Genomic DNA, 123,805 nt, shown 5'->3' with positions numbered 1-123,805 from the left:
AAAGAAAAGAAAAGAAAAGAAAAGAAAAGAAAAGAAAAGAAAAGAAAAGCCTGATCCCCCGGTGAGAAGAGTGTCTTACATCATGAAGGTTAATTTGGATCTTTTCAAACAGAAACTGCTCTCCAGCTTGGCTAAAAACAGGTTGTGTCAGAAGGACACAATAAAGAGCATCAACATTTGTTAGAATGCCTTATTGTTGTGTTTTAGGTTGCATGACTGTTTTAGCACTTGGCCACTTGTTGTATATGCTAAGGAAAACACAAAGGGACACATTCATACCATCTAGTCTAGACATTTTTCACTGGTGGGGTTTCACAGTGCAATCTGAGCCAATTTAACAGCTTACTGCTGCTGAAAAAGGACAGAGGCAATGGTGCCTTTACCAAGTCCCTCTTCTGCTCCCAGCCATGTCCCTCCTGCTTACGTTATGCCAACTATAGCAACGCTGCTCTGAGCCACTTTAACTCACTAAACCACCAGAAACAAATGGGCAATTTGGAACTGGTTTGTAGGATGAATGAGGGAGTCTGGAGGCAGGAGGAAAGGAGGTAGCGCCATCACACAGTGGGGAGCAAGAGGAAAGAAGGAACCATCAGGTTGGCTTGGATCCTTGTGAAAAGCCTGCCTTAACTATTTGTTTTAGCTCTAATCATGAAGGTACCAGGACTGTCATTTCTTCCTTCCTTCACCCAAAGACAGATTTATCCTGACAAAGTAGCTGAGAAAGGGTTCTAGGTATGTGTAGGTGGGTGCTCAATAGAACAGCAACTGGAGACAGTTTCATAAATAAGGGTGCAAAGGAAGCAATTCAACTGCCTCAGCGGGGGCAATGAATGTCATCTGTGGTACCTCGGGACATCATGAGTAACCTCCCTTCACTGCTCCAGAAATGTGTACCTGCCCCATGGATCCCGTGCTACACATGCCAGCCCCTGTGGGTGACTGAGAACCCTGGTATCTCTAATGGTACTGGGTACCAGTGTATATGTGGCCTCATCTTGCACATTGTGCAGCAGATTAGGGGAACTGAGAATGATCCGCTAGTTTTCTGTAGGCAGTGTTTCAGGGCCGAGTTCCGAAAATTGTTTCAAATAAAACGGAGGAGAGAAAGTCAATCTTTTGGAAAGTTATTCCAAGCTGTTCTGGATGAAGTTCAGTCAGTCCAGCTCCCACATTCAAGGGAGTTTGCCTCTCACAGCCCTGAGCTCTTTCACTCTGCTTTTTATCTGGAGCTCAGCTAGCTCAGTGGGTATTATAACCACCACGGATCATTACTTTGAAAGCTGATGCCGTTTCTTTCACATCTAGGACACTGATCTATCTTCAGGAGGAAGAATCACCTCACATGGTGCCTGACATCCAGCAGGGTCCAGCTGCCCTCAGCTCACCACACCAGAGCACTTCCTAATGTACCAGGCCAAAGGAGGCGAGCAGAGCTGTGCTACACTGCTCTCCATGGACAAGGAAGGGGCTTTATGAGATTATGTGACATTAAGTTCACCTAAGGTGTTTTTATTTCTCTAATTCCATGGAAGAGGCCAGTCTCCGGCTCTGTGGGAGGCCACTGAAGGTATTACTGCACAAAGGGACCCAGAGGATCTAATCTGAATTAAATTTTAAAGCGGGCAAATAAGCCACATTAATCTCTGTGCAGAAATGCATGCTCAGAGTTTCTGTAACAGCAATTTGATTTGGTTTGCTTAAGTTCAGAAGTGAAAAAAATAAAAATTCAATGAGGGACATTGCAGTGCCCTGGGGGAAGTTGGCCAGGAGCTCAGCGAGGCCTGGCTGATCCACCTGAAAGCCCCAAGGGCACGGGAGGCTGCGCCATACTAACTGTGGGCTGAAAAGGGGTGGCTGCAGCTTGTTGATGTCAGGCTCTCTGACAGCACCTTACAGTTAATATTCACAGAAATTGCAAGATATTTTTATACATAAATCATAGAATCACAGAATCACAGAATCATTAAGGTTGGGAAAGACCTCCAAGATCACCTGGTCCAACCATCCCCCTACCACCAATATCACCCACTAAACCATGTCCCTAAGCACCACGTCCAACTTTTCCTTGAACACCCCCAGGGACGGTGACTCCACCACCTCCCTGGGCAACCCGTCCCAATGCCTGACTGCTCTTTCTGTGAAGAAATGTCTCCTCATTTCCAACCTGAACCTCCCCTGGCACAACCTGAGGCCATTCCCTCTAGGCCTATCACTAGGTACCTGTGAGAAGAGGCTGACCCCCAGCTCTCCACAGCTTCCTTTCAGGCAGTTGCAGAGAGCAATGAGGTCTGCCCTGAACCTCCTCTTCTCCAGACCAAACACCCCCAGTGTCCTCAGCCGCCCCTCACAGGACCTGTGCTCCAGGCCCTTCACCAGCTTCGTTGCCCTTCTCCAGGCACGCTCCAGGGCCTCGATGTCCTTCTGGTACTGAGGGGCCCAAAGCTGGACACAGCACTCGAGGTGCAGCCTCACCAGAGCTGAGTAGACTTTGCAAAGTGATAATGATTGAGTCTATTGGAAACCAACAGTGGGATTTTGTATTAACTGACACTAATAAACCAAAACCACAGAAATAAGCTCTCCAAACATGAAAAACGGTGTTGTGTGTCTACAGTGGAGGAAAAAGGCAAAAACAGGTCTGTGTGGGGCAACACATCCCCAGTGATACAATGCTGATTGGGAATGGCTCCTGGCTGAGGGTTACGTGAGCCGGGCACTTTCCTGGTTCCTGGGCAGGTGGCTTCTAGAAATAGCTGTGATTCACCAGTGTTTACCCACTAATATTTTCTCAGCCCCTGACTGCAAGGTGATTAGAGAGTGTAGATGAAAGTAGCCAAAAGGTGTGGCTAGTTTTCATTACATTGTTATCACAATTAGTTTGAACAGTGTCATCGTGCTTCCAAGGGTCTGGGAAAAGCACGTTGGTGGACAGAAATGAGAAAACAGACAGTGAGGGACCCCCACAGGCAGACACAAAGCTGGCAGAGGTTTTCATACAGTCTAGAAGGAAAGGGGAAAGAATGACAAAAGGAGTGGCTTATAGTGAAAATCCACTTGGGGATTTTATCATGAGAGCATTTTATTTATGCTGTGGTCATGCCTTAAGGCCTCTTTGGTGGACCACGTATCCATCACTTGTATGTTATGTGAGAAGTAATATGCCCCTCTAGAGACCTGTTTTTAATATTCTGTGCAGTTTAATATTCTGTACAGTCCTCCCAGAAGAAGGCAGTAGAAAATGGCAGGGTACGTAGGAGGGTGACTGAGGTGACCAAGGACATGGAACAGTTTCCAGACAAGTAATGGGTACAAAAATTAGGACACTGATCCTTGGAAAAGACAAGTGGGTGAGACTCATTAAAAGCTTGTAAATCTTTAGTGGGACAGCAAAGATGAAGAGGAAACACCTGTTCACTGTTTCTCTCTGTAGAAGCATCTTTCATAAGATACATAACTGCAGTGTTAAACAGATGAACTAGTTCAGCTGTCGCTGCTTAGCAAAGGATCGCATACTGTTGATATACCAGAACAGATTCAGGCTAAAACTACTCCATTTCAGAGCACAGAGGACAAGATTCTTATAAGCACGAGGTTTTTAAAGCAACGCTCTTCAGATTTATAATTAACAGATTATTATCTTTGGCTTCTCCAGCAGTTCACACTTCTTAGAGAAAGTCACTGGGTTTTCATGCATAAATTCAATCCTGAAAACAGGGTTATTGATGCAAAAGGATTGGAATAGATTTCATGTACAGCTACTGTAAAAATATTTTCCATGCACTGAAATGGAAGAAGAGTTCTTATGTAAATTAACTACAATGTGCCATAAAAGTTTGATGGCCCTTTTCTCTCTGCTTTCTGAACTGGAATCCCCTGAGGCACACAGATAGCATCTTACATTGCCTAATTAAAACTGGCATGGGGTCTACAGCACACCAGGGAGGCTGTGGCCTCTGTCTCTGCCCCACCACAGTCAGTGCCACCCTGTCCAGGAAACGTCTGGACCAGAAGTCATTCAGGCATGAGGCCTCCTGGAGGTCCAAGCCTTCCAGAGAAAGCTACCTGAAAGGAAGAAAAGCAGAGATAGAAACAACTATGGCAAAAGAAAGCTGGGAAAGGAGTGCAAGAACCCCAGGAGTTGTTTTTTCTTGGTCTGTAGAACTGAATTGGAAGGGGAGAGAAAGAAAACCAAACAACTACACCCCAGCACCTTGAACAACTACAGCTCCCCATTGCTACCTACTCCACAGCTTACCTAAACCTGGTGTAATAAACCAAACATTTTTTTACACTGCTCTTCAGTGAAATTCGGTGGCCTGCAGTCCCTGCTTCAGAAAGTGCAGTGAATGTAAACACTCTGGGTTTTATAGACCTCTACCATGTCCTCCATTATATCTTTTTTGTCTTTAGAAAGTCACAAAGCTTTGTTGTTCCTAGCTATTTCCCACCCTTTAGATCATCAGAGTCACCCTCTCTGAACCCTTCTTGCTTCACTATCAGTTTCTGAGGGGGGAAGGTTCTGGTGCTTCCAGCAGCAAACCAGCAGAAGCTTTTAAAGCAATGTTTTTAAAATGTATGATTAACCGATTATTATCTTTGTCTTCTCCAGCAGTTCAGACTTCTTAGAGAAGTCTTCCAGCAGCAAAAGGACTATAGGAAAGGGACCCCCTTTCATTAGCACCAGCACTGCCTTACCACAAGGGAAGATGTCTCCTATATTTTCAAATGCACAGCAAAGAGAGGCTCAGGTATCTATCTTATAATCGTAGGATCTGAGTTGTATCTGGAGTGGAAGACCATGGTCAGAGAGACCACCATGGTCCTGCCCCCCTCTATGGCCCCACTCCCCAGCACCCACAGCAGCACCTATCCCACCACAGGAGCACCACGTTGGAGCACATTGATACAACACATTCTTCTCAGAGACATCTATAGCACACAGGGAGACCATGGTTGCTCAGCACCTTGCAGACCTGGGTGCTGAGCACCCACAGACAAGGGTGCTACGCAGTCATGATGCTTGCTGCTCAGGGCAGATTTCTGACTTCCTGACATGACTGCCTTCAATGCTCTGGTTTGCTGGATTTTTTTCCCCCTCACTTGCTGTGCTTAAGCACCAAGAAACAAACAAGATGAAGATCTGTTATCTCTGTAGGCCATACTCTAACTCCTACAACGCTGGCATTTTCTCTCACCCAGACCCACCCATTAGGTGACTGCCTTTACAACAGGAACATTAGTAATTCTGCTGAAAGTACACACGGTATTAGTCTCCAGAATGTCATTTTTGCAGAAACAAAGGCTCTCTTTCATTTCCCTTCACTTATCTCACCAGCTTACCACCATCTTAACACAATCCACTTCCCCTCTTACCCACAAACCTAACAAAAAAGTGCAGAATAAAGACAGCCACAAGCCACTATGCTCATGTAAGAGGACATGCCACGTTCTCATGTAAGAGGAGGAACTTGAGCTTGCAGTGGAAATTCCTGTCTTTCTTTGTCTGTTTTCTCTCCTCTTTCGACTGAGAGGGCAGTTGCTTTGTAACTCAAACAAGTTGCTAGGTCACGACTGATGACAGATCCAACCGGCTGACAGATCCACCCAGTGTGGCTGACAGTTCCTCTCTCCTGACTCCAGATGGCTTCAGACTAAATATCCACAAGTGAATTAGTCACCTGGAGCATCTTCGTCAACAGGAGATAACGAAGCGTTTTACAAGTTTGGCTCGACACCCTTCCAGAGAGCAGATGCACGGGTAGACACCTACCAGAGGAACACCGTGAGCTCTCCAGGCAGGTTTGGGTGTAACATTTGTGGCCATGGCCCAGAAGAGAGAGGGGAATGAAAGACCCGATGATATTTCCTGGTCTTGTGATCCCATATTACATTTACTAGCATAAGAAGATGTATCTAATAGCTAACACCATGAAGGGGTAGCTCCTGTTCACATAATTCCATCAAGGTTCCTGTTCACCTAATTCTGCCAAGCTTAAAACATCAGACCACATTAGCCTTCCTAAAAATGCAGTCTCCCTATACCGTATTATCTGGTACTACCCAAGAGCTCTACAGTGTTTGATTTTACCATCAGATGAGGAGGACATCATGTGAGTATGCACCAGACCGATCACCCTGCAGTGTGATCGGGCTGTCTGCCTGTAAAGCTGCAATCATAGCCTCCACCTGTTTTACTGAATAAAATCAAATGTAGCTTGCAAAAGCTTTTATCTGGACCCTACTGCCTCTACTGAGTACTTCAATGTTTTGAAATTACACAATGAGATGTCCCTGCTTCACATGCATCCCTTTCTCACAGTACAAAGAGACTGGATTTTATGCAGCCAGATTCCTCCTATTTGAATCAAATAAATTTCTTCTTCTTACTTGCATCCTTATAGCTTCCCATGCAGCTCAGCCAAAGATGTTTTGTTTGCTTTATGTGATAAAATTCTGTATAACCTTTCAAACTCTCGTGCCTACACAACTATAGTTAAAAGCATGACAAAGTCAGTTTGCTTTCTTACTTGGCTTTGTTGTATTAGAAAAGGGAAAGAATTTTTTTATCAACTGCACTTCTTGGAATCCCATATAGATATGCTCTGTTGGTTTATTTAATTTACAACATGTTTATTTATTAAAATTGAACCTGAATTCCTGTGGGTGACATTTTTATGTTCATATGTCAGCAGCCACCTATTTTGCCTTTTTTTAACCTCAACAGAAACATATTTATACAGAATTTTCTCAGCAGTGCCCATAATACAATCGCATGTCTAGGCAAGCTTCCAAGCCTCAGCTGCCTGGTCATATGAATGAGGGAGTGCTTTGTGCTTTAAAACCTCAAACAGCATTACCCGCAGTAATTTTTTTTATTCTCCTTTCCAAAATTCATCTTATTGCCCTCCTCCAATGCTCCTGAACCCACTTTTCTAGAAATAAGTTACTTTAAAGTTAACATTGCCCATAGAATTATTTTCCTACCTTCTCATCTTTTGCACAACCAGGTAGTTATTTCATCTATAACACAACATGCTTCTTCATGTGTTCAGCCCCTACCCCATGGTATAGGCTTGATAAGGGAAAGACAGTTACACCTTTAAATGCTTTTGATTTTGGTGTGAGTCAGGCCGAGGCCCCAGTAATACATAATGATTTTCCTTCTTTCTCCTGAGTTCCGCATCTTACAGATTAATTCCTTCCATAAGCACCTGTGAAAAAAAACACTTCGTATTAAGTTGGATTGCCATTAATTCTGATTTTCCCAGCCTTAATATTTGTTTCTGTGTACTTACAGAGAGCATTTAGCATCAGAGCCTTGCAAGCTCCCCCGTTGCTGTTCAAGTCTCAGCTTCGTTAGCATTGCTTGCTGTCTTTTATCAATTTATGGACACATGCCCACAAATTTCCATAACAGACAAGGGACTTCTATGCACATTCACTGCTAATGGATTTGAAATTACTCTGTGTATTTTATCTGCAGGGCTTCTCCTTCATAATACCTGTGGGATAATTTGCAAAGCAGTTTTTGTATCATCTCCTTATTTAATTTTCTTCCTTGATGTCTCAAACCAGAATGAGAGCAGAATGGTGATGTCTTCATATGGCTTCAAAGCTGCATGCAAGCAAGGGGCTACCGGAGTGAGTAATAGGTAGCAATCTCTCTTCTTGCTGCCCTAATATCACTGCAAACCAGAAACCAAAATACAACAATGGCCAGATCCAGACAGTCTGTCTTCAGCTTCTAACATAGGTATTGCAATCCCTGAAATGCCTAGTCCCCTAAACACTGTAATTCAGAGCCCATAAAACAACTCCCTGTAGAGGTGATAAAGCCCTGCCAGGTCCCACTTCCCTGCCCCTCATTTGACTTTCTTGTGAGGCAAAGGAACCCCAGCGAGCAGATCTCTGCTCCATGAGATGCTCTCTGGTATGCTTTGGCTGAAGAGAAACCTATCTACTTGTGGAATAAAAGCACCTAACAGCTGAGAGATCAGGGAATAACTCCAGGGGCTTATCTGCACTCTACTTCTGGGTGGTTTGCAGTTTTTAATATTCCCACATATTGTCCAAATCATTCCTAAGAGATCAGTTTGCAATTATTGCAAATAATTCAGGCATAATATGGAGAAGAGGAAGGAGATATAATGCAAACTCCCACCTTTTTTCTGCCAGTGGTACTCAGGTTTTCCCCTTGCAATGGCTATTTTTCAGTTCCTGACTTCCTTTTGATTGGCAGCCCACTGAGTTCATTATGTGGTGGAGATTTTACAGCAAGTGTCAAATGGCAGGCCAGGTACAAACCTAAAATCAAACTCTGATACGGAGCTTCTGCCAAGGAGGCTGGTGTGTCAACACCCCTGTTCATCATGTGTTCAGACCAGCTTAAGTCAACAATAAACAGGCAGCTAAATTTGAGGAAGTCTCTCATTATTTCAGTGCCACAGCCATGAGAATGTTCCTTGTGCCTCTGGCAAAAGTTTATTTTCATGCATTTCAGGTGCAGCTCCAGAGCGCTCAAGGCCAGGGCTGTGGTTCCTCTGGCTCTCTGAGCTCCCTGTCCATATCAGGGCAGGGAGGAGATGGCAGAGCTGGTGCACGCACTTGGCTGGGTCATCTCTGTGGGTGCCATCGGCCTTGTGCCATGGTATGTACCTCCTGGCACCGTGTCACACCTTTCCCTGGTCACTCCAGGCTCTTCCTAAGAAAGGTGATGGTGCTGTTGCCCAAACACGGATATTATATATCTCTCTGAATGGCCTGATCAACTGCTGGGTGCTTGTGAGTGTTTTAGCAAGAATGATTGCTACTTGAGGAGCACACACAAAATTTGAGTCCCACAGTCTCAGTCCTCATTCAGCCCTGTGCAGAGGAGAGAGCTCCTGTCCTCAAAAGCTTAAAAACCTAAACAAATTTAGGGTATGTTTCAGTAAGCAGCCTATACGGGACATCCCACAACTGCATACTGAACCATGAAACCAAGCAATATGAAGCAGAAACACCAGAAGCATCAGCACATCCCCACAGCTGGTCACAGCTAAAGCCCTCAGAGATGCCAGCTAGGGGACAGTCAGCCTGGGCCTTGCTCCATGGACCGCAGGTGTGTGGGGCAGAGTGCCCTCTGCTTTGCAGAACCCTAAACCAAAGGAGTACCAAACCCAAAGGAGTCTGACCCCAGTACATTCACCCTTAATAGAGGAACTGTAAACTGGCTCAGGCCTCCTGGGCTTGGGTCTGTAGCTGTGACCTGCGATGGGTCCCTGCGCTCTCTGCAGCAGCATCTTGTCCCTGCTGAAAAATGCAGGAAACATTGCGTGTAACCATGTAAGGCAGGGGGAAAAGGAGGTGATTCCTTTTTTATAAAAGCCATTTCTATGCTCCTTTTATAATATTCTTCTAGATGTCAAAGCCAGCAGCCTACTGAGCACTGTCTGGACTATCAGAGAGAGCTGGCAAAATGTAGCTGCTGCCACAAAGCACCCACCATCCAGGAAAGGAGAGAGCACAGGAGAGAGGAAACATTTAAAGCCTCCTGCGATTCGACTCATTGTTTATTTGGAGGGTTTGATTTGTAAATGGGAGGAAATTCGCTTCCATTAACTTGTCATTCCACACCAAACACATGTTGCGTGAATTGTAGCCCTTACTAACCAGGAAGGCGCACAAAAAGCCTTGCTGCTTCGTGTCAGCTGCCCTGCACAAAATGAAGTTAGCAATAATATTTGCTCTTCTGAACTACCAGGAGCCAAAGTGGAGATGTCAAGTTACTGAATGCAGCAGCACTCTGCCAGCACTGATGCAGACACAACCGATCTCCTCGGGGCAGCAGCACAGGCGCCAAATGTTTTTCTCCCTTACCTGGAAGCCCATTTGTTGGCCTGCAGAGGAATTGCTTCCTTTCAAGCAGCAAAAATCCACTGCGTTAGAGACTTGGAAGCCAGATAAAATAGGCACTTAAGAATATAAAGATGGAAGAGGAAAAGAGAGAGGGACAGAAGTTTTGAGTCAGTTACAGATTCACCTTTATCTTAATTTTTAAGACATTTATATTTGTTTTGTGTATTGTGTAGGCTGTTAGCCATGGGTTGGGTTTTTTTTCAGTTTGAACTTCGATATCAGTTTAAAAAAAAAAAATACTAACAAGAAGTTGAGGCACGCTAAAACTTAATGAGTGCAAGACTGAAGCCAAAGCAGCTCTACAATAATCATTGAAATTGGAAATGCAGCTGTGAGTCACCTGTAATATAACTTACATTACCTCAGCATTTGAGTGCATATTGACCTCACTTTTTCCAAAATTTCAGTCAAATACAGACCTGGATTGTTCTCAGACAGGGTTTCATATCCAGGAGTAGTTTATCAGACATCCTGTACCCAGAAGCTGGCATGATCTAAGAACTTCACAGCTGTCTCCCCAAGCCTGCATCTTCTTCTCTGTACAGATCCTTCTAAAATAATTAGTCGATCCTTCATGAAAAAAAGAGTAGATTTAGAAACAGTCACATTTACACCCAATTCTTCTCTCACTTGGGAATGGGAGAAAATGACTTCAGATGGAATAGAAATTCAGGATCTATGCAATTTCTCTCTCAAAACAGCCACAGAAGAAATTGTGTGTGCAAAAATGAGCAACTGCATGTAGGAACCACGGATTTGCAGACCTCAGTACTGGTAGCAGCCTCTGCGAGAAAGTCTGCGGGGAAAACACTAGACTGCCTTTTACCTCCTCTGCCTTCTTCACAGTTAGCGTGTTTGATGAAAGATTTAACAAAGCTCATTTAACTGTCGTTATGTTTCCACACAAACACAGCATAAATTGTGAGGGAAAAAGCTTGCTGCTTTTTTAGCAAAGGATAACAAAAATCCTTTGTCGTTTAATTACCTTCCTTTCCAAGCAGAGGAAAGGGGCATTAACCAGCAGAGAGTGGCTGGGCTGTCTCAGCCCCGATCTCAGCAGCAGGGCCCCCACCTCAATTCACACAGATCCGGCTCCACCACGGCCACCGAAACCTCAGCTGCAGCATCAGAACCTTGCCCAGAGCTCCAACCAACACGCTGTCCTGAACCTTGACGGGCATCATCAGGAGCCAAAGATCTGCATGTCAGAAGCTGGATAAAGCCAGTTAGGAATCCACAGTGAAATTTATTTCCAAAAACCCTAGGCATTTCTCGTAAAGCACCTGTACAGAAATTGAAGCCGTGATAAAGTTTTGACACTCAATATCTGCTAAGGTGTTTCTACAAAATGTGGGAAATGCCAGGTCACACAAATTCCCAAACCAATTTGTCTACAAGAAAGATCCAACTATGTTTTTTTTTTTTTTTTTCCTGATGGCAGTTCCCAGGATGCCAGAGCATTCCCCTTGTACTTCATTACCTCTTGAGCTGGTCCTAGAAGACATCTTACCTAACAATAAGAGTGTTCTTGAACACTCTTATCTAACCTGTGTTAATTTAATTTATCCCCAGGGTGTTCTGGTGAAGCAAAATCCATAGGAGAAACCTTGGGAAACCTTCACTCATTGCCTACCCGGGGTGACTGCAGCCTCTCTGCCTCCAAAACCAGAAAAGCCAACAGTCATCTCCTCATCAGAGCAGAGGTGACATGCCGGGATGGAGCACTGTTACCTGCTGCCCTGCAGTTTTAAAAACTCCAGTGGATTTATGACATGGAGATAAATTCAGCCCTGAGTTTTGCAAGCAGTTGCCTGAATAAATCCAGTCTGCAAAGTCCCTGTAAATCCAGGTTAGTGCTGCTGAAGCTGCCCTTTGTATTTATGCTCACTGCAGCACCAGGTTTAACAACAGTTCTGTTGTTTTACCATGGCTCAAGTACACAGCAGGGGTAAAACTCTCATCTTGGCTGGCAGTGTGATAAAAGCCTCCTACAACCAGCGCTCAGGGACAGGTAGGTGATTTTTTTTCTCCAGTCTTTGGAAACATCAGACTGCTGTGTCCTCTTCCTCACTTCACCAAATCCTTAGTGTCAGCAGCATGTGAGCAGGGCACGTTCACAGCAACTGTTTAACCAAAGGCTTGTCGGAAAGAAAGGCCCTGGTGCATTTAGTGTGTCATCATACATATGCTTGCGCTCTGTAAAATAGCCATTTCTAACCATACCATGCACACACAGTTGGAATTGCTAGCAGTGAACCCAGTGCTGTGTTTGAAACCACAAGAATTTGCAGGTTATATTAGGAACTGATCTGGTGCATTGGAAGAGAAGACCTTTTGGTCTCCGTTATTGTTACGTATTGTATAACCTGGGTTGCTCTGGCAGACCTACTATTGCAGGTATCACCCTGGCTTTGCCACATTTCAGCAGTCTTGCAGTCAGTACAATTTGGGAATAAACACTCATTAATTTCAGTGTGATGATATGGATCCCCGCTCTTTCCCTCTGAAATAAAAAGAATTATTTGACAACCATGATGCCATGTTTAAAACTGATACAAAGGTGAGACTGATGAACGAGTTGGTCCTAAAAGACTGGTAGAAACTGCTATAATTAGAAAAGCCCTTCGCTTCTGTCCTTCTACTTTCATCCAGGTCTTGGTAGGCTGCGATGAGGATGGAGCCAGGCTCTTTCCAGTGCCAGGACAAGAGGCAGCGGGCACAAACTGGAACACAGGAGGTTCTGTACTGTAGGGGTGACAGAGCACTGTCACAAGTTGCCCAGGGAGGCTGCAGATCCTCCCTTCCTGGAGATCTTCAAAAGCCGCCTGGATGTGATCCTGGGCACCCTGCTCTGGGCATCCCTGCTTGAGCAGGAGGGTTGGATCAGATGGCCTCCAGAGGGCCGTGCCAACCTCACCCTTTTGTGATTCTCTCTTTATATCTTATTCAGAAGCATCGTTGTTCCAGGGATCAGCCAGATGACACACAGCCACTGCACTGCTGCTCAGCAAGACAAGAAAATTAAGGGATTACGTAGAGTTAAAACCTTTTTGAATTTTACATCTCTATTGCAGAAAAACCTTTTGACATAGCTTGTTACAGTCTCCCTTTACCCCTTTGAATCCCAGATCAGCTGCCACCAGCAGAACCTGGCGTGGGTACCACAGGGGTGCCAGGGGATGGGGCAGTGGCCCCAGCCAGCTGTCCCTGCCTTTCCACAAGGATGTTCCCATGGTGGCATCTCAACAAAAAGAACTAGGAGAAGAAGAAATCTGCCCCCACCAATTTAATGCAGCTTCCCTTCCCTTGAGAGATCGTGAAAACAGCTTCTGTGGATCCATATGGGAACATGTGCTCATGCCTCCAGACCTGGCAGGACTCACCCCGGAGCAGCGGCCAGCATTGAAGGCATTGGGTGCCACAGCCTCTGACATTTCACATCTTGTGTCACTGATGGAGAGGAGAGTTTGGTTCTGCTGGTGAAGTGAAGAACATAACCTCGATGAGCTTGGGACTGGAACACTTATTTTGTCCTAAGTTTTAAAATTATTTTTTACTTTCCAACTTTAAATGTAGGCAAAGTGCTTCAACAATGGAAACACTGTTCAGATGAAATCAGCAAATAGTCAGTTAAGCAATTAAAATAATAATTAAAAACAATTGCCATTTCAATTGCATTTTTTCAACATATAAACTATTTATCCAAAGAATGTCATTCAAACAGAGTGACAGCTCCAGCTTTAAATTACTTATTTGCATCAGGAAGGAAACGGGATGACACCGCAACCTGAATTTTTAAAAAAACATTATGATGATTCTTTCAGGGGTGATCATATTTACCTATGTAAATAAACACTTTGATATTAGTGCGTGCATTTTTCCCCTTTTGTAGATGAAACTGACTCAACAATTTTCTGTTCCATTTTGTTTTATGTGAAATAGATTAACTCCATTTCTCTATAAAGTGCCACTTAGCTGTACACTCTCTGGAGTGGGAAAATAGCAAATTAAGAGTTTGGTGCAGACATTAATCTTTTTCCCATCTTGCTCCTTGCACAGAACTGCAGATTGGTTTGCAAACTTAAGTGAGAGTGAAATCTTTAGATAAATCTGAGCAGTAGAACACAGATAATTCATTTTTAATTCCTGTCTACGTTCATCCCAAGGAAGAACTGACAAAAGCACAGCCTGTGGAGCATCCCTGCAAGAGGTACATGCACAGCAAGAGGAGCATGGCACGAAAGCTGAATCTTTTCCTTTGTAACCAGCTGTGCAGATGTATAAAACATTTTAGTTTTCAGAATTTGATGTGAAAGGCTGTGGAAGTGAAATTCAACCTACTCTGGAATAAATCAAATACGATCAAAGGAAGACCTTTAAGTGATTTTATTTCAGAAGAAGCGTTTGTGACATCCTGAAATGAAATATTTGATAGGCACAAATTGTCTAGACTGTACTTCCCTTATAACACCTTTTCAGCCATAATTCCCATAGCAAAACATCAGGGAGGAAGAAAACACGATTAAAGCCAGGCTACCGAATACACCTGCACCGTGCTGCATCACCCAGAGCTTCTTTCCAAAGTGAGGACACTAAAAACATCCAAACGGCATTTAACATAAAACTAGGGAGAGGCCATGCACATGTCTTGGCCAATAAACAATATAAAATACTAAAACCACACACACACAAAAAAAAACTCTATAGAACTCTTTGACTTTGCCCCAGTGCAGAGATGAGCCCAGGTTCATGGCTCGTGACAGGTGCAGGCTTGCATCAAGCCCAAAGCAAAAGTCAAGAAGTGCTGCCTGGTGCCTCAGTGGGAAGAGCTGAAAATACCAAGTATTGCCTCTTACAGAGATGCAGGATCAGTCCCTGCCTGCAGTGGGCCAGTGCCAGCATCAAGCATCAGCCTGGACTTCCTTCCCACCATTCCATGTCATCTTCCAGATGCTCCAGATGCAATGGTTAAAGATGGATTTTTGAATCTCCTTCTGAAAATAAAAGGGAAAATTACAGAAGCTCTTTCTGAAATTTCAGGAGAAACACAGCACCACATTCATTGCATGCTGATGAAGACAATAACCTCCCAGTGCCTGCACCTGCAATGTGGTCCTCGCATTCAAAAAAGAGAGCAGCTGTGATTGGCACCGTGATTTAGACCCATTTTGATGTTCTTGCCTGCTCTCCTGCCTGCCACCGGTTAGTGACCCCACGATCTTAGTCCTCGTAGGAGCCCACACTGAAGACCGTCATGTATCCACCTTCTTCTTGACTTGGTTCTGCAGGTCCATCACACCAAAACCACACCAATTTATTTTCAACATTAGCCTTGTTAGGAAGCCCTGAAACTCTGGATGCAACCAGAGCCGTGTGCTTTCCTCTGAGGCCGTGACAATGGTAGATCTGAGATACTTGATGTCAGACAGGTGGTCCTGCATGGGGGCATTTTAATGACCAGTTCCCCGGGCTGACATCCCTGTATGGGTGTGCTCGCTGTTGCTGTAGCTCAGCCCAAGCTGTCAATGGGGGGTAACAGAGCTGTCTTCCTGGCTCTTATTTCCCATACCATCACTCAAGATGTGACATTCAGGTAGGTCAATATACATCAGAAAATCTCTGTGCTGAAAACTGTCATCCTCACCTCAGTACACAGGGGAAGGAAATACAATAGTATCACTGTTACCAACAGATCTGCAGCAGTAGCTCAGGGTCCCAAACATATCCAATGCTAAAAATGTAGAAATATCTGTTCCGATCATATTAGAAAGTTGGCGGTATGATTTGCAACTGCAACAAATTCCTAAAGGTTGAAAAAATTGTGCCTAATGGAGAAAATACAAAAATACAAGAAATGCTTTGCTCTTAAAATTTTCATCTGATATGGATCTCTTCTTGGAAAAGTGAGTGTCATGCTCAAATGATACGTAAAACTAGCAACAGCCTCTCCAGAGTTTAATTTAGTGACTTCTCCACCTCTTCAAAGCAGATAATTAAAACTGACTTACAGAAACACCGGCATCATATAAAGCTCTTGAATAGTTTGTAGAGAACAACTACAGCGTCAGAACAAAAGCTTCGTAGACAGCAGGCATTGGATGGGGATTAAAAACCATGGGGAAGAGTCACTTAAATATCACTCTTTCTTCAGGCAAATACTAAACCCTCCAATCCTTTCTGCATTACTCTTCCCACTCTCAAAAGTGCAATGCCACCCAGAAGCTGCTAACACACAGTATCAGTCAATGTTCATGTCCATAAAGTCAACATCCAAACCATGTTAAACCTCTCCGCTTAAAATGTTTTAATAGGTTTTAAGGACATAAATTGGTGTAATATGACTATGCATTATATATGTGTTTGGGGTTTTAGTGCCCATTAGTTTGCCATCGGAATGGTCTGATGAAAATGTCAACTTGAGTCCAGGGTGGCCAGTTTACAAAATCACACTGGCAAGTTAAATATTGACAGTAAAAAAAAAGCAAATATTAAAAATGTTCTCAGCCAAAGTCTGTGGAGACTATGAGAAAACAAAATCGCTGTGGCAAAATATTGTTCATGAATCCCTCTGGCATCTTCAGTCCCACGTTCAGAAGGGTGTTTCATACCCACAGAGCCTCATGCTTTGAGCATCTCCACTGCTGTTCAGCCTGGAGAACATCCGCTCCATTTTGATAACCTCCTTGCTGCCTTTCTTTATACTTTCAAGGCAAATCTGTTCAAAAGCTCCAATGCCATCTCCCTTACATACCATTTTAAGAACGTCACACCAATTTATTTGCATCTTTCCACCCATTTCTTCTTCCATCCTCCTAAAATCCAGCCACCTCATCTCTGTCTTTAAGGAACGTCACAGGTCAGCCCTTCTTTACCACTACAGCTACAACATGGATGAGGGTGGTCTGCAACCTGATCCAGAGACATCACCACGTGCAAGTCTTAGACAACCACAAAACACACATCTCTGAGAATATTACTGCTGCCTCTGTACTTACTCTTTGCTGCATTGGAGCAGCACAGCCCACGTAGCGTTCACAGCATGCCTGATGTTGGATCTCCTGCTTCTACTTGCACAAGTTGTTTGGATTACACCATCGGTAAAGCCAAGAGCAGACCGCACCAGGGCCTGTAACTTTGATATCTGCAATTGAACGCTCTCAGGGCTCTGCTGTGCAGAAGGATTCTGGGGCACAGGCATCCGTATTGCCATGCTCAGCAGCTCCGTTCCTCTCCTTCAGCCTCAAGCTCTCGTTTATCAAAATGACCTTTGATAGAGGAGAAAGACCCTAAACCAAACAGAAATCAGACCAGCAGCCTTTTATTCACCACATTTACAGCGAACCACAGGCAGACAGCATCATATCTGGAAGAGGTGACCTGTGTTCAGTGATGCCATCAATTTAATTAACTCCAAGCTATTCATTAACACCTCTGGGTTGTTCTTTGCTCTTCATTATCTCAGGATAGAAGTTTTAATCAGCTTAGTGATCAGAAAAATAAAATCTTTTTCTATGAATTTATATATTTACAATCTGTCTCTTAAAGCTCCTGAAAGAATTGGATGATGTGAATCCCCCAGGGAGGGTGTCTGACACTTTTAGACTACAGGGTTATGGGGTTGGGTGGTTTTTTGCATTTCACAGATACAGAACTCTTTAGTCAGAGCATCTCCTCCAGGGACATTTGTCAGGGTACCTATTACAGAGCAGGAAAAGCAGGCATGGAAGAAAGGAACACGTATATGGTATTATGCATGCAAACATCCCTTCCAGCTTCATACAAACTGATGTTAGACCCCTGGGTTTCATCAGCAGTGGGCAATGCTCTGCAGCACTCTTCACGGCAAGGGCAGGGCTGTCTCTGCTATGCAGGATGCAAAACAACTTTCTAGGCAATTAAAATTGTAAGTCCAGTCAAGCTTGCAAATCTATGGCAAATTCATCCTTTCAGGGCTCTGTGCTTTTTAGACAGAGCCCAGTAAAGACAGCACAAAGCTAGAGCATCTCCTGAGACGTTTCTCTCACGTTTGCTTGCATTTGACCTTCTGCTGACTTGAGCCCTGTGAGAAACAAAGTTGTGTTTTTGCAGTAGAGAATTATTTTTCTTTATTCCAAGGTAGTTGTGTAGTCATAATAAGGAGAAATGCTAAGTAGATAAGTGGACAGTAGAAGGCCTCACTGTTCCAAAATAAGGTAGAAGCTTGAGGAAAAGAGGATGAGCAGTGTGAGACCACAAGTTCTCAAAACATAAGAAAGGAGAAATTAAAGGGTTAAAAAAAAAAAAAAAAGAGAGAGAGAAAAAAAAAAGAAAGAAAAGTTGTACATATCTGGTATAGAGGAGCGTTGAGTAGTTTGTGAACCTGTAGTACTCAGCCAACGAGGAAACAGGGGAGGTGATCACACATTGGGTAATAGGGAATAAGAGGTTATGATTTGTTTACTAAAATGCGCTCCTGATTGACAGGACACCTGCCATTGCAATTGCGAATAAAATAGCTTCACAGAAGATCCTGTCTGAAGAAAATTATTTGAGATTTTTTCTCACAAGCCCTGGCAGAAGCTTTGACTTAAAAGTCCCGGCAGCAAGCCAGAGAAGGAGGAATTGGAGTCGGAGATGTCTCCATCACCTCTAGGCATCAGTGCTGTATTCTGCAGGTATCCTGCACACATCATGGTGCTAGCTGCAAGACCTTTCTGATCCTATTATAAGGCATCCTGCAGGGGCAAAGTATTTTTTAAGGGGGTATCTGTACTACTTATAGGTAGATGACAACTTTGCTATTTTTACTTAGAAAAATAAAATGGCATAACGCAGTCGCAGTCATTCTCTTCTGTCCTAGTTAGAGCAAAGATAAGCCTGCAGCAAAATGACTTAATACATAGCATGATTCAGTAATTTTAGGAGATAGGAACTCTATTTTAAGTATTAATAGAGTGTTCCAAACCGCAGAACGTCATTCATTTTCAACTTTATTTTCAGGTTCAATAATTTTCTCCCCAGAAAAGTGAGACTGCTTCCCCCATCACCTATCCATTAGCAGCCTCATGCAGCCCAAGCTTCTGAGCACTGAAGTCTCAGGCCTGTAAGTGACACACATGGAGACAAACATATGAATTAACTGAGAATGCCAGTGCTATTATAATAATAAAGCATAGAAGTTCTCCTAGGATCAAACAGATCTGCAGCAGCAAAAAATCTGATCTGTGCCCCAGCAATTTGGATGAGCTGTTGGCAGACAGGGCAAACCTTTCCCCAGAGCTGTAATTAGCAAGATAGATTCATCATTACATGGGAATTTTGATTTGTTTGGAGGAGAGAAAAAAAGCCTCCTGGGATCCTGGTGATCACATTCATTGCCAAAAGAAAGTTCAGCATCTAGATGAGGATTGGGTACAGACCTGTAGGTGGCCTCTCCTGCTGAAAGATTCAAGAGTGTTAGATGGGTTTATTAAATACGTCAGGGTCCTCGGGGACCTTGCTGAGCCACCGAAGGTTGGCTCAGAAGCTGAACCTGCAGGAGACATCAAAGACCTAAGACAAGGCTGTTTGAAGCCAACAGATTTCACAGCTTCACCCTGGTTGAAGGGAGCTTGGCCCTGCTGGACCAAGGACCACACAAGCCCTCTCCATGCCAAAGCAGGCCCAGGAGCCAGCAGCTGGGCCAGCATCAGCAATGGAGATCTTGCACCCAATTCAACCTATTGTTTCGTCACCTGTGAACACAGTGGGACACAAGGGGTCTGCAAAGGGGTCTCCATGTCCCCCTTGCACCCTGTGGTGTCCCTTGGCTGTTCACAGTTCAATCCCCAACAACAGACATGAGGGCCCCCGGGAAGAGCAGGGCCTGCTCCCTGCTGAGATAAAGCTGCCAGCTCTCTGGGCCACAGGGATGCACACCTAGACAAGCTGTCCCAGGCTGCTTACACCCTGGCAGAGTTTCCCCAGAAAGACCGAGTTAAACAAATTCACTGTACTTTTTGGTGATGGCATTTTCAAACCGACCTGCTGCTAGGACATTTGATTGTTTCCCGTGGTTGCTCCAAAGCAGGACGCTTCCAAAGGCATGGGGCATAGCCTGTCCTCCCCTGCTGCTGGCACCACATGGAAAAGCAAACCTGCTCTAGGGACAATGCTTTTCACAAAATCACAGGATGGTTGAGGCTGGTAGGGACTGCTGAAGGCCACCTGGTGCAACCCATGATCAAGCAGGGACAGCTACAGCAGTTAGCCCAGGACCATGTCATGTTGCCTGTTGGTTTGCAAAGCGGTAAGCCAACAAATGAATCAAATTCATCCCCAGCACAAAAGGCCAGTACCAATCATTCACATCAGAGCCACAAGGAACTGACACCACACTCCCCAACTGCAAACATGGATCATTTTGTTGGTGTAAAATGAGCTGAGGCTATAACTGCTCAATAAGCCCCCGGTAAGTCAGGAAAGCACTGGCCTTTAAGGCAGGAGATGATCCAGGGCCTTGCTACAGGACCACTACAGGAGACAAGAGTCATCTATCCTCACAGCAGACATTTATATATATATATATATATATATTATTTACACACACACACACATATGCAATCATACACACACCCTGCTCAAGAAGATTTACAATTTCAGGTATGATTTCTGTGAAACCTTTGTAGGTCCCTTCCAACCGAGCAGTTCTGAACCTTTTCAGCCCACAGCTGCACACATGTGTTGGGTGCCTGAGACATAGAAACAGCAAACCAGCTCATGGCAGCTGCTAGAAAAAACAAAAACCCTCTGTGTAACACTCCCACATGGGAAGTGACCTCCAGGGACACTTCAGGTCACAGGCCATCTCCAGGAGACCTTTATGGCTCTCTACAGCTACCTGAAAGGAAGCTGTGGGGAGCTGGGGGTCAGCCTCTTCTCACAGGTACCTAGTGATAGGCCTAGAGGGAATGGCCTCAAGTTGTGCCAGGGGAGGTTCAGGCTGGAAATGAGGAGACATTTCTTCTCAGCAAGAGCAGTCAGGCATTGGGACGGGTTGCCCAGGGAGGTGGTGGAGTCACCGTCCCTGGGGGTGTTCAAGGAAAAGTTGGACGTGGTGCTTTAGGGACATGGTTTAGTGGGTGACATTGGTGGTATGGGGGTGGTTGGATCAGATGATCTCGGAGGTCTTTTCCAACCTTTATTATTCTATGATTCAAACATTTTTTAAAAAGAAAAAAGCACAAACACAATAGGCAGCTCAGAGGCATGCAGCAGAGGAGCATCATTAAGCAGCCTGCGGCAGTGCCTGGGTCTGCCCCCATCTCTCTTTCCCTGTGTGGCCCCTGCATATCCCAAGCTACTGCCACCACCCGTGGCTTTGTCAGCCCCAAAGCCACCACCAGCAATACTCGTCTAGCCCCTGCTTCAGACACAGATGTGATTTTACCAAGGAGATCCTTTTGGCAGATATAAGCATTATTCAGGAGCAGAAATGTTCTTCTTAATAATCCATTAAGTCAGTTTGAAATGAGCTGTACCAGCCCCTGCATAGAAATGGGTCACTGCAGAGCAGGTTTATGCAGCCAGCAAGCCCTGCAAAGCTTCCCAGGGCAGAAATCTGCTGAGGAGCAGGGAATGGCAGGCAGAGAGAGGCAGCTGCATCCAATCTGTCAGTAAACTTATCCCCAAAAGCCAAGACTTGTTTGGAGATAGGAGCCCAGTTCTGCAAAGTCATTTTTCCCAGCTAAGCCTGATCTGGTGAGGACTGATGGCTAGTCTTCACCAGATGCACATGATGATTTAAACACAAAAACATGTACACACAAAACAAACAAGAGTTAATTGACAGTTAAGCTCAAATTATTTCTTTGAAGCATTTCAAAATTTCATTTGAGTTCATTTTAATTTGAGATGATAATGAATTCATTCGAGATGCATTTGAAGACTTTCCATTGTTTTAACTTGAGGTGTAAGACTTGATAGGCAGTTTGAAGCTTGCTATTAAATTCTCTCTTAATTTTGGACCATGAGACCACATGCGGGCAGAAGAACAGGCAGGTGATGTCCTGGCAGAGCAGTGGGCAGCTCAGGTATACCACTGTAAATTCCCATGCGAACACCTAATCCCAGATGAAAATCAAACCTGTTCCAGAATAATGACTCAGTTTTGACAAGGAATTACCTTCTTCCAGCAATGCCCTCCAATTTTCTGCAACAGAAAAATTAAACTTCGTAGTGGTTATAACCAGAGAGGTTTTATTTTGGTGGCATAAGAGTTAAACATAACAGTTAAAAGGTGCAGCTGCCAGTGCATACCTCCAAGCAATGTGGTTTCTTCTTAAAGACAGCACTGCTCTGTCAGAGTCCTCTCTGCTTGTCTGCTGGTTGAATACCTGCTGACCTAGATGTCCCTTCCAACCCCAGACCTTTCTGAGGCCACCTCTGCTCAGAGGACCCTGGGATGCTCGGGAGGGGTTTGGGACAGGTTTCATCTCCACCCCTTCTCATCCAGCACTGCAGCACAGACAGGAGCTGATACACACAGCAATAGCACTTGTGTGAGTGTTAGCCAGCTCCATGGTCCTACCTGTCTGTACTGTTTTTCCTCTGTCAGGCCCCTTCCTTCAAACCTCACCTCTCCAGCACAGCGGTCAGCACAGAATAACCGATCCCAGAAAGGCAGGTTATTTCATCATGGTAACTTTCTTCACTTAAGAAAAAACAGTGTTTAATCAAACTAAACTGATCCTTACATATTTTAAGAAATCCACCTGAGCTCTTCTCTACCCAAGAAAATGTAAATGTGTTGAGAGCATTAAAACTCTTACCTTCTTTTTAGTAGGATCTAATAAGACCTAAGAATGACTTCTTCCTTTCTCCTCTTCTCTCCTCCCACAAAATATTACCTGACTATGTCTTGGCACTGAAAAACCTGTAACCCAGCACCCAGGGAAAACACCAGTCCTCAAACGACATGGGACAACCTGTCACAGTGTGCCCCCAGCTGGGGTGTACAATGAGCCGGCCAAAACCACCACGCTGGGAGGAGCCCAGCCTCATTTTGCTCACATGGGATAGTCCAAAGGGGTTGGACATGGGGATGACAGTCTGCTTTTGGGGACCCCTTCAAGTGCAAAGACAGCAATGGGGACCAGGAACTGTGCCAAGCACAGGGAGAAGCCACTTCTGCCCTTAGCACTTGCAAAGACCAAGCAAAAGTGACAAGGCAAGCCAGGAACTCAACGCCTTTCCAACAAGCCCTCCACTCTCTGCAGATGGTGATTCAGCCACGTACAGGAGGGGAAAGAGCCTCTTGCTTTAAAAAACAAAAGTATATTTCCCTAAAAACAAGAGTTTCTGGGTTGCTGCTCTCACGCCTAGCCTGGGAGGAGCAGACACAAACACATTTCTCTGCAACAGATTAGTCTCATATTTTGATGCAAGACTGCTCTCTGTTGGTTTGGAGAAGCCCTGCCTGCTGTTTGCATCCTGTTAAAACCCTGTCAGGCAGCAAGTGGTATTTTTCCAGTAGCAGCAGGACAGCAGTGCCATTGGCAGGGAGGTAAAAATCAGTTTATGATAAAAACAACAGCTTGTTATGTGTCGCAGGAAGGCATTATCCAGATTTTTCCACTTGGTAAGTGAAGCGGCTATTCCAGCAAGGACTGGAAACAACTCTTCTAAGTGGGATGCTGATTTATATACATATATATATATATACACATATATATGTATATTTTCAACTTGCTTCACTCATTCTCCCAGCATCTTCACTCCCTGTACAGCTAGCCTGAAGACCAACCCACAGAGCAGCACAATTTTAGATCCTGCCCTCTTCTTAATAACAGACTTGACATATATCTGCTCTGAAGAGTGGAGATGAAAACAATATCTGCCCCCCACCTTTTGAAACATTATCATCTACCTGTCACTGTGGATAAACCTTCGGGTTCATCACCAATGTCTATTCAGTCCCCTCAGGCCACAGCTGGAAACTCAGCTCTCTAGGAAGAAAGCAAGAAATATTGGACCAAAGAAGAACATTCACCAACATTATCAGATTTTTATCAGATTTGTCAGCTAAAGGAACTGATATTTTTATAAAAATCCCTATAGAAATTCAGCTAGTAATACTGTATTGGACTGCTTTCAAGCATCTGCTAAGGGGAAGAGCTCTCCTTAGTAATTCACAAGGTTGGAATTACAGGGACGGCTTAGACAAATCGCTAGCCAGGATCAATGCAGAGGAAGCACAAGGAATGATACAAAACTGAGCTTCAGCAGCTTTTCTTCCAAAAGCAAATCCCCAAACTATTTCTGAATGAAATGGCCATGCTAGCACTGTCAGACGTGCCACTCAGAGTGTCTACCGGCACCTGAGGGAATACCAGGTCCAAGGGGATGCTCCACATTGATTTTCTACCTGTACATTACAAACACACTTCAAATTGTCACTGTCCCTGGGGGTGTTCAAGGAAAGGTTGGACGTGGTGCTTAGGGACATGGTTCAGTGGGTGACATTGGTGGTAGGGGGATGGTTGGACCAGATGGTCTCAGAGGTCTTTTCCAACCTTAGTGATTCTGTGAAATTCACTATTTCACCCTCCCAATCACTAATATCAAAAATAGCATGTTAACAGAGTGGGGCTAAAGCCACGTTCCTCTTGTTTTTAAGGTCTCTCAGACCCTCAGACCCAGGTTGTCTAGGCTGCTCAGACACTGGAGTCCCACACAAGTTCTCGGCACAGAGCCATGTGGGTAAGCCTACCCTGTTCGGGGTTACAGCATCAAATAAACGTGAACATCAATCAGCTGCAGGTGAGGACTAAAAATTCCTGCACCCCATCCTGTTCTCAGATCTTCCTGGCTCTATTTCAAAAGACCAAAGACTGATAAACGAAGGTAAACTTAAAAAGAGCAGTATTTAAATACCAGGCTGTATTTTGTGGTGGTTCAGGAGCTGCACCTTCACAGAAACTGAGCTGGGCCTGCAGGCAACGGCATGAAGCTGAGCAGAGCTCAGAGACTCCCATAGCAATGCAAGGTTAAGCCAACACTTAAACTAAGGTACACCCTCGTATGCAGCACAGCTAATGGAAACACTTCGTGTATCAGGTTGCGTGATGAGCGTCGTTCATCAAATCAATATTTGACAAAGGCTTAGTCCTACTATTTAGCTAGTTTTATAACCAGCTACACGACATTCTGCAAGTAACATTTTAACCAAGTCTATTTTCTGGAATATCTTGATCCGGTAGGCAGAGCTCTGTCTGACGACTTCATAAAACTGCTTCAGTTCAGAAACATTCTCCAGCAAAGAACACCCACCTTAAGAATACTTTCGATTAAAAATAAATAAAACAAAAATTTGTTGTTTAATCCTGTCTCTGGAAGTCGAGACGATACCAGGAGAAGTGCTGGCACCTACAGGACATGCGTGCAGAAACTTTGACCTGCTGAGTCCTACTGTAACATTCCTATTGTAAGGTCCAGGTAAACACGTTTATGATTTCAGAGTATTTACAGCTACTTGATCTAATTGAGTTTTGGAACCAAGTGGAGGAATACCTCATCACTCCTTTTTGACACATTTTGTTTTTGTACATTGGGTGTTAAAGCAATCCGCAGGGTGATGGCTGGAGGAGTTCAAGAGCTGGAAGATAAGCCATGGGGGTGCTTTTACAGTTCTCCTCCTGCTGGTTTTCCAGCCTGCTCACACCCTAGGCACCTCTTGTTTCAGTGCCTAACTTCTTCTCCAGATTTTTGGGATAGGAATGGTCCATAATGACCAATTATATTTACAAAGCCCGTTTCCATTTCTGCATACTGTACAAGTGAGCTCTAGGACACAGCATGCCAGTACCCATACTCCACATCTTCTCCCAGCATTTCTTCTCAACTTGTTTCTTCCCCCTTATCATCATTAGCTTTGTTTCACCTCTATCTCTGTTCCTCAGCTGAACATATTCCTTCTATTACAACTCTTTTCAGTCACCCCTGGGCCAAAACTACTTAAACCTTGTGGTTTACCTGCACACCACGCATGCTGCAGGCTATACCACCTTATACACTGCCACAGAGGAAACTTCCAGGCTGCTGCTAGTCACAGGGACGGTTATATTCCAAGCAAGTGATATCATTCTTCCAGTTGTTTCTAAATCATTCCCTTTGCAGGAGCTGGGAGCCTCCTGTAGCTTCAGAAGCAGCACACGAGCTGAAGAAACAACAGAAGAGTACCTTGCCACATCACCTGATGAGAACCCGGTACTGAGCTCCGTGCAGTCGGATGCCAAGGGCCAGGTAGCCCAGGGACACGAAGAGTTGTCAACATGTGCAATGCAGACCGATGGCCAGGCTAAAAGCCCATGCGTACTGCCATGGGAAACAGGGAGGCTCCCCCATCCCCACAGGGGGTTGTACGCAATACCTGCAGTGAAAGAAAGCCTTAAGCTTGCCAAAGCCTTTAGGCAAGATAATATAAAACAAAAACCACACCGATCTTTAATAACAAGAGAGATGTGAGCAGAAATTCAAAGCCAGATGTTACATGCATGTGAGAAGTGCAGAGCAAAGCAACTCAGAGGAATGCACAGGTCAGCAGCAAAGAACTGATGCTGCAGCGCAAAAACCCACAGGAAACAGAGCATCAAGAGGAAAGCGGGCATAGCAGAAATCATGCCAGGCTTGGTCTATAAGAGAAAAACAAACAAAAGCTGCAGCCCAGGAAAAACAAGTTCAACTCCTGTGACAGTAAAACCACAGAACTGGACTTTTTATCTTTTACAAACAAAATGGCAAACAGGCTGAAACAAGGCAAACAAACAAACAAAAAAAAGACTGTTCTCAAGTGGTGCAATTCAGAAGAGACACTGAAGTCACCATCAGCTCCACCCCATTGTCCTCCAAGGTCTCTGGCCTCAGCACCTTGTTGCTGCCCTGGGCTCCAGCCCCAGTCTTGGTGTTGCCGTCAAGTTTCCTTGCCACCAGGTCAGGTACTGCCACAGGGCAGCCTGTCCTTACTGCCACCACATTGATGAAGCCACCCTCACGCTGGTAGTTGAGTAGCGAAGATCTCGGCAGCTTTACAAAGATGTGTTGTGCTGTGTTACCTGCTGCACAGCTGGCCGTACACTCCCCTGTGCCAGCCATCTCACAACACAGTTTGAATTTTGTCTGGTTTTCAACTCTGTCCTACTTAAAACTAAGCATGTACGATTTCTTCCTGGATTTCTAACCAGGAGCACAGGTTGAGGTTGAACAGGACTCCAGGAGTGCTGTAGGCCATGAGCTCAGATAAAGTTGCTCAGGGCTCCATCCAGTCTGCTCTGAAAACCTCCACAGCTGGAAGCTGCACACCAACACTGGGCAACCTGCTCCAGTGCTCGACTGTCTTAATTATGAAAAAAGCGTTTCCCTATACCCTCTGCAGAGGGGAAAAAAAAAAAAAAAAAAAAAAAAAAACAGCAAATAAGCAATTTTACAAAATCACGTTGATGTATTGAGGAAAATATTGGTTATCTGTACATTTTTGAGATTCTCTCACAGTTCTGCTTGGACTTGGAATGATAGTTGTCCAATGGTGGGCACGGAGTCAGTACTGGGTGGAGATGGGGAGCTTAGAGATGCAGGACATAGATCCATAACGCAAAGAGACAAGGATTAAACAAATTCTGTCATCATTACTTGGCATGAATCCAATGTCAGTATTCATTAAAGCTGTTATAAAGCAGTGCCTCCACCATCATATTCACATGACATTCAATTCACTTTTGTGAAGCTGTGCAGAGTCGTGTAACAAAGAATCAAGGACAGCAGGAGTTGCCTGCATCTCTAGAGCCTGCAACACTGAAGGAAGCCATACAAATTTGTACAACACGAGCACATCATTCCATATCATTCCATTTCACATGTACAAGCTGGAACCAGGAGCAGGGTATGCCCAGAAGTAATTTGTGTGTCCAAACCCCATTCGATTCCCAAAGCCTGCCCAGTCCCAGCTCACCACGGCCCATTTCCCAGAGACAGGCTGTACCAAGAGTTCCTACCAAGAGTTCCCAAGCAAGTAATCTTGATATCCAAGTAGGCCAAAGCCTTCTTCAAGAAGCATTACAAGTTGGTCTGTGTTCAAAAGCAGTTTGTTATTTCCAGGGGGTGGGAGGGAGGATTAGTATTAGCTTCATGTGCTGACCAATAAATAAAACCTGATACATTTCATCTGTGGTGGACAAGAAGCCTTTAGTTCTGTCTTGAGGACAAAACTAGAGGCACATGTTTAGAGTATTCAAGTGGAACAAAAGTCCTTGGGGTCTTACATGGACATTCTCAAGAAAATCTGAAATAAAATAAAGGAAGACTCCAAAAAGGAGACCATTCGTTTTCTTTCCTCATCTACTTCTGTGTTTGTTTTGTGTTGTAATCAGACTCTGCAGTCATACTGCTACGATGAAGCCTAGGCTTACAGGATACGTTGTCCTGAACTATCCACTGACTCGCAGATTTTCCATGCTGTTATACCTACGCAAATTACTGAACAGTTAACAGTTTATGGAAAACAGCTATTCCAATATTGCCTTGGAAAGTGTTTTAACACTCAAATGAAAAATAGCTCATATTTAGCAGCAACATGACAATTACTATAAGCAATAAAGATATCTGTGGTAATTCCATGACAGTTTTGAGTGACTACTGTCACTGAAGTGTGCCAACAGACCTGCACCAAGCCAAATGAGCTTGCAAGCGCAGTTTGCTTCTGAAACCATTCTGCTGTAAATCAGACTTCAGCTGAAAGGGATTGCTTCAAAGGAAGAAACAAACAACAATTTTGGTATCACTTCATCTAAGCTCTCAATCACAAGTCTCTTCAGTCAAAGAAAATGGATCAGATACCACCTGTGCAGCTGCATTCAATTATAAACAGCTACAGATTGTAGCTGAAGGAAGAGACGCAGCATATATCATCCTGTACTTTCCCATCTCCTTAGAGGTTACACATAAGGTACAGAAAAGGATTCACTAAAAGAGTTCTCTCTTTATAAAACTGCATTTCTGCAGAATTGGATGTATACAGAAACAGGGTATTTTGATACCATTTGGTAGCCTTGAGCACTGCGGCGCCAGGGTGACCTTTTATTGCTGTGCCCAAGATGACAAAACTGCTGCATGTGAAGGATTCTGCACATGGTTTGACCTACACCACAGTTTATTTGTAAACAATTGTTACATGTGCCAATAATTTAATTGAACAGCGACTTTGTACATTTCAATGTATAATATTAACAACGTCACACTAGAAGAGTTCAACTGTATTCAGTTACAGCTGGACTATAAAACCTTCAAAACACAAGCCAGAAACACTGAACAAGAAAAAGGAAAATCCAAGAACAATGGTGGAAAAGGAAAAACAACTGTGAGATAAAGCCATGATCAAAAAACTTGAAAACAAAGAGAACGCTTTCCAGTTGGTTCCTGAATATCCTCAGGTGCACCCATCTAGAATGATTACCAGGTGGTTGTGCCAGAGCACAAAGCCAACCTCTCTTCGAGAAGTTAAAAATAGATCTTGCTGAAGACAAACTTAAAATAACTTTACAATGTAGTAATGCGTGTGATTTCCCCCACTGTCAATAAAACTACCTGAAGAAAAGAAATGTATTTCATTTGTCTTTATTTGCAATACAATATAAAATAGATTCTTTTGGTATGAGGATCTTGGAGATCTTATTTTTTACACCACAATTAAAACAAAAGTCACATACTTTTGAGTAAAGCCTCTGGACCATCCCAAGCACTGCAGCTGTAGCCAAGTTTCAGGTATTTTATGGACTTCTTTGGTTGCAATCTATTCGGTAAACTTCAGATATGCAGACTTGAACACTTAAGCTCCTAATTCAGTGTTGAAGCAACAAAATTAGAGTAGCTTGATTTCCAAGAACTGCAACGTATCTGGAACCCTCACCATTAACGGTAAGATCTGTGGGTATTAAATAACTCTGAAAAGCAGACAACTTTTATTTAGAAGCTTTAGACAACCTAGTAACAGAGGTTATCCTTCACTCAGTAACACAAAGATATGCAGTGAGAACAAAAACTGAAATCCATTCTCAAACTTCCGTACAACAGATTTACCTTGCACTATCATCAGTCCCGTGCTTGTACAGACAGTGCGCACGGCAAGATTCAATACAATATGCCAAACTAGCTCACCTACCACAGCTCACTGTAGCGCTGAAAGTATTGTCTATAGTACTGAAAGTGTAAGCCATCCTCTACTGATTAGTTCCTCTACAGTGCTAGATATTGGGTTAATCTCCACACAACAATTCTCACAGTAAACTTGTTTTCTCCGCCATTTCTAGCGGACTGACATCCATTTCCTCTTCACTTTCCTTTGAAGGAAGTAAGGCAACTTAACGCCACGGAGAGTATGTACTTCCAGTACAAGTCACTGTAGTGTAAATACAGAATTTTATATAGATATCCTAGCTCCCTAATTTACACAGAATACTAGATTCAGTTGCTGTTGGTAAAATACAAAAACAAAGTAGATGTAAAAAAAAAAAAGAGCAGCACTGAGCAAACTGAAGTACTACAGACTTCCAGTTTCTTAGAGCACAAGTCCCACACTTACACTTTAGGAATGTGTATAAAGCAAAGGAGAAAAGAAGAATGACTTCAGCTGTGACTGTGAAAATCCCACTGCATTATCCTATCATGGTACAGTTTCCCTTTTTGAACTTCTCTTGTTTTTTTCATACAGCCATACAGAACAGAATACAAACCCAAATGTCATTATTTTTCTCAACACTTTTTTTCAGCATCGTCTTTGCCACAGATTCTTGGTCCGTAACATAGGCTAGTAATGGCAGGATGGTTAAGTCTCGTTTTTAATTATGACTATTTAAATCAAGGTAGTTCCAGAAGAGAGTAGTTGGCAGAGTACTTAGACACCTGGGTTAAAAGCCTTAGTATTTCAAATCTCTTGTTCTCCTCATGTGCTATATGAGACAGGCCTGTTGATTTCTTTTTTTTTTTTTTAAGCTGGCAAGAAGTTGTTAATGCCTAGCATAAACAATGTGAAAACTTGCTACATAAAATCATCCCCTAGAAATAGAGTCAGAACATGATCTTGGATGAAAAAGCTCACTGTAATGTTTGTCAAAATCCAACAGCTAATGGTTCAAGGAAAACAGATTCAGAGAAGTCTGCCTACTCATCCTCTGCTGTTGTTTTCCTTTGCTAATGACAGTCATGAAAAATAAAGAGCTCTGTTCTTTCAAACATTAATCAATAGCACAGATCTAGTTATCTACCTTAAAGTCAACTTACGAAATCAGGAGTTTTCCCATAGAGCTGCTCATCAGCAGTTTCAAGTAACAACGAGGGACAAACTCTGTGCACCCAAAATCTCAAACTCCTGGTTACGTACACAGAGGAAGACCATTATCATCAAGAACCCTACAAACAGAGCCAACCACTTCAGCCCTCCCTAATTCCACCTCTCCACTGAATTCTGCTAGAGATGAAAGTGCACCATTCATCTTCAAAGTGGCCTTAATCATCAGCAGGGCTTCAAGTCTGCCTTGATAAACATCAGACCTCTTCCTATTGTGCTGATTCATCATGGCCTAGCATTAGGCTAAACAACGTAATTCAACAATTCTTAATGCCCCATATCACTGTGATACTTTTTTTTTTAAAACAGTTGGTATCACTGAGCTTTCAGAGGAAGAGCCAAATGTCTTACCTTTATACAGAAAGATTTTCAGTAATACAGTACAAAACTAAACAGAATTTATGTCTGAGTAATGAACATAGAAAACTACTATTGCAATTTTGTGGTGACAGCATAGAAATTTAACAATCATCAGAAAGCCTACAAAGGGCGTGTTTAGTTATAAAAGAAAGATTGTCTCAAGATAAAAATAGTGCTGACAGCTAAAAAGCTCTCTGTTGCAGCAATATATGCAGTAATGAGTAACAAGTTCTGGACAGTTTAAGCACTTCCCCAATACTGCAACACGATACGTTTTTGTAACACTACTTTTACATGGGCTATGCTGCAGCAACAGTACACTTCTTAGTCGTTGGCACTATAAATTAACCATAAGAGAAGAAAGGCATTCAGTGATCAATGCGTGAGAATCCCTATTTGACCTGTTCCTTAGGTGCGGTTGAAATAAAAACCGAGGAAGGGGACCGTCCGTTCCATTCAGATAACACACCCTCCTTGAACATGAGATTCTTGGCAGGAAGTGGAACACCCGTATCTGCAGAAGAAGGCTGCAAAAGTGAGCTTGAAGAACCAGCATCATGGAGCTGATCCAGTGTTGAAATACCTTCCTAAAGCAAAAGTTAAAATAAAAAAACAGCGTCTTAAAAAAAAGAGAAATAATTAAGGATTTAACAGCTAGAATCTAACAGGCTATTCCAATCTGCAAACAGAGTTAGTGTTTCTAAAGTATGCATAATCCACATCACTATGGAAACAAAACCTGAACAAAGGGCAGTAGGAAATCGGCACAGTTGCCTCAGCTGCATCTGTGCACACATATTTAGGCTCCATGAAGCCTTCGAGGAGGCCTGAGACTTATAAATGAAGGGAAGACCCAGAAAATTGAATGTAAAGTTATAAAATCCAGAGGATAGCTACTGTGTCAGTCTGAGCATGTTAAGCACTGCCACTATCTCATAGTGTGCTTAGAGGTGTGCGTATATATACGTATACACACGCACACTTGAGACTCATGGATGGTGTTAAGGATTCAAAGCTTTTGGGAACCTCCAACATTCTCACAGGGAAACGGTTTCTAGGTCCTGCCACCCATAACACTTCCTCGGTTAAATAACCTGCAAGATCCATATCTTATTGGGAAGACTGACTTTTAGAGAAAAGTATCAAAGCATAAGCAGCTAAGCAGATCCCATGTTACACGTGGGCACTCCTTGCTAGCACACATTTCCATGCAGAACTACAGGAGGCTGTGCAGCTGGCATTTCTCCTTGCTTGCTGTGCAAGACCCCTATTGTTTATCCTTGCTCTCAAAGATTCCCCCTAAGTATGCAGAGTTTTACATACTTATACTCATTCACCACCAGATGCTAGAAGATCTTCGGAAAAAGTGCAAGAGTCTACTGGTACAAGATACTTGTTAATGTATTTTATCTTTGCTAAGTGAATGCAGTTGATTTGAAATGCAGGTAACATTTCAAAGCTCAGCACATTGATGGTTTGCAGGGATCTCCCTGGTGTACCTCAGAAGCAACCAAGCAGCCAGAGTAGGCTGTGTTATCAATAACTACCTTGTCCCCACCCCTCCACCCCCAAAAAAGTTACATGGAAACCCAGAAGTTAGAGACAAAGGATTAAATAAGGCTAGAATTTGAGGTTCACAGCACTTAACACAGTCACTGGTTACAGGAGGAAAAGAAACAAAAGCCTAAGAACAAAACAAAGTACATTTCCATGCAACAAAGAATGGCAAAGAGGAGGGCAAAAAGGATGACAGCATACAGAACAATTTACATCTTGACTATTCGTCCTTACCTGGAATGAATGAACAAAATTAAGGACCTGCAGAGACAGCTTTCTACTGGAATGTAAGAGTTTTTGAAGGCTGTCAAAAGTGAAAGAGAAGAATCTATGTTCAAATACAGAAAAATCAAAATGCACACCATAAATTCCCAACCTTCCAAAGGGCCTGAACTTTAAAGAAGTATGATAGTAACTTGCTCAGAAATAACTTTAGCAGTACCTGTTATCACGTGACAAAATAAAAAGCTTTCATACAGATGGTAACCTTACCACTGACACGGTGATCACCACATCTCATCTGTTTGCAAGCCTAGTCAGCTAAATGCTATTTTCCCTGTTTACACTGTGCTGAAATGAAACTACTGCAGTTGAAAAATGTTATTTTACTTAACATATTAATATACTAAATCATCAAGTCTCCTTCTTACCTAGGAGAGTGTGGTGATGTGACTTAAGAAGCAGATTAGTGACAGACTATTAAAAGCAAGTTGACTACTACAATAAAACCTCTAAGCCATGTTTTCAAGCTGCCTCTTATTTAGTCTCCAGAACCACATACCAAGGGGAAAAAAGTGCACATCATTGAAAGAGTAAACTTTCATAAAGAAAAGCTATAGGCAAAAGCAGAAGTTAGCTTGATCATAAGCCAGCACTAAGCTTAGGAAATAAAATGCCAAGATCAAAGAAACTTTACACCAAAGCTAAACATGTTCTACATCAAAGCATTACTAGTAAGCTTTTTATAAGGGGATCAGTGGGTGCAGAAAGAAGGAAAAAAAGCCTTTGCTAGGATAGGAAGGGAAAATGACCAGAAAGACTACTTTATACTTGTTTTTGTTGTTGTTTAGAGAGTTTGCTACAAAGAATTAATTTTCCACCATGCACAAATTTGAAAAAAAAAAAAAAAAGGCTAATTTCACTACAACTATGGACTACTAGACTGTACGTTACAGCTGGTATCTTTGAGCCAAAAAGCAATGCCACCACCTTATACATTGAATTAGGTACTCTGAAGATCAGCTCAGTTCTGCTCCTATAGTCATCAAGTTATAGGCATTGTTTTTTGCAGAAGCTCTGGACTCAACACAACTGTTAAACCTGTAGCTGGTAAAACACAGCTTACCTTTCTTTCCTACATAATCCATGAGTGGCAATTTTTCTGCAGACTTTCTGATTCAACTCAGAGCTGAAGAGAGGAATGCCAAAGCATAATTCCAGGGGAACCCATTCCAGTTCTGTTGTGGGTACTAAAAAGACAACCAAATTTTAGGAAAAGACAAAGCAAGAATACTGACCCCAGAACCAGTTGTCTCAGATCAGGAATTTATTAGACAGTTCATACTTTCTAAGGCAATTAATTTAATGAACTGCTCAAAGATTCAAGGGAATCTGAATTTTAGAAAGTAAGAACACTTAGTGTTGCACTTATCATCCTAGACAATAACTAACAACATGTTCAGTACCTTAAAAACAAGGCATCTTACCAGACTGAAAATGTTTAGTAAAGACACTTGTTACGCTTTTACCTTCAAGGCTTTGCTTGACTGCAGAATCCATTGAGGTTTCTTCTATTACCATCTCAAACGACTCTGTACTCCCATTTACATCAGATCCTGATGCTAGTTCGGCCTCTCCTAGAGGTAAAATAATTCTTACTTAAACGTTTAGATGAATATAACTTTAATTATCAATTGATGCAAGGAACTTGACACAAGTTTTGCCCAAAGGCCATATTGCTATTAAACTGGAAGAAGGGATATGGAGAAATACAAGGTCTTACTGATTTTAGGACTGACGAGCTACTTAGGAATCCTCAACACACTTAGGAAAGACCAAGTTCTGCCATATAAAAATGACAATTTACCTTTTAATGTTTTTTCATTTTTTTTTCCTTCTGCTGGCTATCCTAGTGCAGTGATTTTCAGTCTGTATTTGCAATGTCTGAACCAGGTTCAAAGAACAATTAGGAAGGCTGTCTACTGCCTCTAGATTTACATTCAAGGTAGGTTCCTCTCTGTGTTAGATGGTATTTTGTAGAGTTCCAAAACAAAAAATTGTAATCCTTTGTTCAACTTTGCTAAAGTGATTGGATGAAAATTAATGGAAAAAATTACTGTTAACTAACCTCTTCCATCAGAAGCGTCGCTCAGCTTTCTGTTGGCATGCCGACTTGTAGGATTCAACATCGTGACATAGCCACAAAAATGCTGCAAGTCTACTTTGTTTCTCAGTATCTTCAAAGCTGTATGAATGCCCATGTTCACACGGGAGAAGTCTAGCAGAAAACAATACATATCCCAGTTTAATTTATCAAAATCCTCCTCTGGAGCCATACAGTTCTACAGTTCTCTAGGCCACGCTAAGTTTTTTAATTGGATTTTTTGTTGTCTCCTGTAACGCTCCAAATTAGTAATAACATTGGTGGATATGGGACAATACATAAGATGATGTCTGGCTGGCACACACCGGACCAGGTTCAGCTAGGAACAACCAATGACCAGCTCTTTCGGTGCCACAGCCTTTTATAGCAAATTTGATCCACAGTCCACAGATCTGAAATTCTGAAGAACTACAGTACAGTATTAAAGGGTAATAATGAGTTTCAACATTGACTTTTTCATGCTAGAACACAGAGATTCTGCCTTTGAGAATTTTTACCTACCATCAAGTCAGAAAACAGACAGGCCAGAGAGGGCGTATATAAAAGTAATGCATTTTAAATGTAATAAAAATGAAACTAGAAAATTAGCTTTACTTCTAGTTGGCACAGATTCTTCTAAGTAGCAGCCTAAAGAATTTTAGATTTCATTTCTGGAAATTCACTGTGAAGAGACCTCTCAGCTGGAAAGGCTATGGTCTAAGCAATGCAACGTTTGTGTCGTACTCACCAAGGAGTATGTCAGGAAGTTAAATCCTAAGTTTTTAAAATCAGTTGAGCTAGGCAGACTTTGAAGGAGAATTTGCTAGTAAAGCTCTTCCTAGCATGAGGAATCCTCCATAATAGCACCTAGTGCTGCTAAACAAGGTAACTTTGCTTTTGGTCTCACCTCTCATAGTTAATAAACGCCGAATAGAAGCAGGCCTTAGAGAAGAATATACAGAAGATTTATTTATACAGTTAGTAAATATGCACAAATAAAAATTCAGAGGTGTTTGTGGAAGTTACTTCTTAATGTCTGCACTGAAAGACAAGACAGGCCAAAAAACACATTCTGTTTAAGACAAAACGTAGAAAGGAGACCTATCCCTAAGCTTAGAACAGATTTGTCAACGATTTAAACATTGCTTCAATTTTTTCACCTAACTTGACCCATAATTACAAGAAAATTTGTATTAAAATTAGCATCACAACTTTGCTGCACAAGGTAACGTGCAGGAAAAATAAATATAGTGGTGCAGAGATTACATTAAAGAAAATTACCTCCTTGCTGCTCAGCTTCATCAAACGGAAAAGGTATATGCATGGTTTCTCCCATTCCATGCATGCCGTGCCCCTGAACGTCAATAAAATAGCATTAGACACAGAAAAATATACTCATCAACTTAGCCTAGCCCTACTCGTGCTCACTTTTAGAGGGTACCAGTCATGCTGATGAAATAAACACAAATATTTATATATTAAAGCTCTTGCTTAGCTGAAATAAGTAGACTGAATAAGATACCTGACCCTTCTCTTTAAAATGCATGTGAGTAACCACAGTGAAGTTAAACTTCATTGAAGAGGAGCAGTATTTCTCTACAATTGCTATTTATAAACAAATTTCATAATCATTGGACATTTCTGAAGGAAAATAATGGTATTTCCACCCCCTAAGTATGGAAGTTTTTTGAGCAGTCAAGGCTGCCTTCAAGAATGTGCAGTTTTATGTTAGCTACGCTATTAAACATTTAAATGATTAATTCCAATAATTCAGCTGAACTGATGAAATATTAAAGAACGCTAATTTACTTTCCCAAACAGACAGACCCACTCTGTTTCTGCTGTGTGTGACAAACAGCATGCTTGGCTTTCCATAAAAGCAGTTGTTAACTACCTGAACTGTCATTTACCAGAAGAGTTGAATACTAAGCACTCTGAAGTGCATTTCTTAAAATATAGTTCATATTTCCAGCCACCTCATATAAGGTAGCTACCATCCAAAATGCTTGTGGGCTCTTCAGTTGCATTCCAGTCCCCTACATCCCCAACACACCCACAAATCCACACTTCATTTTCATTTAGCAAAACCCTGTTATGTCTGCCCCTAAAGTAACAGTGCACATGCAATATGCATTCAGTTCAAAACTCATGTATTTACCACCTCTAAATCATGGCAGCAATGCTTACAGAAGTTAAACATTTTTCAGCTCCTGGCAAAAGCATAGCTCTCCTACATTCTTGATCTCCTCTACCATGCAACAGCTTTACCTGAAATTACACAGGTTTTGGTGAGAGGACTCTGTACCTGAATGAGAACAGCTGAATGCGTTAGAGCATCATTCAACATTGTGAGCACATTCGAAGTAGGAACCACTCCTGGGTCGTGACCCCAAGATGTTATTAGTAAGCGATCATAACCCTGGAAGACAGAAGAGAATACACAGCAGTAATAGACTATCCAAGCACACAGGGAAATACTAGTTAGGCTAATAACATACTGTTACAATTCTGAAGTTACTGCAGGTAATTACAACTCCACAGCATTATACTTTGTCCCAAGTATCCCTCGTTCCTATTTCCAGGAAAAACAGAAATTTGCCAACCTCTAAGTTAAGATGCTGGTTGGAGCAGGACCTATCTGCCACCAGTCCCTACGTGGCCCTTGCAGCAGACTCATAACCGATAGGAGATGAAAATAATCCCATATAATTTGAAAGAAAATAAAACCAAGATAAACTAACACAGTCAAAAGAGAACAATGATATTTCCACCCCAAAATACATATCCAAAGAGAAGGGGCAGAGAGGCAAGAACGCTGACTGTTAAACCATTTTTACTTCTTAGTTTTCAAGACTGAAGTGCTGCATGTCTGCTTATCTGTAGGAGTTTTAGAAATGTCTCAACCGTTCCTTAAGAAAATGACACTGCAAAACAGTAGCAGGAGAGAAGCAACCCCATCTGTACACAGAGAAAAAAAGGCTCTAACAAGTCTGTGATAATGCATGGTGCGAAATCATGCAGTACAGGAAAATCAGACCCATCAGCTTACTGAAAATCCAGGTTCCTATAGAAATCTCCCAAGGCTATGTGGTGGTTTTACCGTGCTAGGCAGCTGAATACCACAACCACTCTCTTACTCCCCCTCCTCAGATGAGGAGGGGAAGAAGTAAAGGAAAGAACAACTCACGGGTTGAGATAAGGATAATTTAATTAAAGAGAAAAAATATTATTAAGGAAATATTATTATTAATTAAACAATTCAACTAAAGGGAAAAAAGGGAAAGGGGAAGAGGGGGGGAAAAGGGAATAACAAAACAAAACAAGTGAAGGCTATGTGGAAGTGCAGAGGAAAGAAATTACTCTCTACTTCCCACCAATGAGCGATGCTTGACCACATCCTTGAAGCAGGGCCTCAACGCACGTAGCCGGTGTTCGGGAGGAGGACAGACGTTTTTGCAATGAGAGCCCACCCCTCCCCTCTTCTTCCTTTTTCCACCTTTTATTGCTGAGTGTGACATCATATGGTATGGAATATCCCTTTGGTTGGTTTAGGTCAGCTGCCCTGCTGATGTTTCTTTCTCACTTTTTTGCCCACCCCCTAGGAGGGTCAGAGAGAGTCCTGATGCTGTGCCAGCACTGCTCAGCAGCAGACACAACACTGGTGTGATACCACTGCTGTTCTAGCTACAAGTGCAGAGCGCAGCACTGTATGGGCTGCTGCAGGGAAAGTTCACATCCCAGCCAGACCCAGTACAGGCTACCACACTGAATGCTTTTCATTAATGAAAATATGCAACCCATAACATTTACCACTAGTTTAAGCTACTGACTAATGTTTGAGTGAAACTCTCTGCCAAGAGCCTTACAAAATACCTTCTTCTCTAGGAGATTTGATTCACTTAATTTTGTGCTGTTTTAAAACTAGTCTTAAAATAGAAGCAACCCACAAAACTTTTGAGATCAAAAAGGACATGACGGGGGAGGGAAGAGATATATGGAAGATGCTGGAAGAATGAAAAATACATCTACGAATCCTAGAGCCAGAGATGACTGCAGACATAGATACACCTAAGAACACACATCCCTCTCTGAGTGTCTTCATGTTATTGTGATCTATTCAGCTCAAGTGTCTACTCAGAACAAAGAGATGCAAACTGTAGAGACTCCAATTATAAATTTGAACAAGACTTTTGATTAGTTCATGTTTTATGAACTCTGTTGTTATCAGTGAGAGCTAACACAGCTCAGTGTCTGCTACATGTCAAATTAAATTCAAGAGATGATTTTTTGGTTTTGGCAAGTTTAAGAGTTGCCATGACCACTCCCGCTTAAGTTTGCTGAAGCTACAAGATACTTAGCAGGACTTCTTTGTGACATGTTAGCCCACAGTAACATCTCTGACGGACAGAATGGGAGAAGGCAGCATCTAAACTCTTTCTGTTCATGAATTGGACAAACCTGCACTGTCTTATGGAAATCCTTCCCGAAGCATTATATGGGTACTCAAAGGTTAGATGGATTCAAGGCTGGGAAGTATGGGGAGAGCAATTGATCACTGCAGAGGTAAGATCTCCAGCCATAGCCATACACAAAATCACATACAGTTCAGGAACATCCAGAACATGGGAAGGCTGGAAAGGTCTTAAGAGGAAATACTACGTAGCCATATAGCTACAGCCACTGCTAGAGACTGGCTACTGAGCCAAGAAAACCTTTTGTCTAACCTAATATAATCTTTATTAAATATTTGGTCACTTAAACTGCAGGAAAAATTACTATTTCTCTGACTTCAACTGCTTTCCCTGAATGCTTTAGCGTACTGCACCCTCTGAAACACTTAGAAAAAGAATATGAAATAAATCCACGTATACGCTACCTGAAAAATATCTGGAAGTTTTCGAAGACGTGTTCCTTTAGAGAGCAGAAGAGAGGGTGGTCCTTGTCCAGTTATGTGGTAAATGTACAATTTGAACCAAACTGAACTGACTTCTGGAATTGCAGGTCCAATATGCTGAAAAGAGATTATTGAAAACAATTGTAATATTTACAATAATAGGCTCTATGTACAGATGTAACAATCAGCAGTTGTCAAAAATAAAGCTAGTTTTGCAGCACAGGAAGAAGTACAAATGCATTAATTTAATAAGGAGAGATGATATTCTAGGTACTCATTCACAGAAAATACCTTAGTATCAAGATACTGAGTTCAAGAACAGTGTATCTGTCATTAACCCCACTCAAATAGGTAAATTGTTAACAAATTAAACTGAATGCAGTAAATTCACATTTTATTCACTAAGCGTTTTTAGACAAATTGAAATACTATTTTACATGGCAATAACTGTGTCTCTTCTGAAGGGATACATGACAGACATGTCTAAAACAAAGTTAGAGATATTTATATTACTAGATACCGTTTTTTTTCCCCCCACAGTATTTTTTAATTTATTTTTATTTATTTATTTTTTACCTGGGGTGTACAGCTGCTAATAGGTCGAATTTCATTGGTGAGCGGTGCCATGGAAACCAGCAGAGTGTAATTTTTGTTGAGAACTCTGCTGCAGGTAGCTGGATCCAAGCCGAGCAAACTCTCACATCGTAAGAGGTCCAAGGGAAACCCTGAGTTGAGAACATAAGATTCTTAAATTATCATTTGAGATAGAACATAGAACACAAAGTATGATCTAAGATTTTCCATTCCACCCTGCCAAACCATGCATACACTATCTTTCATGATTAAATTTTAAATTATACACAGATTTATTTAAGTTAATCCCAACCATTTCAGCAGTTCTGGTCATACAGAATTCCCTGACACAGAGCTACAATTTCCTCCTCACCAACTAACAGATCCCAGAAAAGCAGAACACACAGAAATACAAGAATACAAGAAGAAGAACACACATAAATACTGAAGAAAGTTACTCAGGATTTTACAAATATTTATCCTCATTAGAAAGAATACACCCCCTTTCATGACTTGGAAAATGTTTCTTTGACAAAATCTCTCCACTTGAATAAAAGGATAACTCCTTTCATTACAGCCCTCAGAAGCACATGATTTTAAACTGAGCCCTTCCTCAAGCTGTGTTCATCGTGCCACCAGCTTTAATCTGCTGGTTTGGGCATTAAGTCTAACCCTGCATAACTGAATCTGTCATTCAACACCCACACTCAGTACCACAGGCATGAAGGATGACTTAATGGTGAAAGGTGAGTCCATGGAAGCTGAAGTTAGGAGGATTTCCTTAAAAGTATTCTCAGTACCGTTATTTGGTTGGTCGGGCTGCACAGCTTGTGCCCCTAGGTCTTTATTATGCCGCAGAAAAAGTATTGTGTTTCTCAGTGTAAGTGCATGATCGAAGTACCGCTGTGCTTCCCCTTCTCCTGTGCTTTGAACCTAAACAAGAAGCAAAATAAATACATATAAATGGCAGGTGCTTTCCACTAGCAATCACACAATAGGAAAGATTAACAAACTAGCATTTTAAAGCTTTGTACCCGAATAACAAGCCTGCAGGTTATATGCAAAGGTGATTCACAGCAACTATTAAATGAAAACTGAATCTTGGCCACACTAATCAAACTGTGAAAAAGTACACAGACATCAATAAATGTGAACCATGCCTCAGTCTTTAAGCGGGGATTTACATGTCCAGTCAGGATGACTGGTGTAAAAGAATACAGCAATTAACAGCAAAGTCTTGCTACATAATTCTGGAAGGGCAACTGTAAGATTATCTTTAAAAGGTATATAGGTTAACATACCAGAATACAATGGTCAAGTTTTCCTTTAAAAAAGGATATGCAGATTGTCAGAAATATATTATGAACCCTACTACATAGCACGTGATTTTCTGTTTAACAAGCAAGACCTACTGAAGGTGTACGTACTTGGGCAAATACTGCTCCTGAACTCACTTTGCTCACCAGACACTCACCACGTTTGTGTAAACGTGAAAGTCACAAAAGGTTTGAATGCTGCAAATAAGCAGCATTTTAACTGAAACCCTTAGGTTTGGCATGAGGGTTTGTGTTCACAGCACTGTATTGCTTGATGAGACTCTTAAAGCAGCCTTACAAAATTAAAATACTGAGGGTTTTTTGGCCCTTCACACAAGTGCTGAAAAAGCATTTGACCACACATGTAACAGATTACCTTTTCCAGCTCCACTAAGAAGCTGTCAAGAGACTCATCTGACAGTTTCCCAACTTCAAACATAGTAACTGCATGACTTTTCAAGTTCTGGAACAACAAAAAACTGTTTTTATTATTTGAAAAGGAAATGTGCAAGCAAAAAATATTAAACAAATGTTTCTTAACCGCAAACTATATGAATATTTTTCAAGTAATTAAAACCACATTATAATGAAGTCAAACTATTTTAAAACTTTACATACTCATTCTTAGCGTAATACAGTGAACAATTTTGACATACTGGTGAAAGATTTCCCATCATTAGAAAGGCAGTGAGAGTAGAATCAAACAGGAAGGCAATACGCTTTGTATGTCCACTAGACAGATTCAGGCTGCTCACGCTGGCTGTTTCAGCTAATAAAGAACAAGAAGAAAATAGATGATCACATTTGTTTTGTTTAAATATAATATCAAGTCATAAAACTATGTAAAAAAAAATCAAAAAACCTTAGTTAATGGCATACTAAGTACAACAGAATTCCCTTATCACTATTAGAGTAGCACCTGAATGAGTTTATTCACATGTTGATATCTTGGCATCAACTGACATCCATATGCAGATTAGCCAAATAGATTTCTTCCCCCCGAAAATGAGGCTGAAGAACTACAAACCGAGACATAGACACCACCTCCCCCACTGTATATTCCATACGAAAAAAAAGAATTACACAATCTGCATTTCATTTGTTTCTAGAGCCCTTTATAGCCTATGGCACTACAAGTATGAAATAATTGTTCCTAATGTATTAAATTCACTGAGTGCTAACCTGGATCATCTTGACTGTTGGTATCTGTATCTGTGGCTGATGACCCAGCTTCCTGTATAGGACTTCTGTTTTCCCCACTGTCCCATGAAAGCAGCATCTTTTGAGGATCCAAAGTACTCCTATTAATGTGAATTAAAATCCACATCTATAGGTCACTGTAGCACCAGAGAAGTATCTCTGCCTTCCAGTGCTAGTATCCCACGCACAGGCACGCCCAACACGTGCCTTTCAATACCTCTAAGCCCTAAACCAGTCCAGCGTGATGTCCCTCAGAGTCCTGCTTTAGCTTCAGCAGAAAAGTTTATTTGGTGGTTTGAAAACACCAGGTTTTGAACAACGGATCTGAAAAAATCCAACCACCTTCTTTCAAGAAAAGTCCAACGGGAAAAATCTAATTTGCTTTGTTCTCACATTCTGAGTTAACATTAAAGAAAAAGAAATATGTCTCAGCTTAAGTGGCTTACGAGAAATTGAACTAAACAAAGTGCCTGACAACTCTTAAATTATTTAACTTGGCACTCCAACTCGGAGAGCCCTTTGTTTTGTATTAACTTTTGCAGTATTTGATATAGATATACATAAAGAATGTCAGTGAAAGAGCTACTCAGAGCAAGCAAGCTTTATTTATCCGCATGTTCACTCGCAGCAGTACCAAGAGACATTGTCTCTGTGCTAGCACAGTAATAGCTGTTACTTCTGAGCCCAGCACTTCAAAACAAGCACACACTAGTCTGCTTCAAAAGTAAGCAACTAGGCACTTCAAAGTCAAAAAGTTTGCTCTGAGTAACAACAATAGAAGTAATAAATTGAACTTACAGGGTAAATTACCACCTCAGATTTGAGAGAGAATGAAGTTTTTTTGTCATTACACTATTGAAAAGCCAAGTGAAATCAGCTGTTACAGAAGTCACAGAGAGCAACTCTTAGCTATATAATGAGATTTAGACGTTAGCTTTCTCTTCAAAGAGAAAATAAGTTTTATGGAAGAATGGAGACACTTACTTCAGTCTGTTTACTGAAGGAACATTCTTCCATGAGGGATGGAGATTATCCAGGTTTATCACTTGGCCTTTTTTATGAGCGAAGCCTAACCGACAATACATGGATACGGCATTCTGAAAAAAAACACACAAGCACATAATAAGGAACTGCAATATGAAACCCATCTATGTAGACAACTTTCAGGACAGTGAGATTTCCACATCAAATAACAAATGTACGATACATACCTTTACTAAAGATAAATCAATCTCTAGGACATTTGCAAGCTAAAAAGAAAAAAAAAAGATTCATCAATACAGAATTTAAATGCAGAGTTATTTGCCACTTGTGGGCTTTGGCATTTTTTTGTTGGTTTTGTTTCCTTATACTTAAATATACTTATACTTAAATAAAGCCTGTAATAGTAAAAGCAATTTTGTCTTGACGAAGACAAAAATTTTGTCTTGACCAAGACAAAATAGGAAAAAGGCGGGGGAGAAGTGTCATATGAAGTCTCATGATTGCTCCACTTCAAAGCATGCAAAAGAAATCTTCCATTATCTTCTACTGTGTAATTTCTAGGCTAATCATGTATATCAACAGACATGCAAAGAAGAAGAAAATAAATCCTGGATGTATTTAATAGGTATTTTTCAGGTACTTATTCACGAAGTTTAGAGAATCAAACCTTATGAAAAGCATTTCATTAAAATTATGAATACTTATGCAAAAGCTACTTTCCTACTTTAAGCCAATACCTTACATATTTTTACTACTAGATAATTTTTTTTTTTAATTCACACAAGTAAAACAGAACCAATTCATTTAGAACAAAGAGAAAACAGATTTCTTCAATTCTGTCTTGTACAGAACAAGCTGCACAAGTCACTCCTTACGGATTCACTCCAGCTGACAGAGATGCTTCAGTGAATTGAAGGTACACCTTTAGCCTGGAACACTACCAAGTTACATTCAATATTGAAGAATCTGGTTGGATCTCAAATCCGCGAAGTCTGACAATACTTCTAAATAAAATCACTTGATATCTATCACTATCTCTATCTTAAGTATTTCAATAGCGTGCTTTAGGCCCTTTCAAGTTTTCCTGCCTCCCTCATGCAACACAAGTTTTACTTACCTCTGCCACATTAGTGTGTTCATCTATTGAAACAAATATCTTGTACAGGAGGGTTTCAAAGTAATCACCTTGCACTCTGTTCATCACAAAACCTTCAAGTGGCGGCACTGAAAAGAATTATTTGCAAGATTACAATTTGGTAATCTGTTTTGAACTGAAACTGCATAAAAACAGGCAGATAAATTTACACAGATTTTGTTTTCACGGTATCTATTTTTCCCCAGAGTCTGAAAGAAAAAAAGTCTAAAGGTAGTTTACATGGTATTAAAAATTCTCCTGCTCCTTAAGAAAAGCAATGTTTGTTGATGTGTTTTCTTTTAAAATCTAAAGCCACTCTGCCCTGCATCATCTTGCAGACTCCTGCCCATCCACTACAGATAATTCCCAGTCACCCAGCCAATAAAATGAGTTTCTGATGTGAAGGCAGGGGGTGAGAGGGACCAACAAGAACAAAACAATAACTACTTAACTTCCACCCTGGACTGAGAATACCAAAGTTAATATCTAAGCAGTAATTCTCCTGCAATTAGAAGACTTTCTTCGCTTAACTGCTCTGTATTACAGCAATGATGTTTAGTTCTGCATAGCTAGGTTCCAAGTGCCTCTTTGCATATTACACTCAATTCAGAAACCCCTGAGACCTAGCACAGAACAATGAGCTGTTCAAAGGGTAGCCATATTTTGCATGGGTTTCAGCTCCTACCTAGTCCCCAGACACAGCATTTTACTACAATTAAAGTGACAAGACCATGAAGGATGGAACCGATATCTAAAAAAAAAAAAAGTTGCATATGTTAAAAAAGCCACACAGGAATCAGTCACATCCTTTTGGCAAGGCAGCTACATTTCTTTACATTATTCCTTTTCATTACAGGCATACAGGAGGGCACTTATTAAGTCAAATCATGAATCTTTAAAAGAATCTCAACTTACCTAGATATTTGTATTAAAGCTTAAGAATTCAAGCTGAATTAAGTCCCATGTACAATAAAAAAACGTTTTAATATGGCTGACAAAATACTTTGTTGGGAAAAAATCTCACGGTTCAAATGCTTTAAGCAAATTCACACATACAGACAAGCAGTTTCCGAGACAGACAACTACAAGATAACTGAAATAGATCCAAGAAAACATAGGTAGTATATCATAAAAATATTGACTTACCTGCTATACAGCTGTCATCAGATATTGGTACATCGAGGTAAATAAATCCTTTGTTATACAAGCCTGTACAAACAAAAGCACATCGTTATAGAAAAAGCATCTTCCAGATAACTGATGATACAAGTAGACTTCCCATTAGTCAATTCAGAATTTGAAGTTTTTTCTGTGAACCTGCACAGTACAATTTTGCTTTGCAGTGCGCGGATCAATGCATGTAATATTCAGCAGGTGTTACCCTAAAACAGAGCTCTTTACTTGAGCTCTGATGCAGTGCACGTGGAGCTCTCTAACTATTTCTAGGGTGACTGAGTATGGTAGAATACCAGAAACTGAAGCAGCTACATTTTATAAAAAACAAGCATCTCTCTCCCTAAAAGTTAACTTGGTTTTCACCACCATCGCTGACTGATAGTACAGTGTTATTCTGAATTAGCTTGGTCACCTGAGGCTGCTGGCTATATTTTGGTCCTGCTCTAACTCGGGGTAGAGCTTGCATGCTTTGTAGCACAGACACAAACTAAGTCACATGAGCTCTGATGGTCCTCACATGTCCTTCCCACAAATCTTCACAGAAAATCTTTTTTATACAACTACAGAAAGAAATTCCAGGGCACGGCAGCACAAGGCATCAGCAAAAGCACAGGAGATACAGAGGAGCATGGCATACAACATGGTAGATACCATATAACACTTCCCACACGTGACCATGATTTGAGCACTAAGCGTTTGAATTGAGTTCTGCAGAGTAGATGAGACAGGGAAAAGTTCTGAAGAAAAGCAATACCCGTGAATTAGGTAGAAAGGTACATTGGATCCTTCTAAACCTATTTTCCCTCCAAGCTTTAAGCCCTTTCCACAATCAACACCGAGCCATGTATAGACAAAAATCATTAGGTGTTTTCTGAATTCAGGTCTTCTTAAGCCCTGCGCTGTATCGAATCCACTGCAGAGCTTGTATTACACCCACCTTACCTTTTGTTTGTTTTTAAATTTCTGTTTTGTTCTGCTTCTGTCACAGGCAATGGATTTTGGCCTTAATTTCTAACACAGCTCCAATTGCCTGTAGTAAACCAAACATTTACAAATCAACTTCTCAAGGAAGAGTTTGTCAGTGAATTTGTACTCCCTCGACTAAAGTGATTTGTCTACAGCTAACGCTTCTTACACTGAAACAGGGAGAGACAGGCTCTTAGATTTGAGCTCCATTTTTGATGGCGTTCAAACAGTATGAAATTTCAAAACATCTTCTTTGAAAAGAAAACTGAAGTTTTGGCACCTGGGAACACCAGCTCTGCCATTTTTATTTTCTCTCGTCCCCATCTACCACCTTCCCCTCCCTCAGTCTCTACTGCCACTTTCTAATGAATTAAATTTGTTGAATATTACATGCACTGTTCACAAGGTCTAGACCAGTTTGTACAAGCTCTTGAGTATTTTCCTCCACATCCTCCTATGCTTCAGCTGTCTACAACCCTTTTATTCCTACTTTTCAATCACTACTCTCAGAATTTACTGATTCTGGCCAAAATTAAATAAAAAAAAGGAAGTCAGTCAAACACTTACTGTGAACTACATGGAAGTCTAATGAACCAGCAAGCTGAGGACCTGAATCAATTATCTTATCGATAGCAGACTTCTCTGATGTAGTGCAAATCTAGATGAATGAAATCTTGTTAGTCTGTTGGAGAAATACGTCTATGCAACTTAAATAATGCCACTCAAAAACCACAAGTATCTCATGTTCAGGTCAGTCCTAAGAAATAAGAACACAGAAAGTAACCCTGCTCTTCAGCGAAATGCTTGCATTGAAGAATTCACTGTGGTTCTTGTTCAAGTCTTAAAATTTTTGCTCTTGTCCCTGCACGAAGTAACGCATGCTCTAGGAATGGTATTTAGCTGCACAGGTGACAAATGAAGTCCACAGTACCCTAAGTTTGCTATTTAAAGCTTCTGAATTGAGTGTTCAACCATGCAACTGGAACCATTCCAGAAAGAGGTCAAATACAGTATCAAAGCAACTTGCTTCACGTTAACTATTCTGGATTGATGGAATGTCAGAACATAAGCAACTGCTGCCCAGGATACTCCCAATGACCGCAAAAAAAGATTTCATCACTGCTTTAAATAAAAAATAAATAAAACAATTTTTTTTGTTTGTTTAAATCTAAACAAACAAAAGATTCCGGAGAAAGAATTAAATCAATTAATTAGATCAAGTGACAAGCTGCCTCTACAAAAATTGTGAGAATGAAAGTAGAATGAGTAAGCCAGCCTACATGTTTTTCATGTGCAAATAATGAAGAAAATATGGAGACCTAAAGTGAGCAGAAATGAAAAAGATACATATCAAAGTCCACTAGCATTCTAATTACGCTGAAGGTGAAGATTTAGTCAAAAACAAGATGTCAGAGTTAAAATATGAAATTTATAAGCTATTTTGCTGCTTGTTCCCTATAAAACACAGCAGCACAGGCTTCAGTTACCGCAGTTTGGCTGACCCAAAGCAACCTCAGCACTGCACACAACACGGAAAGTACAAAGGAGGGAGAGGGCAGAACATGCTGAAGAGAACAGCCACTTCTACTAGCTCCATTCTCTATTTCCATAAAAGAGTTGTTATAAACCTCCAACCTGCAACAGTCTTTGTGTAGAATACACAAAGGGAAGCCCATTTTCAGGGTATTCAGCCAAAATTAGAGTTGCAAGCTGTATTCACGTACCTTGATGTCATCCTCAGTGATGTAGCCAGACTGCACAACCCACCAAGCCTCTATGGCTATTTCCACAGGTTTCACAGGTAACAGATCACGAGCTGTTTTCCTTCTGAAAAATTTCTGCAGTGGTACAGTCCATTTGAGATAGAAATAAGTAGCACTTCACATGTGCAGACAACTGTTTACCTTTATACAAGCATCCATTTTTAAGTACATTATATCCACAGACTGGACACACACAAATACTATTAACCTTGCCATTTAGTAAAAGCACATGGTTCAGAAACAAATGTGCCTCCCTCAAAGGTGTGCCTCACTCAAAAGCGTGCCTCACTCAACTCATATGAGAATGAGAAGGAAAAAAATTATTTCCATGTGATATTGTCAAATCTTCACATAAAACTGTCTTCTATGTACCACTAAAAACACTACTCAAACACACCATGATCAAGTCCAAAACCAGCAGTATACAAGTGGTATATTTTAAGAAGTTCAATGGTATTAAAAACCATTTTAAGACCATAGTTTATTTACTCTCAAAGACCAAGTACACCACATTCCCAATCAGCATGATGCTATAGAAGTACAGCGAATTTCAGTCCAAGAAAGGAAGTGCCCTAAAGGGCACTGTTTATTGACAGCTCCCTTTCCATTCTCTTCCATTGCATAGCCATTACTTTTTGGTTCATTTTATCAACTCCTTATTTTGGTAAACACAGTCTGGCTGAAGGAGTACCATGAAGCTACTGTGAGAGTATTTTGTAGAATCATAAAGGTTGGAAAAGACCTCCAAGATCATCTGGTCCAACCGTTTATGAGTTTCCTGAAGAAAGAAAAGTCTGTTGCAAACTAGAAGACCTATATATATGTCTATCAACAGCCACTGCAATGTTTTCCACAGTTCACACGTAGGGCTGCTTGTTCAGGCGCACTGCTGTTGTCTTAGAGAACAACACACATACCACAAAAATGTACATCTAGTTGGAGAATGGTCCCAGAATGAGTTGTGCTCTCAGCTGCACCCATGAAAACATGGGATAATTCTTCTAAAACCAACACCACTATTCCATATTTATAGTGGCCCGGAAACATTAGTTACCTGAATAAATACATCTCGGAAAATATGTTAAAAAAGGCAATGCCACATCTCCTTTTCTTCAGCACAATTTAATTTAAAAGTTCTTTATTAATATCACAAAGCAGACAATAATTAGCAATCCAGTCTTTTGTGTTTGGTTAGACATTATTAAAACTAACAAGACCCATGGAACGTTTCCGCTCCATTTCCTATCAAGTAATGTGCTCTGGATGGGGAAAGGAAGGGAAAAATCAAAGAAAACCTCACCTTTGAAGATCTACACTGGTTCATTAGATCTATATACTGGTTTCTTCCTATACCAAGGAGTCTTAGACCTGAAAAATAATTAAGTTTTTATTTCTCTTAAGAAGGGTTTAAGCTGAAGATACATAAAACATTCTTCAAAGAATCAGACTTAAAATAAGACTTTCACTTACTCTTTCTTCTCAAAATAATAGAAAACCTCAAGTCAGTTCTAACTGGATTTGACTGAGAATCATATGCACCTAAAAACCACCATCTATCCCCATTTACTTACTCTAAAAGGAATTAAAAAAAAGAAAAATCCAATTTCTCTGAAGTCGCAGGGTAGCATGGAATAATCTAACCCCTTTCTCTCCTGCTCTTACATCAACAGGTAATAACTATACTTCAGATCAAGAGGACTAAAGTTGTACCTAATTTTGGTCGATAGCTTTCTTTCCCCAGCCTAGAATCACACCGCGCACAGGATTAGAACTCTGTAAGCTAGGAATTAGAGCATAAAAGGCCATATAAGCCTTTAAGGAAGATGACTAACAACTATTTGACTTGAAATGAATCAGGATTTAATTCTATAACCCCTAGCCTTCAATCACTAACAATTTGTGAGAAGACACAGGAAAACTATTCAAGTAGTTTTGAGCTTTGACCCATATTCTGTCTCAATTTTACGTCCAGCTTTCTGGTTTGACACTAGTTTAATTAAAAATGATAGTGAATATACTCAATTTACTTCAGTCATGGACTCACAGCTGCTGTTAAAATAACAGGATCAGCATGGAAAAAAAAAGAAAAAAAAAAAAACAAAGAAGCCTTTCTTGTCCACAGACTCCTGAGCAACATTCGATTTCCAAGAACCTACGTCATGCTGAGCAAAAAGTTTCTTATCTGCTTCCCCAGCATGAACATTAAATAGAGGCAAATTAGTACAGTTAACTCAAGGTTTTGTGTTGTTTATTTTAAGAAAAATAAAAACTGCTTTCCAAAGCACTAATCCTCACCTGACTGTACACTACACCTAAAGAGAGCCATGTAAATTCGTAGTGAAGGTGAGAAATGAAGCACATAGCTATAAATAACTTCTCAGTGGCAGGTTTCAGTAACACCCTCCCCATGTCAGCAATCTGCATTTTCCTTCGTAAGACTTGTCAGTAGGCTCACTCTGTTCTTCAAATTCAACACGAGAGGTTGCATTTTCACTTCCTAATCACCCCCTCTGGTGCCCACAGCAGAAAGCAAGACAAAACAGCTGGGACATCCGAGCATATCCCGGAGTAACATTTTGGTACAAGGTTCCTCTTTGTACACTGACGTTAATTCACAGGGGTGCCAACAGCCTTCTGGGGACCTCCCAAAGCTTTCTGCCCAACACACACCAAAAAATCATATGGACAGAACTCTGCATGCAGAGCACATGCTCCTTAATACCACCATTTACATGCTGCTACACCTTCACTCACACGCTTGTTTTCAAGCAAACAGATGCCCTGCAAATCAACTCCAGCTCGTTGGAAGCGGCAATGCAACTAGAGAATACTTACAGTCAGCAGCAGTGAAGTTGGGTAACGAATCATAGCTTTTTTCACTGTTCATTATATCCTTAAAAAGAAAAAAAAAAAAAAACTTAGTTCCAACAAGAAAGTTATTGCTTCAGAGAAGCAGGTCCAAAAATCAATGTCTTGCACAAAACTTGAAATTAAAATAGAAATCTATTGAAGTCAATGCAGTGGTTCTGGCTGGGATAGAGTTAATTTTCTTCATAGTAGAAAATGTTTTGGATTAGTGACCAAAACAATGTTGATAATACACAAATGTTTTAGTTATTATTGAACACCGTGCTTACACAGCCTCAAGGTCTTCTCTGTTTCTCACAGTGCCCTGCCAGCAAGGGGCTGGGGGTGCCCCAGGAACTGGAGGGGCACAGCCAGGACAGCTGGCTCCAAATGACCAGAGGGATGTTTGTAACATATGATGTCATGTTCAACAAAAGCTGGGGGAAAAGAGGAGGAGGGCGGGGGGGAAGTACGGAGTTATGGCATGCACCTTCCCAAGTAACCATTAAACTCGCTGAGCCCCACTTTCCTGGAAGTGGCTGGACATCTGCCTGCCAGTGTGAAATAATGAATGAATCCTTTGTTGTGCTTTGTTTGCAGGAGCAGCTTTTGCTTTACCTAGTAAGCTGTCTTTAATCTCAACCCACAAGGTTTCTCCCTTATATCCTCACAATTCTCTCCCTCATCCCACTGAGAAAGCAGCAAGCATCAGTGTAAAGTTAGCTGCCTGCTGTGGTTAACCCACACCAGCCAGCTGAGATCTCAGACTTGCCAACTACTCAACTACTCCTCACGCAGTAAGGTAAATACACAAAAAATATACTTCAGTTCGATGCAAGCTTTAGCAAGCTAGAAATGCTGATCTTCAGAGCAATAAGGGTGAAATCCTGTATCTGTCCTCACAACAAAAAACAGCACAGGAAATTGCTAACTAATAATGCAGAATAAGCTAGGAACTGAACAGCTATAAAGCGTACAATCACTGAACAGAAAATGAGCAGCCACTTCCGACATCCAAAGAATATAAAAGAAGATTGCCAGTGTGTGACAGAAAACAGAACCATCTTAATTCTCAGAGAAAAGATCTCCAATACGGTTAATTATCATTTTTGAAAAGAAAAACAGCTCAAATGTGTGCTCTTTTTTTTTAAAAGAGAATTCCCTTTGTTTTATTAATCAAACAGAATTCATCTGTATTTAAAAAAAAAAAAACTCAAGAGTTGCAAATACCAAACATCAGAAGAAAGCCTAGGCCACCCAGGGCCCCGTGACAAAGTCCAGTCCTTGGAAGTTTTCCAGGGGAACAAGGGAAAAACCTGGAGGTACAAGGAGTTGTCGAGAAACTTTTCCTTACCTGCAGCTTGTTAGCAGACCCTACCCAAAGCAAACAAGCCCCGGGACACTGCCCTGCATGCACTACGGGGCCAGCTCTGCTGTCTCTAGGACAGAACGCAACATTTGCTCCCCCGGGATTCGTGCTCACCTCCATGATGCCCGTGTAATAGGAGAATGGTGTTACCCTCAGCCCCTTAACCATGATGTCGGACAAATGGTACGGGTACAACATCAGGTGATCCCGACTGTATTTCAGCAGATCCTCGTAGTATTTCCGCTCGTCCTTCTTGACATGCTTAACTACACGAAAAGGGGAGAAAAAGTTACGCTGTTTATTAAAAAAAAGTAAAACAGCAGAAAGATTAGAAATAGCAGAACGTGGATTGCCAAAAGTAAAAACCAAATAAAGGAGTGGTGATGGGCGTTCAGCACCCATCGGGCACACACAACGAGCACTCCCAGAGCCATTAAGGATCACTTTAGAACAGAGCGGATTTATTTCACAGGTTACCATGAAGTGGCCCGCTGAGACAACTCATGCAGGCTCTGGAAATTATCATTAATTAGCGAAACCATCATCTGCTATAGAAAGAGGACTGGATGCAGTCAACACAAAATACATTGGAAGTGTGCAAACAAGTCATAACCAGTAGCTCCTAAGAGCCAGACCTTGAAACAGGGCAAGCTCTTGCAGTTTCTCAGTAAAGAGCCTTCAGCGAGGAAGAATCAGGTAGTAACTGGAAGTTATTTTGTTTCTTTACTCACCTAAGTTATTCCGGTACCGTAGCTGATTGCGGATGCTGTAGAGCACAACCTGCCTTTCATACTCCCTCTGAGAGTTTCCCAGACCCTTGAAAACAAGAAGAGCTGTCAGCTGGCATGCACAAAACCTGTTCTAGTGAAACCACTGCCGAGCATCTCATACGGGACCAAATGCAGGTCCCGTATTCAGCGAGTCCCTCAGTTCACTATTTCAATAGCATCTTCAATCCTGGTACAAAGTCAAGGGTATTTTTAGTTAAACGGGTCCCTCCACACAGGATGTGGAGCTAAATGGCAATCTTTTGTTGTTTTTCTTTTCCTAGAACCCTTCTGATCAAAAAGGGAGCCTCTCATCTTCAAATCGAAGGTTACAGAACTTCTTTTTGATTACAGGAAGCCTCGAGCATTTTGGCAAGCAGTCAGCACCTTGCAGCCTCAAAGAAGTGCCCAGAATTAGTGCAACAGAAATCATCGCTTGTCAGTGACGTGAAGTTTCAGCTGTTGCACCTAATAAGCTTAGAAGCAAAAAAATAAAAAAGAAACTTCAATGGGAACTTCACAGAGCAGGCAATCCAGTGATCTTAGGTCACAAGATGAATGCGTAAGCACAGCGCGGTACTCGACTATCATGAAGCAAGATAAAAAGCAGATTTCGGTTGATGCTTTAAATGCCTTATTTCAGCAGCTGTCCTGCAAAACTCCCCACGTTATTCCTCTACTCAGCATCTGCTAAAAAGCGAGGAGGTTTTCTTCTCCCGGTTCCCTCAGCTGAAGCTCATATCCAAAAGAGATCCTTAGATAAAGAAGTGTGTTTGCTGCGTATATGGGACAAAGACGTGCTGCAGAGCCAGGCATTAGAAGATAAACACCCTCGATATCACAGCTGGGGCCCATGACTGGACACCCAAAGAGAGGTCCAGGTATTTTCTGAGCACAAAAGCAGGCAGGAATTGTTTTCCAGCTTCCAAACAGCACCGGGCCGTGGGGATGAGCTGAGCACCTCCCTTTCCCCTGACACACCGCCTCCCCTCCCCTGTCAGAGGAGCATTACACCGGGCAAATCAAACTTTCATGAGGTTTTCTTTTCCATGAGCCACTCTGCCGACGGAGCGCAGCAGCACCAGGCTCTGGTGACAGAGCCCTGGCTCAGGGCGCACTGCTTGCTGCTGGGGCACCCGCCTGGGGCTGCCCTGAGAGCATCCCTGCACCCCCATGGCCTCCTCTCATCCCACACAGACCCCAAACCACTCCTATAAGCCCTACTCTCTGCAGACCCCAAAGCCACTCATATAGGCCCCTCTCCCCCCCGACCCCAAACTGCTCCTACGCACCCCCTTCCCATCTTACAGACCCCAAACCTCTCCGATAAGCCCTGCTCCCCACAAAGAGCCCCCTAACAACTCCTGTATGCCCCTCTCCTCCGATACTGACCCCAAACCAGTCCTATACGCCCCATTCCCCCCTTATAAATCCCAAACTACACCTATAAGCCCCACTCCCCATACACAAACCCCAAACCACTCCTATACACCCCATTCTCCCCCATACAGGCCCCAAACCTATCCTATAAGAACCTCTCTCCCCGCAAAAAGACCCCACACCACTTCTATACACCCCATTCCCCTTTACAAACCCCAAACCACTCCCACATGCCCCTCTTCCCCCACACAGCCTCCTAACCACTCCTATATGTCCCTCTGCTCCCATATTGACCCCAAACCTCTTCTATACACCCCATTCCCCCCTTGCAGACCCCAAACCACTCCTACACGCCTCTCTCCCCCCACACAGCCCCCAAACCACTCCTACATGCCCCATTCCCCTTTACAGACCCCAAACTACTCCTACACACCCCTCTCCCCTCATGCAGACCCCAAACCGCTCCTAAACTCCCCATTCACCCCTTACAAACCCCAAACCACTCCCACACACCCCCCTCCCCCACCACAGCCCCCAAACGCCCCCCACGCCCTCTCTCTCCCCTCACAGCCCCTCACGCCCCCTCTCTCCACACCGAGGCCCCTCGCCCCGTCCCCTCCCCGCGCGGTACCTGCTTGACGCTGGCCGGCAGCCGCGCCCAGGGGTAGTTGTGGCGGATGTGGAACTCCACGTCGATGTTCATGGCGAGGGGGCCCGGCCACCTCCGCCCCAGGCCCCGCCGCCGGGGGGCGCCGCAGCCCCGGGGCCGCCCCGCCCGGCCCGGCCCGCTCCGACCCGCTGCTGCCGCCCGGGCGCTTCCGCGTCACGCCCCCGGAAGTGGGGACGTCACTTCCGGAGAGGAGGAGGACGGGCGGGGGGCGGGGTCTGTCAGCCTCTGCTGGTCAGTCACAGAGTCACGGAGTGACGGAATTACAGGCACACAGTCGCAGAATCACACAGAGTCATAGTCACACAGTCACAGAATAGCCGAGGTTGGCAGGGCCCTCTGAATTTCATCCAGACCAACCCCCTGCCGAGCAGGGTCACCCAGAGCATTTCTTGCAGGATGGCGTCCAGGCAGGTTTTGGCTATCTCCAGAGAAGGAGACCCCAAAACCTCTCTGGGCAGCCTGTCCCAGTGCTCTGTCACCTCCCAGGAAAGAAGTGCCCCCTTGTATTCAGCCAGAACCTCCTGTGCTTCAGTTTGTGCCCGTTGCCTCATCCTGTCACTGGGCACAGCTGAAAAGAAACCAGCTCCATCCTCTCGACACCCTCCCCTCAGATATTTGGTGATGAGGTGTCCCCTCCATCTTCTCTTTTCCAAGCTATAAACATGCCCAGCTCTCTCAGCCTGTCCTCGTATGACAGGTGCTCCAGTCCCCTAATCAATTTAGTAGCCCTCCTCTGGACTCGCTCCAGTACTACATGTCCTTCCTGTACTGTGGAGCCCAGACCTGGACACAATACTCCAAGTGTGGCCTCACCAGGGCTGGGCAGGATCACCTCCCTTGACCTGTTGGCAGCACTATTCCAAATGCAGCCCGGGATACTGTTGGCCTCCTTGGCCACAGGCTCAGGCTCAGGCACTAGCACTTATGCCTGGATGCGGTGCTCTCACGTGGGCTGGGCTTGCAGAGAGACCTGGCCAGGTTGGCTCAATGGGCAGAGGCCAACAGGATGAAGTTCAACATAACTAAGTGACGGGTCCTGCACTTTGGCCACAACAACCCCATGCAGCGCTACAGGCATGGGGCAGAGTGGCTGGAAAGCTGTGCAGAGGAAAAGGAGCTGGGGGTGCTGATTGATGCTCATCTGAACATGAGCCGGCTGTGTGCTCAGGTGGCCAAGAAGGCCAATGACATCCTGGCTTGTATCAGGAATAGTGTAGCCAGCAGGACCAGGGAGGTGATCAACCCCTGTACTCTGCTCTGGTGAGGCCGCACCTCCAGTACTATGTCCAGCTTTGGGCCCCTCAGTACCAGAAGGACATGGAGGCCCTGGAGCATGTCCAGAGAAGGGCAACGAAGCTGGTGAGGACTCTGGAGCACAGGTCCTGTGAGGAGTGGCTGAGGGCACTGGGGGTGTTTGGTCTGGAGAAGAGGAGGCTCAGGGGAGACCTCATTGCTCTCTGCAACTGCCTGAAAGGAAGCTGTGGGGAGCTGGGGGTCGGCCTCTTCTCACAGGTACCTAGTGATAGGACTAGAGGGAATGGCCTCAAGTTGTGCCAGGGGAGGTTCAGGTTGGAAATGAGGAGACATTTCTTCTCAGAAAGAGCAGTCAGGCATTGGGATGGGTTGCCCAGGGAGGTGGTGGAGTCACCATCCCCGGGGGTGTTCAAGGAAAGATTGGACGTGGTGCTTAGGGACAGGGTTCAGTGGGTGATATTGGTGGTAGGGGGGTGGTTGGACCAGATGGTCTTGGAGGGCTTTTCCAGCCTCAGTGATTCTGTGATTCTTTCCCCACACACTATCACGGGCGGCCACAGACTGACACAGACTGCGAGCAGATCCAGGCCTGAAGTACCCCTGCTGCCTGCTTGGTTACCCTTAACCTTGGCTTCCTAATGCAGGTTGCTACTCAGGACAAGTGCTTGTGACTGCTCCAGGCAAGTGTGGAAACAGGAGCAGAAATAAACATTTCATGACAGGGAACAAGCAACAGCGTTTCATGTAGCAGTGCACCCTGGGTTACTTTGATGAGCATGCCCGAGTATAGGGTCTATAAAGTCTGGTGACTGAAGGCCTGCAGAGCCGACACCAGCTGCAGCCCATCCTGTTCGCATAGGATAGCACACAAAGTGATTAGTACAATCAAGGAAGCCACTTCAAATAAAACAGCAGCAGCAGAGGCCATTATTCTCTTAGGAACTAGGCTTTTGTGAGTTATTTATAATATAATATAATATTAAGTGTCAAAATCACTGTCAAATTTCCATGCACAAGCATTTTCTTAACTGTCAGCAAATTACTGATGGGGTTAGAACTATTTGTTTTTAACACTGCACAACATTTTAGTGAATTAACTGATAAACAAGTAGAACCAAGTGAAAGCAAGTCAGCCCCTGACCCCTTGCACAGTTTAATTGATGAAGCTGTTACCCTGCCTGCTTGGCAATAACCTTCAAGCCATGGTGACAGAGGTAAACGGGGACCAACAACGGTAGAAAGAAGCTCATTGCTCTGTTATCATTGAGTCGGTGAACGACAGACCCATTTCTACAGCTTTGGTGTCATCACTGTCTCCAGGATCTCCCTTCTGCACAGCTGCAGAGGCACAATGCCTCGGGCAGTGGATGTGCCCCACACTGCTGCCACAGAGATCCCTGCAGCTGAGGGGATGGCAAGACGCTCACAAGCCCCAGAGACAAGGCCTCCCTGTTCACACCACTGGCAGGGTGCAGTCCAGGAACACAGTCACAGCCTGCTGAAGTGACCTCATCCTTCAAATCACAGTCACCAGGTTTCTTGAGTCCTTCTCTGTCACACCCTACGTTGGTTTATAAATAAACGATTGAAGAGATACTAACACAAAGCCGTTTGCCTTGCCTGCTGCTACGTAAACCAGGCAGTGCAGGTCTTTGGCTGGTACTGTCTGTTTGCTTTTGGTATCAGTAATTAGACACGCCTCATGATAGAGCAGGATGAATTTTTTTTTTTTTTTTTTTTTTTTTTTGTGGATGATTCTGAAGTAAATTCTCTTGGTAGCAGCACCAGCACGCAAATAACCATTTTAATAAGACATGGGTATGAGAATCCACAAGCTAAAAATGCAGCTGCCCAGAATGACAGTAATGTATGCAGTAAAAAGACTTGCTTTATAGCTTGGAGGCTTCCATTATATTCCTATCAGCTGCCTCAGGCTTTTCATTGATAGCACTGCAAGAAGGGAAGCAGAACCAAGGCAATTAGAAAGAAACTATTGACATACCGGAGATCTACAGATAGACAGAATAACTGATCAGAAAAATGATTAGAAGCCAGAAGTGGGCATGTTTAACAAGATCTGAATTGACTACCAGAGAGGATACCATACAACCATTTTTTTCTGTGTTTATTAATATTTGAGAATTTTCAGATTCAAATTCATTAAGTAAAAATCATAGATGAAACACTCTGAACTGTGCCGTTGACTGAGGTCACTGGACCCTGAAGTTACAGTCACACTGGTGTAAATCTTATATGTACACTACAATGAGTCCTGAATAGTAAGAGATCCCTTTTCTTGGCCTGACCTTTTTTCCAAACCTTAGGATATCATCCACTCCCTCCCACCTCTGCTACTAGGGGTGGATGTTGCACAGTTTAGAGTTTCTCCAGCTATCACTTCAGGCAGTTGCAGCAAGGCACAAATTTATCCTGGGAATACAGGCACTATGTGTAGCCTTCGCCAGTCCTTTACAACTTCCCCTGACCTACATTAATTCTCACAGGTAATCAGCCTTGGTTCGGAGATTGCTAGCCCTGGTTTAAGACTGAGTAGACCTTTGTAGCTGACTATGTATAATGAATTATTTTTTTCCATTTTGGTTAGTACACGACTACTTATTTAAATGCATTAATTTCCAGCAGTAATAATGCCAGAGGACAAGCAAAAGAGGGATTGAACACCTTAGACTTGTGTGCATCATCCATTAGCTACTCTCCTTCCACATTCTGTAATAAATCTACACTTATCTTTGTCTGTCTCTTACTTCTGAGATATTTTAGATCATTTTCTTTTTTGCCTTTAATATCTCTTACTCTTTCCATTTGCTTTTTCTAAATTGGTTTCTGTGTTCTTGTTCTCTGCACCTACATGCAGTCTCAGTTATCGTTGATTGCCTTTTGGAGTTTCATTTTCTTAAAAAGTACCTGTTTCAGCCTTACTGCTACATATTTTTTCTTACTGCACTGCCTATCTCTCCCTCTTATAGAGAGAATTTGCTCTTGGGCTTTAATATTCTCTACTTCAGTTATTCTCAGTAGCCTTCATTCTTGAGATTACCTTCTCAAAAATCATTGCCTTTCAGTTCACTGATTTTTCAAAAACAAAACAACTTTTTCTTTTTATTTTATTTTATTTTATTTTATTTTCCCTTATTCCAGGTCTTTTGTGCTTTTTCATCAGAATAAGTTAACTCTGTGTATCATTACCAGTTTCAAACTGGCATCCCCTTGTATTTTCGACAAGTTCCTCCTTGTTTAAAATCAGAAGTAACAGCACAGCTTCCTGAAGTGATTTCCTCTGTTTCCTAAGATAGAAGTTGATTTCAGTGTGCTCAACAAGTGTGACAGACTGGTGGCAGCCCGCTGATTTGCTTTTCCCACTCACAGATGGCTCTGGTATATCTGTGTAGTAAAAGAATTGTGCTTGACAGAGCTAGCTGAGCTGAATCAGTGCAGCTCTTCTCTGGAGTGAGCACTTCCATTCAGAAGTTGCAGTGAGATTTTTTATTATTATTATTAATCTTGAAATACTGTTACGGATTCCTGTGGTTGTCTTTACTTTCTTCAAACTATCTGTCCCACGCAAGATTGCCAGGGTTCAGCAGAGCTGAAAGGAATGCCAAGCACCACTAACACTCAGAGCCATTTCGTAGCTCATACCAATGCTGCAGTCAAGGTTGGCGAAGGCATTAATTCTGTTGAGTCTGGTGTCATCCACAGGAGGTGTTTCTTTGTTGCTCAGAAATCCAGGTGCCTGTCACTCCAGTGGAAAAATCGTCCTCTTCTCACAGACAAATGAGACACCATCCCACTGCCTAGCCACGTGGGTGGACTGACACCACAAATAGCCTCTGCAAAAAGCACAAGCCATCTTTGCTGCAATGCTCAGCTTCACTTAGTTCTTATCTGTTACCACCTTGGTCCTTTATTATTTCACTTCCTTCACTAGATTAAAGACTTTAATGGCCTCTTCCATTTAGCCTCACTTAAAGCCCATCATCTTTAACCACTCTCTGGTTACAATCTCCAGAGTAGCAGCATTATCAGACAATGTTTGCATGCTGTAGTGTATGGTGCTTCTTATGTGGGATAATGTTTCATCTCTTTCATCTTTTCACCTGCTTCATTTCTCTGTGCTCTGCCCTTCAGAGAATGGCTGTTAATAGACTCCATTTTGATAAGCCCTGAGTGCCTTCTCATGCCCTGCATCCAGCCTGCTTGATATTGCCATGGCGTAATACTCCTCCCTTGGTTTTCCATCCTGCTGGCAAAAGAAGGAGGAAACAGGTGGAGGCAGACTCCATTCACCAGGTACCAAGAGGTGCCCCTATTTTATGGCCTGGGCTATGCCGCCCACAGGAGTACGATGTCCGAGTCTCTGGCAGGGAGGCAGTCCTGTTATTTACAAGGCTCAAAAGTACCACTCGATCCTTTAATATTTGTTAATTCTGCAAACTTTTAAATTCACAGGACATAAACTGAAATCAATAAAATCAACTTCTGGAAGTAACTCATAGTTTTCCTACTAAAACCCTATTTGCATGTTCAAATAGGCCATGTGCATGCATAGCATGATATAGTATGACTCAATCTATTGTTTGTTTTAAATCCTTAATGAGTTGCTCTCTATTTTACCTGCCGGGCTGCCGTACTTCACTTGCAACCGATGGAAGCAGTAGGTTTACCAGCCTGCATTGGAGCTTCTGAGTGTTTTCCAACCTAGCAGATTCCATCAAAATCCTGCAGTTGTTTTCTCTCCAACTTCATTAATCCCTTTATCGTCTGTTGGGTCGGCTTTATTCCTGAAAGTGTTATGTAAGAAGTGGATAGTTCCCAGCTCAGTAAACATATTGAAGATGTCTTTGAGACACTATGTCACAAAGCACTGAACAATAGAGAAAATTCTCATACTCACATTTGACTTTTACATCTTATTTTAGAACACCATAATAAAAATTGATTTATTTTAAAATGTGCTAGAAGGTTAGTGAGGTCTTTGCGGGAACGTTCTGTCTGTGAAACTATTTAAAACATACACCGGTGTCTTGAGAATAAGCACACTAGTATTAAATAAGTGACAAATATTCCCAAGGCTATAATTATTATTGCATTCTGGTAACACGATTTCCTTTTGCTTGCTGTTTAGCTGATCAAGTGAAGTGCTATAAACACAAGTGTACTTGTTTTCTTGTCTTAGTGGCTGTCCTCATGCCTTGATCCAAGGCACATTGGTGGGTTAACCTTCCCACAGGCAGCAGCTCTTCAGGAACTGCTCCCACACGGCTCCGTCCCACGGGGTCCATCCCCCAGGAGCAAACTGCTCCAGCACGGGTCCCCCACGGGCGGCAGCTCCCCCCAGACCCCCTGCTCCTGCGTGGGCTCCTCTCCACGGGCTGCAGCTCCGGCCCGGGGCCTGCTCCTGCGGGGGCTCTCCATGGGCCGCAGCCTCCTCCAGGCCACATCCCCCTGCTCCACCGGGGGCTCCTCCACGGGCTGCAGCGTGGAGATCTGCTCCATGTGGGACCCATGGGCTGCAGGGGGACAGCCTGCTCCACCAGGGGCCTCTCCACAGGCCGCAGGGGAACTGCTGCTGCGTGCCTGGAGCACCTCCTGCCCTCCTGCTGCACTCACCTTGGGGGCTGCAGGGCTGGTTCTATCAAAATTTTCTCTCACACAGCTGCTGTGCAGTGCTTTTTTACCTATTCTTAAATATGTGTCACTGAGATGCCACCAGCTTCACTGACTGGCCCAGCTCTGGCCATCATTTCAAAGCCACCTGGAACTGGCTCTGTCCAGTTCAGGGACAACCTCTGGTGTCTTCTTACAGAGGCCACCCCTACGCCCCCTCTCCCCTCTACCAGAGCCTTGCCACAAAAACCCATACAAGCACCAATATGCTGTTTGAAATATTTTGTGGGAGCTGAGGGTCCTCAGTGACATATTAAACACCACTGAGTCCTATAAGATCCAGTATAAACTCTTGATAGCAGGCATCCTGCCTTCTAAAATACTTGGAAAGTGCACGTTAGACACTACCGTAGTGATTTCACTACCATAGGTATATGCTTTAAATCGTTGTAATGAAAATTAGATAGAAGAGCATATATAAGCTTATATTACGAAATCCTGATTTTCCCAGGAAAAAAAAAAAAAAAAATCTCCATGACCCAACAGGATGTGCTGTTAAATTGCAGGGATGATAAAGCCACCGTGTAATGATGGAATATACCCCACCTTGAAATGACTGAAATTGGAATATGTCAGAAGTTACTGATTAACCCTGGGCTGGGTAGGACCTAGCAGCTCTCCTAAGAGTTGACAGTTCCATCTGAATGCTGGTGTTATTGAAGAGCAGAAGAATTCAATCTTCCACACCCAGGCTAGGCAAAAATGGGCAGTTCGCATGTAAGTAGTTATTTAATTTGGATTGTCAAGAATGCAACAATTTTGTGCTTTTATTTCTGTCTGTTTTCTCTTCAAATGACATGAAGACAACTGCAAATGAAGTTTTAAACTCCAAGTCTATTTTAAGTGTGGGTGGGAAATTTGTATATACACAGCCAGTAACATCCACTTCATTGGATTTCATGAATTATAAAGCTATTACTGTAACACACAGGTTCTGCATGTTTTAACATTAATGGCATAGTTAAAAAGGGCAGTGCTTTAATTTTGAGAAAAAGAAATGAGGCATAGGTTGTCATGCATCATGCGTACTAATTTTAGTTAGAATAGCAAATTTGTGTTGGAACAAAAATAATTCCCTAAAGATCTGTGAAAAGCTTCCTGTTCCAGAGGCCAACACAAATTTCATCCAGGCTTCTCGCTGAATAGGAGGGATGGGATTAATCTCAAAGTGTGGTGCTTGCAGATGAGTCTGGTCAAAATTCAGGTGTCAGAATTTGCTACATTCAATTACCAAGTAAGTTTTGACTGGGACAATTTTGGCCAACATTTCCGTGCTTAATAATAAATATCTAAGTGTGCGTAGAGATATTTGACCTCAAAACAGCCTGACTGTCACAAGTTTGGGTGGTAGCTGTGAATGATCAGTGCTTCTGAAAATGAGGTAGCTTTCACTGATGAAGTTGGGGGTTTTTACCTTCACGTTTAGAACTCACAGATGCATGACAATATTTATTCATCTGTGTGCCTGTCTTCTTGATTGACAGCTGTCAGCAGCATGTATCAATAGAAGACAGCCTGTTTGCTGATAGAGGCTAACATTACGATAGTTTCTCTAAGATTTGCATTATTTTATTACACCACTATTTTTTTAATTCAGTTTCAGCGAGGCCCTGAGAGATGCAGAGAATCTGCTGCTTTTGGACCAGTTCTTCGGGACATTTTCTCTGCCAGACCAAGCAAGAGGGCCCATACCTTTTGTGCAAAGCTCCAGCTGCTAAGCCAAGGAGCTTGCTGTCTCTCTGTGAAAGGGTAGATGGTCCCATCTCCTCACCATATGTACCACAGGGCTGTCAGCAGGGATCTGCTGAGGGTCCTAACCCTGGAGAGCCTTGCAGTGGACACTGGCATTGACAGCAGTGTAGAACAAGTGTATTTAATTTAGATTTAACTTAGCCAGTTGAGGTCTATCTGTGGTGAGCCACCACAGCACTGCCTCTCAGGCAGGCTTCACAGTTGTTTGAACTCCATGCTGGACTAGGTCACTTGGATGGACATGCAGAACGCTGAAGTTGTGCTGTGGGCTTCAGTGGAAAGAGGTATGAGACCTTGCTGAAAGAGAATCCAGTTATTCAGCCCATTTCTCACCTGGGAACTGTAACTCCCTTATCATCATCATGCTGTGTTGTCCCCACAAAAATTACAAGTTGGGCAAGTGCCTGAACCTGCATCAGAGAACCAATTCTGGAACAGCCTGAAAATACTCACTTCTTAACAGAGGTGTTCAGCTCTAGTTTGTTCTTTCTCCTAATCTCATATTTTGCAACCACAGGTTCACGAGTGTCTTATGTATTGTGTTTTTTAAACCTCCAGAGCAAGTCTTACAACCTCCCAGAGGATGTACGGAAACCAACCGTAGGGACTACCAGTTTGTCAGCAGACAAGCCAGTAAGCACTCTTTTTCTGAAGGATGAAAGGGGCACTGTGGTGTTACGGCACGTTGCAGTGGTTTATGGTGGCTTTGGGAGGCACTGCAGTGCACAAAGGCGACTTCTCTTTCATAGATTGGCACTAGTAAAGCTGCATAACACTGGGTTGTTTGAATCTGTTGAATACTGAATCATTCCAAAATTTTGTCTGCTTTGAAATTTCAGAAATGAAATTTCTTTTACTGGCCCAAATTTTACTGGGGGAAATAGAAAATGAATCATCCATGTCAACTGAGGTATTTTGTTCTGGTTAGATGGATTTAGGTTTAAAACTTCAAAAAAAGTGTTATTATTAGATGAAATTTTCACTGAACACTTAAGCATTGTTTAAAGGAACAATGTTCATAGGAAAAAGAAAGGTGACATCACTTGGAAGTTCAAATGGGAATTTTCAGCTACATCAGAATTTATCATATTCAAAATGAAGCTTTCATCAAAATGAATATGTTCCTAAGCATGTTCATTTGAACTAAAGTTACAAATTTTACTGAAAAATATACTTTCAACAACAACAACAAAAAATCCAACCAGCTCCAAGGAGTAGCTTTCTGTTTGAATCTGAGCTCTTGTTTAAGAGCTGTACCTGATACAGCATTAGAGCTCCAAACCTGCACGTTTCCACCCACTTTTTGCTGTCTGAACTGGGTCTGGTCCCTCTTTCTACAACCAGCCGAAGTTCTTGACTGCTCATCCCTAGAGATTTAAAGTCTCTAATTATTTTCTCCATTTGTAGACTTGCATCTTCAAGCTTACCTGCACTTCTGCTCTTCTTCAAAATCACCACAGGCAGAATCAATGCACCTGAAAATCTGGGTAGCGGCTCTGCTGTAAGCAAGGTGCTTGGGGGACACTTTGGGAATAGCAGCAATGGTTTTTATGATATGATGGCTTGAAAACTTTGATGGATTTTGTCTTTTGTGAAATTGTTTAACTGATTTTTAACCTTCTGTCTCTGAAGAATCCAAGATCCTGTATGCTTTATTCTGTTGTTCTATGTGATGGTTGTGACTTGAATTGAGGATGGACGAGTGCTTTGTTGTTAATTTACCATTTTTTTGAGATTCTTTGGGAGTCCTTTGAGTTTCACCTTCTCATTGTAAAGCAGCCCAAACCTTCTGCCAGGCAGGACTCTGTAACATAAGAAAGAAGGAACAGGTTGCTGTGGGGCAGTTGGTTTGAGATCTGGAAGGTAAAAAAGTAAGTATAACCATAAGATCTGCCTGATGGATCCTCTCGAGGACAAGCTCACAAATATCACAAGGGCTTTTGTGTTGCTTGCAAGGATAGAAATGTCTCATTAGTACAAGTGTTACTGCAGCATGATTTGATCATCTCATCACAAAGTTGAACAGTAGCTATTTGTTACTTCCCGTAGCAGACCAATATTCAGTGACAATAGATTCTTGTTCAGACCCTGGCCCTAAGCCCACAGTCAGCAGAAGACAGAAGTACCTTCTTGTTCAACCACACAGCACTGGGGAAGAACCACAGCTGATTATTTTCATTTCCACGGTCCCCATTAACCCAAGGCATTTGCTGTTCCTTTTAGGTCTGATGCTGTGAGTGCAGCTGATGTAGGTGTTAACAAGCATAAACCCATGAAAAATTAATGATTCATTTATGGAAAAACATCCAAACAAAACCAAACTATCTGAGGTATCAAAGGGTGATTAGTTTTGTTAAAACATGCAGTAATTTAAAATACGTGGACTCTTAACACTTTTCTAGGTATACACATTTTTAATATATTCTACCAAGGTCTGTCATTACTATCCAGAGAAATTACGCTGCCTGCATTGTTAGCTATGAGGACTGACTGAAGCTGCTGCTACCCTGGGTGATTCAGCTGACCTAGGAGCATCCTGAGACTTCCTCCACCCTGTGAGGTGGAAGGGAGTTAGACACAGAAACCTCCAAGTTCGGCCAGTACAGGTGGTTTGTCAGACACTGCACAGGCAGTGCCTGCATAGTAACAGCCCGTGTATGTCCCCATAAATGTACAGATGGTTTTCCATAATGCATCTTGCAGGGAAATGTTTTTTAAATAGTGAAGCATTAGGGACCAAGGGAAGAGGCATTCAGTGTTGGGGCTTCCTAATGGGATGCTGCCTCCCTCCAGTTCTTTTCCTTTTAAATAATTCACATTTAGAAAGTACAGGTGAGTCAGTATGACATTGCCAAAGATCGTGGCCATGTCTTTCAGCCCGGCATTACTATGCTTGAGTGATGTTAGCCTTTCTGCTGCCATACAGAAGAATTAACTTCACTTCTATCAATTTACCAGAACTCATCACAAGTCTCAGCTGAGGTAATGAGAAGAGTGCAAAAGTTTTAATGAGACATAAGAACACTTGAGCTATCTCTGTATGAGTATGCCAGTCAGAGATTTGGGACCTCAGCTGAAAAAGTACCCTAATAACTAACTCTGATTTCAAAAGTAATCTGCTTTAAGGATTCCCACCAGACCCAAAAGGCTTTGGACACATTAAAACCAGACAATGCAAAATTCTGCCATGAGAGATACCCACCAAAACTTTTTTTTGTCTTAATTATGGACTCATCTATCATGGCGATGAGTATGAAGGTATTAAGTTGTTAAAAATTAGCCATAAGCCCTTTTGAGATGATATATTAAGAGCTGCGTAGAAACAGGTGAGACATTGTAGGGGAGAGCTTGCTTTAACTTTACAGTTTAAATAGCCATCAGAGCAATTAGCATCAATGCCACTTGTTTATGATGGGAAAAAGGAAGTGCAATTAATTCTAGTAGGATCTTGTTATCACTGTGGTTTGAGTCTCAGATGTAGGAAATAAGGTGATTTGGAAGGAGTCACTGAGTCACTGCAAGTCTGTTGAGTAAGGATGTCCAGTCTACATGACTTGCGTGCATTGTCCAGTATACACTTCATACAGAAACTGTTTTCTTGCTAATAACAGTGAACCAGCAGCAAGAAGCTGGCCTGGGCATGTGCTGCTGTCAGACAGCTGTTAAGCCTAAAACAGCCGTAGGGGTTTTGGAGGGCGGCAGCCTGCCTGGCAGATGGCGCATGGCATGCAGGTAGGCCGGTGCGGTTCTCCATGCAGCCAAGCAGGCAGGTGGAAATTTTCCAGCTCTACGTCATGGCTGGCTGAGAAAATTGCTCAAACAAACAAAAATGCCAGGTATGTTTTGCAAAACAGCAGAGGAAGAATGCCCGCGGTCAAAAGGACACACGTAGTCCTTAAGGTGGGGCTTCCCCGTTGACATACATCTCGTTGGTGTAAGCCTCTCCCTCCCTGTGCTTGATCTCCTCACGTTCCCCAGGAACCGATCCCTTTGGCCAGCACTACAGCACAAAAACCTCCAAATTGAGGAGCAAGAGCAGCAGTCCTTGAACAACAGGACCAAGCCTGTCCTCTGATTACAGATGTTTATCAACCCCTCCTTTTTATTACCTCAGCACAAACCCTGGCGCTTGTTGATACTGCCCTATTGCCAACATGCCACAGCTGTTGGCTTCTGTTTGTTTTCAAATATTGCCTACCATCTACCCCGACCTCTGTGTTAAAACCTGTACAGTTCACAAAAATTCCTACCTGGATAATGGAGCCCAACTATTTTAATTTTACTGAACAAGAGCTTGCAGAAGAACATCTTATGCTGATAGAAGAATAATGAGAAATGGGGAACCCACTGTCCAGTAATGACTAAATATCCTCACCTGTGAACAGCCTTTCCCAGTTAGATGAGGTGTGAACCTGACTTCTGGTAACTGATCTTTGTTTCTTTTGTTTTTCCTCTGTATTGAGCAGTTTGAATATGTGGAGGTTTGCCTTACAGAAGTGCCTGTGCACTGAAATGAAGTGGGGTCTCTGCCCCCTCTGACTGATGGTCTGGAGCTCTCTGAGCAACTCACCCTTTTGTCCTCCAGGAATATCTGCCAGGCTTTTCCTCCTCCCTCTGCTGATGTTCACTCCAGTCCCAACTGTGTTTTTGGCCGACAGAAGCAGGAAAATATATTTGCTAGTAGGAGTGGATGGGCTTAAAATAAGGCAACATTAATACAGAAGAGGAATATACCTCGTATAGCGGTGGGAGGCTGTGGCTGCTCCTGTTAGCTCATACCTTCTGCTCTGATCCAAAAACTGAGGCAGTCCCAAGGGGCCTAAGGTAGCATGACAGTGAGGTGAAAAAATGTTTGTGACTGCAAATGTCTGTTCTAGTAAAGCAGAGCATTGATGAAATACAAACAGAGCAGCCTGTTTTCAGTCTGCCTTTTGAAGTAAACCAGGACCAAAACACAGCAGCCTTCTCCCACGTTTGTTCTTGTGTGTTCTTCTTAACACAAGGAAGTGCTTGGAAGTGAGCGATGAGAACCGGGCCGTTTGTCACTAGGACTATCCCTTCAGATAAGAGTTGGTTCTGCTCACAGGTGGTTATCCTGGTAATGCGTGATTTTGTGGAGGACTAAAACCACAAGTTCTAAGACAAAGTATCTTTTTTTTTCCTCTTTTTTTTTCCCAGTATGTCAATCTAGTTAACCTCAGATTCCAGTTGCGTTACAGCTCATTAAAGGCTTCTGCAAGGATAAATAATTAATCTTAAGTATGTCTGTTGATAAAAATTAATCACGTAGGTGGTGATTTGCCAAAAGCTGTCTTCCGTGGTCGTAAAATATTAGATATAATTTAACTGAGGAGATAAACACCCCAGCCCTGTCATCGTGCTAACAAGGTGACTAGATGGTTTGGGGCACTCCTTGTAGACAGGGAAAATACATTTTCCTCTCCACACAAAAGAGGGAAACAGAAATTCATGGAGCAGGGGATCGGAAGGGACCTTGAGCTGTCAGCTGACTTACCCACTGCCTACAGCAAGAGCAGCTCTCCCCAAAGCAGTCCTGACAGCTCTCAGTGCTGAGCCGGAGGGGAACTGCTTTGTTGGCTGGAGGTGAGGCTCCTCGAAGGTCTTGGACCTGGTGGATCAGTGACGGTGCACGGGGAGAACTGAGAAATCTCAGCAGGCTCCTGTTTGTGATTTGTGATGGGTTTCCAATTGTTTTGGCTTGTCGGTTTGTTTTTCTGGTATTCCTGTGCCTACCTTTTGGATGTTACAGACCATTTGGTTCTGGCTTCCTCAAGAAGCAGGGTGCAGGACACTGCAGTGCCTGAACGTGTGATACCCGGTGCTGGGGGTTAGCCAGCCCCACGCAGCCACTCGCTCACCCCCAGTGGGATGAGGGAGAGAACTGGAGGGGTGAAAGCGAGCAAATGCTTGCGACAAGATAAAAACAGTTTTATAAGTAAAAGAGAGCACACACAAAGAGGAACAGGTGATGCAAAAAGCAATTAGCGCCAGCTGACTGATGACCAACAATCACAACCCCTGGTGAATTCCCCCCAGTTTTACTGCTGAGCATCCCCATGGTGTGGGATGTCCCTTTGGTCATCTGGGGCCAGCTGTCCTGGCTGTGTCCCCTCCAGCTCCTGGGGCACCCCCAGCCCCTCCCTGGCAGGGCAGCACGAGGAGCTGGAAGTCCATGAGGCTGTGTGAGCACTGCTCTGTAACACCTAATGCATCAGGGTTTTACCAACACTGCTTTGGTCACAAATCCAAACCGCAGCACCATATAGGGTGCTAGGAAGAAAGTCAGCTGTATTCCAGCCAAAACTGGGACACCTAGCTAAAAATATGCGTACCCACTGGAAATGTTTTATCTGAATGTACCGGCAGGGTATTAGTGTCAAAACTATTAGGTGCGGTGAAATTAAAAGAAGAGAGAGACTGTATTAGAAACTCCATAAGCAAAAGACTGATGCGTGAACCCAACCGTTATTAGTCATCAGAGAATCCACGCAGTGATGTGCTGTTATGACTGTGCCTATCAGAGGAACGGCTTCGGCGGTAGCATGCAGGACAGGCACTGAAACCAGACTGAAGGCAGAGACGTGAATGTGGGGGAAAGCAGGCTGTTGGGAGGCAAGCTCAGATTGTTGCATGTGGAACTGGTTTCCGTCATTCTTATTCAAACCTTGGTTTTCTCCAACACATTTTTGTGATCATAATTAAATAGTACAGTAATTGGGGCTTGATTCTGTGCCCATGTCCAGTAACTGCTGCAGATGCCCTCAGACTCATGAGATATCCACACCAGGCTGGAAGATGCAGGTCACACAGGAGACCATGCCTTTACCACTGGCAGCAGGCAGCTCACCCAGGGGCATCTCTAATGGCACCAGACACCTGAATACTGCCCTAAATTTTATTCCAGACAACACTCAGTGCTGTAAAGAGCATGGCTGGGTCAGCCTGCCCTTGCTGCGGGCTGCAATTTTACATTTTTATTTCTATTTTCCAAAGAAAAATGAATTGCAGCAACCAAAGATAAGCTTGAAATAAGACATCCACCAAATAAATCACATAACTGGACCTGGCAAAAATGAAGACCCATCATCCCTGGGTCAGCCTGGCCCACATCAGAGCTCTGCCCGCAGCTGTTAAACCTGCGCCTCGACCGCTCGGAGCAGTGGCCGTGTTCCTGCTGGCTCTTCCTGCGACTCACCCACAGGGTCTGTGTCTGCATTTATCCGCGCACTCTACTGGCATCGATCCGTGTTGGGGCTGCAGCGGACGAGCATGGCCAGCAGCACCCTGAGCAGCCACCCTTCTGTTGGTTTGATATTACCCCTCCCAAACCTCCGTTCTCGAGCATGGTCGTGCATCTGCTTCAGGGGATGGGGGTGGAAAAATACCTACGGTTGCTGAGCTGTATTATCAGCTATTTTCAGGTGGAGTACTTTGTCTCTGTTTTGCAATACAGGAAGCTACCTGGCATGCTCACCGCAGTGTTTCTGCTGCTTTTGTCTTCTGACAGGCTAGCAGCATATATTAGGAAGCTATTAGCTTTTGTCTTCTGACATCTTCACAATATATTGCTATGCCTCTCCAATTCTACCTGCTGATGCCTCAAATCCACCAGATCTTATTCTTCCTCTGTCTTTCTTGCTTTCGCTGACCTTTCTGCTAACCTGTTTATGTGTGCACCACGAGAGCTCCTCCACATGCTGACAAATCAAAGTCTCCAAATGCTTCTCTAAACGTGTCAGCCATCTTTAGCTATAAACTCGTCTTCCACCTCCTTAAAGTGTAAGTTCCGGTAGGAAAAACTACTCGTTGTGCTTTACAAGCTAAGTGTTAGTTTTAGACGAGCGATAATCTGTCCAGTTTAATGGAAATAAATCTGTGCCAACTTTAGCCAAAGCTGCAAGGGAAAATGGTTGTTGTCTAAAGATACATACGAGTGAGGCAAAAACTGTTTAAGCTAAGGAATGCTGCTCAAAAAAATAAAGAAGTCAGTGGGCCACATCAGTGTCAAGATCAAGGCTGGGACCTGGCAGACAGTGAGTTTAAAGCAGAGCTTTCCGGGTGACTCAGGAGTTGGCCTTGACAGTTACCTACCCAGCATATCAGATCTTTTATCTACACAGCTTTGATGCTGGTGTTACTCACGGCACAATATGAACGGCATCCCCCAGACTCATCAGTTAATGTTTTACAGGGATTTATGTGAAGATGGAAATTTCAGCACAGCTGACTCAAACAATTCCTGTGCTGCTTTAAAACAAGCGTATCCTGACTGTCATTGAGAAGCCAGCCTTCCTTCTCTTCCCTTGAGAAGAACTATTTTTCTTTATGTCTTTATGAATCCTCATAAATCCACAATGTTATTTCAGGAGCTGGTGCTACCACTCTCCTACCCGGAGCACCTGTGCTACTCGCAGACCCAACGATACGATGACAAGTGGCATGGAGGGGCTAGGGACCCACTAAAACCAGAGTCCAGCCCAACAGCCATCGAGGCATAGGGTCACAAACCACGCTCCCCAGGTGCTGGGATGGCGTTAGCAGGACCAGGTGCACCTCTGATGGGGCTGGGGGAGTGGGAGCCGTGGTGGCAGCAGCACTGGTGGGACAGGAGTGATACCCGCAGGCCAGTGCTGCTGGTGGGTGAGGCACAGCAAAGCCCAGACCAGTTTTGTAACCCTTTGGAAGGCCATAGGGCCTCTGTGTAGGTGTTTCAGTCCTTGAGGAATGGCTGGAAAGTTGGAGCAAATGCCAGACACAGCCGTTGTCCTCTCACTTGTCACCAGCACATCTTCTGTCCTGGGTCTGGAGGAAGCAAATCTGGAGCAACAGGTCAGGACTCCTGACCGGAGTGGATCTGGGGGCTGTAAATTCAAGTAGCGCTTGGATAGAGCAAAGTAGTCAAAGCTAGCAAATTTCTCTGTATTTTGTGCTCCAGAATTGTCCCCTTTTTGCTGTTTTTCCAGCTATTTCCCTGGCCCTTGCCCTCACAAAGAAATTCTTTTCAAGCAACTGGAGAATAACTTCAGTATTGGCTGCCTGGCAGGCAGCAGGATCAGCTGTACGGGTGGCATGAACATAATCTTAAAAGCACACTAATGCTACAAAGCCAGAATATTGATAGCTTAGCGTCACTGTGATGTAATACATTCAGGTATCGCACCCCTTTCCTGCAAAGGGCTGCTTTTCCCGCAGTGCAGTAGAACAGGGATGTTATCTCTCCAGCTTTCAGTGCCTGCTGGGATTGCCCCAGTGTGCACCACACAGGTGGAAGAAATAATTAGCACACCACCTCACACAGTGGTAACTGACGATCCCAGAAAGTATATATCAAGGTATGGACTGAAAAGCTGAAAACAAACCTGGTGTTAGAGACAGGGGAAGGCTCTTTGCGGGGCACGCTTAAACAGGTAGGCAGCAGAGCATCCCCCTGGAGGCTGCACGATGCTCACTGAACCTGCCGTGTGGTGAGGAGCACCCAAACAGCAGAGAGGCCCACTCTGCGTGTGGCATTTGCCTCCCAGGGCTGTATATCCAGCATGGATTCCTGTTGGGATGTAGGATGCTGTTGTTCTGGTCCCTCAAGCTCAGCCCCGAGGCTGGCTAGCCACCGTTGTTTGTTCTGGGGTTGCAGAGAACAAACGTGAATTTTATTCTGGTGAGCCTGCCTGTTACCAAGGGAGGAAGGAAAATGAGGGTGCAACATACCCATCAGAAAAGGAGAAAGAAACTAGAGCTGAATTTCCAAGCACATTGTGCAAAACAATCTCTCTTGTACATGATTCCATCAAAGAAACACAACCGCCCCGTCACAGCAGAAGAACAGGAAAGCAATTCAAGCCATTCGTTTTGGACAGACAGGGATCCCTACATCTGTTTTCTAGCTTTGTGGGTTTTACCTTTCATTTTTTGGAGAAGTTACTGAGAAATTGAAAATCTGTTAAATAAAATCTCTCTCTAGAAAATATGATTTACATGCATCTATTTCCACCTTGCTCAATAAAAGGTTTAGACAAGCACGGGTGTTCACAGGGCATGCAGCAGGATACAGGGTCACCAGCGGTGTTTGTGACAGTGAAGTGGCAAGGAAGGTGTTAGGAAGGTGCCACAAGGCTGAGAGGACTTTTTGCATTGTTGTTGTAGCTCGCTAATTGCTGGTGTAAAAATAGCTTTCAGCTAATGTAACCTGAGCGAGATGGCTGCGGTACAGCAGCTGCCATTAGCAGTAAATTGTACCCTAGCCACTAGCTGCTGGAAAAGCCAAGGTGCTTAAATTGTCTTTAGTCTTTATTACAAAGGTAAAGAAGCACAGGGACTGGACTGGGGGTTTATCCTTGAGATAAGACCCTTTGTCTTTAGACAGAGGACTCCTTAATCCAGAGCTGCAGCTCTTCCACCAGGGCTGACAGTGCACAGTGCAAAGCTTGCCAAGACCACCACCAAACAGGCTGCTAGGCCATACCTGTACGTGGCAGAGCATGGCCAAAGGCCGCATGGCTAAATTGTCTTCAGACCGGCAGGGCGATGCTGTCTGCAGTGTTTTTCAGGAATCACCTCTGGCCTGTGCTCTCCCCTAGGACAAGGAGGCAGCTCAGCCATGGAGGCCCTTCTGTTTGGTCGGATGGGCGGCATTTTTGGTAGGGCTGAAGAGCCCTGTGCCATATCCTGGGGTGTCATAACCCTTAACTAGCCCTAACGGGGGGCACAGTGCCGTGTCTTTGGGTGCTTACCCCTCATCAACAGCAGCGGAGAGTCAGTGGCTGGCAGCCCTGCAATCGAGCTGCTGGATCCACTTGCTGCTATTTGAATGGAAATACCAAAGCGCTCGAAATGCACGCTTAAACCCCCAGGGCAGGCGGTATGCAAATAGTTCAGATAGATTTAGGAACCTGGGAGCTATTTTTCAGTGTTATTTTAGCTCCCAGGCATTTAAATGATCTGATTCGTGATAGTAAGTGGGATAGAAATGTCACTGACCTCCTGCTCGCAGATACCTCTGCCCTTGTCTGAGAAACAGCCGAGTGGAGGATGTGCCAGCACTGCAGCCCCTCACAGCTTATCAGATTAGTAGGAATTAGCGTGGTTTTCTGTTTACATTGATATGTCAGGCTGTAAACTGCTGCTGTGGCTGTGGACTTTGAGTTATTATCCCTGATAGATCTAGCTCAAGGTAACCATATGTACAATACTGACACACACACACAAAAGTAGTTCCATCTTTCTGCTGTTATATATCTCCAGTTATCTCATTTGCCTGAGTGCATCGATGCAGGAAAGGCTTGCAGGACCAGTTTGTATTCAGCTGATTGGGACTGGCAGCTCTCAGCCCTCACAAACGTCCTGCAGAGGACAGGCACGGTTCTGCCCGCATCAGATAAGTCGTTTATATTGGCCTGCTGTTAAAGTGGTGCAGGCAAATCATATTTGATCTGGCACAAAGTTGTCCAGCATACAGTTATTACATTCAAATTATTTGAACAAGCCTGAACTGGCAGAGCAAAGTTACAGGGGATCGGCATCACGTGTCACGTGGGGACAGCTGGTTTTGCTCCAGTCCTCGGGGCCCCGTGACAGATACAGCGTGTCAGAAAAGCCCAACGTGGTTTAGATGACGTGACTAAAAATCAGGTGAGAACCTGGCCTGAATTTCTGCAAAATCATTTTCTGTGGATCTGCTGTCTCTCTGTTTTCCTAGTCAACTGAAAAACGCCACCATCACGGTTTTGATGCAGACCGAGATGCCAAGAAAATACACAGCGCCTGCAAAGGAGCGGGTAAGAAAGCTTTTGGTTTCTATACAAAGGGCAATTCAAGATTATAAACAGCATATACGTACACAAAAACAATTGTTTAAACCATTTTCAGTTAATCTTTATCCTTTCTGTCACTGACTCAAAGCACATGCACAGCCATGGAGTTTAATAGGATTAAGATAAATGGGAAGGGAACACAGCTTGTTCCTCAAAGACTGGTAAGATCTGGTGTGTTAACTGCATGGCTGCAAAGGACTAGGGTAAACATTAGGATTACGATAGGGCCGTGAAGCTGTTGAGGCTGATATGACAGTCATGGGGTCAAGCCAGTCAGGCCAGATTAAGGGCATGGGTCCTCTCCCAGGTCTTCAGGGACCGGTCAAAAACATGACCACCTCCAGATGATCATCAGAGCCCACTGCAGCTCCGTCTGCTGAAAGGAATATGGGATGCTCCTCAACCTGTGTCAGTGATTTAACCAGATGCAGTGGCTCCCACCATCTTCAGTGGTAGTCTTAAACTGGCTGACTTTAAGCACTGGTGTGAATAGGAATGCCCAGCGTTCGTGGGTCCTCCGATCCACAGAGGTGCCAACGTCCAGCAGAGGAAGAACAGCTGAGCAGCATGTGAGAGCATTAAGTCATTAATCCAAACCAGGCGTCTGCATAGTAAACAGGTATTTAAGCCTTTCTTCCTGGTATAGCACTGACATTCAGGATGAGCTAGTGAAGTGCCTGAATTTTAGGAACAATGTCCTATCAACATACTTAAGACGGTTCCCCAGAAGACTTTCCCACTAGGAGTTTAGCCCCACATTGTCAGACAGAGGTGCTGTTCCTCCTAAAATAGGGCCATGCCTTCTGTCTTGATTTCAAGCAGGAGGAATTGGACCAGGTGCTCCAAACCTGTTCTGAATGTACCCGGTGATGACATGCAGGGAGGAAAAACGCATCAGCTGCTATTGAATGCCAACATAATCTGTATTTTTATTGTTTGTACTGGTAGCGCCTCAGAAACCCTTGAAGGCCCTAGCTCCCAAAACCTGCAATAAGGCATTACACAACCCAAAGCCCAGTAGGTGGAAGCAACAGATGGAAGATCACGGGGCAATATTCACCAGCGTGACATGCATGCATCAGCAGAGCTGGCATACGGCTTGCTGCGTTTCATCTGCCATCTGAGGCCTTTATACACTGCGGATATTTTGGCAGTGCCCATCCCATGCAGGATCAGAGGTCCCTCCAGATACACATTTTCCATTTCAATACCTGCCTTGTAGAAATAATGCCCGAGGCAAGTCATTGGCCCCGAGACAGAAGTGCACCAGGACACATGTTAATGCAACAGTTCCTCTATTGTGTCACTCATGCACCCAAATAACATCACTTTGGTCCTGTCCCATTAGCCACAAACATCGACTGATACCTTCCAGCAGCTTTGATCAGTGCAAACATCTGTTTATATTGGCTTAGGGCAAGAAAAGCACAAGAACAAGGTCACTTCTTTTAGCAAGCCGCTTCCATCCTTGCATACATTTCAGCTCGAAGCTGCCCCAGGAGTTTCTCGTGGCAGGGTGCTGTGCGGTTGGTTTCCCCACAGGCTCCCAGGAGATGCAGCCCCTGCGGTGCCCATCACCTGGACTTCCCAGTGGCTGCATCCTCCCACTTATTTTTGCCAAAAAAAAACAGCATCAGCAGAGAGGTTCAGACCACAAAGGCTGATTCCCGCTCCTCTTTCTGACACCATCAGGTAGAAACAGGGGTAGAAAACAGGGGCAGGGACTGCTCCAACAGCCACTGCCAGCAAAAACTTGGCTATCAGCCTATGTGCAGACAGTGCCCTGGTTTTAGGGCATTGTCTGATCTGAAACAGAAGACTCAGCTTCCCTATAACATATAAGCAGCAGCACAAGGCAACGGACTTGTATTTAATGTTTTGAACATTATAGCCAACTGCAGATACACGTTTCGTCAAAAGAATTTCAAGTGCTTTGACAAATCCTAGAGTTGGCACCAGTAGATGTATGCCCATCGATTTGTTTCTCTTTAGCACTCAATCCTGTTTTCTTTCCTCTGCGTTGGATTCCTGATTCAATGCAGCCTATGCACAACCTTCTTTTTCAGGAACTGATGAAAAAAAAATTATCGAAGTCTTGTCAAGCCGAACAGCGGAGCAGAGACAACAAATAAAACAGAAGTACAATGCTCTGTATGGCAAGGTATTTCAAAATTCATAGCCTCTTTGTTTCAGACAGCATGCCTGTGGGAAATGTAGCCTATAATGCTCTGCTTTTCAAATATCAGGGGTCCAGTAGATTTAAGGAGGTCACTAGTTAGTTTCTGATCCAGCATTTTCTTTTATCTCCCAAAATACTGATTATCTTAATAACGTTAGGCCTCAGAGTCTTTTTGAAATCAGCCTTAACCAGATCAGAGCAATTTAGTCAAAGCTGGGACAGCTAGAAAATAAGTCATTACCAAAATTAAAAATATTTCAGCTTGTGTTCATCTTCAGTGTATTTCAAAAAAGGAAGCCTGAAACCAAGGCTTTCAGGTAAATAATGCAGTTAACGTCAGTTCCAAATCCCACTCCAACCAGATGCATATTCAGAGACCACTTGGTCTTACATCATTATATTTTTGTTGAGTTGGGTAGATTTAATATTGATTTATGCTCATGCTGAGATCGACTGCACACTGCAGAACAGAGAAATCTCATGGAGCGCTTGGTTTCTGGAGGAGGACGCATGGACTGCCGTGGTCATTTCGTATGTAAGAAAAATAAAACCTTCCAATGCATTATTTAGGTAAACAGCTGAATCCTGCAGAACGTATTATTAAATTGGTATTTTCTTAAGGTCTGCTTGTACTTTGTCATTAATCAATGATAATAAGATGGGCAGTGCAGGACCAGAAAGCCTTTCATATGTAAAGCAGACAGCAAGCATGGGTTTGGGTGCATACACCCCGCTGAGTTAGTTTTATAATGAGGATTAATAAAAATAGGCATTGGAAATGGGCAAATTCCAGGGGACATCCCAGTGAAACAAGCACACAACAAGCCTTCTCACCTGCCTGGGCAGCCTGGATGTCTGGGAGAGGAGCAGCAGAGCCGTAGGTACCGCTGCCCTCACCTGCTCCTGGGACCGGCTGCAGCACTGGTGCCAGCCTCGGGAGATTGTATCTTCACCTGTGATTGTGTAAGAGCACGCTTAGGAACAAAAGATTTAAAGCTGGCCTTCTGTATTGTTGTTCTGGAGTTGTCAAATGCTTCCGTACTGCAGGAAATGTCAGCCACAGATAGGGCTTAAAATAAATCATCGAGAGACATTCTCAGCGTGAGTGCTTGGCCAACACGTACACACTAGCCAGGTCTTCTCCAGGGTCATCTTAATTTTTGAATTAAGTAGATCATATCAAAAAGAGTTTTTTTTTTTTTTTTTTTTTTTTTTTTTCTGTGTTTTTTTTTTTTTTTTTCGCCTTTTTTTTTGGGGGGGAAAAAAAAAAAAAAAAAAAAAAAAGTCTGATTGCTTGAAAGCAAAGCAATTCATAGAATTTTCTTGCTTTTCCCAGTAAGTCAATTATAACCAGAAGTGGAAGAGAATTTGAAGAAGCTTGATCCCTTCTGTTGCACCTCTTTCAGAGAAGGTTTCTGCATTGTCTTTCAGTGAAATCTCTCCTGTTAATCTTTTAAAAACACTAGCTTACATGTACTTAAGCAAGTAAGAGTTCAGACTGAAATGAGTGGCTAAGATTTGAAGATGGGAGAAAAAATTCTTTCAATATGAAACAAACAAACAAAAATCTAGAGAATTTAATACGCAAAAAAAATGCCCATGGATTTCATGGATTTTTCATGTTTTTGTCACTTTTTGGTACAGAAAAAAAGCTTTGAAATCATGAAATTCCTTGAACCAACCAAATAAATCTTCTAATCCCACCTCAGCTTTTGCACTAACCCTTCCACCCACCCTTGCAGGATTTGGAAGAGGTGCTGAAGGGAGACCTGAGTGGCAATTTCGAGAAGGCTGTGCTGGCTCTGCTGGACCTTCCCTGCGAGTACGAGGCGCGGGAGCTTCGGAAGGCAATGAAGGGTGCTGGGACGGAGGAGTCGCTGCTGATTGAAATTCTCTGCACGCGAAACAATAAGGTTTGGACACCTGGGTAGATTTTACATGTGGTGTGCCTTAGGTAGCATGGCAAAGAGCAGGCCTGTGTCCTCAGGAGTAGGATGGATCAGACCAGCTTCAGCTTCTGAAATGCCTGGTGAGAGTGGCTGCAGCCTCAAGGTTGTCACACCAGGGCCCAAACTCTGACAGGAGTAACAGCAGTGCAATTCAGATTCCTTCCTCAGCCCTACACATCCACCACACATCTCCTGCGGAGGCGCAGGGCAGCACTGGGGATGGAGAAGTCCCCAGGAGCCTATCTGGAGGCAGCTGTCAGAGCCTTCTGCATGGCTCTGACTGTGGCTCTCACCAGGTATGAGAACACAGTCCTCTTCAAAAATCCCTTTAGCTTATCCCTAAATGCAAGCAGAACCAGCCAGGCACAGGTCCAAATGCCATCCTGGGTTGTTAATGGTGGCAAGTGGCCACCAAGGTGGCATTGAGGAGAAGTTGGGCTCTTTGTGCCCTCTCCCAGCTCCACACCTGCAGCATCTCAAGCAACAGGGGCATGGTACTGGCCAGCTGCTTTGTTGTTTTGCCTATTGATTTATGTTTCTTATTTCCCTAGGAAATCATAAACATAAAGGAGGCGTACAAGCGGCGTGAGTACTGTTCCATTTCAAACACCTTCATTTAAAGCCTCCATTATTGAGTGAACCCTCTCAGATTTCTTTTTTCCTCCACAGTCTTTGATAGGGATCTAGAGTCTGATGTGAAAAGTGACACAAGTGGCTCCCTGAGGAAGATATTGGTCACTGTGCTGGAGGTAAGGCAGGGAACTAGCTATTATGCACCTGCTGGGGAGAGAGATTTCCTTTTCTCTATCGTAATAAGGATCAGCTGCTATTTAGAATGAGGTGACTGTAATAATATAATAACGAAGTAATTATAATAAGCAAAAGGCATTCTCAAAAGCATTCTTCAGAACAAGAGCCTTTACATTTATAACTTTTTAAGGTTTATATAAACTCAGAAGTGAGTTTTTAAATTCTGTTACTTTGAAGACAACAGAAATGAAAAGATTTGATACAAAAGGCCTAGCAGTCACATCACTAAATACACCAGTCTGGAAAGCATTGGTATATTTTCAGGAGAGACAAATGCATGTTATCCATAGATTTTTTTTGACTCAAGGCTGAACAACAAAGCCCATGTTAGCACCAACGTGCCCAGCTCTTTCTGGGCCATGCGGCCACCCAGGAGCATTCCCAGAGCAAGGTCTAACACCTGAGATCCCCATCCTGTTCCTGAGGCATCAGATGTGCAATGTCATTAGGGCTTCAGCACACAGCAAATAAAACTGAGAGATAAACCCTGCCTCGAGGAACATTCAGGCTTCACCTCTGAAGTCTGGGGTAAACTTGGTCGGTGCCCCCGCAGTGGCCCCATTACAAGGCGACTGTCAGCAGAGGGCAGCAAAACTATAACCAGAATACCTGTGAGGGCTTCGAAATTACCATTTTCCTTCCCACTACAAACTGCAACCAGCACTTGGTCTTTTATCCTACTGTAATGTCCTCTTCTGCAGGCAACCCGAGATGAGAACCAACAGGTCAACACAGAGCTCGCTGAGCAAGACGCCACAGATCTGTATAAAGTAAGTGAAACTGCAGAAAACCCCCGTTGCTGTGCTGCTCAGCAATGTGCTGCCCGGGAGGCAATGAAACACACTGAGCACGGAGGCAAGGGCAGTGTACAGAGCTGCAGTGAGGGGTGCACGGGCTGGAGCATGGTGAATCAAGGGCTCTAGCTGACTTTTTGTCTCTACTGTGAATAAACAAGTGCTTCAAAAATGACATGCAATTTTTAAGGCAGGAGAAGGCCGCTGGGGAACAGAGGAGCTGGCTTTCAATGTGGTCTTAGCAAAGAGAAGCTACAGCCAGCTGAGAGCAACCTTTCAAGCCTATGAAAAGGTGAGTTATTCCCTTCTGTGATGTGGGCTGCACAGGACCTCGTGTAGCTTGCAGACCCTATGACAACATGTAGGGCAGGTGATCCTTTATTTGCCATTTTTAAAGGAATCTCAGAAAATATTTCTATATGACTGGATCCTGATCTTAAAGGAATTGGGGATAAAAGCTGTGTCTTCTGCCGTGGAAGAACCCACTCCCTTTTATAACGCACACAATATCCAATCAAATAAAGATTGTGATGCCCTTTCCTTTCCACAACTGCATGATGGCGTCCCCACTCCTGCAACAGGACTGGCAAAGAGATATGTTCATAAACTCCTGCCCTGAAGCAGAACTTTGTCTTTCTGACCTCCAAAGCAGAGCCTGGCAGGGTCTTTCATCGTGATCCCCCTGCTTCACACACTCATATTGACTGTTTAACCTTCCACTTCCAAACCAGACCACTGATTGCCACCACACCACATCATGGTGACTCTGCTGAAGACCACAGGACACACGGTTTAGATAGCAGTGGTGGCTGGGTGGTGTCTGTCCCATTTATCTGTAATGTCCTGACTTTTTGGGAGCAGTGGGGAAGGCACACAGATGGGTGAGTGCGTGCCAGGTCAGTCCCTGGCTTACTCCTGAGACCCTGGTGTCTCTGGGGCTGCCTCTTCCAACCTCTCCATTGCACTTATCCTCAGCCCTTCTGCCAGGGCAGAGGCACACCTCCAGCCTCTTGCCCTCTGCCCTCCCTGAGCAAACAGCTGGTGCAAGGACTTTGCTGTGCTCTCCTCTATCTCCAAGCAAAAGGCAAACTAGGGTAGCAGGATCCCATCCGTCTGCTACTTCTGGTGTCACCCACCAGCACATTTTACCCACGGCTGGGCCTGGAGCCAACCTCCACTGATGCCTTTCGCCTGGAATTGACCTGTGAAAGTCCAAGCAATGGGAAATCCAAGGTCCTTCTCCTGGCAGGAAGGTGGAAGCTTGGCAGTGAGATTTATTCTCAGGAGAGGGCCCCACCTCCAGCCTCTGGCTGACAGTCCTGAACTTCGTAGGATGGCTGAGTTCATCAGAAAACCGTAACCCTAAGCACTGAAGATGGAAAAACCTTCAATCACAGCCATATTCCAGTGTCAGCACAATAAGGAACCCTTAGCTGGAAAAATGTTTGCAGCTTAGTCCAACTTTTGGTTTCCTACTGGCAGGAGAACAACAACAGTCACTAACTGGTAGTTCTTCAGCGTGGCGCAAACCCCGGGGGTTCCAAGCTGCCTTGGCTTTTGGATTCACAAAGCCAAGCAGATCAGGTTGCCCAAACCAACCCACCACATCCTGCCTGGATGCATTTGAAGGAGAAGGGGGCCAAGATTAGAGCCACACAAACTTGAGTCCTTCTCCACGTTCGGTTAAGATAAGTAGGGCCGGGTCTACGCTAGGCTGGCACTTAAAGAACCTCACAAGGTACCCACTGCTGCTTTGTACCTGTGGTCTCCGAGGCCTGAACTAAATCCACTCGAGTTTTGAGCCATGCAGGGCCGTCCTGAGAGCAAAGCAAAGCAAAATAAAAGGCTTTGATGTTCGCAAAATTCACAAAGGTCAGGATGAACTCTGTTTTGAAGTAGCAATCTGCTTTTCCCCTTTCCTACAGAATAATACAAAAACTAGGGAAAAACTGCAGTGCCTGTAAGCTTTCCCTGAGCAGCCAAAGACGATAAGTAACAAAACTTCATAGAGCTGGTAAAGTTCCAAAATTTATCTTCTTTGTGTGGAAGCCATCCAGAGCTTGATAAAGGGGTTAGAGGGAACTCAGAGAGTTTCTCCGTTGCTTGGGGTTGCTCAAAAAGAAGCCGCAACTTGTTTGTCCTAGAAGCCCTCGGGTATGAGTACAATTTGCTTGATCTAACTGTTGTGACAGAGGATCTGTGAGCACTTACTCCAGAAAAGATCTTCACTTACCCTTCAATTGCTCCCTTGGAAAGTCTCAAAAGGATCTGAACTGGCCTTTTGCCATTGTGTCCTAAAGCTGATGCTGGTTTTATGGCAGTGGGATGGCTTGTACAGACAGCAGCTCTGATGGCTACTTTTTGTTGTCCCTCCAGGTGTGTGGGAAAGACATAGAAGAATCCATTAAAAGTGAAACATCTGGAGATCTGGAGAAGGCTTACCTCACTCTTGGTAAAAAAAAAAAAAAAAAATTGTTGAGAGCTTTCATTTTAGTTCTTGCCCCCATCTTGCCCTCATTCTTGGGGTTCTGTACATAGGTGACAGCTATTGAGATAGCCTTAAAATGAAGCTGACTTATCTGCTAGGAAAAGAAGAACCAGGTTTCAGTAACGGTTTGGAGCCCTTAGTTTTAGAAATAAAACATATCAGACACATCTCCTCTCCACAAGGCTAAATTATTTGCCCTCTAAAACAGGGTGACCACCTCCAAGCTGCCCCTGAGGCTGTGTCTGCTGATAACTTCCAGCTGATGCCTGAGCATCATTAGCAGTGTGCTACCAGGCTACCACCAAAACATACAGGATCCCTGACAGCCATTTGGCACTGGGGGTGACTGTCAGCAGTATTTACACCTCTACCCTGCCTCTGGCAAGCTTACTGGTATTGATTTTATCCTTGTGGATCTGGGATCTCCCAGATCTTCCCCCTCTGAGCTATGGAGTGAGCAAGTACCCCGAGAAGAGATGGGCAAGGAGATCTCCAGATAGGCAACTGCTCATGCTCATCCATTTCATTTTCACTGTGGGATGGCAGTGTTTTCAGAGCAGATCATTTCACTGTGTAATATGCTTTCCCTGTGGAGAAATGTATTCCCCCATTCAGACCCCAGACCTTCTCCTTACATACTGATAGGGGCCAGTTACAGAACAAAAGCTCAACCAGCTCATATGTCTGCAGGATCATAAACCCTAAAGAGTTTTCTTTCTTACTCATTTCCTTCTCATTGAAGATGTATGACAAAGTGTAAATGTGCAAGTGTAATGAAGTTTCTTACTGTTTTGTAGTCAGCTGTGCCAAAGACTGCCCGGGTTACTTTGCTACACTTCTGCACAAGTCAATGAAGGGAGGTGGGACTGATGAAGAGACCTTAATTCGCATCCTTGTGACCAGGGCCGAGGTAGGACACCCTGTGACCTGCAATACTGTAATACCATCAGCTCTGGGAGAAATACAGGCTTAGAGGGTACAGTGAGCCCTGGTAGATCGTGTGCTCAGCCAACCCCTTCCAGACCAATGACACCAGAGGTCACACTCTGCTTTTGTACCTAGGCAACTCAAATTTTGGTATTGCATCTAATTCTGTTTTGGAAAACAAAACAAAACAAAACAAAACAGAAAGCATACAGGAAATTTCAAGTGGAGTAAACTGTACCTGAATAAAACTGGTCCATGGGGAAGTCTGGCCCCAGTAAGATGTGTAAAAGTAAATTCCTAGTTAAGTAATGATAAAACAGCAGTTCCCAAATTGACAGTTTCTAATAAACATAAGTCACCAATTCTCTCTGATTCCAGCTGGGAAAAAAAACAGATGGGAAGGAGGGAAGAAAAATTAAGAGCCAAAGGAGATAATTGTAATTTTAAAAAGCACAAAACTGCACAAGGCATTTGAGATCATTAATACAGTCTTTACCTCTTCCTTCCATATAAGCTGTTGAGATTGTATAACCTCAGCTGTTCCAGTCTTGACACAGAGAAGTTGTTCACGTGGACGAGAAGAACCTACATTTCAATGATCAATAGTGTGAGATATTAGTTGCCAGTGTAGTCTCTTTGTTAAGACGTGGTTTAACTATGAGAATGTTTTGAAACCAGTGATAAAGATCAGGACTGTGCCATGGGTACCTTTTCAGAGGAAAGCTCAAGACAAGGCATTTCATTCTCCCCACGCAGTAACCAGAAAATTACTGTGGTGGGTGGTACAAAACTGTCTTTTAAACATACTCCTGGAAGTAATACTCCTTCTTGCCAGTGCAGAGTGGCCTCAGGAGCACACAGTGATCTGGCGCCAATGATGTGCCCACACAACACTGCTGAGCACCAGGCAAAGGTGCCCCCAGCCACCCCAGCATGGCTCTCCATTCAGGCTCATACCCCTCACCACACACCATCTGACATGGGCTTACCTTAAGTCCCACTATTAAGCTGGGTCCAAGCTTTTTGGACCTCCTGCTTTCTTCTCTTCTCCTCCCACTGGCATCAGTGGACCTTGGATCAGACCCGAGGGTTCCTTGTAGAAACAGGGCACATTGCACAAAGCACGTCCCACTCTTCTAAAGAAACTCTTGGTGTCTCCTCAGACCGACCTGCCAGAAATAAAGGGGAAGTTCCAGCAAATGTACAAGAAGTCATTAACTGAAGCTGTCCGTTCTGATACCTCTGGGGATTTCAGAAAGTTGCTGCTGGCTATTTTGCACTAAAAAGCCATCAAGAATGAAGAAGCATGCTGAGCAGCCACCTCTTGATTAGTTTCCAAAATAGCATCCAAAAAATGTGGCATTAGCACAAAGAAAAAAATCCAATTTATTTTCTTTCCAGCTGGGAAACATGTTGCCAAGTAAAGCTGGACGTGAGGTTTATGTTATGGCTATCTCGCCAAATGTCCTTAAGCAATAAAGACACGTTAAAAAAAAAACTAAATCTAAATTGGCCTCTTTGTGTCTGCATATGTGGAGGAATCTTTATTTTTTGTCATGATTTCTTCTGGGTAGACTTACTGCCTTTATTTAGTTCCAAAGATTATCCCTGATCTTTCCCTGCCTTTTTCCCTGAATTTGAAGGGTGCTGTGTCATGCCATGACAGTCCTGCCAAGAGACAATGGGTAGAAATTTCTTTTCAGCCCATTATTACAGCTCCCTAAACAACCTGTGGGCTGTGAATTAATGATTTAAGTCAAGCCTGAGAAAAATCCCGCTCTCAACAGGGAAGGTCGGAGTGATTTCCCTGTCTGTGAGTTCCTGCCTCAGCATCATCACCTCCTACGTTACCCCATGAAGAGGATAAGGAATTGCAGTCCACGTTAGCACCACCTCCTGAGATATGGCACAGGAGAATGGCTGGGGAAGAGACGGGACTTCACGGGGTGGATCTGTCCATCAGGAAAATGCTGTTCCTACAGAACTAGACATGGACCACAGGACAGTTGCACAGTCTCTGTCCTTGGAGGTTTCCAATACCCAACTGGGTAAAACCCTGAACAACATGGTCTGATCTCATGGCTGACCCTGCTTTGAGCAGATGGTTGGATGCGAAACCACGTGAGGTCCCTTCCACCCTGAATTACCCTAAAATCCTATAAAGATGTAGATAAATGGTAACATGAGAGGGCCTGACAAACAGAGAGAAGAGAATCTGGGTCAAGGAGATGGATTCGTGAGCTCTTCTTCGTGTTTGGCCCCTTCCCTCTTCTGCATGCACTATGCTGTGAGGAGAAAGATCTTTCAGACCTAATTTCTCAGATGTACTTTGACATCTAATTTCCACTGAAAATAGCATTTTTGAAAAATGGGACCTGTTTCTCTCCAATTGTATCAATGTCAGAGTGGTAGCATCTGGACATCCACTTATAGTTGGTAAAGACAGGACAAAATAAATGGACAACAGGAAAAATTGAGAGCTTGTAGGATCTGTGTATCACACAGGTGTAATAGGATGTCCCAGCATTTTAGAGGCCTGATCCTCCTTTGACTACCAGAGGCAGATACCAAACCTGAAATGAACCATATGATACTGGATTTGACTTTATCAAAGTCTTTAATTTTCAGACCCAGAAGGAGTGAAGCTGAGCAGGATCTGTGTGTCTCCTTGCTGTTGCTATGGGGCTGTTGTAATCAGAGACTATAGAAAGGATACATGAATAATCTACTTAGGTGTCCAGTGTTCCTGGTGATATTTTATCCTTTCCAGGTCACGCTGTGTGTTCTGTCCAAGATAAGCTGGCAGGTACCCATTCTCAAATGATGTTGTTGGAACGAAAAGATGTGGCAGTCTGAAATGCACATGAAGGAGCTGGTTTAGGCAAAGAATTTGTTTTTGAAATATTCAAGCAAGAGTGCCCAAAGCTATATGATTGGTTTCTGTGAAACCTCTAGGAGTTCAGCACCCTTTAAACCAAGCTATGTACTTATTTAATGTGAAGTGCATAATTTTGGCAGCCAAATTTATTTTTGCCTGCAGATTGTTTTAATTAATGCTAGTAGGTCATTCTGACTAAAGAAGGAAGAGTACAATTGCTTTCATCTTAATCTCTCACTCTTTAATTAGAGATTGGCCTGAAACCAAGCCGGGAGCCCACGCATCTTCACACCCACACATACCGGGGCAAAGTCATCACTGAATTACACACTGTGTTCATCTATCTGTCTATCTGTACACAATACATGCAGTGATGGCTGTGACACTTGTGAAGTTGCTCTGAGTTTCCAAAGATGTAAAACTTGTTCCCATGCCTCTGACAAAAGTTTAGGTCATGGGTTCAAAATCCAAGTTCAAATTCCAAGACCAGTATCTACAGATATAGTCCATTGCCCAGTCCACAAGATCAGAACTGAATCCAGATTTGATCAGGTCTTAAACTGAGCCTTAGATCAGGACCAAGTATCACACCAATGTGAATGACAGCAGTGGTAGGGCACCTGGTGAAATCATGTCTACTGAGCAGCTAAACAGCAAATGAGTAATGCACCAGTTAGAGAGAAATGAGAGAGAAGGATCATAAAGGTATCTGGGCTTACAAAAGAGGAAGAAGACCAGGTGCTCAGACAGGGAGCCCAGAGAGGTTGTGAATTCTCCATCTTTCAAAACTTCCAAAATACAACAGGAACCCCCGAGCAGCGTTATCTAACTTAGCGGGTAGCCCTGCTAGGTGAGCTCCCAGGGTATCTCCAACCCACGTCTTCCAATGACTCTAGGAGAATGAGGGCAGGAGCAGGAGACCACACCTGGCAGTGTCACATGGAATTGCCATTGTACTTCTGTTGCCTGAAGTAACACAAAGGACTTCATCTCATTGTCACATATGATTCTCCACCAATTCCCTATATTCACATTGGATTCTGTTTACTTTTCAGTATCTTCTCTGCTATTTGCTGGCTTGGGGAGTTTTGTTGCCTTCAGTGAACCTAAGATGTTAACCAGGGAGCTGGAAGACAGGATCAAATGTCTGTTTTCCCAATTCAGTAAGCCAAATAGTGAGTCCACACTCAGCTCAGGACATGGACAGGGCTCGGGGAGGATGCTTCAATGGGGAGTATCAGGGTTACCCAAAACCCAGTGCTGGCCATGAGGAAACATTTCCTTCACAGGTCTGGCCCAGACATCATGTGTGGAGTTAGGTCTCCTGGTGCTGTCAGCTGGTTAAGATACAGACATACATGTGGAGTAAAGGGTCCCTGTCTGTGCTATCTCTTGATACTAATTTGCTAGTATAGACATATCTTTGCTCTTTGTTTCACTATACATATTAATTATACATGTTTATATGTAATAAATATGCAATACATAAATCTAATAATTCCCCATATCATTAGCTTTCCTGCCTGTTCACATATTTCTCTCCCCTCCAGCTTGTAAGACACAAAATGGTGTCAGGTACCCCTGACCAAGCTCCACGCCAGCGCAGGTAGCATCCTGGGCAGTGCTGGCTGCTCTCCCAGCCTGGGCTGGATGCTGGAACCACGGCTGGCTGCAGCCACTGCTTGGGGCATCTCCCCATGCTCATGGCATCTGATTAATTGTGATCCCTATAATTTTCTCTTTTTATGATGAGTAATTATAATCCTGGGTTTTGTTACATCCCCCCTGTTTTATAAAGACCATAATAAGGAATATTTTCTTCTCTTGCCCTGCCTATTTAGAGTGCAAATTTTGGGCAAGGGGCAGAGAACTATCCCGGTTCTTTGCGTCTGGTAGTCATCAAGGTGGTGCATGTAACACTGAATAAGCTCAGTGGACTCCCTGCCTTTCTCCTTATCCGTATTTGTTCATTTTCACCTGAATTGTAATAGGATCAGCGTATGAGTTTTAGAAGTTGTCTGACATCACCAATCCTCTCCGTGCACCTGCCTGCTGGCTGATTAGATTACAGCTTTTTTCCACTCTGCTGCTTAGTGCACAATAATAGGCGTTTCATCATCCCATTACACTAGAACATAAGAAGAGCTACTCTGGGTCAGATCAAAGATTCAACCATCCTAATCCCAAAACTGAGCACTCCTAAACACTTAAGGAGAGAGCAGAAGGAACAGTGTGAGTATACAGCATTGCGGCAGAATGGTTGTTCCTTTGTAGACATTTCTGTGTTCTAGAAACTGGCCACTGATGGATTTCATAAGGCAGAGGATGCAGAGGGTTGCTGTTTTTAACAGCCCCGATGGCTCCAGCCTTCCTAGGGAGCATGGGGAACCTGCAGCATCAAGTCCCACAGTGCCACTGGGCAACATAACCTGCCAACAAACCACTTCCCATCTGCACACAGTGTTCAGACCAGTCACCATTATCCATGCAATATCCCACTGCATGGTTAGCACAATATCCCATCATCCTAAAAAAAAAAAAAAAAAAGACCACTTAAGCCTTTGTGAGGCTGGCTCGATGACTAGCATGCTAACCTAGAGAACCTGCCTCAAGGATTCACTCAGGAGCAGACTTTCTCAGACAAGTTACACTGCTCCACAGAAGAAACAGCTCTGCCTTCTCTTGCCAGTGGTCATGACAGAAAAAGCATTAAAAAGAGCAGGCAGTGGGAGCTTCATTGCTTGGGAGTCTCGGCCCCAGATTGGCAGGGACCTGTGTGGGGACGGGGCAGGGAGCAGCGCACACACACACACTCCGAGAGCAATAAGCTTTTCCAACAGCACACAATGTACTCTGTGCTAGCAGGAGTTTGCTTAACTGTGCAGAACCTTCAAGCCTGGGATCTTCTAAATAAATGCCAAATTTATCAGTATCTAAAGCAGAACATGCCACCTACCCTTCCCCGACCCCATAAAGCAGTGTCATCATTGAATTCAGAGAGCATCAGTTGTTTCTTTAAGGGTTAAAAAAAATAATCCACAGCCACTGCCAAGAAGAGACAGAACTAATCGGGCAGCAAAGAGTCCAAGCCAGACAGAGACGTAAAGCTACATCAATCATCAAAACGGGCCGCAACGAGAGCGTATACATACAGAGAAGAAAGAAAGCGAGAGGGCGTTTTGTTTGGGTAGCTAATGTTCTCTGGACGAGGAGAGAGAAATTCTCCTTGGGGTTTTTAATGCCACTCTAAATATTTACAGTGAGATCCTGGCCAGCTGGTGAGGCAGCGATGGAGGGGAGGGCACGTTCTCCCCAGTGCTGTCCTCCAGCCCGTGCCCTGGTCGAGAAGAGGGAAGCGGCTGCATGTTGCCATGTGCACCCTGACAGTGACCCATCAAGGAAAACCCTTCTTGTGCTCCTTCCCTTTGCCTTCCTCGCCTCGCTTGGCCGGGCACAGACACAGGCTATTCATGGAAGGGAGATACCACAGCCTCCAGGAAGGTACATCAGGCGTACTCCAGCCCATTCCTGACACAGGGCTGGGCCTTGAGGGTTCAGCTGGCCTTCAGGCACATTACCATGTTGCTAGGCTGGCTGACAAAGTCCCTGGGAGAGGCCACGTATGGCACGGCCTGTCATGCAAAGCTGCTGTTTTTAGAGGACAGGGCTGCCCCCATCCCCACGGTCTCTGCTGGGACACAGTGCGGAGGCAGGAGCCCACGGAGGGCTGCGGAGGCTAACGCCATGCAGGGGTTGACACAAGGGCACAGAGGCTCCCAGAGATTTTTGTTCATCTGCCTCTCAGTGACCAGATGCAGACATGACTCACCAGTGAGCCTTGGCTTTGAGAACATGAGAAGAAGTTGTGCTTTAACCTCATATTTCCCTCTAGCTGCAGCGCTTAGGAGCGATGTTTTGGATCCAGTCCCATCCCAAAACAAAGGCAGGAACTGCAGCATTGACAAGGGGCCCGGGTCAGTCACCCACCGGGCAGCCAGTGCCATTTTTCCTGAAATGCCCAGAATATTGGCAGGGAGCTGGGACACATCACACAGGACCTGATGGAGATCCTGGGCCTTCTGTGGGGCCAGTCGGGGATGTGGAGGATCAACTGAGCACAAAGTGCTCAGTTGATTCAACTGATTCCTTGGGAATGGATTTAGGCTCATCATCTCAGATACCTGCATGGAAATGTCAAACAGACACCTACACATGACCAAGGCAGCTGAGCACTTACAGCCTGTGGAGGAGATTTAGTCAGAGGTGCCTGGAGGACGATTCACCCGCCCAAACACAGGTCACCAACATTCTTGTTGGTCATCTGGATCACTCCATAGCTGTAATGACCAGGCCTCAGAAGCTGCAAGGGGAGCTCAGACACTTTGTTCACTTGCAGACAGCTGCAGTTAAAGGCCCAAATGAGGTGTCTGCAGTGGGGAGCCATGTGTCACCCTGGGACCTGCTACCTCAGCTTGTTGCCCTCAGTTCAGCAAACCACTCCACTTTTCCCACCCATAATGCTCGCCTTCATCAAGGCACCAGCAATGTTTCTTTGCTAAAAGTTTCAGAGAGCTGAAGTCCTTACAGAAAAAGCCACAACCTGTTATTTTCTGTATTAAGTATCAAGGGGCATAAATTGCTCCAGGAGAGAACTTCTATCTCTGTTTCTCCCTGCCCACCCTAGGTGCCCTGGGTATGGAGTCCCTGTGCACCAACATCTCCCACCCACCCACCAGCTCTGACCACAACGGGCAGGTGCTCCCCAGGCCTGTCCATAAGGTGGAGACACGATCCGCCACACCAGGAGCCCTGGAGGCCCTTCTTTCTCCATGAAAATACGTGACAGTGCATCACCTAGCGCAAGGCATTGCAGACTGTTTACAGGCTTCTCGAGTTCCCAGGCACTTTAGGACAGGGTCCTGTTGCTGTTTCCAAACGGACAGCCAGGACTTTTATAAGTGAACTTTCCTCTCCGTGTCTATTTATTATATGTAAACATTTGCCAGAAAAACACCACTTGGGCATGCTCAGTACCGGCCAGGTCATTGCAAAAGGCAACGGCGGCGTCACATGTGATAACAGTGAGAAGCCCATATGTGCCTATTCTTAGCCCTGGAATGTATACAATGCCCCACCGCCTTGCGCTCCTGCACAAAGCTCCCGAAAGCGGCAAAAGTGACTTCAGAATAAACACGTCCAGAAATCACCCTCTATGAATCACTTACCTACTGAAAGAAACGTCCTGTGGGTTTATAGTTTTTATCCAGGCTCTAGCTATGGAAAATCTCAGCAGAGAATAAGCGACAGAGAGTAAGTGCATGCAGGGAAGGACAACGGAAGGTAAACGTTTCTACCGTACGATTTCACTGCAGATTGAGCAGTTAGTCATGAAATACTCATCAGATTGTTCTGCCTGGCAGTTAATTTAGTCATTGTGTGCCTGATTAACATAAAAAAAAAAAAAAAAAAAAAAAAACACAGCTAAGCAGAGTTAACAAATAACTGTTTTAATGCAGATTCCCAGTCTCTAGGGTTTAGTTTGCCCTGCTGCAGAGTTCAGCTCTGCCAGATTTACATTCTTTGGGAATGACTAACTCTAGGCGAAAGAGGCGCAAGTTACTAAACTGCTAATACTTTAAAACAGTGAATAAATGTCTAAGCACATTTATTCAATGTGATTAAAATGAACAACCCAGTTGCTTCAGCAGTTCAGCTTTCATCCCAAATCAGCAAGATAACTTCAGTGCTTTTGCTTCTTGCCAGGGACGCAGGCGATGCTGACCCCAGAGTTGCAACCTATGTGACAAATTTATAAAAATTTTAAAGGGTCTTAGTGACCTTTTAGCCTCTTTATTATTTTCCCACTGCACCTAACCCATGTTCCATTTTTATGCATAACAGCAAATGAATATTTAGAGCAACATCAAAGTCCTGATTTGTTCCCTCGGAGCTGGATATTCCAATAAAAGCTGCTAAGAATTTGTTTTTTCTGCCAAGTCCAGAATTCATCTCTCTCTTACTTTGCTATGGAGGAGGGATCTGCTGAGGAGTTCCTCTTCAAAGACCAGGACTTCTCCTCCGAACTGCTGAGGCAGCTGAATGCTCTGCGGCAGAGCAGGATGCTGACTGATGTTACTCTCTGCTCTGGGGGCTTTGAAGTCCCCTGCCACCGAAATGTGCTGGCTTCCAGCAGCCCATACTTCAAGGCAATGTTCTGTAACAACTTCAAAGAGAGTCACCAGGCTAAAGTCATCCTGAAGGGCATTGATGCTGAGATTTTGGACCAGATTATCCTTTACATTTACACAGGGGAGATTCTCATATCTGCCGAGAATGTCTTGTGCCTCTTGGAGACGGCGTCCATGCTGCAGTACGCCAAGCTGTTTGAGGCCTGCTCTGCCTACCTCCAAGACAAGCTGACTCCTGACAACTGTTTGAGCATGATCAGACTGTCAAAAATCTTGAGCTGCCAAAGCCTGAATAAGAAAGCCAAGGCTATGGCTTTGAAATGCTTTCCTGAGGTGGCCTCTTCTGAGGACCTGAAGGACCTCTGTCCTTTGGAGCTCCTTGATTACCTTGGGGACGATGACCTCTGCGGGGAGGAGGAGCAGGTCTTTGAGACACTGATGGTCTGGATCCGGCATGACCTCCAGGCAAGACAAGGCTACATCCAAGACTTGTTCAAGAAGGTCCGGCTTCAGTATGTCCACCCAACTTTCCTCTTCCATTTCATCGCCAATGACTCCCTTGTTCAGTCTTCTCCCACTTGCAGGAGCATTCTCGAATCGGCCTGGAGACAGATGTTTTCCTTGTACAGCACCAACGCACCCGACATCAAGCCCATGGTGCATGTTCCTCGCAGGTACTCCAACCAAGAGTTTCTCATCATCATTGGTGGCAGGAAGGACAACAAGCAGACCACAAGGGATGTCCTGCTCTACGATGACAAGACCAGCCAATGGCTAAGCCTGGCCAAACTTCCTGTGCGCCTCTACAAACCCTCTGCAGTGAGCTTACACAGCAATATTTATGTGCTTGGAGGGATGCCTGTTAGCAATAAGAAAAGCCCGGTCAGTGATAATATTTACATTTACTCCCTCAAACTCAATCAGTGGAGGTTGGTTGAGCCCATGTTAATTCCACGTTACTCCCACAGAAGCTTGGCATATAAAAATTATATTTTATCATTTGGCGGAATTGGTGAAAACCAAGAAATCCTGAATTCCGTGGAAAGATACGACAGCATCTACAACACCTGCGAGAGCATGGCAAACATGCCTGTTGCTGTCCTTCACCCTGCTGTTGCTGCTAAAGACCAGAGGGTCTACCTTTTTGGGGGAGAAGACATTATGCAAAACCCTGTTCGGCTTATCCAGGTAACAGTCAGTCTTGCTTGTCAGAGGCAGTTTCATCTAAAGTATTCAGTGGTTCATCACCTTGATGAGGGAATCAAACCCTCAAAAAAACTTTATTGTGAGTTGCAGCAACATGCAAGATGAGTTGACACATTGCTTTCAGGGAAGTCTTGTCTGTAAAAAGAGTTGCAATTCTTTCATTCTCCCCCTTGAATGTTTTTCAGGCACAAGCCCTGAGACCCTTCCTCAGGTGCCAGCTCTGTGCAGGCGAGTTCCTCCCCACAGAGGTCCTGGGAGTTCCCGTGGGTGCTGCTACAGCAGGCTACAACCGACCTCCATGCCTATCTCCATGCTTATAACCATCTCACTAAAATCAGTGCTTGCTGTTTGGCCAGCGAGCAGCTGAGCCGGGGTCTTAGCTGTGCACCTGCTCCCTCGCAATGACAGCAAAGATGCCAGTTTGAGATCATTAGAGCAATTAGACTCTCACTCATCAAAGGGCCAGAGCTTAAACTGACAGTTATTTCACATAAACAGTTGTGTTAAAAGCGTGGGTCCTGCCACATGTTGCTGGATCTCTGCCTGCTTTCAGTGGTTAAAGTATATTAGAAGGGAAAAAAGACATGAAATCCTTCCTTATCTGATTTGAAGCTTTAGTGATGCAATGTTACTTTCTCCTTGAGTGTTTTTCAGTGGTTTAGGTAGTTTAACTAAGAAGCATCATTAGCAGCCAAGATGGCAACCAGCACACGAGCAATATTTATTTACAAATGATAACTCTACTTATTTATCAGGGGCAAGGAAATGTGTTTTTCAATGTGGGGAGATGTCCTGGAGATATCTGCAGTATTCAGAAACGGGTGGCATGACATAGAAGTTGGTGTCACCCACGTACAGATGACTGAGTGATTGTCATCTGGCAGCAGCTCTTTTTCTCACAAAAATTGATGACTTAGATATCATTCTAAGTCCTATCAGCAAGTCTCTTTGCTAATCTGATCACATACCAGCCACCAACACAAATACAGCTGCAGGGCAAACACGGGGGCCGCCAGCAGAGCTAGGTGAAGTTGTGGTTGGTTTGCCCAGGAAATGGGGAAGGCTAAGGTATGACTACATCGAGTAATTGGAAAATGAAAGGAAGCAACCTGCATTTTGGGAGAGTGTTAGCCAAGAGTTACAGCAATTTGATGGCCAGAAGAAGACTTGCACTGGAGAAGCTTGCTTATGACAGAAACTCTCTGCCTTAGCATGTGTGCTAGCATCTCCTGAGTGGACAAGCCTGGAGAACCAGAACACTTTCCAAGGGGACATACTAGAAGAAAAGAGTGGGTAAATTCTCAAATTTCCAGCAGTTTGAGCCAGTGGATTGTATTCATTAAGACAAAATAAAAACCATAAGTTCCTCTGTAATTACAATTCACAGTCAAAACAAAAACAAAAACAAACAAACAAACAAAAAAAAACATAAACAGCTGTGTGTATCTTTATTTATTTGTCAGGTTTACCATGTCTCCAGGAATACATGGTTTCGGATGGAGACCAGAGTGGTGAAGAATGTCTGTGCACCAGCTGCTGTGATTGGAGACCAGATTATCATTGTAGGAGGTAAGGACTCCGTTTCACCCTCCCTGCTGCTTGACCGTGCCCAGATCCTGCAAGATTTCACACCCTTCCTGCTCAGGATGCTCCCTGCTCCGGCCAGGGATGGTCAGAGCTGCAGCCAGCTATGCTGGCAGTGAGAAGCGTTGATGCCAAGCATGGCTGTCACACTGCAGTGGTGAATGTTGTGTGTGGGCTGTGCTCCCCATAACAGCTTGTGGCGCCTGGGAGGAGTATGAGGAGTATGCACCTCTCAGGGGGTCTCAAGGCAGTGGCAGTGGCAGTGGGGACAAGCTCTCCACAGGACACCTGCTCACTCTGGGTAGCAAAATTTCAGTGGGGAAAACTGGGGGAAAAACTGGGGAAAATTTACTCTTTTTGCAGAGAAATGAAGAAACAAAAAGCCATGGGGGCCCTGCTCCTCCCCTGCTGACTCACAGCCTGGTCCCCCATGACAGCCCTTCTTGGAAGGGTAGAGATTACAGTTACCACAAGGTCAAGGATGGCTTGTTGGGGTGGGGGGGGCTACAGGGCTTCTCCTGAGGGTGATGGTGAAATGGCCCAAGAGGGGCATGAAACACGTAAAAAGGAGAAAATTCTCGGTGTCTCACTCAACTCAGAGACCAACCTCTGCCCATGGCACTTGGACAGATCAGATCTTGGTACTTTGGCACTTCATAGTCCTTCATGCAACTTCCCTGATCACAGGCTGGCAAGAGGAAGCATGTGTTAGGTTATTTAAGGGAGAATGAAACACAGAGATGCTTTAGCAGAGCAGAAGAGCAAACCCAAATCACACAGGGCCTAAATGCAGTATGTTCCCCCTGCACAAGGCCGCTGCTACCCTGTGCAATGAGAGGAGGGGAGAGATGGGTCAAAAGGTCCCAGACTATCAAGATCCTGTGTGGCAGATTACCCTGATCTCAGACCACAGTGCCCAAAATACAGTATTTTCATCTCTTTTATCTTCAAATACTTTTATCTGAAGGGCCTATACTGGCCAAGTGATGATTTCAGGTTAGGGAAAGTGGCTTCAAGGCCTGCACAACATGGCCCAAAGCAGTTTGCTTGCCATGGGCAGTGTTGACTATTTGCAGGGATACATAGACTACCTACGGCTGGATAACGGTGAACCCGTACCTCTCAGCGATGTGAGGCTAAACCACCCCTCAGTGGAAGAGCCATCCATTGGGCTGCTGGCATGGTGGCCAGCACAGAAGTGGCACAGAGGGCAAGGGTGTGGAGTGAGCAGTGGTGGGACTGTGCTGTTTTGTACCTACCTTCACCGTGTACACAGCTACAACTCCAACCCAACAAGGCATTGTCCTTTCTGGCTTCCCACATCATTGGTTTCTGTATTTCTGAGTGAGGCTCTAGTAGCCTTTGGGGTAAAAACAATTACTTTGTGACTTCTGAAGGTGCACGTGGAAAACTGCAAGCTCCAACTGTATTTGAGAAATTATGTGCCTGACCTGATTTTGGTGTGCTCATCAAGCCTTAGCTGCCAAGGTGATAGGAGACAGGGTGAGGACAAACAGGAAGGGAAGACAGGCAGGCAGGCAGTCTTGTGACACATCATCACTTCCCTGCTTAGATAGCTTAATTCTGCCAAATTATGTACCAGTATAAACTGAGACATAAACCCTAATCCCCATCTGTCTCTTCCACCTCTGGTTTTACATTTAGGGTACACCCGGAGAATAATTGCTTATGATACAAAAAGCAACAAGTTTGTTAAATGTGCAGACATGAAGGACAGGCGAATGCATCACGGGGCCACTGTCATCAAGAACAAGCTGTATGTCACGGGAGGACGGTGTCTCACTGTGGACAACATCATCGAAGACTCAGATTCCTTGGACTGTTATGACCTAGAGACGGACACATGGACAACGAAGGGAAAACTGCCACACAAACTCTTTGACCACGGGTGCCTTACACTCCAGTGTGTCCCCTGTTCTAACCTTCTCTAAATGACTTTTGGTACATCCCAGGACATTTCTGGTGTTTTCCTTCCCAGAAAAGGACCCACCTTGCTCTGCACAGAGCACATGGGGAATCCTCATGGAGTCCCACAAACTCCTGTTCTTGAAGGTACCAGTGGGGCTGGTCGTTCCCCAAATGCTCTGCCACAAAGGTCACAAGCTTCATGCTTATACCATAGTCATCTGACCAGTATTGCATGTGGTGCTGCTGAAGTCCAGCCGCAAGGCCTTACCCAGCAGCTCAGCAGAAAACCAAAAAATACTGGGTAAGAACCCAGAGCGGGATTTGGTCTTGTGAAGACTTTTAAACGAAAGGTGAATAGGAGTGCTGATACCTCCAGAGAAAGTGAGATCTGGGCAACCTGCATTTATGTTAGCATGTGAAGAAGCAGAACTACTCAGCTGCATGGCATGGCCCTTTGCTGCTCAGTGCTGACCAAGCTTTCCATTTGCAGTGGCAGGAGCGTTTGGAATAGGAAGCCCCAAGCCCTGATTGTGTAGCCAGCCCAGCAGCATCTATCTGTATTAGCTACAGTAATCATCTCATAAGACAGAATTTTAATGACACCAAATTAGAAATTAGAAAAAGGCTGATGCTTTGATCTGAATGCTCATATTGCAAGAAAAACATTTTATTTTCTCGAGCTACCTCTGTTTCATGGTGCAGTAAAAAATTGTGTTTCAATTGCCTGCTCTCCAAAGGAGCAGGAGAAGGGATAATGGAAATAAAGATTGTCTGTGTCTTCTTTTTGGAGGGCTCTTGTTTTTCTGGAAGCTTGCACTAGGGATAGCAGTGGGGTTGGTTAGCAAGCCCTTCAGGTGATGTCATTCCTGAAATCTGGAATAACAGAGGGAGCACATGGAGGGAGGGGATATAAAAGAGCAGTGGTATTTAGGAGGAGCTCTTTTTATTCCCTTTCTCCTCTCTCCAAACCACTGGAAGGCAGTGATGAGAAAACACCAGTGACAGGAAACCGGCTTTCCAAGAAGAGCAAATCTAAGTCTGCCACTTGGCAAAGCAGCTCTGGCTCCACCAATATTTTTGTGGGGTTCTGCCACTAACTGCATATTTTTAATGGGAGGGGATTAATCATCAGATACTGAGCAGGCTGTGAACTACTGTCAGGTTAGTAGGCTTGGTAAGACTTGAAATAGCAAGGAGCTTTTAAGATTGCATTGGTGACCAACATCCAGAAAGGAATGGCATAAACTGCACCCTGTTTTCCTTGTACTTGGAAGAAAGTGGGACTTCTTCAAGGGCATAACACCCTGAGGAAACCACACTACTCTCCTCTTTGCAGAAGGCTGTACAACCATGTGGTCATCACCGTGTTGCAGGACACCAACTCCAACCACTGTGATCGCCTCCTGTAAATCTGTATCTGAGAGCAGGAGGTTAACAGAAATAGTTGACGAAGCAGGGGGCTGGAAGGAGGACTTGGATATCCACTGCTGTTTTAACAATGCAAAATAAAATGGTTATAATTGTTTGTACGAGCTTTGTGTTGAGGAGTCCCCATTGTTCCCTCTACATTGTTGATAGAGGGAATTGTTTTTGTACCAGCAGTTTTTGCCAGGGTTTCCTTCTAAGGGTCTGAGTAAACCTGCAAAAAATGAGTGGGAACCCAAACTCATCCCCCAGCTCGGAAGTCCTTGGCTAGGGTTCTCCTGCCTTACAGTCTATATCATCATCTCCTCCCGTGCAAAGCAGGGCTAAATCACAGCACTTGCCAAATTGGACCGGAGCAATGATTCATTCTGCTTCCTCACAGGCCAGCTCCAGCTCCCTGGAGAAAGAAGTCTTGTCATGGCCAATTATGGAAAGCCTGCCCAGGGGAGATGTTTATTCCTAACCCCTCAGTACCGCCTTCCCAAAGCCCTTCCTGTTGTGACCCCACTCAGCTCCAAGACTCTGGGAGACGCCAGTCGCTGCCACGCATTTTAGCTGACACGGATTCCTGCCAGGCTCGTGACTGTACCCAGAACCAAGGAAAAAAAGCCGACTTGGGGTCACAACCCCGTGTTTGCAAACCATTGCCACAGCCATTGGCTTTTGCTTGGAAGCAGGCCGTTTTTGTTTAATTCCCGTATCGTATAACTACCAATCTTCTTGGTGTACATGCAGGGACCAAACAGTGCTGTGCACAGCTGAAGCTGGGCAGGGAACAGGGAGTGCAAAGAGGAGGCACAGTCGCAGCAGCATTGAGCACAGCATCGTTCCCCTGGCCCTCGGGGAGCCTCCCGTCACCCCCACATCCCCTGTGCTGCGACTGGCTGTGGCCAGCTCTGCTCCAGCTGTAAACCCTACTCCTTCCCTTCACAGGCTCCTCTCCTCGCACCCATAACTCAATGAATTTGTGTTCCCTGGGCAGTGAATAAAAAGTGTGGTTTCTGATAGCCTTCTGTCCTGGGCCTGATCGGCTTTGATGCAAACTCTGACCAAGGCCTTTGTGGAAGGGGTTGAAATGAGAGCACCACGCTTGAGTGTTACGGAGGCAGACATCTAGGCGAGGGCAGGCAGCCGCTGGCTCGCTGGGTCTCAGCCCCTGGAGCCAGAGGGGCAGCAGCACCAGCAGCTCCAGGGCAGGGCCATACAGCCTCAGGGCCAGCACCCTGGGGAGAAGGGAAGGGTGAACCTCTCTGGTCAGGTTCTGGCCACCTCCTGGTCCACCTAGAGCGATATCTCATACCCTTGCAGTTGCTGTACCCAGCGGTGTGATGGGTGAAAGCTCTTATAACAAGTCGGCCAAGGCAACCCTTCCATGCCAGAAGGTGACTTCCTTGAACAGGGTCTGCAGGGCCACCACTACCCTGAACACATTCTGAGCCGCCACATGCTTTTCCAGAGGTCTCATTTTCCTAGCATTTAATCATTTGAGTGCTCACTTAGATGGGAAACCCCCATGGGAGAGAAGCAAGGTGCTTCACAAATACAACTACATCCCCATGAGGAAGCAGATATTTATTGCTCCTTATTTAATAACTGTGTAAGCCAAGGAAATGAGGGTTTTCAGAAAGGATCCTTGATTTGGGGGTCAGCTTTTGGAAGGGCTGAGCAGCTGTTGCCGTTTTCCAAATCAGGGAGGGCTGTGAAGACTCAGCACCTCTAGGGTCTCATGCCTGGGTGTCCCAAGACAGTCTCCAGATCATGGAAACTGTAGGGTGAACAGGTTGAAAGCAGGCTGCTCTCTGGGACAGCGAGTTCCCAGTCCCTCGTGGCAGGGACATATCTAACGCATTGAAAATCTCCCATGACAGACTCTCTCCTCCCTCCCTAATATATTGGAGATTTTTTTTAACCTCTTAGCTTTTAATAGTAGCTATCCTAAATCTTCTTTGCTGTACATCCAGCTATCCCCACACAGATAAAGGGCAATTGATTACCCTTTGTGGTATCATATGCTTTTTTACATCTTTAAAGTTTATTAGCATTTCAAGTTCTGTAGACTAAACAAACCCAGCCCTTTCAATCTTTCCTCGTAAGTCATGTTCGTAGACCTCTGATTGTTTCTGTTGCTCTCCCCTGGACAATTTCCAGTTTGTCAGTTTTTTTGTTTTGTTTTGCTTCTTTTAATTTAAGCGCAGCGCCCTGGCTCAGCCTGGCGGCGCTGAGCAGAGCAGTGAAGCCCTCCTGCATCTTACCTACCGCCCGCCTGGCCTCGCAGCCCAGCAGGATATTTGCTTTTTGCCGGATTGCAAGCTTGGGTTCAGTTGCTTTCCAGCCTCAGGACTGAGCAATGTGCGAAAGTTTGGGCAAGGTCGCATGGAAAGACTGCGGGAGATGCAGGCTCTCCCAGCGCTGTGCCTTAACTCCATCTCTGCTTCGGCTCGCTGGGGCCCCGAGCCAGATCCTGCTGAAAACAATGAATTTATCCATGGGCTTTGGACCGGGCCCTAATTATTGTGTTCTCAGCTGGATTCTTCACTAATTCTATTAATTTTTATAGCAATTTTTTTTATATAGCAAATATTTAGTGTTTGAGTCATTTTTTATACTAGGGGGAAAGTTTCAGAAAAAAAAAAAAAAAAAATTAAAAAAAAAAAAAAAAAAAAAGGAAGAAAGGGGATGATAGCATTTTCTTTTTAGCTTTCTTCCCCTTCCTTTGCTGCGCTCTCAACGCTGAACCCCGCCGCACAGACAGCTCGAGGCGGTAGGCAGCTTTGCTTTGATCTTAGCAAAGAGCCTCGTAGGTTAAGCCTGTGTTTTCTCACTGTAACCATTTCTCAAACAACACGATCCTTTCCAAGGGCAGCCTTTTTCTTGTGCACTAATATGTGTTTATAATTATAACGCATTTCCTGCTTCTTCTTGATTAAACACACCTGACAAAGTAGGAAAGCTGTTGCTGCATAAATAAACGGGCACACCGAGTTCAGCCCCTCGTCAGTCCTTTTTTCCAGCCGTCGAGGAGTTCACTGCGAGGTGAATCCTGCAGCCGAGAAGGAAACAATTGGGTAGAGCATATCTGAGCAGCCTACAGGGTAACTTATCCCTGGCATTGTTCCTTAGCCTGACCTGAGAGCCATTAATAATTGACAGCGGCAAAAACAATCCCTGTTTCAAAATATAAACATCCATACTTTTTTTTTTCTTTTTTTCCAGCTGCTTGAAAGCTCCCCATGGAAATTAAACAGCCTTATTCTCCACGGCACAAATGAGCACAAATTCCTAGGTGCAAGCTTGCACCAGCAAAGGAGCTGAGGCTCGCTAATTAGCGGGCTACTAATGATGTTTTCAGCAGCTATTTCGGGCTAGCTTGCCCAAGCTGCAAACGAAGCATGGTGCATTGGGGGGAACAGGTATCTCAGGTTGCCTTTGCCACTGAAGTCAGCAGGACTGCTCAGGGCTGATGCCAGGGCACTGAGATTGATCCGGCCTCATCTGTTTGTTGAGATTTCCAAAACAGCAGCAGAGCGGCGAGGAGCCCGACTGCCCTGTCACTCCGCGAGGCGCCCATGTGCTCCAGCTGCCGCTTGTCACTTTGCTGGGTGCCTCTTTGTTTGCCTGTACTGCTTTCGTGTTGCAAGACCTGTTTCTGAGAAAAGGAGCAGCACGTCTCGAGCGGTCCTGGGCCTCGAGGTGCATACCTCGTGGTGCTGGCAAATGCAAGGCATGACCACAGCTGCTGGGGGCGAGTGATGGGGTAAAGTACTGCTGGAGGTGGGGAAAGGAGGCAGAATCTGCTCCACTTCTTCACTTGTTCAGGAAGATATCTATAACCCATCCTCTTATATCTCGTCCTCCCATATCTGGTCTTCTTAAGCTTGTTTCATGGTGCTGATGAATAGGCCCTGTTCCACCACACCTCCCTAAAGCAGATATGCTGGGTGAAGGCAGAGGCACATCACTTTCCTTAGCTCCACCACAACCTTAAGGACCAATTTTGCCCAGGTCTTGGCTCCTTGCTGAGGTTTCTCCGTGCTCCTGGGCACCTTCTTAGGCCCAAATTTGTAGCAGGCGTGCTCTTCAGGTGCCCTGAGGTGGCAACGACTGCCCAGGACAGCAGGGAACAACACCAAGGACTCAATTCCTTTTAAAGCTGTTCTCAAGCTGATGGGGTGCTCCTGGTCCAGGAAAACAGCTGAAACCAGCCTGAGCCTTCGTGCGGAGTCCTGATACCCTTCTGGAGGAGCAGAGGGACAACAGGGGAACATGTCCAGTGCAGAGGAGCAGCAAGCAAACTGTGCAAGTGCAACATGCAGCTTGGCCACGAGCCTTTGATGCTGGGAAAGCGCGCGGTTCTATTCAGATCAACAGCCAGCTCTGGAATTAATAGGGTTGATTAAACAGTTTTGATGTGCATGGTATGTGGAGATAAGGGCCTGGTTCCCAAGGGTTTCCAATGAAAATGAAGATGTTAACCACAAGAGATGTGACATCAGCTGACAGGGGCGAGGAAAGTGGCTGGAAGGCAAGAGGCAAATATGTACCAAGGGGGCAAAACGGGCAGCTCCGGGGTGAGCAAAGTCACCATGAACTTCCTGGATCTGTTTTTGATGCCGAAATGACGTGGACCCTGGCACTAGGCGGGTCGAAAGCGAGGGAAATACGCCTGCTTTATGTTGTTATGACACATATATTTCCCCCCAGATGACATTAAAGAGTACCAGAGGCTCAAACATTGTTCTGTTTATCTGTTCCCTGGGTAGGGCTCTTACTCTTAGAGACAGCCTGAGCACTGCAGAGTGTGGCCCCTGTCAGGAAAATTCTGGTCTGGCACGAGGAGCATTAGCAAGTGTGACACGGGAAGCCAGCCCAGGGGGTCAGGGTGTGTGTGGCCCCTGCCCACTGCCACCTGGAAGAGACACACAAAGCGCTGAGCCGCTGGAGGAGACGCCGCTGCTGCGCACTCAGGTTCACAGACAGAATGCCGATGGCACAGGACAAGTCCTGCTGCTGCCTTTGCCGGGTTCATCCTGGGCAAAAGGCTGGAAGGTCTCTTTGTCACCCAGGCTGTGCCTATGGGGCCTCCAACTGTGGGCTTCAGGCCACCCTTCAGCCCTGAGTCATCCCTTCAAAGGAGCTTGCACCTGGATTAATGGCAACCCACATTTCCCCATGTGGGATGAAAAAACTCATACTCATGCAAGGAGTACACATGTGGGCAGGGCATCCTGAGGAGAAGAATCCCAGCAGCTTAACTGGTCACCAGCTCAAGCCTTGAACCAGGACATGGTTTAGTGCTAGGACTCGGTAGGTCAGGTGGATGGTTGGACTTCATGATCTTGAAGGTCTTGTCCAATCTAAATGATTCTACGAAAACAGGGAGGTCTTACAGATGTTCTTCAAGACACTTTTTTTAATGGAGAATTCATCTTTTTTGTAACATAGCAATATTTGGGCTTGGGAGATGCTAGCTGAAGGCTTCTAGCTGAGATGCCCTGCTTAGGGCCTACAAGAGTTGTCTTTTTGCTCATTGTAACTTCAAACAAATGCCAGTCAAAGCAGTCTGTTCCTTCTCCAGTCATACAGGGCTCTGGAAGTTTTCTCAGGAGAAAAATGCCCAGCGAAAGAAGGGGTGCTTGCAGAGTGAAATGCAACTGACAGAGAAGCCAAAAGCATGTTTGCCCTTCCAAGCATGATCTTATGTTTTTAAGGGCAGGACACACGACATGTACAGTTAATCACATTTTGTGATGGCAACATAAAATACGCTGCTCCTTACCCCAAAGATCTTACGATAGACTCAGAGCAGAGGACACAGATGATCCTCAGAGCATCATCAGCTGGAGTTTGAGAGCATCCAGTTCATGCATTAGGCAAAAGCAACACCTTACACCTTAACCTGGATAACCGAAGTACACCGAAGCCAAAACTCAACTCTTCCCAGTGGCTCCCTGACCCACAGCCCTTCCCACAGATGAGCACAGAAATGGGATCAGACAAGAGCCAAGAGCCCAGGGAAGCACAGCATGTGGGGCAGCCAGACATCAGCAGTCTAACACCAACCTCCTCTGTCCCCAGGAGCCCCACAGCTGGAAGGACACAGCTACCCTAAAACATACCTAGGAGAAGAGATTTTTTGCTGCTTTTCGACATCCGAATTTTCCCCTTGCCCAAGAAAGGGTTGGGAAAATTCCTGGAACTAGGAAAAAAAAAAGGGGGGGGGGGGGAATGTGAATCTTTTCTGCTTTTAAAAACACCTGTTTTAGAGTGTATGAGGAGGGAGGAACACTCAGCCAGCCCAGGGCTCTCTGATTTCCAGGAATGAACTATAAAAACCATTTAGGTTGACCGGAAATAACTTTGACCTTTCCCTTTCATATTTCCAAGGCAAATTCAAAGATAAGGTGACAGGTAGTGCAGATAGAGGTTCCTAGGTTTGTCAGGCAGGGAACGGAAATGCAGACGGGGAAGTGATTACACAAATCCGTAGGGTTTTGCCTTTATCATATTTCCTTGATTCTAGAACACGCTCTTCCTCTGCTGATCTATGGCTGGACTTGTGCGAATACGTGGATTTTCTTGTAAATACAACAGAGCACTTGGAGCTGCAGGATGTTGGCGAGCTCACCTTGATCAGGAGAAAATCCCTCGCCCAGGTTTCAGCAGAAATGTGCATACTGCCAGCACAATCACACTGACAGGCTCAGCGGGATCTGCGCTTGCAGACAGCGTGAGTCACTTGCCCTGGAGCCGTAGGAGCAGAGAACATCTGAAGATCTAGATCAGATTGGTGAATCAGCAGCATCTGAAACAGTTTAAGAGGTTAAGCCTATTTATAGACAAATTAGGGTAATTTTCATCGCTGAAGGGATTGGATTTTTCTTCTTAATAAATTCATAATAAACCATAGGGAGGAGAATACTGAGATCTGTATTCAGTTAACTGCTCAGAGAGCAGAGGAGGTTTGCCCAAGACAGGGATGGAGACAAAGGAGACAGAAACTTGAGAGCATTATTCTCACTTTCTTGCTTTTTATCCACTCATGGAACTAGATTATGCTTTTAGGGCAGTACAAAGCATCCCTTTGGAGCCAGATGTTAATCCCAGTGGGATTAATCCCAGTACACCAGCAGGACTCCCCTGACATCCATTTCTTAACTAATTTCATATTTTACTCCTATTATCACTACTTGTGGATGTGAGAGTTAGTTTGTCAGTGCACATCAGCAGCAGAGTTAGGTGGCATCATCAATCGAGTGAGAAGGAATGGGACTTCTGAGTGATCATGGACAAAACACATTACTTCTTTTGTGTCTCTGTTGCCACGACATGAAAGTAAGGATGCTACCAACCCCACAGAGGCATTGTGAAGGAATCCATAAAGCCTGAAAAATGCCATCGCTTGTAAACTGCCAGAGGCATCTGCTGTACGGTTCCACTGCAGCTATTTGCTGTTTAGGAAGTAATCACACCTATAGAAAGAGTGCCGTGCTCTGAAATGAACAAAATGATGAACTAAAACGACCTGATAATCTGCTGGATAAATGCAGAGTCATAAATCAATAGAGGTCTGCTTTGAGTGACACCGCCAAAAAAATGCTTCCTTAAAGACCACCAATGTTAAGAAAAGCTTTTCTAAATAATATTGCTGAAGTTAGACCCCTCCTCCTTTCATTACAATGCATTACATTACATTACATTGCATTTTTGTACACTGCTTTCCACAGAAATCAGGAATGGATTGAGCATGGAGTTACAGACCCTCCAGGAGAAGAATGGGCCATATGGAAAGGACACGAACACGTGTAGTGTCTGCAGGGAACCATGCTGGAGGCAGTCTCTCAAGGAAACCAAAAGTCTCCCACCAGGTACCTGGATATGAAAACCATCCCTCCGAAACCTTTTTTAAAAATTCGGAGTAATGTGTATGGAGCACTCCTTAAACCTGTTTCACTTCCAAGTCTGCAATTGCAGATCATGCAAAAAACCCTGTTTCCATAGCATACACTACTACTTCCACGTACTCAGGACTAGGTCTTTATTTTTTTCTTTAAAAAAAAAAAAAAAATCACTTCTTTCAATATTTTTGCACCAGTCTTCCTGAGACGCCTTCCTATAACCTCCCCTCAGCATCTGTTTTATTTTAAAAGGATAAAAATGCATCAAAGTCTCACACATTCTTGACACTTTCAAGGTTATCCAATTACATTATTTATAAGAATTCATCTCTCTCCCTCTTTCTTTTTTGGTAGTTTTCTTTTCATATCGTCAGTGGCAAGGACAGAGACCTGCAGGATGTGTTGTTTTTAAAAACCATTTTATTTTGTCTGTTCTGTGATGAAATCTGCCTGCAAATGGAGGATTGCGAGGATGTTTGGGCACCTGCCATCGCTCTATTAACTTTAAGCTGATTCTAGGAACTGGCAGTACTTGGCTCTCCAGTTCCAAAGTAACATTTGTGAACTGCAGGAGTCCTTCAACCTTGTCTTCCAAGCACCACTCCCGAGGTCTCACCACCTGCCTTGGTAAGCTCAGCGCATCCTGAAATCTTAAAGCTAGCAGGAGGCATCTCCATTCTTTGGGCTCTATGTGCCTGTCTTGGCACAAAAAGGGACACAGAGTGGGGATGCCCAAGATGGCAGTGAAAAGGTTCAACAGCATGCACTTCATCCACATTTGCCCACATCGAAATTCCTTCATTTATCTGCTGGAGTTTGATCTGACATGGCATGGGTCAAATACTGCAAATCAGACTCAGGGTGCTGGTTAAGATTTCCAGCACCAGCGTGGATCTCCGGGGTGCTCCGTGGCTTCTCACACCTTCCCCAAAACAGCTCTGCTCAGCATGTTTCAAGAGAGGCAAGCAAACCAATTAACTCCGTATGAAAATCCTGGCCTCGGTCTGTTATGCTGAGATCTTCTTGATAACAGCACTCCCTGGAGTGAGCAAAGAGCTTCCCTTGTTTTCTCTCAGCCCAAATTCAAACAAACTTTTGCTGACCTCTTCATTCTGGCCATTCGATTTCAATGGGAAATGGACTGCACTGGGATCTTTGACCTCAGGCCTTGTATATTTTCTCTAATATTCTTTTATCTTCACTAAATAACATGTAGTAATATTTTAAGCTAATTTGTCTCTTCAGAGGGTCACATGCAGTTCAGCGAGCATCTTGCATCAGAAGATTTCTCCAGATCCCTATTGTTTCCTTTATGTTTTTCTAAACAGGTCGGGTACTGACTTGCTGTTGCTTAAGGGAGCAAGCAGAGCCCTTCTAGCTGACGGGTTGCTACATCCAAAATAACAAAAGGGAAACCATATGTAAACCATACTTTCTGGGAATAAACTGACCGTGCTATATTTACGGGGTCAGGGGAGTACAAGCGACCCCACACGTCCCCGTGTGACTGCCCAAGTTCCTGCATAGCAGGAGAGAACAAGTCACACAGATGTAGTTACAGCAGTTGAAAGGGGATGAGGAGGAGATGAGGAAACGCCGCCAGATCTACGGCAACAGGTGTTTTCCCATGGCACCCACAAGGGACAAGCGGAGCTGGGCACCGCTGAGCGCTCCCCTTCCAAGGAGCCCACACGACACGAGGTGGGTCAGTGCCTGGGGACATGGGGCACCAGGGAAAGTAACCAGAGGAACTGGCACCAGCAACATCAGCCCTTTCCTAGGATTGGTCCTGCAAGGAGTTTTGGAGAAACTCGATCCTGCGATAAGGGCTGGAGCTTAGGACTTTGGAAACATGGGTTTGGGCACCTGCTGTCCCAGACTGTGTGACTATCAACAAACCATTTGGCCACGGTGCCCAGATCCCAGCGAGCAGCGAGCCCTTAAATACCTTTGTAGATGTGGGCGTTGGTGTCTCAGTTCTCCTGTTTCCTTTCCATGCCGGGGGGGGGGAGAATATCTCTTCCCTACCTCACACATTGGAGAAGACAAATACTTTCGGGAGTGCCAATGCTGTTTGAAATGATGCCCTTATTTTTGGGTGGTGCAGCTGTGAGCCTGCTCGACTCAGAAGAAATGACCCATTCCCGTGTTTCCATCCCAGCGTGGGTGCCCCACATGACCCTGCAAGCGCCTGGCCAGCAGAGGACAAGTCACACAGAGGCAGTGACAGAAACCCAAGCAGAGCACTGCAGTCCAGAGGAGATTATCAAGCCCTAGGCAGCTATGGGAGTGAACTCCTAGCAGGTGAAGAAGAAAACAAATAGCACAAGGTCTGAAACACAGTCCCTAGGAATGCTAAGAAAGGCTTTCCATAGACATTTCAGACACCCTTAGGTAGAGGAAAGGGGTGTCAGGAGCCCAGAGGCATCTCGTGGACACCAACTTGATTCTGCACCATCCTTCCCCTCACATGGGCACTGAGACATCAAGTGCACCTGAAATACCACACAGCTCTAGGTCATATTTTACTTCCAGTTTGTGCTCTTGAGTCTGTCCAAGAGAAGGAAGAGAAGGATTTTTACATACCAGGCTTACTTAGTTACACTGCTGCTATGCGGCTGGGGCTTTCAGCAGCTAAGGCCAGATGCGGCCAGGCCCTTCCTAGTCCCACTGACCTTTTCCCATCAACGACTAACATCAGGCCTGTCTGTACGAGCAGAGAGCAAACAAGTCCACAACGGCAGTTCCTTGGCAGGGACTTAGTTTATCTTTCAGTGCCATGTTTAATAACACTGGATGGCACTTATCAGAATAGATTTTCCAGCAAGTGGCATACCAAAGCCTTGATGAAATCAGGCCTTCTGTCTGATGTCAATCACCCACCCTTTGCCAGTTCGAATGTGCTATCTGTGCTGGAGAAGCAAGACCCAAGGAGCACTTAGCCTGAAGCACACAGGTAAATCTGGCCTAGAAAAACATTGCCATCAAAAGAAGTCATCGGTGCATAGACTTCTACCTGTTCTTTTGCACTTTGTTTGAAATAACACCTAGCTACTGCATGTGTTTCCACAAGTCTTCAGACCTTTTTGATGAGGAGGTGGGATATTTAATAGAGGTGGAATATGTACATAGGCATGGGTGTCTATCACGGTGCAACCAGGTCGAAGTGCATCCACCACATATTTTGCAGACATTCCCCAGTCTTTACAATAGATTCACCCAAACAACAGATTGCAAATATGTGAAGATTTTAGGGCCAAGCTAAATTCTCAGTGCATGGCCCTAGCCTATCCTTGCTAAATATACAAAAATTGACATTGTTCTCACCCTAGATTAGGTTATAGCTTTGGTTCTTGTTGTTCCCTTGTGTCAGTAGGAATTATGTTCTCTGGCATCTACATTAGGCCCATTTGCACCAGTCCCCGATGGCTGCGGAGCTGCAAGTTCTGCTTGTGGGTGGCGACTTTGCCTCCTAGTCTTTTGTTTTCAAAATGCAGCTGCAGAGGAGAGGAACATGGCATCATTACTGCTATGAAAGGTCTTTTCATCCTCTGTGGTTTCCGGGTTAGAGCTATGTTGGCTGAGGATTCCTCCCCCAGGGTGGAGGAGTAATGGAAATGCAGCCTAAAACAGGATCAGGAGGAAGATGTGAAAAGGAGTGCAAACGTACCATGTATGAGTCAGTGCCACAAGAAATCACTATCCCGCCTTCCTTCTAGCGACATGAAGATCACACCTCCTCTTGGTACAGTAAAGCTGTTCCCACACAGAGAGAAGGCAGCGTGTTTTTCATCATCTTAAAAAGGACTCGTGTCCTGATTGAAAGTTTAATAGTGGGAAAATGTTTTCAGGTCAGTAGCATTGCAGCTTCAGAGAAGAGTAGGGAAAGCAAGCATGACATTCTGCACTCATTATCTGCTATAAAGTGATATGGACTGGGTGCTGAGGCCAAATCCTCTGCATGTGCAAATCAACAAAGCCTCATTGATGCTAAACTGAGGTTAAATGGACTAACTCTATCCGATGAGCTGGCTTTTGTCAACAAAAGCACTTCTCGTACCTTGAGGGGTCTCTCATGACATATGATGTTTTTTAATTTTCATTAACAGCCTCACCTCGAACTGTTCTGAAGAATTAAACTCTAGTTTTAGCACAAGGAGTAGGCAACACTGGCTGAAAAACACCCAAAGTAACAGCTTTGCAGTCAAATTTCTCCAGACTCCCAGGTCTTACAGAAGCAGCTTGGGGCTGTCAGTGGCTGAAGCTCAGACGTGAGCCCACAGGTTTTCCAAGGCAGATGCCAAATCTATTGTAGTGGGGAGTATTTGTCCCCAGGAAAGAATCAGGACCCAAGCAAGAAAGGTCTTCTTGTCTTAGGAAAGTGTGAATATGACAAGGCAGAGTCAAACCCCAAATTTTCCGGAGGTCCAGATGACTGGTAAGGTTGAGGGCCAATATGCAAAGAGGTGCTTTCATTACCGTTTGTGTCCTGAGGAGCAGGCTCCTACCTGAGGCAGAAGTGGGATGTAAGGAGGCAGGATGAAGCACAGCTACATGGGGTGGGACTGCCGCAAGGAGCTAGGGGTGGTCAAGGAGCGGAGCTGATAACCCAGGCAGAGCCTGATGGACCTCCCAGCAGGACACCTGAGGACACATCATGCTCTGCACCGGCACACTGCTTCTCAAGACAAGCCCTGACAACAGGAGAAGAGCAGCAGCATGCCACCCCGCCTGCTCACCCATCACGCGGCAGAGGGAGCAATGCCCCAGCCGTGCAGGGCTGAGCCTGCTCGCAGGCCGCCCCGTAGGCCCGGAGGCACGTTGCATTCTTCTGCCATTAGTGCCGCTCGTCCGACCGCACCCAGCTGCCTGCCACGGCCACACCAAGCGCTGCAGGGCCAGCCCTCCTGCCAGCAGCAGTTCTGGGGGACACAGGAGGAGCTCTCCTAGGAGAGAAGATGTGCATAGAGGTGGTGGCCACAGGTGTCAGCCCCCACCAGAGTGGACAGGTGGGTTTGGAGATGACCACCTTGAATGTGCGAGAAGAGGATGCCTTGTTCTCCCTGCAGGCTTAAGTGTCCTACCAACCTGAGAAGGGTCTCCTTCATGGCCTGGATAGCACCCTGAGGACCCTAAGATGGGGCAGGTTGAGGCCAGGCCCAGGAGGGTGGCCTGGGACCTAGCTATGCCCTGGATGGCCATTTTCCAACTAGCTCCTCAGAGGTGTCCATGCAGATGTACACCTGCACAGGAAGAAGGGACACCTCTGTCACCCCCTGGATGATCAGGATGTGGCCAAAGGCAGGTCCTGAGCCACAGTGGGTGCACATCTCTTATTCTGGGGGGCTGTGACGTGGCACACTGTATTATAAAAAGCCTCTGTGCAATTTCTCTTGGTGTCTCGTCTCTGCTGTGTTCAGTTTATAAGCACGATGACTTTTTTCCCAAATACTGGACTGACAAACTCCGCTGGCACCCAGGGCTCAGGCTAAATTCCAGCCCTTTCCTAGATGTTCCCAAATAAAAATCATGCTTCCAAGGACACATGCGCATCTTACTCTCTCCAACAAACTTGCACGTCTGTGTCTGTGGCGCCTGGTGAGCTGCTGATAAGGCACGAGGAGGGGAAGGAGGCAGGGCATTCTCTGTCCACGTTGGCTTATGTGAAAGCAGACCTTGCTTCAAACACCGTCAGGAAGCAGCAAATGTAAGATGCCATTCGTCACTCTTCAGAGTTTCACTGGAGAGGTCCCACACTCATTTACAATAAATTGCCTCATAATGTGGGGTGATATATGCCGTTCTCGAAGTATAAATTATATTTACTTCCAGTTTATGGTCTTCTCACACTGCTAAAGTGTAGTAATGTGACTGTGGGGTAAGTGAGAGTGATTACTTGTCCACATGGGGAAATTCATCAGGATAACTCTGTGCATGAAGAAGCGTCTTTTTTATCTTGGAAAAATATTCTGTCTTGTTAATGTGAAAAAAAAAAAAAAAAAAAAATCCTATCTCAGATTTGATCTGCAGGCATTGTTTCCCTTGACCAGAACACTGTGCAGATATGTGCTGTATCTTCCTCTGAAATGGGGTCAGGAATTATGAATCTCTTCTATAACTGACATTTTTATTCACAGTATTCATCCCCAGATCCCGAGCAGAGAGCAGAAAGCTATTCCATCAGAAACAATTTAAGCTGTGAATGAGGATAAATTTGTCCTGTTTGCTTTTTTGGTTTGCTTTTCAAGATCCAGAGAATATGTTTCTTCCTATTATGTGCTATTTTTCAAGGGTGATTTTACTTACAGTCCAAAATGAGTATTGTGAAATCAACTGTTAAATTTAGATCTTCAGGCTGTTTTCATCAGAACAAAAACACGGGGATTTGTAGCTGTCAGCTTCCCTAAAACTGATTCATACAGAAAGACCAGATCCTGAGCTCAGTTACCTTAAGGTGGTTTCTAGTGATACAGAGCCACAGGCATAAGATCAAGGTCCCTCTGGACCTCAGGACGAGAGATCCTTTGAGCATTTGAGACCAGGAGAGGTAACTGGGAGTGAGCCATTTCGGCGGTTTCTCACTGTTAGCTTCCTGCAGAAACTTTTGAAAGAAGAAAACATTTCTGGTTTCTCATTTTTCTTTCTATTTTAGGATACTGCTTGTGCTACAGTAGAAGATTTCTAGCCTCAAGAGCCAAATTCTGCCATTAGATCTGCAGGGCATTTTATCTGGGGGAAAGAGAAAACTGGCCGGAGCACTAAAGGGGAGACCAGCAGGATTCCTCCACGCTCCACATCCTGGTCTCAGTGGCTCCACGACATTTGTGTGCTCGGGATAATGTTGTAGTTTGCCTGAGCCAGGGGCAGTTCTGGTACCACCTGCAGCACTAACACAAGCTGTGACTGCATGTGCTAGGGGCTAACTTCTCCCACGCATTGTCTGATGACTTTTGGGGCCAGATTGCTTAACATGATAAATTACAGCCAATTACCTTATTATTATGGATTGGCTGTTTTTGTCCAACATGCCGGGGAGATGAACACTACATATCACAATGCCTCTGATGTTCACAATTAAGTTTTCTGAGATGTCCATCTGGTTCACTGGTAAAAGTGACATCTTTTATCGCTTCCCAGCAGAGGGAATCAACCACTTACTGGGTGGGCTCCTGTACTCAGAACTGGGCTTTAGTCTTGGAATTTACTCCGAGAAATAAATCATGGGTTGAAATTCCGGTTTCTGCCAATTGGAGTTTTTATCCGTCTGTTAGTCCAGCAAACCAGATCAATGGTCTCAGTGACACTGTGTCAGTTTAACTGCAGGAATAATGTTGCACTAGCTTTTAAGTGCACCCTCCTTTTACGCTGTTTTGAATGTCCTTTACATTAGGTTAGTTTGTCCCAGCCATGATGTTGTACATCAGCTTCATGTTGCATTTCCTAGGGGGTACAAAAAATAAAATAAAATAAAATAAACAAATAAACAACAACAACAACAAAACTTGCTAACAGACTGGCTGCTGCTGCTGGACTGTATAGGATAAAGTAAATTAAATCCATGAATACAATTAGTCAGAAAATTAGGTTTACTTTTAAAGGGGCGTAACTCCAGAGCTGACTTTTTCATGGACGTGTTAAACACTGTAGAACCTGTAGTTAATGCATTTATGCTGCCAACTCTTTGAGACATTTAATGGGTAAAGACCAAAACCCCCCTGGAGAAGGAAAAATGTGTATAAGGAGAGTCCTTAATGCTGGTGAACCACAGACAACCTTCTGTGGCCGAGAAGACAAACCATAGAAAAGGACAGAAAAGCAGAGCAACAAAAATGCCATAAAGGCAATTTTAACCTTTTCCTGCAAGAAATGTTGCAGACAGCCCTCTTGCCTGCCAATAGAGGATGTCGCTTTTTCTTTTTCCTTTCTTCAGTTAAACATAGAAACATTTGTACGTTGTATGGACAGCCAGAACATGACCAAGCTACAGCTGGGGGAAAAAGAGGTGGAGTCATTGCATTTTGGAGGCCGTGTCCTCTTCTGCCCTTTGTGCTTTCCATGCCTGGGGAACAGGGGGATATTTTTGGAATATTATTCTAAATAACAGGGAGGGGCTATCAGGTTTCATTTCATCTGCTGGTTCAGGTCTGCAGTGCCAGTCAAGCTGTAACTGTAAATTATAAAATGGACTTCTCCATGGAGAGGAGAAAAGGAAGGGACAATGCCCTCCGCACCTGGGGCATACCTGTGGCGATCTATGTTTCCACCACTAAGCCCGTGTTCCTGCAATTACTGCCTGCCTACGACTTATTTATTTGAAGCCTATTATGTCAGCTTAGTCAGCTCAGCACTGTAATGCTCTGCTCTCTAGTTCAGCCCCTGGGGGAGAGCAAATAGGTTCCTGTTTCTAGAGGGAACCGTGGTCTTTCTGACAGCACTCAGTGGCACACAATCTGTGGTATAACTGACATCATCTAAACCCTAAAGTCTTTAGCAATGTCCCCTGCAGACCCCATGCACGCCATGCACAGGAGGATCAATATGGAGCATGACTGACCCCCCTTGTCCCTCCTCTCTGGGAATCGTTTCCATCTGCGCTTTCCATTCTGTCCCCTCTCCACAGCCCACAAATCTTTCAGCAATTCCATTTTTACACCAACTTCCGCTGCCGAAACAGCTGATTATTGTTCAGCCTGAACATGTAGGAAAGATGTCCTGGAGATGCACTGAGCATCTATGTTTATATCCAGATAAGGCTGGGGATCTGGGGTGGGCATGGCTTTGAAGACCCATCAAGATAAGGGAGTTGAGTGGTATATCCCCAGTTGACTTTTCTTGAGAAACACTTCTGAATATAATCCCACACAAACCCCAGCATCAGGAAGGGTGGAAATGGGATAAATGGGATCAACTGTTCTCATGGTTTCAGCTATTCCCACAAGCTTGCAGCTACAGTGAAACCACACCAGAAGACAAAGTGGCTTCTGGCTCCAGTGATATCAAAGATTCGGGGCTGATCTCGGGTCTGAAGGTTTTAAGTTGAATTTACCTTCTCTTTCTCCCTCCAGCTCAAATATTTTCTTCAAAAGACAGCAGGAAGGCCTGTTGCAAAAATATTGTGAAATTGATTTTATGGGAAAAGTTATAAATTTACTCTCTGGCCTCCCGGGTTGCATATTGTGCACCCTGTTACAATGCCCTAATTTAACTGGAAGAGTTATACCCAGGTATGATGACACAGCCTGCTTCTACAGAGAGTCAGCAATAGCTGCTTTGTACAAGGTGAGCTGCAGCACCTGGAAACCGGAGGAAAAGGCTGGGCTCACGTAGTTTAAGGTAAGCAGTTCTCTTGTCATGTAGTTTTACAGCTTAGAGACCTAAAAATTGTCTGTTCAGTCAGCTGTCACTTGTTCAAGGTTTCCCGTGCTATGCACACTACCTTAGACAAAAATTATTTTCCACAGACACACAACGAGACCTCAGTTGGGCTCCGCGTGTCCTCATCCTCCTCCAGCAGAGCTAACGTCCTTCCCTAATGGGTATGGCTGAATGGACATACACACGCACCCCCTTCCAAAGAAGCTTCCCAGGTTTGTCTCCATGAAGTTACCCTTGGTTGTGTTATCTGGAATGAATTTTGCTGCAGCACTCGTTGGACATTGAACAGACATACGGACGCGATGAGCTCTTGCACCAGTGGCACGTTCCATGGAATAGCTGACGGCTCAGCTTGGACCTGGAAGCATTTCCCTCCCCTGTGCTCCCACTGGTGCACTTACAGTGGCCACACTTGAAAAGCCAGCACACCCTGCACAGCGTTCAACAATAAATAGCACGGTATCTGCTGGGAAGTGCTTCCTGCTTGGCCACCAGATCTGCCTCCCGACCAGAGGGCTGGAGAAGGGGACTACCAAGCAAGAAGCTTGGTTCGAACCACTGCGGTGCTTCCAGTTAGGGTATTCCTTAGGCACACGGGCTGCAAATTTAAGAACAAAACCTGCTCCACTAATATCAGTGGGAGAGTCGCCAGCAGCAGCTGCAGAGGCCACGTTAGCCGGTCTGGCAGCAGCAGAGTCTGGTGTGCATGCTCAGATGCTGCTGCTCTGTCCCACCTAGGCTGGAAAAAACGGCAAGTCCTGCTGCTGGGGACCTGCAATCCAAAGACCAGGCTGGGACAGGCTCACCAACAGACTCCTTCCAGTGCGTGGCTGAAGTTTAACAATTTTCTGCCTGCGAGCAGAGCCAAGGTGACCCTCCCTGAGCACACTTCTGACCCCAGTGAAAGGCAAGGCAATTTGACCTAGTTTAAGGAGTTTAAGGCAGACTGCATCACCCTGCAGCCGGTGCACATGAAGAGCGTGGAGCCACTGTGTTGCTGCAGCTCTCATTGTGCACAGGGACTTGTTAAACTCAGCTCAGCTGCCAAAAAGCCCAAGAAAGGGCCTGTCCTGGGCCAGCTGATGCATTTTGGATCAGGGGACAGAATTTTCTCCTGAACTGGCTTGTAGACCTAACACAACAGCTCACATATCTTACCATGTGCCAGAGTGGGATGACAGGTAACTGTTTTTTTCCCTTTAGGATGGATGTGTGGTGGCTGAGTAGAGCACCTAACTGTTTTTGCAGAGCTCAAAGACTCTTAATCTGCATGAGCTCTTGCCAAATATGTACATAAATATATATATATATGTCCAAGCCATGCAGGTGGCCTGCTTGCGCTCCTGAATTATGATCCTGCTGAGTTTGCTGAGTTACGCAGCCCCGTATCTCGGTTTTACTATGGCAGGGATTCATTATTTTTCCATCAGCTCCAAGCACCTGGATCCCTGCCAAAGAATAAAGGGGCCTTTTTGTGACTTCAAGGGATTGGTACAGCTTGTACCTCTATCTTTGGGAAAGGAACCAGCGATGCTCTCCAAAACATGCTTCAGCCCATTGCCAAGTGTTGAGATGAGCAACTCAGCACAAGGTTGCGTAGTTACGTTTTTAACCCTGATCAAGAGAGGTGGCTTGCCTTTTGGATGGGAAAACCCTCAGAGCAGCAAGTTGCATTTTCTACTGCAGTTTTAAATATAGTTTAAAATATGGATCAAGCCACTCGATAGATATTTATAGAAAGGTTTGATCTTGCTTAGTTCTTCCTTCTGTTTTACAAGAAGGAGACTGCCTCTTTCCCAACTAAAACTGGAAAAAGAGGAGATTACAACCAAAGAAAAATGGACTCAAACTCCTTCTGAGTTCATTCGTCCTGTTGCAGGTACCAGCTCTGGACTGATGGAAAACACCTTGGAGAGTATCACTCTTGGGCTGCCTCTGAGCTGCCTCCCTTTTTACAGCATCTTCTAGGGGCTGGGCTCCCACTGTCTGGAGAAAGACTAGAAGAGCCTACAATTGTAGTAGCTGCCCATCATCATTTCGGCACAGTGTGTGCTGAAAATCCCATCCTTGTAATAACAAAGATGCTGCTGTGACTCCTTGGCACTTTCTCTGCAAATCCACTTGCTTCCTGGAAAAATCAGGCACGCTTTATTCCATTCCTGGCCAAGAAAGCCCAGATGCTTTATTGCTTCATTCCCGTGCTGCCTTCACTTTGCTCATGCTTTCATGTGAAAACAGTGTGACACATGGGAACCCGAAGTCGATACTGTTTGTTTCCTCTATAAAGTCACTTCCTGGTGTGAGAGTTAAAGGTTACAACCAGTGAGTGGCTGCTGACTCCAGGGGTTATTCTTACAAAGCAAACCAACACTGATTTTTATTTCTGTTTATCTGAAGCTTGCAGAACACTACGCACCACGTAAACATCACAAGGCAGCAAGGGGGAAGCTGAAGGGAAGGACTGACCGCTGTGATTACGTCTGCTCACAGCAAAGAGAAGCACAGAAGGAGAATTAAAAGCTGTGGTTGCTGAGCTACAAACTCTTTGCCTCTGCTGGAGCTACAGCAAGCCTGATGGGGCGAAGCCAAAGCCCTTCAGAGATGTCTTCATGTTATCTGCTGGAAGGGACAAGCTCAGAGGCTCCGTGGTCTTCAGCAGTAGGGCTGATCAGAAAGCAGCATTTCTCTTTCACGCAACTGGTCATCAAAAAAAGAAAAAGGTTATAAAAATGTCTCACTTGTATGGATTTAGATTAAGAGCGCTGGCATTAAAGTTGTCTGTGGGCAGTGATAAGCAAGGCAAGGGAAAGGAGCCAAACTGATCTCGTGCCTCCTCCCTCTGAAAGGTGCTGGGCAGGAATGGTGGCTGGTCAGCCCAGCACCGCACTCTGCCCTGCTCAGCACCTCCTGAGGGCAAAGGGGAGAACTTGTCGCCTGTGCCAGGGCACTTAGATTCCTGCAGTCCTAGATCTCAAAACTATGGGCAGCCTCTCCATAACAAAAAGGCCTGGCACAATGACTTCTCTCCACGGGATTGCCAGTGCCAAGTACTCAAAAAAACACAGCTTAGTCTTAAATATATATATATATATTATTGGCTTCTTGACCAAAGCACTGAGTGTTTTGCATTTGCCTCTTGCATTTTCAGTCATGGGTGAACACACAGCACAAACCTTGCAACATCTCCCTGAAACTGTCAGGGCTGCAAATGTGCATTCTGGTTTAAACCAAAAGCTGAGCTTCTCACCCCAAAACTATGCTCCAGAAAGTGGGGCTCTCAAAAAAGCACGCCAGCTATCACAAGGCTTACAATAAAAATCAGAAAGCAGGCAGTCGCCCTCCCAGCCAAGCATTCTTTGTGGCTACAAGTAGCCAGCTGAATCCCAGCTATGTAGCTTTAGAGACTGGAATTCTTACTGCACAGCAACAGGTCTTAACCATGTGAACCCAAGAAGGCTGCTCTGCTGTCCCCCCTCACCAGCACCAGTGCACAGCACCGCAGAGAGCAGCAGTACCTGCACAGCAGCCATCAGATGCTCAAGAAACAGAAAACGAGGTTGAAAGGTTGAAAGTATAAGTCTTAGATGTGAAGGATAAAGAATAGATAGCAATGGGTAAAAAAAAAAAGGCCAAAAAATGGTAATTACAATTCTCCTTCTTGCCTGGTCCAAGTTCAAGCACACGGGCCAAGTGGCCCTGTTCAGTTAGAGATGTGTTTGGGAGAGGTCCCACGCGAAGCCACAGCGCTATTCCTGGCCACGCTCTGGTCGAGCTAGGCAGGCAAAGAATGTGTGCTTCAGGAATGCAGCTGGACAGGCTGTGTTTAGGAAAAGTTGTGTATCCTACCAACAGTCAGAATCGGAAATCTCTAATAACGACGCTCCCCCACTCATGGGAGCTTTTATACAGCAAATTGTCCCACTGCCCTTTGCAGTTGGCTCCCGTGGCTGTGTCATTCGCTGGCCACCCACCAGAGCCTGCTGGCCCCAGGCAGCTTGGTACCACGCTCCCCGTCAGGCAGTGATGCTCCTTGCATCCCACTGATGCTGTCGGGGTCATATTTAGGTAAGCAAAATACAGAGTGACCCAGGCTAGAGCCTGCTGCAGACGTGGAGGCACGCATCCCGAGAAAATTTTGTGGGTTCTTTATGGAGACCGAGTGGCCAAGGCTTTGGCTTTTGTGGAAAGCAGCTGTTGATGCAGAGCAGAGCTGTCTTGTCAAATGGGTAGCTCTGGGTTAGCCTTCGTGTTAGAAACACACAAGAGGCAAGAGGATCAGCAAAGGGACATGGCCAAATCCAGCCAGGAACTATTTCCTGATCTGCTTCCCTTGCAGTGGCTTTTACAGCACAGCCATGAAATCTGCATTTGCTTAACGCTGGTGAGAAAAACAACTCCTTCCTGAGCCTGTGGGACAGGGTAGATGTGGTCTGTGGTCCAGCAGGAAGGGCTTACCCTCAGGTTGCTCCCCTCATCGTGTCAAAGGGAGGCTCAGAGTGGGCAGCGTGCCCTATGGGCAGGGCTGCAACCCCCTGGCACCTTCCCAGACCTTGCCTGTGTCCACCTTCGGAAAGTGCCCTGCCTCCACGCAATGGAAACAGCTGCATTCTCCAGGCTGCGGGGCAGACAGAAGGGTGGAAATTTCACACTCTGTTCCCTCCGTCTGTGTCCTCACCTTCCTTGTAAGACTGTAAGGTTGTCCATCCTCGGCAGCAGGCTTTGCCCTTGAACAGTGCCATCCTTCCATCTCTGAAGGCTTTAGGAGGCAGGAAAAGGAAAACACGAGGAAGCTGCAAAACTGAATCCCCAGTGGTAACAGGCAGCCAGAGGAAAAGAGCAGTGGGCATACAGAGGAGAATCTGGGTCACCAAGCTGGGTCCCCTGAGACTGCAGGCAACCAGGCAGCAATGCACAGAGGGCCACCTAACATCAGCCCCAAAAGCCACAGAAAACACCACAGCATGCCAATAGCAGCAGGATGTGCCACAAGGACAGGAGAGACAAAGGGCATGGCCACTGTGGGACATCCCCAGGGTAATTACAGGAGATTATTGGTTATGCTAGCAAGTCAGCCATGACCCACAC

The 123,805-nt window shown here is 44.5% G+C and overlaps 3 protein-coding genes and 1 long non-coding RNA gene across 6 annotated transcripts; 2 read left to right on the top strand and 2 right to left on the bottom strand.

Annotated features, from left to right (window-relative positions):
- Window positions 1–29,041: 29,041 nt before the first annotated feature.
- FAM91A1 (family with sequence similarity 91 member A1) lies at window positions 29,042–56,667 on the bottom strand. Its single transcript, XM_035317589.1, has 24 exons — window positions 56,533–56,667; window positions 54,486–54,570; window positions 53,869–54,020; window positions 52,374–52,431; window positions 50,839–50,906; window positions 49,500–49,613; window positions 48,343–48,433; window positions 46,780–46,842; window positions 45,616–45,722; window positions 44,726–44,764; window positions 44,499–44,611; window positions 43,497–43,615; window positions 42,971–43,083; window positions 42,691–42,777; window positions 41,799–41,931; window positions 41,002–41,150; window positions 40,408–40,542; window positions 37,837–37,950; window positions 36,813–36,885; window positions 35,517–35,666; window positions 34,918–35,025; window positions 34,515–34,638; window positions 33,404–33,473; window positions 29,042–32,199 (listed from the first exon to the last, which is right to left on the bottom strand). The coding sequence occupies exons 1-24, from the start codon at window positions 56,602–56,604 to the stop codon at window positions 32,005–32,007; spliced, it is 2,532 nt and encodes an 843-aa protein (XP_035173480.1). The 5' UTR covers window positions 56,605–56,667; the 3' UTR covers window positions 29,042–32,004.
- Window positions 56,668–64,018: 7,351 nt separating this feature from the next.
- On the top strand, window positions 64,019–87,739 carry ANXA13 (annexin A13). 2 transcript variants are annotated; one of them, XM_035319236.1, is made up of 12 exons: window positions 64,019–64,230; window positions 65,824–65,898; window positions 76,979–77,057; window positions 79,160–79,254; window positions 81,015–81,185; window positions 81,773–81,806; window positions 81,891–81,970; window positions 82,733–82,801; window positions 83,016–83,117; window positions 85,202–85,277; window positions 86,111–86,223; window positions 87,404–87,739. In XM_035319236.1, exons 1-12 carry the CDS (start codon window positions 64,216–64,218, stop codon window positions 87,521–87,523), a joined length of 1,029 nt encoding a protein of 342 aa, XP_035175127.1. In that variant the 5' UTR covers window positions 64,019–64,215; the 3' UTR covers window positions 87,524–87,739. The 2 variants fall into 2 exon arrangements, with proteins under 2 accessions (XP_035175127.1, XP_035175128.1); XM_035319237.1 differs by lacking the exon at window positions 65,824–65,898 and having other exon boundaries at window positions 64,024–64,230.
- Window positions 81,870–95,254, bottom strand: LOC118162811. Its single transcript, XR_004748643.1, has 4 exons — window positions 95,139–95,254; window positions 87,230–87,409; window positions 85,268–85,407; window positions 81,870–82,001 (listed from the first exon to the last, which is right to left on the bottom strand). It is a non-coding gene; the product is annotated as an uncharacterized LOC118162811 (long non-coding RNA).
- Window positions 94,111–100,808, top strand: KLHL38 (kelch like family member 38). Of its 2 annotated transcripts, none has more exons than XM_035319235.1 (4): window positions 94,111–94,428; window positions 95,020–96,494; window positions 97,976–98,081; window positions 99,762–100,808. In XM_035319235.1, exons 2-4 carry the CDS (start codon window positions 95,145–95,147, stop codon window positions 100,046–100,048), a joined length of 1,743 nt encoding a protein of 580 aa, XP_035175126.1. In that variant the 5' UTR covers window positions 94,111–94,428; window positions 95,020–95,144; the 3' UTR covers window positions 100,049–100,808. The 2 variants fall into 2 exon arrangements, with proteins under 2 accessions (XP_035175126.1, XP_035175125.1); XM_035319234.1 differs by having other exon boundaries at window positions 94,112–94,458.
- Window positions 100,809–123,805: the final 22,997 nt, after the last annotated feature.

The sequence above is a fragment of the Oxyura jamaicensis genome, chromosome 2 (assembly GCF_011077185.1).
Source record: "Oxyura jamaicensis isolate SHBP4307 breed ruddy duck chromosome 2, BPBGC_Ojam_1.0, whole genome shotgun sequence".
NCBI lineage: Eukaryota > Metazoa > Chordata > Aves > Anseriformes > Anatidae > Oxyura > Oxyura jamaicensis.
The sequence above is the reverse complement of the archived record's forward strand: the minus strand, read 5'-3'. Positions and strand labels throughout refer to the sequence as shown.

What these genes read in the sequence shown, in the direction of transcription:
- KLHL38 (XM_035319235.1), top strand. Translation starts at nt 95,145, where the DNA reads ATGGAGGAGGGATCTGCTGAGGAGTTCCTCTTCAAAGACCAGGACTTC. An exon ending in ACCCTGTTCGGCTTATCCAG is followed by an intron (nt 96,495 to 97,975) that starts GTAACAGTCAGT and finishes TTTATTTGTCAG; the next exon opens with GTTTACCATGTCTCCAGGAA. An exon ending in CCAGATTATCATTGTAGGAG is followed by an intron (nt 98,082 to 99,761) that starts GTAAGGACTCCG and finishes TTTTACATTTAG; the next exon opens with GGTACACCCGGAGAATAATT.
- FAM91A1 (XM_035317589.1), bottom strand. Translation starts at nt 56,604, where the DNA reads ATGAACATCGACGTGGAGTTCCACATCCGCCACAACTACCCCTGGGCG. An exon ending in TCACTGAGGATGACATCAAG is followed by an intron (nt 48,434 to 49,499) that starts GTACGTGAATAC and finishes TCATTCATCTAG; the next exon opens with ATTTGCACTACATCAGAGAA. An exon ending in AACTTCCAGATATTTTTCAG is followed by an intron (nt 37,951 to 40,407) that starts GTAGCGTATACG and finishes TCTGTCTTCCAG; the next exon opens with GGTTATGATCGCTTACTAAT.
- ANXA13 (XM_035319236.1), top strand. An exon ending in ACAATGCTCTGTATGGCAAG is followed by an intron (nt 79,255 to 81,014) that starts GTATTTCAAAAT and finishes CCACCCTTGCAG; the next exon opens with GATTTGGAAGAGGTGCTGAA. An exon ending in TATTGGTCACTGTGCTGGAG is followed by an intron (nt 81,971 to 82,732) that starts GTAAGGCAGGGA and finishes CCTCTTCTGCAG; the next exon opens with GCAACCCGAGATGAGAACCA.